Source organism: Nyctereutes procyonoides, unplaced genomic scaffold, assembly GCF_905146905.1.
Source record: "Nyctereutes procyonoides isolate TBG_1078 unplaced genomic scaffold, NYPRO_anot_genome, whole genome shotgun sequence".
NCBI lineage: Eukaryota > Metazoa > Chordata > Mammalia > Carnivora > Canidae > Nyctereutes > Nyctereutes procyonoides.
The window spans coordinates 31788725-31932903 of NW_026575024.1; the positions used below are offsets into that span (position 1 = coordinate 31788725).

Below are 144179 nucleotides of genomic sequence, written 5' to 3' on the forward strand. Positions count from 1 at the left end.
CAGTATCATTTAAAAGCAAAAACAAACAAGCCAATCTCCTGCGGGTCAGGTGTCCTGCTTGGAAAGACACGTTAGCATCTAGGCACTGCCAGAGTTCAGCTCTGTGTCTGTAGGGCCTCAAAGCAGAAGAGGGAAAGAATACCAGTGTGTCACCAAGCACCAAGTCCAGCTACTTGCTGGAAACTTGCTGTTCCCAGGTGGAGAGGGAGGTGACGTCAGAGGGAACCCAGCCAAAGTTTGACATATTTGTGCAGTTGGAGAGTAGATGACCAGCCAGGCTTTGTTTATGTGGGACATATTGACCTGGGAAAGACTAGAGCTCTTGGAGTCTTGGGGTTCGTCCAAAAGCTGGGAAGAGTAACTCTGATTCCTTTTAGAATCATCAAGTTCTTTGCAGTTTATTTATTTTAACATATTTTGTGTCTTTCTCCTGGGCAGGCTCCTCATACCTCCTAACTCGAGGACTGATGGGCTTTCCAGGGGTTACTTCCAATGACCCAACTTTGAACTAACTGCCTATGTGGAAAGCTGATGTGAAGATATTTTCATTCTGAAGAACGACTCTAACAATTCAAAGGAATTAATTTGTAACAGTGGGACTTCAAGTACCTAACGTGACCAAAGATGTTTTGGGGACAGGAGGTTCTACCCTGTACTGTTCAAAGACTAAGTAGCCTCCTACTTTGCCCTCTTGAGACGTTGGCTCTGCCCTTTGGAACTTCAGAAACATCCAACTCATTGTCATTCTCAGAGGCTAGTGGATTTCAGTCCACTCTACGGACCAACTGATAATGGGTATTTATAACTTGATATTATCAGTAAAAACAGTAGGTAAGTGCTTTTCTCATCACTTTGATAGCAAAGGGAGAGTAGGCTTCACACATTGCCTTCATGTACTGAGGGGAGGTAGATTTTATTGCCTCCTTTTTATAGAACAGGAACATTAGGAACCCCAGGAGCTAAAAGTGCTGACTCTTGGAGTGTCACTACAGACGTGAAGTGAGCACTCAGCCTCTCTCACGAGTCTGTCTGGCTATCCACAACAAAGGAGGTAGCCAATTTAAGATAATAAGCCCATTGAACAGGATGTCTTCACATTTTTATTTTCTACATCAATCAGTTTGGAGCATCTGAGCTTTGTAATTACACATTTCTCCTTGTTTATGCTCTTTTGCTAAGTGATTTTCCCTCTCTTGGCCATTAAACAAGCCAGTTTAGCAACAAGGCTCTCTGACATGGGGTTTTTATAGTACACACAAGGGATATTTCTAAAGCACACAAAGGACTTATGTCACAGATATCCAGCATGAGGCTATGTCTGCTCTACTGTAATAATGTTTTCTAAAATAATTTATGTGGGGCACCTAGGTGGCTCAGCCGGTTAATCTGCCTTTGGCTCAGGTCATGATCCTGGGGTCCTGGGATGGAGCCTTGCTTTGGGCTCCCTGCTCAGCGGGGAGCCTGCTTCTCCTTCTCCCTCTGCTCCTCCCCCCTGCTTGTGCTCTCTCTCTCAAATAAATAAATGAAGTCTTTAAAGAAGAAGAAGAAGAATCATGAGTTCCATGTGCTCCAATTCACCTTTTAAAATTAAAATTTAAGTTATTTTTTTAAATTATTTTCGGGAGCTAGGAATAGTGCCACTGATTCCTTTTAGGATAATCATATTTTTTGCAGTTTATATATATTTCAATATCATCTTAGCCAGCCATTTATGAACTCCGTCACAGGTTACCTGCATTCTGTGTGTCTCTGTTTTCTCATCTGTGAAAAACAGACATAAAAATAGTAACTTACTCACAGCTTTGTTCCAAAGACTATATGAAAAAATCCATGTCATTAATGCCCTTAGCACAGTCTAGAGTGCTGTACTAAACTTGGCTATTGTTAGCATATTATAACTGTTTTGAATTACAAAAGTAATATGTACTTGCTTTAAAAAATCCAAATAACGTAGAGGTTTATAAAGTAAAAAATGATAGTGTCCACTCTTCACTTAGCCCCATCCAGTCCTACTTTCTAGAGATAGCCACTGTATATTGACTGCAATTTCTCTTTTCTTTTTTTTTTAAAAGATTTTATTTATTTATTTGAAAGAGAGAATGAGCATGAGCAAGGGAGAGGGGCAGAGCGAGAAGGAGAAGCAGACTCCCCACTGAGCAGCAAGCCTGATGTGGGGCTCGATCCCAGGACTCTTCGATCATGACCTGAGCCCAAGGCAGACCTTTAACCAACTAAGCTATCCAGGTACCCCTTGATTGCTATTTTACTATGCACATTCATGCAACCACCTTAGAACTTTGCTTGTCCCATCTAACAACTGATCATGGACATTCTTCCTGAGTAGGCCCCCAGAGCCCCCTTTTTATGCAACGTGGGCATTAGCTCCTCCTCTAATTCATCCGTGGCTCCAGTATGTGTTTAGATAAGCTTTTCACATTTCTGTGCAGTCAAATCCTTGCTCTTTTCCTTACACCTCCTGGGATATGTACAATGCATAGGAAGACCTTCTCAGAGACCCGCATTTAGAAACACCCTTCCCAGGAATGGGAAACAAAGACTTGCACAATTCAAGGGAAATTTTGGAACATTCGTTAAAATCTGTGATTCATTAGCATGAGTGTATTTTACTTTTTACTGGAGAAGTTCAAAGACCGAAATATTTTTAGGTCTCGAGGGGAATGCTACCTTCAGTTAAAGACAAGAAAAGCAAAAAAAAAAAAAAAAGACAAGAAAAGCGGGAGTGAAGACACCCCACAATCTACATAGGCCTCTTCATGGCACCCACAGGCTTTTTTAGGTCATGGTGTGGAGTGAGTGGGGAGTAGAAGTCAATAATCTGGTGCTCAAAGTTGAACCTGCAATTTAATCAGCGTGGAGTCTAAGAAGGTGACTTTTTTTTTTAAGATTTTATTTATTTATTCATGAGAGACACAGAGACAGAGAGGCACAGACATAAGCAGAGGGAGAAGCAGGCTCCATACAGGGAGCCTGATGTGGGACTCCATCCTGGGACTCCAGGATCATGCCCTGAGCTGAAGGCAGGCGCGTAACCACTGAGCCACCCAGGCGTCCCAAGGTGGCTTTATCTTATCTAATTTCAGGAGGCCGTTGTCAAAGATTGTGACAGCAAAATCATGTAGAGAGATTGAAAAATTACCAACAAAACAAGCTGAAGCCAGTAGTTCTTGACAAGTTCCATCAAGTCCTCTGCATACTTGCTCACACGTGGGCATTGAGACACTATCTTTGAGAATGTCACTCAAAGGTATTTGCCAAAAAGACAAGTGGATATTTAAAAAGAAAAAGATTGAGTGATTGTTATATCCTTGACAGTGAGGTATTTCTATAAACATTTTACTACTTATGCTTTTCCCTATACTTTTCTTTTTTTCTCAGTAAACGCATACTATGTCTATATAAAATCAACACAACTGGCTGAAAAATAAATAATTAAAAAATCTTTTATATTTGACTTACAGAATGCCAAATAAGCAGATCAATTAAAAAAAGAAGGACTATTTTGAGGCTTTATAGACACTACTATATATAGAGTATACTATCTATATATTTATATACACTTTTAAATATAAATATTATATATAACATGCAATATAGAATTATAAATTTTAATTATAAGTTTACTTTAAAATTTTAAACATAATTACAAATTTATATGTACAATTATAATTATAAATTATATATATATAAATATTTATATCTATTTAATTCAACAAACCTTTACTTAATACCCACTATGTCACAATAATTTTGTTAGGAGTTGTGAGATTTTTGAAGATAAAAAAGATAGTCTCTACTCACAATATAGTTGTTTATATTCTTTTATATTTTCTAGACCTTTCAGGGAATAATTTAGAAGAACACCAAGCAATTAGGAGCAGAATATTTTATATTTTACGGCAAGGACAATTCTGTGTGGTCTATCATGTTAATCAATTAGTATGCTCCGCAGACATATTATTTTTAAAGGCATTGTGTAGCAGACAGCCACCAGAATGTCCTCTGATGATCCCTACCTCTGGTTTAGCCCTCAAACCCTTGGGTAGTCCTTTCCTGAAATGAATCATCCCTAACTGACCAGTAGAATACAATGGAGGGGATAGTGCGCCACTTGGCAGGCTGGGACTTTAAAGATATGGCAGCTTCCATCTTAGTCTCTTGGGTTGCTTACTCTAGGAGAAGGACTGGAATTTGGGTTAATGGGCAAAATCCAGCCTGAAGATTATTTTGTCTGTGGGCTAAGGTTGGTTTTCCTATTTTTAAAATATGTTGTTGTTGTTGTTGTTGTTGCTGTTTTTAAAGAAGAAGAATATGTGACAGAGAGACTGGAGGTGGTCCACAAGGCTTAAAATATTTACTATCTAATCCTTTCAGAAAGAGTTTGCCACCCCTGCTCTCAGCAATGCAGGTACCTTGCTGTGAGGACATGTATACGGAGTGTCCTGGGCTTCAGCTGGCCCTGTGGAGAGACTAATATGGAGAGAAACTGAGGCCTCCCACCCAGAGCCAACGTAAACTTGCTAGTCATGAGTGAATCAGCAGGAAAGTGGAGTCTCCAACTCCGGTGAAGCCTTCAGAAGATCGAAGCCTTACCTGCCATCAGCCCAAGTCCTCATGAGAGAACACTGAGCCAGAACTATCTAGCCAAAGTAATAACTGAAGCATAGAAACCATAAGAGATAATAAATGATAATTGCTATTTGAAGCCTCAAAGTTTTGGGGTAATTTATTATGCAGCCATTGTAAATGGAATATATTATATATTGTCTGAAGTCCCCAAATATGGATGCCTGGGTGGCTTAGTGGTTGAGTGTCTGCCTTTGGCTCAGGTCATGATCCCGGGGTCCTGGGATAGAGTCCCGCACTGGGCTCCCTGTGGGGAGCCTGCTTCCCCCCTGCCTATGTCTCTGCCTCTGTGTGTGTGTGTGTGTGTGTGTGTGTGCGTGTGTCTCATGAACAAATAAATAAAATCTTTTTTAAAAGTTCCCAAATAAAATGCTCATTCACTTCCTTTAATAATTCTTGGAGATGGGCAGAACATAAACACAACAATCTTCATCACCATATTGTATCTGATGATTTGCAGGCTTTGCAGTAACTACTAAGACCTCAGACATCACATCCAATAAGTGTGTAAGAATCAAATTATTTTGGGGTACCTGGGTGGGTCAGTCGGCTGAGCATTCTACTCTTGATTTTGGCTCCTGTCATGATCTCAGGGTCCTGAGAACAAGCCCCACCTCAGGCTTTGCACTCAGCAGGGAGTCTGCTTGAGGATTCTCTTTCCCTATGTCCCTCTTCTTGTGTGTGCTCCCTCTCTTAAATAAATAAATAAATAAATAAATAAATAAATAAATAAATAAATAAATAAATCTTTTATTTTTTTAATAAATAAATCTTTTAATAAAAGAATCAAATTATTTCTTTAGTATTCATAAGCATCATCAATGTTTAAATCTACAGCCTCTACAAGCCCCATTTGTTTTCTGCTGACACAATACTTTTATTATACCTGGCATTGTTCAAATCATTTATTTGAGAGGAAAGTGAATTTAGAATTGCTGGCCATCAGTCTGTCAATTATTCCATCAAACAGTTGCTTTTAGAATTTTTTATATTTTCATTTAGTTTTTATTATTTTTTAAGTAGCCCTGGAAGGCAGTTATTGTTCCCTCTGTACGATAAGAAAATTAAGGCTTCCAAAGAGTAAATGACTACAGTCACATAATTGGTTAATATGAGGGCTAAGACTGAAGCTTAGCCTCCTGACTCTACACTAAGGGCACTTGTTTCTTCACCTTTGAATGTGGCTAGTCCAGAGTGGCTCTGAATTATAGATAAGATGTGTCTGTCCCTATCATGAAATGGCATGTCATTTGTTAAGCCCTCACTGGTGTGGGGTGCCAGGAAATGGATCCTTTTCCCTAGTGTCATGTGATGTCCATCAAGCAATATTTTTTAAGTCTTTACCATTGCGCTGATACTGAATTTAGAAACTAAGGTCCAAGCTCATGTTCATTATAAATATACAATGTCCAAATGCTGGGTATCCATTGGCACAGAAAATCCATACCTTCACTTTCATGGATCTTCCAGTCTAGTCTGGGAGCTTATAGTCTATCTGACACTTTTTTCCTTGGTTATCTACTTATTGCTTAATTATGGTTTTATAATATTGTATGAATGAAAAGCAATAAGATGCTTTGAGACTCATCAGCTACGTAACCCTTGAACTTTCTTTCTTTCTTTTTTTTTTTTTAACCCTTGAACTTTTATAAGATTTTCTTTCTTTTTTCTTAAAGCTAAATCCCCAGATGGGTGAGTAATTAGGTCAAGGTTCAGAATGACAAAGACAGATAAGGTAACTGCAAACAACATCATCCCACTTTGAAAGAGCTATTTTGGTCTTTCACCTAAAGTGACTTCTTTCTGCTGAAAGAGATTTGGCAGCGGTAGCAGCTAGCTTAGCTGATGGCAGAAAAATCAACCATGAAATATAAAGGTTTCATAAGATTGTGACATGACCCAGATTTTACAGCCATTATATAATCAATCAAAACATCAGGGGAACAAAAATAACTTATACCTTACTTTTGGAATGCGATAAAATCTCTATTTTTCTAAAGCCTAAAGTCTCTATTTTGTCTTGATCATGACTTCAATTAGTTTTCATCTCTTATGCACTAACCAATTGAAAGTGGTAAGAAAGGATGGTCAGAGGCATGCTCTGTGGCAAAGAAAAGTCACTTGAGACTTCAGAAAGTTGCTCCAGGAAGCCCATCAGAAAGATAAAACTTCTCATGGAAAGGCCACAGTATTCTCCTAATAAAAATTAGTTTGTAAGCAAATGGTTTTTCAGGGAAAGGGTGACAATGGCCAAAGGTTTCAAGGTTTGTCTCACTGATTAACAGGTCAGAAGAAGTTTTTTTTTTTAAGTTTTTATTTATTTATTTATTTGAGAGATAGAGCACGCACGTGAGCATAAGCTGGAAGAGGGGCACAGGGAGAAGGAGAGAGAGAATCTCAAGCAGACTCCCCCTGAGCACAGAGTCCTTTACCCCAGCTTGATCCCTTGAACCTAAGATCATGGCCTATGCCAAAATCAAGAGTCAGCTACTTAACTGACTGAGCCACACAGGTGCCCCAAGAAGTTATGTTTTTGAGACTTCTTAAATGGGTTGAATTGGGGAACCCTGGGTGGCGCAGCGGTTTGGCGCCTGTCTTTGGCCCAGGGCACGATCCTGGAGACCCAGGATCGAATCCCACGTCGGGCTCCCAGTGTATGGAGCCTGCTTCTCCCTCTGCCTATGTCTCTGCCTCTCTCTCTCTCTCTCTCTGTCTGTGTGACTATCATAAAAAAAAAAAAATTAAATGGGTTGAATTGGATAGGAGTGGGGAATGGGGGATCCCTGGGAAATAACTTAACTATTCATGCATATAAAAATGCGTCCTGGGGTACCTGGCTGGCTCTGTTGTGATGAAGTTCTGGAATATAAGTAACGTTTGGTGGGGTGAGGTTTGGAGCTGATGGCCAAGAAAGAATTCTTGAGATGTCTTTGGTGCAAAATGGTGGTTTTATTAAAGCACAGGGACAGGACCTGTGGGCAGGAACAACTGCTGCCTGGGGTTTGTGAGGAGTGGCTGATTATATACCTGGGAGTTGGGGGAGGTAAGGAAAAGTGAGATTTCAAAAGGTTTTTCACATGCTAAGGAGAACCTACAAGATATTGGAGGCCTTGCCATTGACAAGTTAGATCATTTTTTCCCTCTAGCAAGGCATTAACAGGAAGACAACTGGAAGCTTCCTGAGGAAAGCCACACATATCCCACTGTGAGCAGGGGATTGTTTTGTGGGATATCAGCCTGTGCTTTGTCCTCAGCTAGACCTCTGTTCCTAATCAGTTGGAATGGCATGCAACTCTTGATCTTGGGGCCATGAGTACGAGCCCCACATTGGGGGTAGAGATTACTTAATTAGATAAAACTTTTTTGAAAATAAAAAAAAATTAAATCCTTTCTGAGCACTTGCTTATGTGTGAGTAACTGGGCTGAGATCTGGACTACAAGTAAGTATGAGATAGACATGGTCCTTGCCCTCAGAGCAGTTACAGTTAGTGAGAAACAGAAAAGGCAAAGGAAATTTTTTAAAACAATTTATTTATTTATTCATGAGGGACACAGAGACAGGCAGAGACATAGGCAGAGGGAGAAGCAGTCTCCATGCAAGGAGCCCTATGTGGGACTTGACCCCAGGATCCCAGGATCACACCCTGAGCAGAAGGCAGCCGCTCAACCACGGAGCCACCCAGGCATCCCAAGGCAAAGGAATTTAATCAGGGTAAATAGAGGAATGCAGGGATTCCTGGAAGGGACAACTAACTCACATTTGAAAAGTCAAGACACTTCCTGGAAGAATTCCTCAAAGCTGAGATCTGACAGCTAAGAAAGACCAAAGAAGAGTGTCCCTAAGGAAGGAAATTCCTGGTAATTCCAGGTAAAAAGCTCAGAGGCAAAAGAGAGCAAGCACAGAGTATTTAGGGAAAGAAAATCCTGTATAGGTGGAAGGTTGGGGGACAGTGATAAGGCATAGGGGTCCTCTAAGTCTTGTTAAGAAGTTTGAGATTTAGTCTGAAATTCAGGGAGTGGTGTACTTAATCTTCATAAAAAACAAACAAACAAATAAAACAAAGCAAAAAAACCCCCAAAACCCTAACTGGTTGCAAGAGAGTTGGAAAGATGTTGTCATCCGGGTGGCAGGTAATGGTGAGCTATACTCAGAAAGTTGCTGCGAGGATGGAGAGAATGAATAGTTTAGTGGATAGTTCTTTAAGTGAAAGAATCAGCAGGGGAGGATTCGATTATGGATGAATACAGGACATGCTGACAAAAGAAGAGAAAAAGTTCCTGGCTTTGGCAACTAAATAGTCCAACTCAACTGGGACAGGAGACTGCTCCTGGGGTAGGAGCAGGTTGATTGAGACATGGAGAAGGGCTGAATTAAAGGTGGCTGGAGGATATGTTGATTTGACTCTCGGGAGGACACTAGACTTGGTGGTTTGGGAATCATCTGCATAGATAGGAGAAGAGAAGATTTAAGACAGAATCCTGAGAAAAGGCCCACAATGGAGAGAAAGAAAAGCTTGTAAAGGAAATTTGGATGAATTTTTGAGAGAGGAAAGAGAAAAACCAGAAGGTAATATTAGGGAACACAAGGACAAGAATTTTCCAGAGGGAGAGAGTGACCAACAGTATTCAATGTCATTGAAAACCCGGTAGAAACATCAGACAAATTAAATTTGCATCAGACATTTTAAAATGTCAACAGCAAGAAAAACAGAGGAAAGGTGAGAAATGGAGATTAAAGGAGACCAAAGGAACATGAAAACTGAGAATGCAATGCAGGATCTAGGATTTTCTTCTGCTGTATCTTCTATCAATTTTAATGATTATATAATAATCTAGATGATTAAGTTCATTCAATTATATTTGAGTTTATCATTTAATGAAACAAACAGGAAAGTAACTTAGTATTGTTCCAGGCTTTCTCTGCTCACAATCTATGTTAGTTTAGAAGAATGTTTTTGTGAGATACATTACACGAAAAAAGGTGAAAAGTGCATCTATACACGTTAATTACCAATGCTGGAAGACAAACTGAAATTTACAGTTGCTGGGTTAGACTTTTCTGAATATGTTTTTACTTCTGATTTTATCTTTAAATTCGCCTTCAAATTTGGCATATGGTTTGACCAAACCTCAGCTAGCATTATTTAAAATATTCATGTCAAGTGAAGGATTCCCTAAATTTATGGGGTTCTATCCTAAGATAGGCATCCGTAGAAGATGTGAATGTACAGGATTCTTTCAAGAAGATCGTGAAATGGGACAATAACCTTCAATCTCCTTTGTGTGGTCATGCAATTCTGTCAGTTGTGCACGGCTAAACTGCATGCAACCTACTAAAATACTTGCGTTGTCTTTGTTAATGTCTCTCTTCATGTTTTTTAAAACGTAGACATTTACATTTTTGAAATTTAAATTTTTAAAAACTTAAATGTTTTCCCGTTTCCTTTAGCGTCCACCAAGCGCATTTATCAGTAAGCCTTCAGAAATTGCCCGAACTGTTTGTCAAGAGCGCGAAACTTCACTGGCTGGGCGAATGCCCTCAGTCAAGATGGCCGCGACTACATTCCATTGCCCTTCCTTGCCCTCAACAAACGTGGCTACAATGACTTCCTTTCAAACTGGCTTTTCCCATAACAAACATGGCGCCTCTGCTTCCGGATTTCGATGCGCTGTTCTTGAGGGTCGGTGAGTGTTAATGGGGACTTTGCAGTTTTTCTCAATTAACTTGTCTCCGAGGGCTGAGGCGTGACCTGGGATCCGGAGTAGGCAGAAGGTCTGGGCAACGCATCAGATCGTTCTCTCATAATTGGGAAGTTATGGCGGCTTCTCTTGGCACGGTTCCAACTTCCTGGTGTCCCACCTCCCTCCTTAACCCAACAACACGTGGCCTCTGCGGCCAGCTCTTGGGGGGACATCACCTAAATTTGCAGGCAGTGTGACCGGATGCCCTTCCGTCCTTATTCTCCTTTTTTAAAAACCAGCTTGTTATTTTTACATATTTATTTATTTTAAAAAACAGCTTTTTAAAGATATGATTCACATTCCATAAAACTCATCTGTTTAAAATGTAAAATTCAGTGGCTTTTCAGGTATTCCCAGGATTGTGCGGCCATCGCCACAACGTAATTTTAGAGAACATTTTCATCACCCCAAAGAAGTATCCTGCACCCGTTCGTGGGTTCCATTCACCGTGATCTTCCAGTCTTAGACTTACTGTCTAAGTAGTAGACTAGTCTACTTTCTATAAATCGGTCAATTTGGAATTTGATATAAATAGACTCATTCGACATGTGGTCAACAGATAAACGGAAGCATATTTAAAGTTCTGAGTAAGTAATTCCAGCCAGAAGCGATTCAAATTGGGCAGTAGCCAGTCTAGCAGGTAGGAGCCGAGCAAAACGAAAGACTTAGGGCCGCAGGGAGCAGGAACAAGGAAGTTACACTAGGCCAAAAAAGCAAGTCGGTTATCACAAGGTTACTCCTCTGTAGGGGATGGCAGGGGTCTATCTGGAAGATTACCTAAGGAGGGCTGATCAGGCGATTCCTGATTGGTTGTGGAGTTTAGCACAAGTGACACCATTTTGGATCTGTTGCCTGTTTTCTAACACTAGCTTCTTACCGCTTAGTATCATGTTTTAAAAGTTTGTCCTTGTGGCATGTATTAGAACTTAATATTTTTATAAAGCTGAAAAATATTCTGTGTGGGCATATATCCCATTTTATTCATCTACTCGTGTTGACGGACATTTGGATTGTTTCTACTTCTTGCCTGTTACGGATAAAGCTGCTCCGAACACTTGTGTAAAGTTTGTGTGGACATGTAGTTTTATTCCTCTTGAGCATATGCATAGGAGTGGAATTGCCAGGTTAAAGTGTAACCCCATTTAAGCTTTTGAAGCACTATTGAACTGTTTTTCTAAGTGCCAACGACTTTCTCTGTGTGGATATCCAGTTGTCCCAGTGTTGAAAAGACTGTCCTTTCCTTTTCCTGCATAATTGTTTTGGCACCCTGTGGAAAATCAATTGACCGTAACTGTAAGATTTTACTTCTGGACTCTCAGTCCTAGCCTGTTGGCCTATATGTCCATCCTTATGCCAGGACTGCACAGTCTTGAGTATTGTGACTTTTTAGTAAGTTTTGAAAGAAAAAAGTTTGTTCTTTTTTCAAGATTGTTTTGGCTATTCTGGATCCCGTGTATTTCTGTATGAATTTTTTTTTAATTTTTATTTATTTATGATAGTCACAGAGAGAGAGAGAGAGAGGCGCAGAGACACAGGCATAGGAGAAGCAGGCTCCATGCACTGGGAGCCCGACGTGGGATTCGATCCTGGGTCTCCAGGATCACGCCCTGGGCCAAAGGCAGGCGCCAAACCACTGCGCCACCCAGGGATCCCCTGTATGAATTTTTTAAGCACTTTTGTCAATGCCTGCAAAAAAGAAAAAAAAGCCAACCGGGATGCAGCTAAGAATTACATTGATCTGTAGATCAATTTGAGCCATGTTGACATCTTAAAATATTGTCTTCCAATCGTAAATGTAGGATATATTTTCATTCGTTTAGATTTTTCATTTCTTTCAACATGTTTAAAAAGATTTTATTTTTAAGTAATCTCTACACCCAACATGGGACTTGATTTTTTAACCCCAAGATCAAGAGTCATATGCTCTACTGGCTGAACTAGCCAGGCACCTCCTTTCAATATATATATATATATATTTTTGTTTTGTTTTTTATTGTACATGCCTTACTCATTTTTATTAATTATATTTTAAGTATTTTATTCTTTTTGATGCTATTGTAAATGGAATTATGTTCTCAATTGTAGGATTGTTTATTGCTAGTATATGTAAAAATATACATAGTATTTTTACACATATTTTGCTAGTGTAAAATCATTTGCGTATACTTTTACTATATTGATCTTATATCCAACAGTCTTGGTTTTTGTTTTTTTTTAAGATTTTATTTATGTATTCATGAGAGACACAGAGGCAGAGACATAGGCGGAGGGAGTGGGACTTGATCCAGGACCCCAGGATCACAACTTGAGCCAAAGGCAGTCACTCAACCACTGAACCACCCAGGTACCTCTCCACAATCTTGTTTAAGTTGTTTAATGGGTCTACTGGTTTCTAAAGAGGATGCCTTAGAATTTCCTATCCACAAGATCACATCTTCTGCTAATAGAAATAGTTTTACTTCTCTTTTGTATGAAAATCTTTATGGAAGACTTTTATCTGATTTTCTTGCCTAATTGTGCTGGCTAAAACTGCCAGTATAATGTTGAATAGAAGTGATTAGAGCAGACATCATTATCTTGTTCCTGAACTCAGAGGGAAAACATTTAGTCTTTTACCATGAAGTATGATGCTAGCTCTGCATTTTTTTTTTTTCAAAAAAATGCTTTTTATCAGATGGAGGAAGTTCCTTTCTATCTCTGGTTTGTTGGGTATTTTGATCATGAAAAAGTATTTGACTTTATCAAATGCTGTGTGTTGTGGTTTTTGTCTTTTATTCTAATATAGTGTATTACATTGATTGATTTTCAGACATTAAAACAACCTGAATTCCTAGGATAAGTTCCACTTGATTATGGAGTAAAATCCTTTTTATGTTTTGCTGAGTTTGGTTTGCTGTATTCTGTCAAGGATTTTTGTTTCATAATATTGATCTGTAGTTTTTTGTGATATCTTTGTCCTGGACTTAAATTGGGACGTGTTCCCTCCTCTTCCATTTTTTAGTAGAGTTATCTAGGCGTGGGAAGGATAAGTGCAGTGGGAGGAAATGGGGCTTGTTGGAGAACCTGAAGGAAAGCCATAATGCTTGAAGCCTGGAAAGCAGTGGAGTATCCGGGCTAGAGAGAAATTTCTGGATGGTGATTAATGTCTTAGAGGAGGAAAGAAGAGAGAGCCTTGGACTAAACATGGAGGAAGTCCAGTTGGGGATGGAGGATGAGCCACAGAGCAGGCAGGAAGGAATGAAGGCAAACAGATGGGAAGATGGTCAGGAGAAGGGCTCCCTGAAAAGCAAACAAAGGATGACAGAGTTTCTAGAAGTTATATGCAAGAGTGATTGAGTTGGTGGAGCTCAGAAAATGAGCCAATTTAGATTCTTTTTTTTTTTTTTTAAATTTATTTATTTATTTATGATAGTCACAGAGAGGGAGAGAGAGAGAGGCAGAGACATAGGCAGAGGAAGAAGCAGGCTCCATGCACCGGGAACCCGACGTGGGATTCGATCCCGGGTCTCCAGGATCGCGCCCTGGGCCAAAGGCAGGCGCCAAACCGCTGCGCCACCCAGGGATCCCCCAATTTAGATTCTTGAGAAGTTTGTGGAAGGGAGAGGAGACTTGCTATGGGGAGGGCAGGTGCTAAAGATTTTCTTTTCACTTTTTTTCTTTCTTGGCAACTTTTAATGTTGATGTGATTTTATACCTTCAAAAAATTGCAAGATTAGTATAGAGAACTCCCAAATAATATTTTCCAGGTCTACCAATTGTCTCTACTTGCCCCATCCATTTACTTTATCATTCTCATTCTCTTTCACACACACACTTACAACTATTTTAGAGTATGTTGCACACATCATGTCCCCCTACCAATGAATATTTGAGTGGCATTTTCAAAGAACAAGGACATTCTCCTATGTACCAGGTTTTGTTGAAAATGGGAGTGATTTAGGCATATTGAAAAATTTAAGTGTAGGTCCAGTGGAGCAGAAGTGGGAGAGGGGGGTCATTACTGAAGGCCTGATGAAGGGTCCAGAGAGTGGGATTTAAGGAGTAAGTGGAAGCATTGGACTCTGCCCCAGGAGAGACAGCTCTCCATGGTGAAGAGAACTGAAGTAGTGGACAAAAGTGGGAGTCTTGGCTGTGTTTGATAGGGGAGTGGAGGAGGTTCCTCTCTGCAGGATTCCGTTTCCTTTGTCAGGAAGTGAGCAGATCTACTGAAAAGAGCAGAAAGGTATGTGAGAGATGGGAAGGGTCTGACTTGAAGAAGACTGGAGAAAACATGAGAGTCAAGGGGTTATGAGATAAACACCTCAAGATTCATGTGGCCAGACAGCCCATTTCAAGCTGATGCTCATTCATTTTAGGGTGAGCCAGCTTGTTCTATGTAGTGACTCAGGGCTAGCGCCTGAGAGTGGGTAGGTAAGTTGAGTTCATCTAGGCTGGTGTTTTGTCAAAGGAGTGTGATAAAAGGACAGAATGGCTAGGGAAGGGAAGTTTAGGGTACTAACCAGATGATGAACTATAGAATACACTGGATAAGGATGAAAGAAGTAATATGGGTGCTGAATGGGAAATAGAAGGGCAAATAGATGGTGAGGGTAGGCTGAGAAGATAGGAGCCTGTAAATTGTTTCTTAATTATTACTATTGCACTTATTGGAGCTAGACATTACTGAGCATGCATTCTGTACTGAGTATTTTACATGCATTAATTTCATATAATTCCTATGACAACTATATGAGGTAAGCATAGTCATCAAGCCATTATTTTAAAAGGTTGTATTTATTTATTTATGTATTTAAAGAGAGGGCACATGCATGAGTGTGAGTGGCAGGGGGAGGGGCAGAGGAGATGGAGAGAGAGAGAATCTTAAGCAGACTCCACGCTGGTTGGGGCTTGACCTCAGGTCCTTGAGATCATGACTTGAGCTGAAATCAAGAGTCAGGCATCACCCTAGGTCATTGTTATATATGAGGAAACTGAGAGTGACTTGCCCAAGGTGACACAGCTAAAAAGTGACAGTAGGGGTGCAAACCCGAGTCTCTCACTTCAAAGGCACTACGCATCTCTGGACCTTTCTGCAGAGCTCCCCAGTTGTGTTCCCTGCTTCACTTATACCCTCTTCCAACCCATGCTTCATTTAGCTGACAGCGTGAGCATTGGAAACACAGATTGATCATATCACACACTAACTCAGAAGCTTTCAGTACATTTAAATGGAAATATATACATAAAGATGAACTGACAGGTGAATAGAGAGTTGGGTAGATGGATAGTTTTGTGTTAAGGAAAATCATAGTAGTATGATAGTAGTATGAATGTTAATTGTAAATTCTAGACAGCAGGTATGGAGATGTTCATTGGATGATTCTTTCCACTTTTCTTCATGCTCGAACATTTTCATGTAAAATGTTGGGAAGGAAGAGCCGTGATTGAGAAAAAAGTTGAAGTTAAATGGTTTTTTAGGTGGGACCTTGACTGACTAGGATTTGTAGGTCTGTAAGGGTCTATAGTCACGGAAAAATGGCTGTCTTTGCTCAGCAAGCAGCTTGTAACGTACTGAGAGACTTTTTGTGTCTCTACCTCTCCAGTATTGGAAAAGAATGCTTACATTGTGTAATTAAAGTACTTTTAAGAGAGGATAATAAGCTCTTCTGGAGAAGGAAGTAGAACCACCCATTAAAAGTTGTAGCGCAAAGATAATCATTGCATTCTATTTGTCAGCTTAGGTGTTTGCAGACCATTGAAAGGGTCTCATCTGTCCCTAGTACTTGGCTTTCTCCTGTGCAAACTCAGACTTCCAGGTATTTTGCATTCACAGGCTCTGACTTTGTAATAAACAGGATTTTGCCTTTCAGTAGGCTTGCTTGCTTTCTTTCTTTTTTCTTTTCTTTTCTTTTCTTTTCTTTTCTTTTCTTTTCTTTTCTTTTCTTTTCTTTTCTTTCTTTTCTTTTCTTTCAAATGCCCAGTTTGGAACATATTTGGCATTTAATACCAAATGCTTCTAAAAGAAAAGATGGATGTCACATCACCGTGCTACTTGTTTTCAAGAGGGATTTTTTCCATTTGTATCACTAACAACACTCTTGCTTGAGGGTCAATATCAAAGTCTTCTTTTCAGGCAGGCAGGATATACTGCTGTCCTTCACTGACCTGTTTTTTCCCTCCCAGGAGCTTCCAGAGCAGTGTTTGGTCACATGACGGGAGAAGGAAGAGACACCAATGCCTGTGGCAGAGGTGTCTGCTGATACTTCAGGCTTGATTGGCTGATATAACATGTGTGAAGAGACAGGATGTTCTTGCTTCTTTGGGAACCTTGATCCCTCTGCTTCTTTCAGAAGCAATCAGCTGCTATCTTGGCTCACTCTCTGCCTAAGTGAATGTTCACAGCAGCATGTGACCGGGTGTCCTCAAACAAGAAGAATCTTGCCAGGCCTCGCTGCTGATTTGTTTTTATACACCCCTGCCTTTGCCTGATCAGGTGGTACTTTGGGCTGTGCAGACGCAAAAGCCTGGGAGGTCTTGGAGCTGGGTTCATCCTAGGTTGGTACTTCTTAGATGAATTTCTTTGGGCAAGTTACCCTACCTCCCTCTGGGTCTGACTGTCTGCTTGTGGTCATAGGGTAATAGTAGGATGACATGCTTCATAGGGCTCTTAGCACAATGCTTGGCATCCAACAAACACTGGATAAATGTTATCTAGTCTTATTATTATACTATTCATGTTTTCTGAAATTGCTTGTTTCATTCAAACATGTGTCTTTGAGATCTTTCAAGTTCCAGATGTCATTTTTCACAGCTGCTCAGTGTTCCATAGTTTGGATTACTGCCTCCTCCCAAAAACCATTCCTCCTCTAGTTTTCTCTAACTCAGTAGATAAAACAAATCCAGCTGTCGAAGCTCTCACTCCTTGTTGACTCTCACTTTCTCTTTAGCTCCTTTATCCATTTAGTTATTAAATTCTATTCTCATTTTAGTTCCTAAATATGTTACTTAATCTGTCCCCTCCTCTTGTGTACCTTGCCCTCATACACAGGCTCCTCCTCTCTTACCAGGACCATGGCAAGTGAAGGAATTCCTGTTGCTTCTCAGATTGCCTGCCACTGGACTGAAGCCCTGCAAATCCATCTCCTATCCAGCTGCCAAATCTGTAGATCTGACTGTGTAGCTCCTCTGCATGGTGCATGGTGGCCCATGGCAGGCAAAATGCATAGTGTTGGCTCTAATATGATTTGTTGATGACAGTAATTTATGAAACAGAGAGTTGCAGAGGGCTTATGATCTCCTTAGGCCCATAGTTATTTGATAGAGGTGGGCAGGGCTGAGTTCATTGTAAAGAACCCTCCAGCAGAGAAACCAGCATCCACAAGTAAACGTGAACAGGGGAGGGAGGGTAAGGAACACCTAATTTTATTTTATTTTATTCTTTTAGGAGCACCTAATATTTTTTAAAAATATTTTATTTATTTATTTATGAGAGACACAGAGAGAGAGAGGCAGAGACACAGGCAGAGGGAGAAGCAGGCTCCCTGTGGGGAACTCGATGTGGGACTCAATCTCAGGACTCCGAGATCACAACCTGAGCCAAAGGCAGATGCTCAACCACTGAGCCACCCAGGTGCCCCAGGGAACACTTAAATTTTTTTTTAAGATTTTATTTATTTATTCATGAGAGACCAGAGAGAGAGAGAGAGAGGCAGAGACACAGGCAGAGGGAGAAGCAGGCCCCATGCAGGGAGCACTACACAGAACTCGATCCCGGGTCCCCAGGATCATGCCCTGGGCCGAAGGCAGGCACTAGACCGCTGAGCCACCTGGGCTGCCCTACTTAATTTTTAACAAGGAATGTCCAAATGTGAACCCAGTAAGCCACCTTTGTAGTCTATCTACAACTCAGCTGGAGAGTGTGTATATGCACGTTGCTGACAGCAGCCAGACCATGCTGCCTTCCCAGAGCTGAGGTAGGAATAGGGGAGAGCCCCACGGTCATCTAGCTGAAACCACAGGGTTGCCCTTCCCCAGTTGCCCACACACAACTGTTCTTTGACTCTCACTTTAAACTCCTGACACCCATGCCACTTGTGGTTGCCCAAGCTGGTTCTACTGGTATTTATGCTGTCTGCTGGTTATGGTCTGGCCTGTCCCTTGCTTGGGGATAACCCCGTCTAGAAAGCTCACCGTCCCTTTTTGGGTTCTTCTTTGTCTTGTCCTTCTGTTTACGTGGTATGTCTCTGTTTTGGATTGGCCCAAACTGTGAGCAACTTGAAGAAGGGTCTATTACATTCACCTTTGTATATCCAGGACCTGGCATGTTAAATAATTGACTGAATGCATGTTTCAGTAGGCCACAGATAAAAATACAAGTCACCTATAATCTCAGTGTTCAGAAATTAAACCCCTGGGTAGCCTGGGTGGTTCAGCGGTTTAGTGCCGCCTTCGGCCCAGGGTGTGATCCTGGAGACCTGGGATCGAGTCCCACGTTGGGCTCCCCGCATGGAGTCTGCTTCTCCCTCTGTCTGTGTCTCTGCCTCTCTCTCTGTGTGTCTCTCATGAATAAATAAATAGAATCTTAAAAAAAAAAAGAAAAAAATTAAACCCCCGAATTAATTACCATTGAAATTAATTTGGAATATACCCCTCCAGATGCTTTTTTTTAAAGCTATAGATCTGTAGATCTCTCTCTCTCTTGCTCTCTCTCTTTTTCGCACATAAACACACACACGATATTGTATTTTATAAAATCTGGATCAAATTCTACCTATTGTTTAGAAATCTTTTTTCCACATGATATGTCATAAACAGTTTCTTTTCTCATTAAGTATTCTTGTAGTTCTTGGATTATAGTGCCGCACAGTGTTTCATCGTTATCAGACATGGAGCTTATTCTCCAGCTGAAATTATTTTATATATTTTTAAGATTTGTTTATTTTGGAGAGAGAGAGAGTGCATGAGTGGGAGGGGCAGAGGGAGAGGGAGAGAGAATCTGCAAATAGACCTCACAATCTCAGGACCCTGAGATCATGGCCTGAGCTGAAACTAAGAGTCTGATGCTTAACCCACTGAGCCACCCAGATGCCCCTCCAACTGAAATTATCAATGGTTTCTTTCTGTGCCGAGAGCATTTGTTTTTCCTGATGAAGAAACGTGGTAAGCACATACTAGGGCTAAAGTAGGACAGGGAAGACTGTTATTAACAGGAAAGTAAAGCCTCCTGGGACTTTAAGTGGCAGAAGCTGGAACTTTTGCCCTTCAAGCTGTGGCCAAAATGGCGGCTCCTCTTGTGCCATGCCTTTTGTATGAAATTGTTTTTTTCTGTAGCAGGACTATGGCGACCCAGGAAGCCACTCCAGGCAGCCAGTCAGAGGAGAGCAGTGTGTTGGACTTGCCATCGGTTTATGACATAAGAGATTACATTCTGCAGAGACCCCAGCAGGAGGCCGGCAGCGAGGCTTTCAGCTCAGAGGAAGCGCTTTCTATTCCTTGCTCTTCTGATGTGGATTCAGGTAAGAAGCAGGGTTTAAAACAAGCTAACATTGACACACACACACAGAAACATCCTGATAACTATGGGTATGTTGTTCATTTGTCTCTCTCCCTTCCGATAGCACCTCTCTGAGGAACATTCATTGTCTCGGGTGGAAAACATCTTACCTAGCACAGCTGTGGGGAGAGATTTCGCAGGACAAACTCTCTGGTATAACTAGGACAAGGAACTGTTTTCTGGAGGCTTATTTATTTATTTATTTATTTATTTATTTATTTAAGACACACAGAGAGAGGCACAGACATAGGCAGAGGGAGAAGGAGGCTTCATGCAGGGAGCCCAATGCAGGACTTGATCCTGGGACCCTGGGATCATGTCTTGAGCTGAAGGCAGATGCCCAACCACTGAGCCACCCAGGTGCCCCTCTGGAGGCCTTTTGTGTCTGAGTCCCTTTTTAATCTCTGTCCGGCTGCATTCAGAGACTCAACAGGGAGAGGGTGGAATTGTTTTTTGTTTTGTTCTTTTGAAACTTGAGAAAGTAGCAATGTGAGCCTGTTACATGTTACAGAGGATGTAATGGGGACTTTAGTCTTCCTTGCATGGAAGTATACTCTGTATTTGGGAACAACTTTTCTACAAATTTCCCTGACTGAATTGCTAAAAAGCCTATTATTTAAGCTTACTGATGATTTCTTGACATAGTGACCATCTCTGGTTGCAAAGCCCTTGTCTTCTTCCCCATTCATTGCCCAGCCCAGACCCTGAGGTCCACAGACCTGGACTCAAAGCCCTGCCACTTACTGGCTGTGGGACTTGGGGCACGTTTCCTAACAGCTCTGAGCTCTGTGTATTTGACATCATCTCTTAGATTTCTGTTAGACTTCTTAAATTTGATATATCCTAAACCAAATTGCTAATTCCTCTACCTGTCCCCGGTTCCTCCCCACCTTGTATATGCACACCTATTCCTCAAGGCTTTCTCATCCCAAAAAGCACTTTTATCCATCTGTTCACTTAGGCCCAAACCTAGGAGTCATTCTCAACCTCTCTCACATCCAGCCCATCACTGTCAGCTCCACTGAATAAATCTAGAACCTAAACAGTTTGTTCGTCTCTGTGGCCACCACACTAGTCTGGGCCACTCTTGTGTGTCTTCTGGATTATGGTTACAGTCTCCTAACCAGCTCTTTCCATACCCACCCTTCTCCTTCTACAGTCTCTTCTCAACACAGCCACCAGAAGATCCTTCTAAAATATAAATCAGTTCATGTTAGTCCTTGGTACAGAACTCCCTTGGCTTCTCATCTGTCTCAGAGCAAAAGTTGAAGTCTTTACCTGGCACTCATGCTGTCTGGGCCCTGGGCCTGCTGCCTCTCTAACCTCACCTTCTACCATTCTCCTTGCCTTCACTGGGCTGGGCCTCTGTCACACCAAGTGTGCATTCACCCTTCACAAGGTCCATCCTTACCTCCCAAGTCTAAGAGCCAGCCACCCTCACCCTTATCTTCGAGTCTAAGAGCCAGCCACCCTCCCTCCTGCTGAGGTTTTTTTGTCATACTCTTCCTAGGCTCTATTCTTCTCCACAGCACGAGTGCCATTGGGCACCAGGTATGACTCTTAATTTGTCTCCCCTCACTGAAACATCAACTCCAAGATAGCAGGTACTCAATAAATACTTGTATGAGGAATGAATGATAAATGTTAATTGCTATTACTATTTCATTAAGAGATATACCTAGATGGATTTAGGGCTGAACTTGATCCCAACATAAAACATCTCTCTTCCCCCACCCCCTACACCCCCACACGTAGCTTAAGGCTGATGATGAGCAGTTTTGGAAAGTTCCATGTATAAGGAGTGGGAGTCATAGTCATAGTCACTGAATTAGGTGAAGCCTGAATTTAGCCCCATAGCACCATCAGTGTTGGAGGAGATTGTCCAACTGTATGTAACTGATGGAGACGTGGCCAAACTGTCAGCCATTAATGTGTGCGTAGTGAGTTACCAAGTCATGTGCAATGGTATAAATCCTGTGCTGTTTCTGTCAAGATGGAACACAAGAGGTGTGTAATGTGCACCCCACACCCAGGTGAGTCCCTCTAGGTCCGTGCCCTTCAGGGTCCCAGCTCTCATTTCTCCTCCCTGCTTGAGCCTCTGCCCCAACCCTGGGTGCCCAGGGCCCCCACATGTCACCCATCAAAGCCTCCCAAAAAATAGTTTGAAACTTGGACTGAAAGATAAATGACTAATTGTAGCTTCAAGTGTTAGCTTTTCCAAGAGGGTCTTTGTTTAAGAGTACCTAGCCCTAAAAGAAGGGTTTAATTTCAGGAATCAAGGACAGGTAGAAGAGAGATTTGGAGGCTCTGTCTCTCTTATGCTCCTAAAATACATCCTATTCATGTTTTCTTTACCTGCACATCCTCACACACACCTCCTCCCCCATGTACCCCAACTTGACCTTTCCAAACGAAACCCTTCCTAGCATCCAGTTTTATCTCCTGTTCTACCCCGGGGCTATGTCTCATCATCATCTGCAGCTTGTGTTTAAAACACTCACATTGGTTTGCATGTACCACCCCAAGGAAGGTTCTACAATTACTTTTCTCTGTAGAGCTAGATGCTGGAATGTCTTTAGAATATATAGATAATGATCACTCCCATTTATGGTGAGCTTGCTCCCTGTCAGATTTTGTGTCATTGGGCTCCATGCTAAGTGTTTCACAAAGATCGCTACATTTAATTCTTACCACAAACCTGAGAAGTAGAAAGCAACCCTATTTTATAAATAAGGAAATGTAGGGGTGCCCTGGGTAGCTCAGTTGGTTAAGTGTCTGCCTTCAGCTCAGGTCATGATCCTAGGGTCCTGGGATCAAGTCCTGCATCGGACTTCCTACTACACGGGGAGCTTGCTTCTACCTCTCCCTCTGCCTGCCCCTCCCCCTGCTTGTGCTCATGTATTCCCTCTGTCAAATAAATAAATAAAACCATTAAAGAAAGAAAGAAAGAAAGAAAGAAAGAAAGAAAGAAAGAAAGAAAGAAAGAAATGTAGACTTGGAGACTTTAGGAAGCTTGCCAGTGTCACTTAGTAAATGGGGTAGCTGGGCTGAACCCCAAAGGCACTGTTCTAAATCACATTTTTATTAGAAAAAAGTTGCTTTTTCTTTCTTCTTAAAGATTTTATTTATTTATGAGAGAAACAAAGAGAGAGGCAGAGACACAGGTAGAGGGAGAAACAGGATCCCCATAGGGAACCGGATATGGGACTCGATCCTGGGACTTGGGGTTGTGCCCTGAGCCCAAGGCAGATGCTCAACCACTGAGCCACCCAGGTGTCCCAAAAGTTGCTTTTTCTAACAAAAGTAACCAAGTAGAGGATATCACTGCGATAAGGAGCTGTCCAGAAATAAATTTAGGCAAGTTTGTTAGCTTGATATAGCAAACAACTCATTTTGGGAGGGGGTAATTTTAGGGAGGAATGTTAAATTTTTGGTACTATTTTATTCAGACTTAAATATTTATTTATTTGTTTTTAAAGATTCTATTTATTTATTTGAGAGACTGGTAGGAGGAGCAGAGAGGGAGGGAGAGGGAGGGGGAAAGAATCTCAAGCAGACTTAGCACTGACTGAGTGAGCAGCCTAACGTGGGGCTTGATCTTATGACCCCAAGATTATGACCTGAGACAAATCAAGAGCACCGACTCTTAACCAACTGAACTTAATGGATTGAGCCAGGTGCTCAGAATTAGATATTTAAAAGAAATTTCATTTTGCTATGCAGTCTACCATTCTGCAATACCTTTAGTACTTCTTATGATTACTTAAAATTGGACCAGATCCACCTAAAGCTTCCTAAGAACTAGTGAAAATTATATCTTTCAGCCATGATGGGAGCAGGGTTTATGCTAGGATCAAATGGAAGGCAGCCACCTTTATATTTAGTAGCTTCATAGCTGATAGTTTATGGTAAGCGGAAATAAATCCACTCAGCTTTCGCCACCAAAAGGGAACTTCATTCTGATATCACTAGGTAAAGTTTACACAGCTTGGAAGACTATTTATTTTGTTGTAATATTTTTGAGTTGTGAGAAAGATTTTTTAAAAAGATTTTATTTATTTATTTGACAGAGAGTGCGAGCACAAGCAGGGGGATCAGCAGGGAGAGGGAGAGGGAGAAGTAGACTCCCCACTGAGCAGGTAGCCTGATGCGGGGCTTGATCCCAGGACCCCAGGATCATGACTGAGCTGAAGGCAGATGCTTAACCAACTGAGCCACCCAGGCGCTCCAGAAAGAGATGTTTTACAAAGTAAATTGAGGAAGGGTTGTCACTGGTAATCTGGCCATTACCAACCAATGAAATGGTTCAGGTGGACAATCCTAAACTCTGGGAGAAGTCACTGCCCTAACTGCCTAAACTGATTTTCTCTGGGCTGATCATCTCCCACCTCCATGTTCTCAAAACTGTCCAGGGTCTTTAGTTTTAATTTTCTGTTTGTAAGTAGGATCCACCTTCCTTCCCTTTATCGTGTTCATGGGTGGTTTTAGTTGTAGGTTCCCTCCCCCATGCCTTTCAGCAGGTTTTGCCCACAGTTTAATCTAGTTCTGATAACACTGGATCTATTTGCTCAGAGACAGAGCCTACGTTTACATTAGTCTCTCTTGGTGCTCTGGTGGCTACCATTCTGTCTCAGACTTTTCACATATCCAGCTCCCAAGCCTACTTGCATTTTTGGTTTGCTCGTTTGCTATTGTGTGTTATTAGGAAGTTGATCTTCTAGAGATTGGTAAATACAGTCAAAAGTTTCCAGCTGATAGTCACCATTGGGCTGTACCCACCCTAGTACTCTCTTGCTGTTGGCTACTCTCATGTAGCTTGTGCTTGGCTCACAGTATGATTGACTAAGAACTGGTAGAGTATGGCAGGTTTACTTACAGTGGAATGGAAGTCTGAAGGTGAACCCAGGACCTGGAGCTCTAGCTGCTGGGTGAAATAGGAGCCAGGAGCTGACCACTAAGACTCAGTCAAATTAGCCCAGTTGTCAAAATCTGCAGTCAAAATTCAGACACACAGTTAGCAAGGGAGTGGAGCCACTGTGGTAGTATAGGGTACCCGCTGGTAGCAGAGCACAGCCCTCCAAGGGGTAATGCAGCAAGAGTACCCAGAAATCCCGGGCAGGTGGCAGGCAGTGTGCAGGTGGCTTATCAATGAGTGGCAAGGTCCCAACTTCAAGGTTGAAGTCAGCATCATAGTTGTTACCCCTTGAAGAAGAGCAGGTAAGGGACAAGTGGCCTTAGCTTTGGGAGATGGCAGGGACCACTGGAAAAGCCAGGTTGTAAGGATATGGACCCAAGCTTAAGCCTCACTTTTGTAAAGCATCCCCCATTTCACTGTGCGGCTGCCTCTGGGTTTGGCTTATCACCTGCTCTTCCTGGTGAGGTTTTTTGAAAGGGTTGCCTATATTCCATCCCATGTTCCTCTTAACGATTGTTCCTCACTCCTGAGCACATGTCCTCTACCCCCATAACTCACTAGACCAAGCCTGCCCTTGCTCAGATGCCAGTGATCTTCCCTAGGAGTTAAATCTAATAGATACTTCTCTCTCTCTCTCTCTTTTTTTTTAATTTAAAGATTTATTTATATGAGAGAAAGAGCATGCATGTGCCTGTGAGTGAGTGGGGAGGGGCAGAAGGAGAGAATCTCAGGCAGACTTCCTGATGAGTGCGGAGGCCAAGGAGGGTCTCAGTCCCAGGACCCTGAGATCATGACCTGAGCCATAATCAAGAGTCAGACACTTAACTGAGTGAGCCACCAAGGCACCGCCCCCTTAATGGATATTTCTCTGCTCTTATCTTGTATACCCAACTGCCATATCACTGTTCATGCCCTGGAGGAGGATATTAGTGGCAAGGGACATGAGACTTAAGAGCACTTTCTAGAAAATAATGAGTTGATAGCAATCTGAGATATTAGTCAGAAAAACCTCAAAGCCTTGGTCATTTCAGCCTGGATACCCAAAGGCAGGAGAGGCTGAACTTTGTCCAAATGAACACAGCTCATCTGTCTTGAACTGGTGTCTTGAGCAAGTGTCGTCTAGCCACTCTTTATGAAGTGATGGTAGAACAAGCCACTTGTCACCTAAGCCAGGTACAAGAGTAGGAAACTGCCCCCCCTCTGCCCTTCCTGGTGAGATCCAACAGAAGACCACACTGCTAAAAAGGTCTTCTTGAAACTGCATATCCATCATATTCCTCTGAGTCCCTTTGAGATGTCATTGTATATACTTTCCTTCCAATTCTAATCAAAGCTCCTGTGCCTCATTTTCAGGGCCATGTGTAATCGCATGCCCAGGGCATTTGTTCAAAATATTTAATGACCAATTCAGCAGTATTTTGCAATATTTTAATAACTGGCAAGGTACCAGGCAACATTCAGGGGCATGCCAGCTGAATACAGGCTCCTGTTCATGGGTGTCTAACTACTCATTAGCATAGGCCTGCCACTCCTGTTGTGCTTGCTTTTATGCTGAGTCAGGCCGTAGTGTCTCAGCTGCATTGTTCCCATCCTTGAAATGTGCTTTTTCCTCTCTGGCCAACTCCAGGCCACTTAAGAGACTGCTGAATTAAGTCTGTCAGTTAATCTGTAGTACACATTTATTGATAGGCTTAGACTCCCTGCCTCTTAGATACTTGCTTCCTTTCTCTCTTTTTTTAATTGGGCTTAAGAAAAGTGTAGAGTGGGGATCCCTGGGTGGCACAGCAGTTTGGCGCCTGCCTTTGGCCCAGGGCGCGATCCTGGAGACCCGGGATCGAATCCCACGTCGGGCTCCCGGTGCATGGAGCCTGCTTCTCCCTCTGCCTGTGTCTCTGCCTCTCTCTCTCTCTCTCTCTCTCTCTCTCTCTCTCTGTGTGTGTGACTATCATAAATAAATAAAAATTAAAAAAAAAAGTGTAGAGTAAACAGAAGTACCAAGTGAGGTGGTCATTGGTCTTAGATAAACCCTTCAATAGCAAAGTCACAAGGTTTCCTGGCGGTGAAGTCCTGTGTGTACTACTATAGCGTGAGAAAGTCTGCATAGTTTGTGTTGGTGATCTCATCAGGGCTCTCTGCAACCTTTGTTCTGGAGAGCACCCCAGATACATTCCAATACAGGACAAAGAGCTCCTCTGAAGTTTTTGCTTACACATTGCAGTATGGAGGTGGTAAATCTTTCTTTTTGAGCCCTTTCCTTAAACTTTAACTTCTAAGAGCATCTGTTGAGAAATTGGTTGAATGTATACAGCAAATTGAATGCTAAGCATAATAATTCTTTGATGACTAAAAACCCTAGCTGACAGCCCTAGCTATATGTCTAAAGTTAAATAGTGGTTTAATGTCCTCTTATTTTTCTTTTGGAATCTGTCAACATCCCAATCTTGAAAGGCCATTTTGTAACCTGGATATTTAGGCATTTCATCCAAGGAAGTTGCTATTTAAGAATAGATAAAAATGTCTTTTTTCCTTTCTATGATTCATATACCTATTTGTAAGTCTGGAAAATCTTATTTCCATAAGAAATTTTAAGCTCTTAAACCTAAAATCTCAAAATAGAGTTTATGTAATAATTATAGAATTCCCAATGTGGTGGTGTCATTTTATATAGGAGTCAGTATTTATTTTAGACATGTAAATAATGTTAAAGATGTTTTCCTTATAGTGCATTAAATGATACCCAACCTAGTGGCTAGTGACCCAGCGACCTCTAAACTGGACCTAAGGTATAGGGAGGAAGGGAAAGAAGGAGATTGATGAACTAATTCTCTGAGAAATCTCAGAACAAAATCTTGTGCTTACTATCCCCTGTCCAGCTGATGGGTTTTATTTGGAAAGTTTGAGTGTGCCGTCTGCAGAGCTCCCTCAGGTGGCATCTGCAGATTTAGCCACTTAGGCTTCATTTTAGGATCCTAAACAGGATTTTGAACTCTTTGCTTGCTACTGTTGGAAGGCGGCAGTGTGTTCTTATTGTGTGACCCAAGTAGCGAAGCATAGTAAGTGCAGAGGACGAAGGCCCACAGAGTAAGAGAAAACCACTGGGCCAGTGGTTTTCTTTCTTTCTTGCCGTCTTTATTCCTTCTTCCTTCCTTACTTCCTTCTAAGATTTTATTTATTTATTCATGACAGAGACATGGCAGAGACGTAGGCAGAGGGAGAAGCAGGCTCCCTGTGGGAAGCCTGATGCAGCACTTGATCCCAGGACCCTGGGATCACGACTTGAGCCAAAGGCAGATGCTCAACCACTGAGCCACCCAGGTGCCCCTGGCCAGTGGTTTTCAAACTCAGCTCCAGGCCACCCTTCAGGAGCTGTAAGGTCAGGACTGAATGTCTGGGGGCCCTGGCCTCTCCACTCTTGCTCCCCATATCAACTTATTTGTGTTATAGGCTTCCAGATGAGCAGTCATTGAAAGAAAGGATGTCAGGGCCAAAAAGAGTTTGAAAACCCCCCAGCTCACCTTGATATGTCATTTTCTGCAAGGGACAGTGGGGCTTGATGATGAAGGTCACCCAAGGTCACATAGCAACCTGGCAACTCTATCTCTTCAGTGACTCTCTGTACAGATTACTTTTAACTGTGACTTTTCCATCCCTTTTCTAAAAAGAGAAGAATACAGCTCTTTATTTTAGACTGCTAAAGTGTAGGTAACACTAAATAGTCATTAGAAGTACTAGTTTAAGAGGAGAATTGTTTTCAAAGGCTCAAGTATGCCAGTTGCCATCTGCAACATCTCTCATTGCTCCTCTCTTTTGAGTTTCAAAGACATCTGCTATGGGAGAAGCTTGTTTGCTTCTGTGTACTTTGCCTGCACTTAAAGTTTTAAAAAGAAATCCCCACTGATTTGAAAAACAGGTTGTGTTCCTGTTGAGAGCCACGCCTACGGGCATTTATCTTTGCAGTTCAGGTGTACAGGGTCTGACCTGAGAGCTCTCTCTCCAGGCTTCTACAAGTAAGCATTCAGTCATGACTTGTCACTCAGCTGTGTCTTCTTAAAATATCAGAAAACAACTTGATTGAAATAGTCAAATGTCACCGTCATCAGTACCATTCACTTTTATGTATTTGTAGGACAAAGGAAACTATATTGAATTGAGAAGACAGAAAGATTAATAGTTTATCCTTTATTGTACACTTACATTCCAGACACTGTGCTGTGCTATGCATGTTTTATCCACCATTTTTTCTGATTCTCACCTCTGCCCCCGAGAAACAAGTACTATCATGATCTCCATGTTTCCCAGGAGGAAATAGTCTTATAGAGGTTCCATATTGATATGTTTCCCAAAGAATAGTGGAAAGCCAAGACTCAAATCTGGGTCAGGCTGATTTCAAAGGCATAACTTTAAAGAAATGCAAACATTCAGGTATGAGTAAGTGCTAAGTAGTAAGTTTTAAGTATTTCTCCTTCAGTCTCTGCTAGCTTCTTCCTGCTAACCCTGAGTATATCTTCAGTATCAGCACCATCCTAGGAGTGACTAGAACTCTGGATCATTTTGACCAGCGTTATGTCCACTGCTCCCTGAGCTTGCCTTTCAACCTCTCCTCTTCCTTTCATTGAAGAAGCTCTAACCATTGGCAGACTATTCTCAACACGAGGTAGGATCCAACTTCTTATGTTAAACCCGAGGGAAGAAAATGAGTCTTCTCACTTTGCTTGCTGGAGTGAGTACAACCCTTGATAACTTTTCTGTCCAGAAGAAATTTTCTCATCTGGCCCAGGAACTATTCTTAAACTTGGCTCTTTGCCCATTGAAGTTATAAATCATGCTGTTTGCCAAGTGGGTGCCCTTTATTTACCTCCAGGCTCCCTAGAGTTTTTTGTGGAGCTGGGTTTTGCTAACATGCTTGAAGTTACAGAAACCCAGCTTATTGGAACATATCTTTTAAGGGTAAGAACTTTATCCATTTCTGGGTCACCCATGCTAGCCTTTCGAGATTCACATTTTGTTCTCTGATTGACTCATCACACAGTGTTTGCAGCTGCTGCCTTTTAAACCTAGACCCTGATGTGTGAGCAGAGAATAAGGGCATATAGTGCCTGGCACATAGTAGGTGCTCAGTAAAGGCTGGTTGAATGAATGCCTGAAAAACATATATGAGTATAATTTTGATAAGGTATGAAAATGATAAATCACAGTCCCTTGATTGCCTCATTAGAGCTTTGTCATCAAATTTAGCTTGTGATTAATCTTATGTGGACTCTAGGATGAGAAAGCTTCTAAGTTGAATAGCATCTACTCTTACCTAATCCCTGCAGATTTGCCTGACTCTCATTTGGGAAGTCTTCAGACTAGCCCATACTGACCTCTCTAAAGCCCTCGGCTTTTCTCCTGATGAGACTACAGCAGAGAAAAGAACATCTGTGAGGAGATAACGTGCTTCTGAGAGCAGAAAACTATCATTCCATTTCGAAGAAAGTATGTTCCAAGCAGAGTTGTTTCTTTAACTCATTTTTCTAGGGACTATTTCTCTAATTATAGTGCATGTGGCTGTGGCTTTAAGGATATCTCTAACGACTGCTTTTTTAATTTGATTTTAATTTTTTTGAAGGTTTCACATGTACTTCATTTCTTCAATCGTGCCATATTTTAATAGGTGCACAGTGCTTCTTTCACTTGGAATCAATCAGGAGTCGTTCCTGAGACAATACAATATTACACCAGCTGGGACAATTACTGATCTCTCCATTCCTTTGGGGTAACTCTGCCAACAGGGGATAGGTCCCCTTCTATTCCAGTTTGTGTTGCTGTATATGCAACACAGAAAATGGTTTCTTTAGCTAATACAGCATTACCATATGTGTCATGGAAATCAGGTGTCCGTTTCTGGTGCCTCCGCCTTGCTATTGTTTGCTGAATCCTTTGAACTTGGAGATGACTTAGAGCATTTTTTGTTTTGTTTTGTTTTGGCCATGGGAACATGGGAAGCTGCAGATAGAACAGAAAGGTGGTAACTCCAGCTGCTGTCTTGCTACAACTTCATGCCAAGTTCCCTTGCAAAGCACCTTCTAAAGACTGCGTTTTAAACTATTTTCTTTTCTTTTTTTTTAAAGTTTATTTACTTCAGTAATTTGTACACCCAACATGGGACTTGAACTCATGACCTCAAGATCAAGAGCCACACACTTTTCCTGGCACCCCAAGAAAACTGTATTCTTATTACATCCTATAGCATTGTGAATTTGTTCCTGCTCACAAAATAATGCACTTGAGTGGAAAATTTCAATAAATTCTAAAAACAGACAAACAAGCCAAGAGATTTAGCTCCATTTCTTTACAATATATTCAGTTGATAGATCCAGAATTTTCTTCTATAAAGAACTCTTGGAAAATACGGGGAATATTGGAAATGCTGGAATATTGGGCACAGTATAAGTAAAAGAATGAGGAAGTTACCCATGAGCCAGTGCCATTTTAGAAGTCAAGTTTGAGGAAGAATGGGTTAAAATAATATTCCATGTTTCTAGCCAGTAAAAACCTAAGCAGCTGCTCTCAGTCTACAATCTGGAGATGGTGCCTGGCAATTGCTTGCTATGGGGCAGTGTTTGAGTCTGCTGCCCTCTAGTGACGACTTTTTACAGATTCCTGAACCTTACCAAGAACAAGAATTTAAGCCTTTATAATTCATTCTTTGCAGTTTTTGTGCCTACTAGAGATAAAGCCTCCAAATTATTAGAGATTATTTTCTCAGAATCTGAGAAGCTAACTTGTCTTAAGGCTACCAATGTTAAGTCTAGTGACCGTACGTGTGTTGTGTAATTTGTGGACACGTTTTCATTTATCTTGATTGATAGGAGGCTAGAAAACAAAGGTAGAGAGCAGGACTCATTTCTCCCCAGGACTGACCGTTGGTCATCCTACATCACCAGGAGAGCCCAGCAACCAACAAGAGGGAATCTGTAGAAAATCTGTAAGAGTAGGTGCCAGAGGAAGCCCTCTCCTCTCAGGCCTCTGCTAAGACAGGCCCAGGTGGCCAGGGCGTGAGCAGCGGGATTCTGTTAACACAGTAAGTGACCTGGCTGGAGAAGCCCCTTTGTCTCTGTGGACCTGAGACTCCCCTTGCTCCCTGTCCTCTTACATTCACTGGGCCAGCTGGGCAGCAGCTAGTGGCACTGGAAAAGGGGGCCTGAGATCAGCCACCCCCAAGAGACACCCACAGGCTGGGCTAGTCCCTCGGGCAGCACTAGCAGGGGCCTGTGGGAGCCTTAACTGTACCCAATAAATCAAGGAGACCAAGGAAACAGCAAAGGCTCTGAAAATTAAACTGTCCTTAGAACCACAACCCATAAAAGCAGCCCATGACCTGTGTGCTAAACCTAAACAGGATGGCTCTATGCTAAAATAAAGGGTTTAGGGATCCCTGGGTGGCGCAGCGGTTTGGCGCCTGCCTTTGGCCCAGGGCACGATCCTGGAGACCCGGGATCGAATCCCACGTCAGGCTCCCTGTGCTTGGAGCCTGCTTCTCCCTCTGCCTGTGTCTCTGCCTCTCTCTCTCTGTATGACTATCGTAAAAATAAAAAAAATTAAAAAAAAAAATTTAAAATAAAGGGTTTAAATAGGACCAAGATCACTGGTCTGACCAAGAGCCAAAAGTCACAAGTTGAATGAGTCAAGTCACTGAGACAAAGTAGGCATTGGAATTAACTGCTAAGAATTTAAAAGCAATCACCATAAAAGCTCTTCAACAATCAATTACAAGTTCTGTTGAAACAAATGAAAAAATAGAAAATTTCAGTGAGGAAATCCAAGTTATAAAAAAAGCAAATGGAAATGATTGAAATGAAATCTACAATAGCCAAAAATTTGATAAATTGGACCTCCTCAAAATTAAAAACTTTCTCACTCTCTGCAAGCCCACATTAAGAGGTTGAAAGGGCAAGGTACAGACCAGGAGAAAATATTTGCTTATCTGCTGTCTAACAAAGGACTAGTGTCTCCAGTATATAAAAAACTGTCAAAACCCAACTGTAGAGGGGCACCTCGGTGGCTCAGTCGGTGAAGTGTCTGCCTGCAGCTCAGGTCATGATCCCAGGGGTGGGATCAAGGCCCCATAGGGGCTCCCTGCTCAGGAGGAGCCTGCCTCTCCCTCTGCCCCTCCCTCTGCCCATCCTCTTGCTTGTACTTTCTTTCTTGCTCTCTCAGATAAATAAATCTTTTTTTTTTTTTAATCTGTTGGGCATCAAAAAAAATCCTGGCCCTTTTTTTCTTTTCTTTATTTTTTTTTAAGTTTATTTAGCTTTTTTTTTTTTTTTTTTTTTTTAAATAATCTTTACACCCAATGTGGGGCCTGAACTCATGACCCTGAAATCAAGAGTCACACGCTCCTCCACTCCTCCAACCCAGCCAGCCAGGCACCCCAGGCCCTTTTTCTTTTAAGTGCTTGTGAGATCACCTTTTCCTTGTTTTCCTCTGCTTCCTTATGTTTCTCTGAAATAATTGTGTTTTTTTTTCTCTTGAAACAACTTTAGAAATCATTATACAAATAAACAGTTGCCTATGTTTGATCATTTTCATTGTTTCTGAGGTTTTGCTTTTATAAAGGGCTGTGTTCAACATCCTTCTGGGTAAGCCCTTATATTTATCTTAAATTATTCTTCAAGCTAAATTTCTGTAAGAAAAATTGCTCTAGTTTGTCCTCTAGAAAAGGGATGCAAATCATTTTTTCCAAGACTCTTTTCAACACTAATATTACAATTTCTTTAAACCTTGCTAATTATAGGGGGGAAAAATTTCATGTTTTAATTTGCATTTCTATGATTATAGTGTAAAGAAATACTGTATTTTCTTGGACATTTTCTTTTCTATAGATTGCCTGTTTTGTATTGGAATTGTTGTCACCTTACTAATTCATAAGGATACTTTATACATCAAGAATACTAAATCTTTAGCGTTTTTTGCCATAATTTTCCCAGTTTTGCCTTTTAATTTTTATACACTCTGATTAAAATGTTTTCTCTAAAATGACCGAATTAATGTGTACTTTATTTTTTAAATTTATTTATTTATTAAAGATTTTATTTATTTATTCATAAGAGATAAAAAGAGAGAGAGAGGCAGAGACACAGGCAGAGGGAGAAGCAGGCTCCACGCAGGGAGCCCAATGTCGGATTGATTCCGGGTCTCTAGAATCAGGCCCTGGGCTGAAGACAGACGCTAAACTGCTGAGCCACCCGGGCTGCCCTAATGTGTACTTTAAAAAAAAGTAAAATATCAAAAGGAAGCAAAAGAGAACATTTTCTCTTCACACCCTCCCTTTCTTCTTCCTAGTGGTAACCAGTAGTGTTGTGTTTATTCTTAGGGGAGTATACTATAAATATATCTATCTCCATGTTGATAAACCATATATGTAAATATATGTATTTTAGTACAGTTGATTATGCATAGCTTTTAACCTGTCAAAAATTCAGAAAAATACAACAAAACAAGTAAAACTAATGAATCCCTGAAGTAATAATTAGTAAAAGTTTATTGTACGCACAATAAAAAGACAGTTTGCAAAAACTGAGAGTGCTCAAACCAAAATACGGAATGAACCTCAGAAGTATATTGTTATAAAGCAGTGTATGTAATGTGGAGACTGGGACTATTCATTGCAATAATTGGTTACAGTGTTAGAATTTTCTTAAATGTAAAGCAATTGGTTAGTGGTTACCACCTGTCAGTTGCAGGGAACAATTTAAGTTTTGCTCATGATTTTCAGAGGCATAAGCAAGAAGTGACCCGGTCACATTAGCCTTTCTCATCTTGTAAAATAAACTAAATTAAGCTTTGCTTGTATGATTAACTGGCTGTGTCAGCTCAGGGAATTTTCAAGTCTGGTCACTGTTTGTGTTTGATTTTAGCAAACCAGAAATCTCCAACAAAAACATATTGTTCTGCAACTTGCTTTTTAAAATTCCACATTCTATCACAACCATTCTTTAGCTGTTAATACCTCAGCCAGTTTAAGGTGTGCGTAGTATTTTGGAGTACGGATACACTACAATCTTTTTAACTTTCTCCCTATTAATGGTCATTAGTCTCTCTCCCATTTTTGGCTACTATAAGTAAATGTGGGTTTTTTTGTTGTTGTACAGAGATTTTAGATTTTTATGTAGTAATTTTATCAATCAATGCCTCTGCTTTGGTGCAATGTTTAGAAAATCATTCTAATTCCCAACATTATATAAATAGGTATCTCCTGGTAATTTTACAGTTAAAATTTTTTTTTAACTTTAAAATGTATATCTTGGTATAAGGTGTGAGGCAGGGTGATAGCTTTATTATTTTCCCAATGGGAGCCAATTATCTTAATACTATTTATTTATTTATTTTAAAGTTTTATTTACTTGAGGGGGAGAAAGAGAGTGCCAGTATGTGGGAGGGGAGGGACAGAGGGAGAGGGTCTCAAACAGACACGCCAAGGAGCAGGAAACCCCACCTGGGACTTGATTCCTATGACCCATGAGATCATGAACCTGAACTGAAACCAAGAGTCAGAGGCTCAAACAATGGAGCCACCCAGGCATCCCTTAATGCTATTTATTAGCGTAGAAGCACCCCTCTAGTTTTAAGTGTTGCCCTTCCTCTCAAAAAACAGAAATCATATTCTGTATTCTTATTTTTGACTTTAGAGCCAGACTAGTTTGGATTTGACCTTGACTGTGACCTTGGGCAAGTTGCTACACATTGCCTTGTTCAATTTCATCATCTGTAGAATGAAAATGATAATACTGCCTGCTTCCTAGGTTGTCATGATGATTGAGGGAGGCAACGGAGCTCAGAACACTTAGTAAAGGCCTGTGGTCATTACTATTGCTGCTGTCACAGCTAGTGGTGCTCCCACAGGTGTTTCTAGACCTCTAGTTATCTGTTGAACTCCTTTCAGGAGGAGACTAGGGCTTCTCATACTTTATGTTGCTCAGTACTGGGCAAAAAAGTGATTTGTACTGGCACAGAGCCTTTACAGGGAAGTTATTCTGATTAATAATGACTCAGAGTATCCATAGAATTACTTCCTAGCATTTGCTATTAGTATATATGTTTTCTCCTAACTGTGTATAATTTTAGGCAAATAATCTAATCCTGTTCTCTTCATTGAAGGTGCATATGTCAGCAGATGGCTTCTCATTTGCCAAGTGCTTTGATTTGTGTTTGGAGATGCTTCCATGCAGTCTCCACAAATCATCTTATGATGAAGGATCTCAGTTAATATGAGGTGTCTTTAAGCAAAACCACATTTGTGAGAATTATGTTTGTGAGAATGTATTCTCTGGCATGTAAGATTTAATTTTTAAGTTATCTCTGCACTCAATATGGGGCTTGAACTCATGACCCCAAGATCAAGAGTTGTATGCTCCTCCAATTGAGCTAGCCAGGTGCCCCTATATGCCATGTTTGTTAGAGGTCCACCTAACCAGTGGAGTGGTTAGGTGGACCTACCTAACCATTCCTAACGCCTGGAATGAAACTTTTTTGTTGTTGTTGTCCTCTTCGTATCCAGCACCATGCTCTAGGTTGAGAGTGACATAAAACAGTGGGAACACATGATTTCTGTATGCAAGGAGCTGGAGGTCTAGTTGTGAAAATATGATACATGAATTTAAATATTATCTTTTTTTTAAATTTTTATTTATTTATGATAGTCACACAGAGAGAGAGAGAGAGAGAGGCAGAGACATAGGCAGAGGGAGAAGCAGGCTCCATGCACCGGGAGCCCGACGTGGGATTCGATCCTGGGCCTCCAGGATCGCGCCCTGGGCCAAAGGCAGGCGCTAAACCACTGCGCCACCCAGGGATCCCGATACATGAATTTAAAATCAGAGTCAAGGTCAAACCTAGACTAGTCTAGCTCTAAAGCCAAAACTAAGAACATAGAATATGATTTCTGTTTTTTGAGAGTGAAGGCAACACTTAAAATCAGGCAATGTAGGTTTCATAGATGCATAGAACAAGTAGATGTGCATATACTCATTTAAGAAAAAAACCATCTATTCAGGAAGAGCAAATATCTTTATGTCAGAATCCTCTATAAAAAGAGTAGCTGTTGAAGCTACTACATTCTGAGTGATGCTAGGAAAATACAGCTTAAGGAATAGAAATTGGCATGTTATTTTACACTTACCAATGCTCCAGAGAAGAGCAATAATACAAGATTTAATCAGATCTTGGAGGAAACATTTTTATAACCGTTTATTACTAGACCTCAAGAGTTTTCTTATTGTGGGTACTTTCAAAATTACCTGTAGAGTTTTAAGTTATTTTTTTAAATTGCCTTATTGGCCATAGTTATTTTATTAATGTTATTGATACATTATTAATGAAGTATGGAATAGTCATAATAAGAAACAGGTGATTGCTCAATTATGATTTAAGGTGGTACAGTAGAATTTTTACTTTCATTGTACACCCAAGAAGTGCCCTACAGGTTCCCACTGCTTTATGTCTGCTATAAATTTTCAGCTAATTCCCTAAATTAACAATTACGATTTAAGGTGGTACAGTAGAATTTTTACTTTCATTGTACATCCGAGAAGTGCCCTACAGGTTCCCACTGCTTTATGTCTGCTATAAATTTTCAGCTAATTCCCTAAATTTGAATTTGAGTTACTTTGTGAAGATGAGAAGATCATTGGTCTTTGTGCCAAGTCTGTGGCTAATCGTGTCTTCTTCCTTCAAAGAACTGAGTTGATTGAAATATGTTGTCTCTCAAATCTGGACCTGATGATTATGGATTATCTGGTAACTTCCAACAGCTCCAAGACAATAGCAGCCTGAGCAAAAATAGGGATAGCAAGATTTAGAAATTGGGAAAAACAAATTTGGAATTATCTACATAATGCTGTAAGGGAGAATTTAAAAAAAATGTATTTATTTGATGGAGAAAGAATGAGAAAGAGAGTGGGAAGAGGATCAGAGGGAGAGGGACAAGCAGACAATGCTGAGCGTGAGACATGGGGCTGAGTCCCATGAACCTGAGACCATGGCCTGAGCCAAAATCAAGAGTTGGGCGTTTAACTGCCTGAGCCTCCCAGGTGCCTGTAAATGAGAATTTTCTTTATGTATTCAGGTGAATTTTGTGGGGTCAGTATGAACCAATAATATCAGATAATCCTACTTTAGTTATTTTAGACAGTGAACACAGTTGCCTAATATTATTTGCACACATTCATATTGCTGTCTATTTAATGCTTTTTATTCATCCAGTAAGCATTGAATAAGTGCATACTCTGTACTGAACACTGTGCTTGCTATTGGCTATCCAGGTACCTTACAGGATGGTTGAAGGGAAATGTCTCTTCTACTGCTAGTGTGTTACCACAATGCTTGCCACTACCTGCAACCTTTACATCAGTCTAGACAGATTCTTCCTACTTGTGATCTATTTCCTGATTTCACCTACTGAGGAGGTGACATGGTGTTTACCCACGTGGTGGGCACTCAGCAAACACAGGCAGGGTGTTAGGACACGGGAGGTGAGCTCAAGGAGACTTGGTCTCTGCCAGTAGTAAACTATAAACCCACATATCACTTTCCAAATATTAACTTAACCTTCCACAGGCATGAGAAGTTGATGTGTGCAACTAACCAGAAAACTAAGAAGGATACTGAATGTCTTTCAGCATATTAAAAACTGAGAAGAAAAAAAAAAACTGAGAAGAAAGAGACACAAAAAAGAATGACATCTTTTCATTTGCCACAACATGGATGGAGCTAGATAGCATAATGCTAGGCAAAATAAGTCAGTCGGAGAAAGACAAATACCACATGATTTCACTCATCTGTGGAATTTAAGAAACAAGACTAATGAATGAAGAAAAAGATAAACAGACTTTTAATTATAGAGAACAAACATAGCTACCAGAAGGGAAAGGAGAGGGGGAAGGTGAAATAGGTGAAGGGGATCAAGAATGCATGTACCATGATGAGCACTGAGTAATGTAGAGAATTGCTGAACACTATATTGTACACCTAAAACTAATAAAGCACTGTACGTTAATTATACTGGAATTGAAGAAAGAAAGAACTGGGAATTAAAAACAGCTCTGGATTCTATTTTTTTGCTCAAAATTATAACAGGAAACTTTTTTGCATCTAAATGTGTGATGTGATTTAGAAAAACAATTTTTTTGTAAAGATTTTATTTATTTATTTATTTATTTATTTATTTATTTATTTATTCCTTCCTTCCTTCCTTCCTTCCTTCATTCATTCATTTATTTGATCTAGAGAGAGCACGAGTAGGGTGACAGGCAGAGAGAGAAGCAAACTCTCCACTGAGCAGGGAGCCTGGTGTGGGGCTCCATGTGGGACTGGATCCCAGAACTCTGGGATCATGGCCTGAGCTGAAGGCAGACACCTAACCAACTGAGTCACACAGGCGCCCCTGATTTAGAAAAATTTTAATGTTTAAAATAATATTTAATGTGTTGTAGAAATTACATAAAGTTCTGTGTTCAAAATCATTGTGCCTAGTAGAGTGCCTGGTACACAGTATATGTTCAGCAAATATTAATCAAATTGAATGGCAGCACTAAACTTACCATAGGAAAAAAGCAAACACTATTGTTGATGATGATGGTAGTGATGATAATAATCCTGAATAATCCTAAATCATTATCAGCACTGACATCAACAACATCATCCTGTTGTTCTGTCCAATGGATAAGGTGGGTTTTGGGGACCAGTCAGCATCCTGACTCCTTATGAGGTCACTTTCAGGAATTTCTCTAGCAAGCTGCGAGGATCAAAATAAGACACATGTCCATCATGGGGATTTAGATCTTGACTTCCTTGTTTTCTAGCTGAGTTTTCATTTTCCCTTGCAACTTCCTTGACCCACCCACCATGCCTGCTTTCCTCACCCTCTCAGCTTTGTAAGAGGCCATCCCTGGTCATTCAGCCCTCCCATTGATGGCCTGTCTTCATTGGGTCTCTGAAGACAGGTTAGGAGGGTGTTCTGGGGTCAGACCTCCTGCATCCAAATCTGCCACCCACTCAACTCTATGACTTTGAGCAAGTTACTTAAACTTTCTGGGCCTCCTTTGCAAGACTTAAATACTCATGCTATGTCATAGAGTACTGTGGTGAGTAGTAAATGAGGTGATACTCTTGAGGACGGCTTTCTTTTTATTTTTTATTTTTTATTGGAGTTCAATTTGCCAACATATAGCATAACACCCATTGCTCATCCTGTCAAGTGCCCCCCTCAGTGCCCATCACCCAGTCACCCCAACCCCCTGCCCACCTCCCCTACCACTACCCCTTGTTCATTTCCCAGAGTTAAGTGTCTCTCATGTTTTGTCACCCTCACTGATATTTCCACTCATTTTCTCTCCTTTCCCTTTATTCCCTTTCACTAATTTTTATATTCCCCAAATGAATGAGACCATATAATGTTTGTCCTTTTCCGATTGACTTATTTCACTCAGTATAATACTCTCCAGATCCATCCACGTTGAGGACGGCTTTTGAATGGTACATGGCCCTTCCTAATAATACCTGATCTGTCATATGGACCATCATTGTTGCTGTCAAGGGCATCTTTCCCCTAAGCTCTAGCCCATCCAGCTCCCAGGACTTCTCCCAGGAGGAATCCCCATCTCTGACCCACTTTTGCTGAGCTGGATGTGGTCTTTTTGAATTGGTGTGTTTTGTTTTGAGTCAGTTTCCCAATACCTTAGAGTCCCAGGAAATCATTTGTAGGGCTGGCTTCATGTCAGCTTATTTCTTGCTTTTAACCCACATTGTTCAAAAAGCATTATGTGGCTCTGTGCCCTGGTTTCCTTCTCTGTGAAATAGAAATAATGCCTTTTTCTTCTCTTTTCCCAGGGGTTTTGGTTTGCTTTCTTTCTTGTTTTTCTTTGACTCTACCTTTATTTCAGGCCAACTTGTCAACTTCTCTGTGTCCTTAAAGCCACCTTCAGTCCTTGGTGGGATAAGGTACAGGTATAAATAAATAAAGAAGCACATAAATAAAATAAGGAGTAGTTACGAAAGTGCTGGAAGAAGGTCAAAGCATCATAACACACAAGACATTTTTAGCCAGAAAGCATTATCCACGGTGGAGATTGGAAAATCCATTTTGTCATTTTGTTGGCCGAGCTTAGAAATGTTCAAATCATTGTAAATATGACTTCATGTGATATTTACAGATAATGGAATATAAGAAAAATGTGGGGGCAGCCCAGGTGGCTCAGTGGTTTAGTTCTGCCTTCAGCCCAGGGCCTGATCCTGGAGACCCAAGATTGAGTCCATGTCAGGCTCCCTTCATGGAGCCTGCTTCTCCCTCTCCCTGTGTCTCTGCTTCTCTCTCTTTCTCTGTGTCTTTCATGAGTAAATAAAAAATAATAAAATTTTAAAAAAAACTTAAAAAACAAGAAAAATGTGGAGGAGGTGCACTTGCTTTGGTCCTTTGAAGATAAAAGTTCTGAAATAGGCAGCAAAGCAAAGGATATGCTTTTAAAACATGTGGCTGCAAGTTCTTAAAGGGTAAACAACATAAAGATAATAATAAATCTCATACCCTCAGGAAGTGTTCACTGCAAAGGTCACACAAGAAAATGATTACAAAAGGAGTATAAAGTCTCCTCTAAATAGTAATCATGATCCCTGACATTTATTGAGTGTTTACTTGGCCTTATCCCAATAGGCAAGGGGAGATGTACTATTTATATCCCCATTTGACAGTTGAGAAAACTGTTGCCCAGCTAGGTTATTTAGCCAAGGCCATATGGAAGTAGGCAGCCATCTCCAGAGCTTGGTTGATCACCGCTTGCAACATTGTCCCCCCCACCTAACCAGGTGGTTCCTTCAGGCCACAGCCTTGTCATGCAACCAAGCTCTGGAGATGATTGCCTACTTCTTGAGGTTATATCATAAAATTCTCTGTCATGCATACTCCGGGCTAGGGCCAATGCAAAGACAAAGTGAAATGGGTTACATTTTGTTCTGGTGCCCATCTGGCCTGATTACCAGCCCTGGCTGTCCCTTCTTACTGTCCTGGGCTTATTCCTGCCCTCAGTACATACTCAGTTAAGCCCACAGCACTTGTAATTCAAGAGGGGCCGTGTCTTAATACAACATTCTTGAAGGCTTGAAGACATTTGTGTTTTACCTTGGTTTGATTGCAGATCGCTTTGAGAATCTGATAGAATAAAAAGCTTTCCCCAGGCAAAAAAAAAGGGGGGGGGACTTCAAATGTGGCCTGTGGTTTCAGAGGTATTCCCTAGAAGCTGAAGCCTTGGATTTAACATTTAAAGGGATAAAACAAGAATAATAAGAGTAGGTGGTGGTGGGCTTGCTATTAGGGTATTGGGAGCCTGTCTCCTCCCTCTTCAATCAAAAGAGGAAGCTTCTAGCTCCTATGCTAGATCAATAAAATCAATGTGAGGGGCCCCTGAGTGGCTCAATTGGTTAAGCACATCTGACTCTTGATCTTGGCTCAGATCATGATCTCAGGGTCCTGGGATCCAGCCCCACATCAGGCTCTGTACTCAGTGGGGAGTCTGTTTGAGATTCTCTCTCATCTCCCTTTCTCTCTCAAATAAATAAATAAATCTTTTTAAAAATAAATATAGGGGCACCTGACTGGCTCAGTTGGTTAAGTGTTTGCCTTCCACTCAGGTCATGATCTCAGGTTCCTGGGATTGAGTCCTGCATCCTCAGCAGGGAGTCTGCTTCTCCCTCTCCCCATGTTCGTTCTTTCTTTCTTTCTTTCTTTCTTTCTTTCTTTCTTTCTTTCTTTTTCTTTTTCTCTCTCAAAATCTTTTAAAAAATTTAAATTAATGCAAAACATTAGGATAGAGCAAGAAAAAAGTAACTAGTCAATAGTGTCTCCTTTGTAGCAGTTCCTGCAGGCCAGTTTTGTTTGCTCAGGGTCTGTAAATTTTCACTATCTTACCCTTGATCTGTGGCTACACAAGAACATCTCAGTCATGGCCTGGGGCGCCTGGGTGGATTAGTTGGTGCCTAATGCCTGGTTTCAGCCCAGATCATGAACTTGGGCCCCACATTGGGCTTTGGGCTCAGCGGGGAGTCTGCTTAAGATTCTCTCTCTTCCTCTGCCCCTCCCTGCCATGCTCTTTCTCTAAAATAAATAAAACCTTACCCCCCCCCCAAAAAAAAAAATCCCAGTCACGGCCTGATATAAGGTATACCCAGGAATTTCATGGCAGAAGTTGCCTGAGAGGAAGGTGTCCGTCTATCAGCCATCCCTGTCACCTGGGCATGTGTCCCAGTACCGCTTGACACTTTGTGCCTACATGGAAATACATGCTGTGCATCTACTGGGAATTTGTGAAGAAGCAGGATTTTGTTCACTTTTGCACAAGATGTTTCCTGTAGACTTTTGGAAAACAAGGTGTTTGAAGGCAGGGGGGAGAACAAGAGCAAACAACCTAAGAGACTCCACATATTCAAAGACTCCCTGGCAGTTTGTTTGCCTGAAAGAGGGCTGTGTGCTGGTAGTGGGATAGAGCCCGAGCTCTACCCTGGTGGTGCAGGGTATCCCGGTGGGGTCCAGGCAGCAGGAACCAGGCAAGGCTCTAGTGATCAGCTGAGAGGAAAATAAAATCTTACAGCACGAAGCCCAATTGCCCTTTTTCCCTCTAAGAAGATAGTATTGTCCCAACCTAGGCAGGCTGTACCTTTAGTCCTTCACTTTTGGTCTAAGGGTCATGAAGCTTCAGTGATAGGATGGTGTTTCCCGTTCTTATTCTTTTTTTTTTTTTAAGATTTTTATTTATTTATTCATGAGAGACACAGTGAGAGAGGCAGAGACACAGACAGAGGGAGAAGCAGGCTCCATGCAGGGAGCCAGATGTGAGACTCAATCCCAGAACCCTGGGATCACGCCCTGAGTCAAAGGCAGATGCTCAACCACTGAGCCACCCAGGCGTCCCTCCTGTTCTTATTCTTTGTCAATCAGTGCCCCCAAGTTCCCTTTTGGATTCTTTAAGAAATTAGAATTTTCGGTGCCTGGGTGCCTCAGTTGGTTAAAATATCTACCTTCAGCTCAGGTCATGATCCTGGGGTGCTGGGATCAAGTTCCACGTCCTCAGCAGGGAGTCTGCTTCTCCTGCTCCCTCTGCCCCTCCGTATCCACTCATGCTTTGTGTGTCTCTCTCAAATAAAATCTTAAAAAAAAAAAAAAAGAAATTAGGCTTTTCTACAGCAGTACATTGTATCACTTGCTTTTTAAATGTAGTATCTTTTTAAAAATTGAGATATGAGGGATCCCTGGGTGGCGCAGCGGTTTGGCGCCTGCCTTTGGCCCAGGGCGCGATCCTGGAGACCCGGGATTGAATCCCACATCGGGCTCCCGGTGCATGGAGCCTGCTTCTCCCTCTGCCTATGTCTCTGCGCCTCTCTCTCTCTCTCTCTGTGACTATCATAAATAAATAAAAATTAAAAAATTTAAAAAAAATTGAGATATGATTGATATATAACATTAGTTTCAGATGTATGACATAATTCAGTATTTGAACGTGTTGCAAAAGGATCACACAAAGTCTAGTTAACATCCATTCAGTTCCTTAAAAAAGAGTGTAAGGTAGATTATTAGGGACTTACAAACAAGAATGTAAGTACTTGAACTCAGCTAAGTTTATGATAGGACTGAGGTGGGCCTAATGTGATAGGACTGATGACTGGGCCTGGTGACTCCCTTTCTCTGTCAAATGGGGAGAAAGTACAGCCTTTGGGGTTTGAAGGGCTTTAACACTTTTTATTTGGTGTCCTTAGGTATGCTAAAGAATATCCCGGGGATCCCTGGGTGGCTTAGTGATTTAGCACCTGCCTTCGGCCCAGGGAGTGATCCTGGAGACCTGGGATCCAGTCCCACATCAGGCTCCCTGTGAGGAGCCAGCTTCTCCCTCTGCCTGTGTCTCTGCCTCTCTCTCTCTCTCTCTCTCTCTCTCTCTCGGATAAATAAATAAAATATTTTTTTAAAAAGAGCTTCCCTATAATTCAGTCTTTTCATCTGTTTTATGGGGATATTAATACCTACCCAATAGAGTAGGGCACACAAAGTGTCACAGATGGCAGTCCCACCTCACACTTTAAAATCTTCAGGTATCAGAAAAAATAAAATAAAATAAAATAAAATAAAATAAAATAAAATAAAATAAATAAATAAAATAAAATAAAATAAAATCTTCAGGTTTCAGGCTCAGTGGTCTGTAATGAATGCACTTACAGATTGTATCTTCTTCCACCCCATTGAAAATGAGAACATTTGCCTCTTTCTTCCATTTCCTATGTGCCATCCCTTGTAATAGTTAGGAAGCACTGATTCTTCCCTGTATTCGTGTGAGGAAGCAGATTCTCTGCAGTAAATGTGTCCATTTCCACTCTTACTTGTCAGGCGTGCAGTTTTGATAAGCAGTTTCCCAAGTGTTGAAGGAATTAGGTTTAGGCTGAAAAGAAACCAATTACCTTGAAAGAAGTGGCACTGAGGCCTGTGGTGGTATCCCAGGGACTGTTGAGGTTCCTGGCATCTGCTACCAGCCATGGGCAGGGAGGTTTCAGCATCAACATGTCACTGTAGAATGATGGGAGAGTTGGTTTTCCTAGCCATCTGGCCTGCCCATGATAAGCGTATCAGGCAAGGTACCAACATTCCTTAGTACATCCTGTGTTTGGGATTTGGTGCGCCTAGGAAGTAAGAACTGAGTGACCTGGGGTGGGGGAGGTGCAGGAACGGTAGCTGTGTTGGTTGCCACACATTGTATTTTTCTATTGCAACACTTGCTTTTAGTGTCTGAGAGTGAGTGGTCTTGTCACCATTACCCATAATCTTCTGTTTTGAGTTCTCTTTTGCTCCTGGACACACTGGCTTAGGAATCAGTGGGCTGGCAGCTGTGTGTCAGGGCAGTGCCTACTGCTTTCAGCTAGAGCCCCACAGAGAGGTGCATCTCCTCAGCCAGCCTTTGCCTCCTGTCCCTCTCCTCTGTGGGGCTGAGGGCAGCTCTTGGCCACATTTGATTGTGCTTGAACTGTGATTCAGAACTGGCCCAGTGATATCAGTTTAAAAGAAGATTACAATCCAGAAATATAACATAAACTCCTAACTTCCGAAAGTATTTCTGAAAATAATATCCTTCTATATATATATACATATATATAAAACACTGCATTATTCAAAGCAGTTTCATAAGTTAGAGTCCTATTTCTGTGGAATGTTCCACATTTGGCAAGTCAAATGCCCTAGAATTATTTTGACATTGCTGGAAAAGAGGCACCCCTTCAACTTCCTTTTTGAGGATATAGTCTTTCTTTGTCAGGCTTCAGGATTCCTGCTCCCTAGAATCCATCCGGGATTTCAGGCAATGAGCTACAGAGAATAAATCCAAACTGTATCTTTCTTTTTGTTGAATACTTACTACTACTTGTCTTTGGAGGATGGTCCCCATTTTGGTATACGTAGGATGGTTATAATACTCATGATGAAGGCCATAGTCATCCTTTTAAAAGAAAAAGTTAGGGACACCTGGGTGGCTCGGTGGTTGAGCATCTGCCTTTGGCTCAGGTCATGATCCCGGTCCTGGGATCGAGTCCCACACCAGGCTCTCTGCAGGAAGCCTGCTTCTTCCTCTGCCTGTGTCTCTGCCTCTCTCTTTCTCTCTGTGTTTCTCATGAATAAATGAATAAAATCTTTAAAAAATAAAAAAAAATTAGGAAAAGAAATAGTACAGAAGGCACAAAATGAAATGTAAAAGTCTGGTGTCTTCTCCCTAGAAGTAATTGTAAATAACTTTTATGTATCTTTCCAGATATTTTCTATGCAATCATAAGCATAAATAGCTATATAGCTATACATACACATACATACATATACATATATACTGCACACATATATATCTATTCTTAGAAATACAAGTGGAATTTTATCATACATATTATTTTGCATCTTATTCTTTTCACTTAATGCGATATCAAGGCGTCTTGGTATGTTAGTACAGGCACATCTCATATTTTTGGTGACTACATAGTATCCCGTTGTATGGTCAGACCATAATTTATTTAACGTGATGTCTGTTGATGGATGTTGAGGTTGTTTCCACTCTTTAATGCTCACAAATAATCTCGTAGTGGATTTTCTTATGTATGTCTTACCCAGAGCATTTGGTGAATGCCTATTCTCATTAGTCTAATCCTATCTTGAGAACTACATTGCTGTATTTTAATACAGGTTTTCTGTGCTATCTGTAAGTAGAGCATTCCTCTGAAAGCTTTTGTAATCCAGAATTGCTGAAGAAGCAATTACCATTAATTTATATGGAAAATTTTTTGAGCATTCCCATACTCCAAAAGTAACCTCTTTTAGGCTCTTTTTTTTTTCTTTTAGGCTTTTCTGACACTGTAGGACATACCTTGTTAACAGATGCACAGAATAAATTGAGATAAAACACAGATGCCCACAAACACAGTTCAAAGCGATGGTGGCTCGATGCAAAGATCCTGAGTAGAGTTCCCAGGAAGGAGCTTGTCAGAACCACTCTTACTCTCAGGTACAAGCTACCTCTATAAGGATTCGCTGCATAACAAACAGTGAATGCTATTTTTGCCTTTTTTGGTCAAAGTGAATATCCTCTTTGGAATTCTTTTGGTTAGTGAAAATAGGTACTAATGAAGGTCTTTTGTAAAAGCAGAGTGGTAACATGAACTTTGGAAAAGTAGGGGATATGTGTTTTTGTAGCGATTTAGTAGATTCTAGCAGAAAACATTTATATATTTAATTTTTTAAAAAAGATTTATTTATTTGAGAGAGAGAGGGAGAGTGGAGAAGGGGCAGAGTGAATCCTCAAGTGTGCTGCTTGCTAAGTGTGGATCCTTGCTCAATCCCAGGACCCTGAGATCATTACGTGAGGACTAAATCAAGAGCTGGTTGCTTAACTGACTGAGCCACCCAGGTGGCCCTAGCAGAGAATATTTATAATGAAGCCTTCAACAGTCACAAAAGACCTCCTTAAAATTGTACATGAAACACATTTACATTTACAGATGGTGGATGTGTTCATAGAAGCCAGTTTAGTTAGGTTAATCTTATTTGCTAGGAATTATTTCATGGTAAAATATTTGTTTTTGAACATCAGAGTAATACATCTTGGTAATTAAGGGGGTGGCATTTTTTTAACGAGTTGCCATAGTGGCAGATACAGAGCTGTGGCACATAAATCATGAAAACGTACTTCCAGAGGTGGAACTGAAACAGAATAATTTCTCATAAAAGGAGGTGAAAAATGTTGGAGGTGGATTTTTCTTTCTAAAACTGTGTTCATGGGGATCCCTGGGTGGCTCAGCGGTTTAGCGCCCGCCTTTGGCCCAGGGTGCGATCCTGGAGTCCCAGGATCAAGTCCCACATCGGGTTCCCGGCATGGAGCCTGTTTCTCCTTCCTCCTGTGTCTCTGCCTCTCTCTCTGTCTCTCTCTCTCTCTATCATGAATAAATAAATAAGTCTTAAAAAAATAAAATAAAACTGTGTTCATAAGTAATTAAAATGACAGTTTTTTAAAAAATAATTGAATTGGGGATGCCTCGGTGGCTCACTGGTTGAGTGTCAACCTTTGGCTCAGGTTGTGATCCCAGGGTCCTGGGATTGAGTCCCATATGGGGCTCCCTGTGTGGAGCCTGCTTCTCCCTCTGCCTATGTCTCTGCCTCTCTCTTTCTGTGTCACTCATGAATAAATAAATAAAATCTTAAAAAAAAAAAACATTGAAGAACTAGATGCATGCCTAATAGAAGGGATCTGAATGTTCATGTTTGAACAAGAATAGACAACCCATTTTAATGAATTTAATGAATACTAACCCAGTTTAATGAATATTGACTATTTAGAGTCCATCTTAATGGCATGAACAGATATGTCTCTCCTTAAGTAGATCCTTAGATTCAGTTTCATTCACTCTGAATTTGCAGTTAAGTCCTTATTTCCCTTTATAGGCACATCCATGTGGTCAGGTGTCTGATAAGCAGCATCCATGTAGGAAAAATTGTTTATCTTGTGTGAGGTGGGTCCCCAGTTCCACAGTTCAGCTTGTTCCTGAGTAGAGGGCCATTCTTTCACCAAGAATGACTCTGTGCATTTAGCCCTTAACATCTCCAGCTACAGCCCCCAGACAGGTTTTCTTCTTCTTCTTCTTCTTGCACTATCTTAGGACAAGTGCATCTGTCCTCCCTTGTCTGTGTAGATAAGTCAAGTATTTACTCTGTACCAGTGTTTCTCAACGAGGGGCAGTTTTGCCCTCCTCACCTTTGTCAATGTTTGGATACATTTTTGGTTCTCTGTCTCTTCCTCCTCCTTCTTACCCTCCTTTCTCTCCTTCTCCCCCTTCTTCTTTCTTGAGGACTAACATAGATTGGCCCCACTTTTTATTTTGCCAAGGAAAGACATTAAAAATAGCCTATGCCCTGACTTTGCAAATCTACCTTCATTTCATAAAAGAAAGGCTATTTCTTAAAATTAAAAAAATTATTTAAATTCAGTAAGTTAACATATAATGTATTATTGGTTTCAGAGGTAGAGGTTAGTGATTCGTCAGTCTCATATAATATAATACCCAGTGCTCATTACGTCACGTGCCCTCCTTAATGTCCATCACCCAGTTACCCCATCTTCTAACCCTCCTCCCTCCGGCAACCCTCAGTTTGTTTCCTATGATTAAGAGTCTCTTATGGTTTGTCTTCCTCTCTAATTTCATCTTGTTTTATTTTTTCCGCTCTTCCCCTATGATCCTCTGTTTTGTTTCTTAAATTCCACATACGAGTGATATCATGTGATAATTGTCTTTCCTTGATTGACTTATTTCACTTAGAATAATGTCCTCTAGTGCCATCCATGTCATTGCAAATGGCAAGAATTCTTTTTTCTTTTTCTTTTTTTGATGGCTGAGTAGTATTCTATTGTATACATACACCATATCTTCTTTATCCATTCATCTTTTTTTTAAATTTTTATTTATTTATGATAGTCACATACAGAGAGAGAGAGAGAGAGGCAGAGACATGGGCAGAGGGAGAAGCAGGCTCCATGCACCGGGAGCCCGACATGGGATTCGATCCCGGGACTCCAGGATCGCGCCCTGGGCCAAAGGCAGGCGCTAAACCGCTGCACCACCCAGGGATCCCATCCATTCATCTTTTGATGGACATCTGGGCTCTTTCCATGGTTTGGCTATTGTGGACATTGATTTTGTAAGCATTGGGGGTGCAGGTGTCCCTTCAGATCTTTGTATCAAGAAAGGCTATTTTAATTTGCAAAATGGAAGGAAGGCCTAATCCCAAAATAAAGATCAGCCTTCGGCGGTTACTAGTTTTCTCACTTGGCCACGGACTGGTGAGAATTTCATCATGGCCTACCATGAGTCTAGAGGCCAGTGCCTGGGACACTTTGATGGTCATAGGGCATAAAGCACTCCTTGCGCTGCTCTGGTGCTTAATAGGCAACTGGAAGATGGTAGTAGTGTAATTAATAGCTATTGCTTAGAGATTATGCTGAATTAAATTGAAGAGCCCTTCCTGCCAATTCTAAAAATTCTGGTATCACTGAAGAAGTGAATGGGTGGCCTCCTGTAAGATAGCAAGGTTATTCTTTTCTGTGGATTACATTTCCTTTAGTGGAGAGATTTTTGTAAAGTTTGTGGATTATATTTTTAGTAGATAGATTATGCCAAGCTTCCACTCAGTTACATTGTCTGTCTCTCTGCCTTTCAGAGTAAATCGTTATGTTGATGAGAGGCAACGTTGCCATATGCATCACTCTCACAGGGTATCATGCCCCAACAATGTACTGAGTTCTTTTCAGTCTTTTCTGTGCTCTTCTGGGTTGTTTACCTGAACTCTTGATGATTGGATTCTTTAAAAGGTAGTGAATTTTTGTTCATCCTTTCAAGGAATGATTATTGAGCATCTACTATGTGCCAGGCCCTGTGCTTGACAGTGAACAAAATAGGTGAAGACCTTGACTTCAAGGGCTTTTATTCTGGTTATTGTGGTCATGGCTGGAGGGGGTAGAGAAGGGGTACAGAGACAACAAAACAAAGATAACATATCAGCTGGTACTCTGAGGAATGAGAATGCAACATAAGAGATGGGGATGTGATTTAAACACCATGGCCAGGAAAGGCCTCTCTGAGAGGTGATATGAGTAGAGTTTGGAAGAATTTTCATAGTAATGGAGTAAATTAATATATTTTTCTTTTGCTTATAAACTTTAATCATGTGATAAAGACCTTCTGTACTTTTCTATGGTGGAAGAAAATGCAAATATTATAAAAGAGCAGCTGGAGAAAGAATCATATATTTAAGCACTATTTCCTCAAATTATAAAGGCAAAGAGCAACAAACAAAAATAACTGAGTTAAGTGGTTGTTTTGGACTTTATATGAAGAAATTAGCCAACTTTTCTCAAAACACATATAATCGCCTCTCTTCGATGGCATCCTGAGTTTGATCCAGAAAAGCATCTTTAAAGGTGTTAAATATTTATAAACACTGGAAAAAGTAAATCTCATCTGTGAAATTGTATGGGACCTGAGAATCTGGAAGAAAAGTACTGAACACTCAGTGGTGGTTTATTTAGGAATATCTGTATATTTTTTGTTCCATGTTCCTGAATTTAAAATGCTTCTGAATTCAGCCCTATGTATTTAATTCCTTAACGTAAATCCAATGTCAAAACAGATTAATGAGTTGTCTACTCTTAGCTACATGTTTAACTTGAGGCTGAATTTGATAACATCTTTATAAATACATTCTGTGTTTCCAGGATTACTTTTTTTAATGGTCCATACCACCAGGGGACTGGAAACAGACATCAAGAACTAGCTCTAATGAGTTGTATGGTAACAGATGGTAGCTACACTTGTAGTGAACATAGCATAAGGTATAGAATTATGGAATCATAATGTACACCTGAAACTAATGTAACATTATGTGTCAACTATACCTCAAAAGAAAAAAAAAGAATTAGATTTAATGTTCTTTTTCACGCTCCTTGGGATTTTCTGTGATTCTAGAATCTAATGGTCTCTGAGAGCAAGTGGGCCTGGTTGGGGTATTGGGTTGCTTTCTCTGCTAGCAGATGAGCTTGATGGTTGGTTTGACGGTACTAAGTGAGCCTCTTCAGCCTTGATTCTCAGCTGTAGCCGCACATTAATATCACCTGGAGGGAGCTTTAATGATATTGATGCCTGGGATCCACCTCTAAAAGGTCTGATTTAATGGGTAAGGAAGGCAGCCTAGAAATCAGAATATTTTAAAATTCTGGGTTCTAATATGCAGCCAAGTCTTAAAAACCACTGTCTTAGTGCAGTGCTTTTCAAAATGAAATATGTTTATCAGTCACTCAGGGATCTGGTGAAAGTGTGGATTCTAACACAATAGAGTATGAAGTGGAAAGATCAGTGATGTCTAAGTAAGACTGTAGAGCAGACGTTGGCAGACTAAGGCTGCATGGACCAAATCTGACCCAAGGCCTGATTTTATACAGCTTTCTGGCCCTTTACAGAAAAAGATTGCCAATGCCTGCTCTAGAAGGACTCTTTATAAAGCTCCCTGTAACCACTGAAAATCCCTTAGTATTATCCCACTTTATGGATCCCATGCACCACTTTTCTTCCTATACTTAGGAATTTGTCTTTATATAAGAGTAATGGTGTAACTGGTAGATTACTTGCTGGTTAGCTTGATCCTTTCAAGGCTTGTTTCTAAACTCGAGAGGGAGATTTTAGGGCAGCCTTATTAACTCTATAGCTAGCTTAGGTTCCTACCAAGGTGTGATCTTTCTGGGTCTCTATTGAATACACCAGCTGTTCAGCAAAGGCTCTCCATTCCAGCTGTCAGAGCATGCATGTCTCCCAGCCCTGTGTGAGGTCTGAGATGTGGGTGTCCAGCTCACAGCTTCCCTGGCTTTGCCTGGCTTTATGGACTTTTGCCCTAAATATGCACAGCTTAGTAAGCAGTGAAAGACTCAAAAATAATAAACTCTGTGATGATTTCTGGGGTTTTATCTCTGTGCAACCCCTTTCTCTGCAGGAGTTGACTTCATAAATTTCAGGCATCTCAAATTCTAATCTCTGTGCCCTACCTGGATCCTCCCTTCTTGCACTGTGGTCCAGAAAGTGCCTCCAGGCAGAAAGCTGGGGCAGCCATAGGCACATCTTACTTGTTTTCCTTCTAAACTTCCTGTGTTCAGTATCTGAAAACAGTTGTTTTGTCCAGCTTTCTCATTTCCAGCAGAAGGGCACGTCTGATGCCAGTTACTTTGTCATTGCTGGAGGCTATTTACTTGTGTTTTTTTTTCTTTTAATATTTTTCTGTAGTAAGTAAAGGCACCATTTATAGATTAGATGACACAAAGTTGCCAAGAGTGAGTAAGAGGCTTGAAATCACTTATCTGAATTGATAGGATGGCAGAATCCTGATCACATGATCTGACCCACCTCACTAAGCTGGATCCCACCTGCAGACCTAAGCACACCAGTGGGTGTTACTGGCAGAGACAAAAGCTGTGGAGGAAAGAGAAGAAAGGGTAAAACAGGATGGTGATAGAAGAGTGGGGGAGGGGAGAGAGCTGTCTTCAGCTATGTATCAGGAGAGACACCGGAGACCCCAAAAGTTGCATCAGATACCACTCCCTGTCACCCATGGGAATATAGAAATAATACCCACCATGACTCCACCCTTACACTGTACTGAGAGCTTTCAATGTATATTGTCTCATTTAATCTTTATTTTCTACCTAGAAAGACACTATGATCCCTATTTTACAGAGAAGGAAGGGTAGGCTCAAGAAAGGCAAATTACCGGCCCAGAGGCACAGGTGACATTTTAACAGCGCTGAGATCTGAACCCAGATCTGCAGACTCCAAAGCTTGTGCTCTTCATCAGAGGCCATCTTTCCTGCACTTGCTGACTTGCCTGATCATTTCCCCCCTTCTGTCTCATTCTACTTCTTTAAGAGTACTTTTATTTCCTCTGACTTTATTTAAACTCATATATGCTAATTGGAGGAGGTCTGGGAAATACAGAACGTTAGAAAGAAAAAAAAATCAGATGATTTTTTTACCCATATTATACATTATTTCCAGTCCCAAACTTTGCTTATGAACTGTAATGCTCACCCTTGTAACTGCCTTGCCTTCATCAGATAAAGTGCCCGATGAATGCTTTCAGGCACCGTAGGAACTACGTAGAATATTTAAAATATCACGTAGCTTGCTAAGGAAATCACACCTTTGTGTTTATGTGTAAGAACTACTGAATTCCAGTGGATTCACAAGGAGGGTGTCATAGTCTTTTTTTAAAATCCTTCAGGTATGTATATGCTATGTTAGGTTTCATGGTCCTCACAGCTCCTGGCACTGTACTAAGCCCATAGCAACTCAACAGATACCCTTTGATTGATTGATTGATTGATTGATTGAAAGGCCTTCAGAGATGAGGAGTAAATTCAAATATTCAGTGAGCACCTACTGTGTGCCAGGCGCTTAGCTAGCTCCTAGGAATAGAGTGTGAGCTAGATATGGTCCCCCCTTTCTTGGACCTTACCCTCTAGTGATAGAAAATCCAAGAAATCAGCCTCTGAAATGTTCAGATTAGAAGACATTCTCCCACAGTGGTATTTTTACTAGGCAAGCTTGGAGTTGTTTGTCGTGGATAGGCTTAAAAAAGAATAGCTGTGAAAGACCAGGCTAAGTTCATAAAATAAAGAATGGAAAATGTTACTTGAGGCTGACATTCAGTGATCGCTTAGCCAGCTGCTGTACTTTCTCGCAGAGGAAAGGTTTTATTTATGTCTCTTTTAGTTTCTTCTTCTTTTCATCTCTAGGTTTGATGTATAAGCTTTAGCTGGGGCCTTTGATTTACAGTGTTCTAGAGAAAGAGACTGGGGATGACAAAGCCAACCAGGCGTACCTAAGAGCCGGTGTGTTGTCCTAGATCCGGAGCAGTCTGAGAGCCACATGGAGGATTTCAGCAGGTGCTCAGGAAAAGCCTGCTGGGAAGGCAGCTCCCCTAAAGCCTCATAAAATAAAGAGCTTTCCAATCCTTCCCTGAAATACACAATTTGCTTGAGTATTGGAGGTTATGGCAGTGATTTGTAGTCCTTTGAAAAATCTTTTACTATCTGAGTTCAATCAACTGAGAAAAATTTTAAAAATATGGATCCATCAATTATAAATATATTAAAGAGGCAGCTTTAAAAATTATGTGAAAGTCTGTGACCAACATCTTTTAACCTCTAAAATATACTTTAGTAAAACTATAGTTACTGTTATAACATGCTGGATATTGAGAGGTAGGGAGTTTAGTTATCTGTTGGGAGTAATAAATTATCCCAAAACTCAGTGGCTTAGAACAACATATGTTTATTATCTCAGAGTTTCTGGGCCCAGAGGTCTACTGGAGGGTTCTGGTTCTGGGTCTCCCATGAGGTTGCAATCAAGCTAAAGCCTCGACTGGAACCAGAGAATCTGCTTCCAAGAAGATTTACTCACATGGCTCTTGGCTAGAGTTTTTGATTCTCCACATGGGCCTCTCCACGGGGCTGCTGGATGTCCTTGTGACGTGACAGTTGACTTCTCCCCGAGTGAGTAAAGAGAGAGTTGGAGCAGGAGGGAGATTCAAAACAGAAGCCACCGTGTGCTTTGTAACCTAATCTTAGAAGTGACAAGACCATCACTTCTGCCTATTTTTTGGGTCACACAGATCAACCCTGCCATGCATGGAAGGAGACTACACAGGAATGTGAACGTCAAGAGAGAGAGATCCTTGGGCGTCATCATGGAGGCTGTTGGGCTATTGGCCAGGCAAAGGTTCATTGAAAAGTCTATGATGTTGGGGCACCTGGGTGGCTCAGTGGTTGAGCATCTGCCTTCAGCTCAGGGCATGATCCTGAAGTCCCAGGATTGAGTCCCACATCGGGCTCCCTCATGGAGCCTACTTCTCCCTCTGCCTATGTCTCTGCCTCTCTCTCTCTCATGAATAAATAAATAAAATCTTTTTTAAAAATGTCTATGATGTTGGCTCAGGTGCATTGATATTTACTGATTCCATTGTTTATCTTCTTGAGAGATGTAAATGTGAAAACCCTGGGCAGCCCGGGTGGCTCAGCAGTTTAGTGCCACCTTTGGCCCAGGGCCTGATCCTGGAGTCCCCGGATCGAGTCCCATGTTGGGCTCCCTGCATAGAGCCTGCTTCTCCCTCTGCCTGTGTCTTTGCCTCTCTCTGTGTGTCTCATGAATAAATAAATAAAATCTTTAAAAGAAAAAAAAAAGTGAAAACCCAGAGCTGTGGGGCTGTGTGTGTGTCCCTAAGTCTCAGCAATGAGGCCAATTGTATTGTCATATTATAGGGCCAAAGAGCTGACATCTGAGAGGCAGGGATTGGTTGCCAAGACTTTTGAGTTTGGATGAATAAATCTCAACCTGAGTAAGATTAGGGATACAGTACAAAGGAAAAGCCACTGTCTGCTTTGTTCACTGAAGGGAGCACTGACCAGGCTTAAGTTGTGGGAAATCTGAGGAGGGAACCTTTTTTCGATGGAACATCTGGGAACATCTTCTTTAAACCACTGTCTGGGCTCCCTTTAGCTCTCATTTTCCAAGAGATGCAAAGGGATCTAATGCTGTCTTGCTAGTGGAGCATCTCTTTTATTCTCCCCACTAGCAGACCTGGGGTCTGGTCTTGAGTAGGTCACATGCTTGCTCTGGACATTAAATTCCTTAACAGTAACAAAGCCGTTGGACTCGAAGGAAAGGTAATAAATACAGTATTTATTCTGTATTTATTCTGGCTAAGTCATGCCACAGCTGGCATTTCACCAGCTATTGTTCAATGAAGAATTACCTGGACATTCAAGCATGAAAGCTACTGGCTCCCAAATGGCATTTTATTTCAACCCTAGGATGAGTCAGTCCTGTGCCATGCAAGGGGAGGTACCTGACAATAGCACTTGCTCCAAAAACAAGTCGTCAGAGGGAATTACCAGAGCCTCCCAGACATACTGAGCAATGTACAAGTGATCTGCCTGTTTGCATCAAGGCTGCTTTTTCCAAAGGCTTATGGTTGTTAAAAGGATAATTGGTTTTCATTGTAAATACAGAAAAGCTTAAAGAAGAAAGCTCAGGAAGAAGAAATTCTAGAAGGAAAATGATGGAAAGAAGTTGGGATAGTGCTAAAATATATCTCATGATTTATTGTCTTAGAACTTCACATTAGTACACTCTGGTGGGTACATGGAGGTTTGCTGTATTCGCTTTTGTATGTTTCCTGCCTATTTGAATATTCCATATATTTTTAAAAAGCAGTGCTGAGAAGAACATAGTCTCCTTTTTAAAACCTGGAGGTAATCATTAATCATTGTTCCCATTTTTGTGATTTACTTGCACTTTTTGTTGTTAACCAAAGAAGGATCCCACTCTCTGGTTAATTGTGCATGCTGCCTTTTTTTCCCTATGTAGAATAGGGCCCTAGAAGTGGAATTGCTGCATTGAAGCACATGCACAGCTCCGAATTTGGTAGATAACTACTGATAACATTCCAAAAGGCTGTGCCAAAAGTGCCCCAAAGTGCCTATTTTCCCACATCCTTGATGACACAGGTGAAAAACAACAGCTCATTTGCATTTCACTTACTTATTAATAAGGTTGAGCATCACCCTATAGAAATATATTAGACATCTTTATTCTCCTGTAAATGACCTGTTGGTATCATTGGCCCTTTTTTTTATTGGGTTATTTGCTTTTCTAATTACACCCTCCATCCAGATTCTCCCATTGTAAACATTTTGCCATATTTGCTTCATCATTCTCTGTATAGCATTATTTTCTTTTAATCAATTTGAGAGTGAGTATATATATATATATATATATATATATATATATATAATGATGCTCCATTACCTGTAAATACTTTAGTGCAGTGTATATTTCCTGAAAAACAGGGATGCTTTCTTATAGAAGTACAGTATAATTATCAAAATCAGGAAAACATATTTATGCAGAACTTTGATCTGATCCATAGGCCCAATTCCATTTTTGCTGACTGTCTCAATTTTCTCTAAACATACTATGAGCCTTTTAAAAATATTACTTAAATTTTTAAAAATGTATATATTTTAATATATACATGAGTTCAGCACAGGGCTTGAACTCATGATCCTGAGATCAAGACCTAAGCAGAGATCAAGAGTTGGGCGCTTAAGTAACTGAGACATACAAAGCTCCCCCAAAATATAATTTTTAATGACTGAAAAACATTCTGTTTTACAGCCATGCCATGATTTATTAAACTTTTTTTTTTACTGGTTGTTACTAATATTTTTACTCTTACAAATAATGCTGCTATGAACATAAATGTCCCCTCTGTTTTGTGTGCACCCTGCTGACACACATACCACAGCTGGCACTTTTGAGAAGATGCATGGTTTTTGGTGTGTATTGGGGGGCACCTGGCTTAACTGTTTTAATCCCCCCCCTTTTCTTTTTTAAAAGATTTTATTTATTCATGAGAGACACACAGAGAGAGGTAGAGACATAGGCAGAGAGAGAAGCAGGCTTACTGCAGGGAGCCTGATGCAGGACTCGATCCCAGGACCCTGGGATTACAACCTGAGCGGAAGGCAGACGCTCAACCGCCGCGTCACCCAGGGGCCCTCTAATCCTTTTAAATGATCTCCAGCCAGACCTCCTCCCTGTCCTTTTCCCCACCCTTTCTCCTTCCAGCCCTGCCTGCTTCTGATTGTAGGGTCATGTCAGATTCCGGCTGGGAAACTCACTTTTTGTGAGCCATCTTCTTTCAGCTGGGTGGGGTGTGGTGCACAGCACCTTTGGGTTTCATGCCCTCTCTCTTGCCCACTGGGCTTTGTAGCTTCCAGACATTGTCCCCTGCAAGTTGTCCACTGGTGGCACCCTCCTGGCCTTCCAGCGTGCGGTGGATTGGTAGGTATGCACGTAGAGATTCTGAGCCTGGCTAAAATGTACATAAAATTTAAACTGTATGTGATGATTTGATTATATATGTTGTGGAATAATTACCAAGATCAAAATAATTTACATTTGTCACTTCACATAGTTAACTCTGTGTGTGCATGGAGAGGGGGCGGGGGTGGTGAGAAGGTTTAAAAATAAGATCTTGGGATCCCTGGGTGGCTCAGCGGTTGAGCTCCTGCCTTTGGCCTAGGGCATGATCCTGGAGTCCCAGGATCAAGTCCCACATCGGGCTCCCTGCATAGAGCCTGCTTCTCCCTCTGCCTGTGTCTCTGCCCACCCCCCCTCATGAATAAATAAATAAAATCTTTAAAAAAAAATCTTTAAAAAACATGCCCTAGGCTTATGGTGCTTATACAGCTACAAAGCCAAGACAGTGAACAACAAAATAATTAACAGCATTAATTTAATGTTACATATTACATTGTTTTGCTGAAACTAAGTCGCATCTCACAACAGGAATATGACCCTGCTGTGACAATATGTAAATAAATAAATTTTGAAAAAACAGAGAGAGAAGGGAAGAAAAAGAAGTGGCTCAGCAGTCCTGGGCTGGGAGCTGGGCTGCCCGGTGAGCTTTGGCGCCCCCCCCCCCCCCCCCCCCCCCCCCCCCCCCCCCCCCGTCCAGCCTGAGGCGGCTTGTTGCTGGGGTCTAGAGGAAACCTGGTTGTTTCTACCTCTTCTAAGGCTCATCCCCTGAGCTCCCAAACCTTGCTTCTTGCTTCTTCTTTTCCTGAGAAATTCAAACAACAGAAAAAGAACTTTGTTATTGCCCTGCCACCTGCTCCTGTCCCCGCAGGACCCTGTCTGTCGTCTGTTAGAGTGGGAACGTTATCTCTGCTCCTATTTAAAGCCCTTCCCTCTGAAGGTATGCTGTCCGGCCTCCTCTCTCCAGGTCACGGTCACATACATCACACCTCCACTTATCTCCTCTCTCCTGCATTATTGATTTTCCCCTCTTGGCTGGCTTATTCTTAGCAACCTAAAACTTGCTGAAATATCCCTCATCTTAAAAAAAAGAGAAGTCCTCCCTTGACCCTGTATTACTCTTCGCCTCCTGCCTCACTTCCCTGTTTCTTTTTACAGCAGAGGGCCCTGAAAGACAGGTCTGATTTGTCTATACTCACTCTCTCCATTCTTCCCTTCTCGATTTCTCTCCAATCCACCCCAGCCCGGCCTGTGCCTCTCCTTTCACCCACCCCTCCACTCACCCCCGCCTCCCCCTGCCACATGCACTTCATCACTGCATTCTGGGCTTAGACCTATGGCCACACTCGGCAGCTAAGGAGGCTGGCAAATGCAGCCTAGCTGTGTGCTCCAATAGGGGGAAATCAGAAGTTGGGGGGTGGGGGCACAGGTAGAGCAATGTGAAGGGGAAATAGGGACCACTTGCAGTTGAACGGAGTGGGATGTGAATGGGCCCTCTCCTCCATATGAACCTTAACTGAAGAATGTAAAGAACCACAAGCGGCTCTGAACAGTGCAGGCCCTGCCCACGGGAGCAGGGCTGCCCTTTGTAGAGTCGGAGCCCAGAGGAGCCAACCAAAAGCTCTCAGCAGTCAGCTTCCCGATCTTGACTTTAGAAGATGAAGATTGCTTTTTGTTTTTCATGTAAGGGACTGGATTCTTTATTTGTGGTATCCATAAATGCCGCTATTCTGTATTTCTGTCTAGGAAGGCAATTTTCTCCTATATCATTTTTTTGTTTCTTATAAACAGCTTGAATCCCATCACGTGGAAGGGCTACAATTATCCATTTGTTAACCAAGCAGAACACACAGATATTTTGCTTTACAACTTGCGCCTAAGATAGCAGTACAGCTGGTTCATTAGCTGTCATGAAGGTTGCCTTTTTAAGGGGGAAATGTGTCCAGCATCCATGAACAATTTTCTGATGAAATCTCCAGTTTTCTTTAATGTGGATGGAAGCTTGTATCTTGTCCAGTTTTAGTTGAAGATCCTAAAATTTCGATTGTCTTTTCCAAATCCTAATGTTCACATTGCATCTTTCTCTTTTCTTTCTTTCTTTCTTTCTTTCTTTCTTTCTTTCTTTCTTTCTTTCTTTCTTTTATTTATTTATTCATGAGAGACACCGAGAAGGAGGCAGAAACACAGGCAGAGGGAGAAGCAGGCTCCCTGTAAGGAAGCCCAAAGCGGCACTCCATCCCAGGACCCCGGAATCATGACCTGAGCCGAAGGCAGACACTCAACCACTGAGCCACCCAGGTGCCCCCCCGCCCAAATTGTTTTTCAAACCTAAAATTGTGGATCAATTCCTATGGCCTATCTTGATCTTCACGGTCATCAGAGGCCTTAGCTTCCTTTCCAAAACCACTGATGGCTTAGCCTATTGTAAATGGGGGAGTAAGTCTCCCTTGTGGGGTCTTCAAGGATGATTCCAACACAGCCACAGAGAGACATATGAAATGAAAGGATCTATTATGCTCATGGGGCCTAGAGGAGGGAGGCCACCTGGGGGGGAGCACCCAGGGAGCAGACTTAACCTAACAGGTGGGGAGCCATGGGCAAGTGCCCATTTGGAGGTCAGGGTGGGATAGACAAGTAGAGGTGGGAGGAGATTTTACTGATGTGTTTGCCTGTCACTCAGTAACAGTCGGGGAGGGTAAGAAGAGGACTAGCAGGACCACATCTGGTGTACCTGGGTGGATGCTCACAGCCTGTTTGTGAGGATGTTGAGGACTCAGAAAAATAGGAAGTTTCAAAGTTTCAAAAACCAGCAATACACTTAGCTAAACCAATCCCTTTCAAAGTACTTCATCAAATCTCTCCTGCCATACCCAAAAGAGAGGGTGCACTCCTTTACAACAGATCAGTCTGAAGCTGAAAGGATAAATATTTGCATTAATGCCAGCTTTTCTTGGCTCCCTTTGTTTGAATGTATGGAGCATCACTGATTAACAAATGTCACCTGCCGGCTACTCCCTTTTGCACGGAAAAGCTGAGGGTGTGCATAATCACGGCAACCTGCCCTGGATGTTGAGTGAACGACTGTAGAAATGGACCATTTTCTGCAGCCCTGTCTTTACTGTGCGTGGGACCCAGCAAGAGGATGTTCAGGAAGAACAGTATAAGGCAGAGGCTGGTCAGTACGATTGTAGCTATTACTGAACACCCACAGTGGGTAGGCCCCCAGCCGGCCTTTGTGCGAGCTTCTTATTGGATTCCTCATTACAGCCCCGGCTAAGCTGGCATGCTTGGCAGCCCACGGTGCAAATGAAAAATATATGAGTCTGACTCAGGGAGCGTTTCCTTTCCTCCCTTTCTCCTGAAGGAAAGGAAAGTGATTGCTGTGGAAGCTATTTCTCATATTAATAGGAACATGATGGTTTGGCTTTGCTGGCCAAAGAAAGTCTGAGTTAAGATGGTGAGGTGCCATTTAACACAAGTAATGAGAGGGACGTGCTGTCATTACCTGTTCCCGGTGCTCCTCATTTTCCCCGAGCACTGTTGTTTTCATGATCTTATCTGCCAGAGACCTTATGCAAACATAACTGATTGATATTTCCCTTATGGTGTCAGCTTTCATCTCAAGAACGGGTTATTATGCACCTGCCCATGTGGGAAGCATGGTTTGCATTTTCTGGACTGAGAGGGGTTGTGATTTAAGCTCCATCGGAGGGAGCCCTGTGCTTTTCTTTATTGTCAGTGGGTGTGAACTTGGCAGCAGGTTATTTTCCTGTGCTGTTCCACGTTCTTTTTTGTTTGTCTGTGATCAAGCCATTCATAATTTTCAGATGGCAAAAAATGGAATTAAACTCTCCATTATCAAAGCTCCTACAGGAAAAATTATTTAGTTTTATCCATTCTCTGTAACCATAACTCTCCTTCCCCCATTATTTGAAATACTATTTATATATGTTTTTTGATAATGTGAGGTTTCTTAGGATCATAGTTGTGGTTTATAACTACGATAAGTGACTGTCATTTATTTGGATATGGCCCTTTTTTTCCCTTTAGGATTTCTGCCATTCTGATGTCCAGACAGGATTCTGCATTGTCACTGAGGCAGGGCTTATGTAGGGTAGCAAGAGTTTCTTCAAGTAGCTTTATTTCAGCAGTCTACATAGATAGCTGTCCCAAGAATTTTGTCACCAGTGCCTTGCTTCCTGCAAAATCTTGAGCTCTGAAGTCCCCTTCTTTGTCCCAGCCAGAGTGGTCAGTCTGACACAGAGGTTGAGAACATGACTCTAGGTTTGAATCTAAGCTTCACCACTTACTAGTTCAGGACCTTGAACAAATCCCTAGGCCTTTCTGTGCCTCAGTTTCCTGATTCATTGGTGGGATGCTATAAGAAAGCTATAGGAGTTCAGTGAATTATGTTCAAGCCTATGGAATAGTGCCCGGCATGCAGTAGGTTTCACATAAGCACGGTAGTCTATGGCTAGCCTGTCAGCCCACCTCTCCCATCATCCCCCCTTCACCATCACCATGACCTTCCATCCCTCAGGCGCCCCCCTTCTCCCACAGGCAACTCTGTGTCTACATTTGCCTCTTAGGCCTTCACCAGCACCCACTCCCTGAGACCCTTGCTGTGTGACTGCTACAGATAACACTGTCCAAGCAGGTAATTTGAGGAAAGCTTAGTAAAGGGATTATTTACAAAGCTGTGAGCAGGTGTGAGGAAAGCACAAGGGGAAGCCCAGTACCCAGGCCTAGAAACCCTGAGGGAGCATGCCCACAGGAGTTGTGTGGAGAGGGCTGCCTGATAGGAGCCATGAGCTTGATGGAGGGTTGCCCCAATCCATGGCAGGTGCCCTGGAAGAGAGCCAGGTAAGTAAGGAATCTGAACTCACCTTTCTCCCTCCTTGCATCTCCTGCCAAATGCCACCTCCCTGGTTCCCAACTCCAAGACAGAGAGAGCAAAGGTGCTGATCCATGATGTAGTCCATGTAAGTCAGCCTTCCAGGGTAGAGCAGGGTAGAGCCGGGTGGAGAGTGGATCTACACCAGAGGTAAGGGGGGGAAATATGCACATAGGGCCCTGAGGACCCCTGGTCTGCAGCCCCGCCCCCCTCAGCTTGCGTTATAGCCCCATGTAGGGCTCTGTGCTTGGTGGAGCGTCTGGGATTTTCTCCCTTTCCCTCTGCCCTTCCCCCTCCCTCCTCCGCTAGAGCTCTCTCTTCTGTCTCTCCTGTCTCTCAAATAAATAAATAAATCTTTTTAGAAAATTAATTGCATTGAAATGACTAGTGGAAAGATACAATAAATACTACTCTCCTGGCTAAAGATGGTTATGAATAATGGATTCAACATAGTTAATACTGGCTAACTAGAGCACATATGGTCTATAACCAAGTCATCCTCTGACCCCCCTATTTCCGCATCCAGATTTTGTTGCTGTCATATTCTCTGGGGGCACCCTATATGTCACTTTTTGGAATTTATCTGTGTAGTCATTTATTCCTTGTTTTACCTCCTCTTCTAGATCTTTAGCTCCATGAGGACAGAGACAGGATCTGTGTTGTGCATCACAGAATCTCCAAACCTTAGAACAGTATGGGACCTGATAGATCCTTCACAAATATTTGTTGAATGAATAAACATGTTGATCACCATACTCCATGACATGTCATAACCTCAGGAGTCCAGCAGATGGGGATTCTAGGTGCCATGGAAGGACCAGTGAAGTTTCTTTCCATGCCCTTTAAGTCATTACTGCTGGAAGGGGTTATTTCTTTATGATCCTCCCTCCCTGCCATTATATCAGCCACCCTTTCCACTCATATGGAAGCAGGTCTTGGACCAAGAACAAATTTCCTTTCCCTGCAATCTTCATAGGGAATATGATATTGTGGGAATTATTTTTCTGAAAGTATTCCATTTCTCATTTCTCCCCCCTGATCATGTTTATTTGTGGTTTATTAATCTGATGATGCCCAGCAAAATATATTTGATTGTTATTGGGACCATTTCAAACCTATTCAACAATCTAGAAAGTGTGTCATGGGGCATTATCAGGTCTTATAATTGAAAATTGGCATCATTTTATGCTATTCCCTACTGTGATAGTCTAACCAAATTTTATTATGAATGAATGTGACTTCAGGGAGTTCTCTCTAAAGGTCACAAATGATGTTTAATATCCTCAAAAAAGATTACTTTTTGGGAACAGGAAGTAGCAACACAGCCTGGAAGCCTTAATTTATTTAAGCTCTATCATTGCTCAGTAATCTTTTTATCTGCCGTTTTTCTGACATTTAATATTCTGGAGAAAAAAAAGTTCTGGAGAGGAAATTAAATTTGAGGGTTGAGATAACAGGACTCTTATGAAGCTTATATACTGGAGATGTTAGAAAAAGATCCTAATCCAAAAAAAAAAAAAAAAAAGAGCAAAAAGCGATCAGTTTTGAGAGATTAAGTAGGATTGTCAAAAGTGGAAGCCTCGAGAAAACTGGAGAATATTAACTCTGGTGCCATGTTATAACAGGTTTTTACTGAGGCATCTGTTGCAAACTAATTGCCTTTTTTCTGCCTGATAACCAAACTTTAAGTTTGGGGCTTTTGCAATAGGAGCAATTAAAAGCTCAATGCTGTTATATTTTTCATTAATTTACCAGTGAGTGACTGGGTTTATGTGATGAATTGATTCATTTTGAAGATAATTATAAGTTGTGTTTTACTAGTTGGCTTGTCTTTTGTAATATAATTTGCCCTTCACTACAATATAATTTCTTCTGCCCTTCTGGTTATCAGCCTTTTCTTTGGCGGGGGGAGGAAGCATAGGCAATATCTATGAAGATAATATTCTTAAGATAGATGAAAATAGAATGGTTTGGGACCTCCCAGTCTTGGATGACAGGAGGTCAGATTTGGACCAGGCCTGATATAGGTAGGATGTCCTAGTCAGAGAGCCAGGCACAGGCAAAAGCAGAGATGGGTTCTTAATCCTCACATAAACTACTCCATCTATTTGCAGTACCTCCAAAAGCTGAACATTTCTATCCCCTGCAACCCAGCATTTCTGCTCTCAGATACATACCCAATGGAAACGTATCCTTAAGTTCATGGAAAGACATGTATGGAAATAGAGCAGCACCAGTTATAACAGCCATGACTAGAAACTGCCCACATGCCCATAATCTGTAGAATGGGTTAAGTGGTTGTATGTTCTTACAACCTGGATGAGTCCCACAACTAAGGCTGAGTGGGAAGCCATCTAGGAGTTAGAAGTCAAAATGACAGTAACCCCTTTGAAGGGTAGTAACTGGAAGGGGACACGAGAAGGTCTCCTGTTCTGTTTCTTAATCTGGGTGCTTGTTATACTGGGTATGTTCAGTTTGTGAAAATTAATAGAGCCATTATTTAGGCACTTCTATATGTGATGTTATAATTTAGTAAAAAGTTACAGGGGCACCTGGGTAGCTCAGTCAATTAAGCATCCAACTCTTGATCTCAGGGTTGTAGGTTCAAGCCCTGCATTGGACTCTACTCTGGGCATAGAGCCTACTTAAAAAAAAAAGTTACAGGCAGCCCGGGTGGCTCAGCGTTTGGCGCCACTTTCAGACCAGGGCGTGATCCTGGAGAGCCAGGATCGAGTCCCATGTTAGACTCCCTGCATGGAGCCTGCTTCTCCCTCTGCCCGTGTCTCTGCCTCTCTCTCTCTCTCTCTCTCTCTCTCTCTCTCTCTCTCTCTGTCTCTCATGAATAAATAAAAAAATAAAATAAATAAAAATAAATAAAGTTACAAATATATCGGTTTGCAAATTAGACATAGCTATAATTTTTAAATACTTTATTTGAGAGAGAGAGATTGAGCACAAGTCATGGATGGGGGGGGCAGAGGGAGAAGGAGAAGCCGACTCTTTGCTGAGCAGGACGCCCAATAGGGCTGGATGCAGGGATTTGATCCCAGGACCCTGGGATCATGACCTGAGCCAAAGGCACGTGCTTAACTGCCTGAGCCACCCAGGCACCCCTGGCCATTGCTATAATTTTCAAGCTGACTCATTGCAAAGTCCAAAGTATATTTATAGTGACACTTCGACAAAGGTTCAAGGGTACACGAGTACTATAGTGCTTTGTCGTTAGGTAGAACCATATTATCTTCCAGATGGAACCACTAGGACACTTCGGCCTAGCCGTGATTTTTTTGTGGAGAACCATGGGAGCTTATCCAAACCCCCGTTTCCTTTAGGGGCCCCTCTAGTTTCCCAGCTGAGTGAAATCTTTGTGGCACCTCTGACCTCTGCTCTGTTATGAGCTCCGATGACAGCCATCATCAGAAGAACTGGGCTAGCAGTTAACAGTGCTCTAGTTGTTTGATTTTTTTTGATTCTTTCTTGACTGAATTTGTCCATGCCAACAGCTCCACCCTTCATTTCTCCATCCAGGGTCAGGCATTGGTGGACATTTGATAAATATTTGACACATGACTGTTGCTCTTAAAGAGGCAGGACAATGAACAGCAGAGCAAGCATTTGCTTTTCAGTGGCAATAGTTATATTGCTTAAAATTGTCTCAATTTGATTTCTTGAATCCCTCTGATATCTTTCTCTCTCTGTTTAAAATTTTCTTGTTTATGTGTTTATTGTGGAAGATTGGGAATTATGAAAAGACACACAGAAGTAAAAGAGAAACACCCATAATCCTTCCACCCAGAGGAAAAACTTACTATTTTGCTGGGATTTTGTTGGTTGGTTGGTTTTTGTTTGTTTGGTTCGTTTTTTTGGCTATAATGTCATTGCTTTTATGCTCCCTGCCCTCCCCTCCACTCTCTTTCCTTTCTGAAGACTAATGGGAATGAGTTGAGGAAAGAGACTGCTCAACTTTTTTTTTTTTTTTTTTTTTTTTTTTTTACTGCTCCCCATTTCTAAAGCGTTCTTGGATTGGGTAGAAACTGTGCACGTTAGTTACTACCTCTGTTTTTCTTACTCTTCATATGCTAAGGTGTGACTTAGCTTATGAGCTAGGCTTTCATGCCTTACCTTGCCACAGAAGAGTCTTAAGATGTAACTCAGGCTTCTCTTAGCCCCTGCTTAAAATTTTTAGATTAGCTTGGCCAGTGCATACATTATTATATTCCAAATCACTAAAAAGAATTTAAAGTTCTTCCAAGATAGAACTATTCTGTTTACTAATATTCTGTCCTCAATCTCATCCTGAGAGCAGGATGAGAGCTTTTAAATCTCTTAGACTTCAACATCTTTCAGACCCTGAGAATCTCATTAATCCTAATTCTCTGCCTGAGAATCTAAACAGAAGAGTTGCATCTCTAGGTAGAGATTTCTGGGGTTTTGTCCTAGGCTGAACTGTTCCTTCTGTTTCTGGAACCACAAGGTGATGATCCCGTTCCCTCCACCAGCACTGTGTGGCTGATGCACCTGTCTTCTTTGTCATGACCTGGAGCTCCCCATCTGTCATCTGGAGCACTCATGTACACATGCCAGACAGTGTTTGCACTCTTGCTTTTCCTCCTAAAATAGACTCCTGTGCTTCTCTCCTTGACTTTCTTCCATTTTTTTGCTCTAGACTCCTCAGAGCTTTGTCCCTAGTTTCTCTTTAGACTTCTGAAGTATTTCAGTGGCATGCCTTTATTTTTTAAAATATGTATTTATTTGAGAGAGAAAGAGCGCAGAAGGAGAGGAGGAGAGAGAGAAACAGACTCCCTGCTCAGCAGGGAGCCCAACATAGAGCTTGATCCCAGGACCCAAGATCATGACTTACACCGAAGGCAGATGCTTAATCTTCTGAGCCACGCAGGTGTCCCTAAATGATACTCATTTAAATGAGATTATTCATTGGTGAGAAGAAAAATCCCTCCTGTAACACTGATAGACTGTTTCTCTTGACCTTTAAAATACTTTAATGGGCACATTATTTTGTTTGCTCAGTTCCGCCCTGGTTGGGGCCTGTGTGACATTTTGCGTTATCTCTAAGCCTGTGCTTAACAGTGTTACTGCAAATGATTGTCCTGAACAGTCCATCTAAAGTGAGACCCCTGCTGTATGGTGTGTATGTGCAGTGTACAGAGAGACAGAGACAGAGAAACAGAGAGAGAATAATTTTAGAAAATCTAGTTGCCAGAGTAGTATAGAAAAGAGAAAAGAAATATACATAGTTTGAATTTGCACCTTTATCATTTCCTTCTTTTTTTTAAAAGATTATGAATGCATGTATTTATTTATTTATTTGAGAGAGAGAGAGAGAGAGAGAGAGAGAGAGAGAGAGCTCACAAGCAGGGGGAAGCAGCAGAGGGAGAGGGAGTAACAGGCTATCATCCCTATGCCAGGACCCTGAGATCATATCCTGAGCTGAAGGCAGACACTTAACCAGCTGAGCCATCCAAGGCGCCCCTATCATTTCCTTTTTGACTAACTCTTGGCCTCTGTTCAGTTACCTGAAGTGGCCCTATAATCCTCATATAAGATGCACCTGCTGTCCTTGGCTTTGAGGAAACAAGAGTTCAGGTACGTTTCCAGTGGATTCCCATCAACTTGGTGACCCTTGGAATGCAGATATATGCTGAGGGCAAATTCATAGCATGATGTTTATGTTACGATGCTCGATATTTGGGAAAGCAAATGGGCAGCTTCCCCTCATGTCTGAGAGGAGGGAGATGTATGTATGGTGGAGACTTTCTGCATCAGACTTTGAGTGAGTGGTTCCCCTATCCTGGGAGTCCTTTTCTTCAAACATGACTTTCCAAAGTTAAAAAAAAATTTTTTTTTTGACCGAGAAATTAGCAGTGTATAACTTTTATGCAGAAGAAGAACTGGGAACGGGATCATTTCTATCACAATACAGAAAAAAAAATATATTACAAACTTAGCTGGTTTGCATGCTAATTGGACTAGTTCTTTGAGTAAAATAGCTTTCTTGGTATTTTTTGGTTTGTTTGTTTTTTTTTTTTTTTTTGCTTTCTTGTTTTTAAATTAAAAGTAATCTATAGACATTATGAAAAAAATCTGCTGTGTCCAGGTGGGTGAGAAGAGTAACAATAATGAAAACAACAGTTGGCATTTGTTGAGCATTCTGTTGTGCTCCCTCATTTTGCTTCATTTCATCCTCCTCCAGTTCTGTGGGTGAAGTACTATGATAAAGCCAGTTAATGTTTTTAACCCTGACATCTTGAAGTTATTGGAAAACCAAGTCCCCCGTTGTCGTGGAACACCTGCTGCCACCTGTCAGGACGCAGGTGGTGTTCTGCAGACACGGGTCGGAAAAGGAGAGGTTCAGAGGTCTCACTAGCAAGGGCAGGAGCTGGGACCAGACACAGCCACCTGCCTCCACAGCCACTTCCCTCTTCCACAGCCTGCCTTTAGGTTCTTCCTGCTAATTGTATGGATGGTGATTTGGGATTGTCCTTCTACATTAAAACCTACAGCAATATAGTAATTCATTTTTTCTCAGCCCTGGTGTCCTACTAGAAATAGGACAAGGACCGTCTCTCTAGGAAGTCACAATCCTTTAAGAAACTGGACACACACAAGCTTTGGGGAGAGGAGGGCAGAGACACTAAATACCATGTATGCTCACTGCAGGCCTGGGGGGAGGGACCAGCCAGCTCCACCTGGGGAGGCTCCACCTGGGGAAATGGGTAAGCTCCATACAGGAGGGGTCAGGACATAGGGTCCCCCAGGAGCAGAGTCTCCAGGTGGAGAAGGCTGGTGAGGGGAGAGTCAAGACCATATTTGGCAGCATGCAAGTGGCAGGGCTTTGAGCAGGGTGCCCAGTGAGGAGCACAGATGGTGTTTAAAGTCAGCTCTGAGTCACTCTTCGAAATTGCAGAAATTCAAGGAGAAGGATTTGGAAGCCCTCCAGCCCTGCTATGTGACCTTCTAGTCTCTCAATAATCATTTGGTGTCTAGCTCATAAATGGGAGTTCTCTGTAAAATTGAGTCCTTTGGGAAAAGTGGCAGAATGATTTTAAGAGAAGAAAAGCATTCTTGTGCCTTTGCCTGAGAACCACTGGATTTACTCTCACTCCCCTAAAGGGTTTTTTCCTGGCAAGTTGCCTGCTGTCCAGCTTTGACCAAGGCACCAGTGGGTTCTCAACTCTTTTCTTTTTTTTAATAAATTTATTTTTTATTGGTGTTCAATTTGCCAACAAATAGAATAACACCCAGTGCTCATCCCATCAAGTGCCCCCCTCAGTGCCCGTCACCCAGTCACCCCCACCCCTCCGCCCACCTCCCCTTCCACCACCCCTAGTTCATTTCCCAGAGTTAGGAGTCTCTCATGTTCTATCTCCCTCCCTGATATTTCCCACTCATTCTTTCTCCTTTCCCCTTTATTCCCTTTCACTATTTTTTATACTCCCCAAATGAATGAGACCATACACTGTTTGTCCTTCTCCGATTGACTTATTTCACTCAACATAATACTCTCCAGTTCCATCCACGTTGAAGCAAATGGTGGGTATTTGTCGTTTCTAATGGCTGAGTAATATTCCATTGTATACATAAACCACATCTTCTTTATCCATTCAACTTTCGATGGACACTGAGATCCTTCCACAGTTTGGCTATTGTGGACATTGCTGCTAGAAACATTGGGGTGCAGGTGTCCCGGCGTTTCACTGTATCTGTATCTTTGGGATAAATCCCCAGCAGTGCAATTGCTGGGTCGTAGGGCAGATCTATTTTTAACTCTTTGAGGAACCTCCACACAGTTTTCCAGAGTGGCTGCACCAGTTCACATTCCCACCAACACAGCAGGAGGGTTCCCCTTTCTCCACATCCTCTCCAACATTTGTGGTTTCCTGCCTTATTAATTTTCCCCACTCTCACTGGTGTGAGGTGGTATCTCATTGTGGTTTTGATCTGTATTTCCCTGATGACAAGTGATGAGGAGCATTTTCTCATGTGCTTGTTGGCCATGTCTATGTCTTCCTCTGTGGGATTTCTGTTCATCTCTTTTGCCCATTTCATGATTGGATTGTTTGTTTCTTTGGTGTTGAGTTTAATAAGTTCTTTATAGATCTTGGAAACTAGCCCTTTATCTGATACGTCATTTGCAAATATCTTCTCCCAGGGTTCTCAACTCTTAACCTGTCTCCACAAATGACTGGATAAAGGTTACATAAAAATCCCAACGCAGAGCCAGAAGATACTTGGCTTCTCCATGTGAACGTGCTTGAGATGGAAACTATATTTTCTGTCGAATGATTTTCTTGTTGCCTTGGCAACTGGTTGGGGTTTTTTTTTTTTTTTTAAGCTTTTGATTTTTCTCCACAATGTGAGCTACTTCCTTTGATTTAGCTTGAACCTGTGTACAGATTTCCATCTTATTCAGAAAGTCTGTAGTGTGTTTATGAGGTATGGATTTTTAAATTTTTCACCATCTTCACAAGGTTGAACAGTAATAAATAATTTCACATAACTGTTAGCCTACCTGACTAAACCAAAGCTAAATCAGAGTGATTTTTTTTGTTTGATGTCAAATACTGTAACAATGGTTCAGATAGATTTTTATAAGATATCACTAAATATTTTAATTCTTTTTTTGTTTTATTTTTTTAATTTTTAAAATTTATTTATGATAGTTAGAGAGAGGGAGAGAGAGAGGCAGAGACATAGGCAGAGGGAGAAGCAGGCTCCATGCACCGGGAGCCCGACGTGGGATTCGATCCTGGGTCTCCAGGATCGTGGCCTGGGCCAAAGGCAGGCGCCAAACCGCTGCGCCACCCAGGGATCCCTCACTAAATATTTTAATGTTACTCTTTTTAATGTCTCTGACAAGGTCTAGGTGGAAATTTTAAAAAATATTTTTATTTATTCATTTACTTAAAGTGATCTCTACACCCAGCATAAGGCTTGAATTCACAACTCTGAGACTAAGAGTTGCACACTCCAACTGAGCCAGCCCGGTGCCCCATAGGATATTGTTTCCATACATTATAAATGAATATTGTTTCATTCTGTCTCCGCCTTGCTCATTGGGCTCTGCCACAGTGGCCTCCTGACTAGTTCTTAGCCTTGTTTATCTGTTCTCATTTCAGGAACTCGGCATTTTCCATTTTCTCTGTCTGGACCCTGCCACTCAGATATTTGCATTACTTCCTCCCTCCCTCATTGCATGTATGACTCTGGGTAAATGCCACCTCCTCCAAGAGGGCTTTCTGGACCTTCCTGTCTAAAAACAGCATCTTCATCCATCACTCTGGCCAGTTTGGAGATGAGAGGATCCATTTCTGGAAAACCTGAATGAATTATCAGTCCCACTATATGAAGCCCACCAATCTGTAAACTGTACCCATGGCAGGGGCTTCAAATTTGCTTTTTAATGCCACATCATTAAATTATGAACGCACAGCCAAAAATATTTGCAGGAATCTTCCATCACAACATATAGAGACCAAGACTAATAAGAAATAAAGGAATAAAGCCTTCCTTCTGTGCACATGTCTGACAGAGTTTGATCTACATTTGATTAATATGAGATTTAGTCCAGCATGTGGCCAATATCCTTGGCGGGCAGGGCCATTTGTTTAACCAAATCCATTTTCACTTGCACACAGAATAATTAACTCCGGCTCACTTTGTTGGAAGTCATGCTAAATACATTTATCAAGACTATGACGTGGGTTGTTGAAGCTGTATGCTCATCAAAAATGGAGTGGATGCACGTGATACTAAATTGAACTTTTTAATTACTGTGATTTAATGACATCTCTCTGCCATGCACTTAATCTTCAGCAAATATTTACCCTTCCCAAACTGACAGATTTGCACGTTACAACTTGTAATGTCAAATGAAGCATTTCTCTTTCCCCTGCCCCTAGAAGGATCTCTTTTCAAAATTATAGTCTTTAAAAAATAGCTAACATATTGTCCTTTATGAGGAACTTTCAACATTTCCGTTCTGTGATTGGAACTGACCCTTCTCTCTCCTCTCAACCTTAGTCTATATTTATTGACATATTTATTTTAGATACAGTTTAATATTTTTATTCTATTATCTGGGTCATTTGCATAGAGAGATGGGTAGGTGGGGGAATGAATGAATGGATGGATGGAGATAAACAGATGGACAGCCTGAACTGTACTAAGGATGTGTGGAAATACAGTTTCAGATAATAGGATACATCACAAGCTTTAGTCTCATGGTTTCTAGTTCATGAGAGCTATATAATAGCTTTCCAAGCAGAGGCTAAATAACCATCATTCTATTACATCCAACATAGTTTCCCAAACTTTTTGATGAAAGTAGAATTAGCTAGATGTTCCTAAAAGCTAGAAAGTCCTAAAATAACTTCAGGATACTTGTAAATGTTCTTTTAATTTGTACCATGGAACTAGTGTGAGGAGCTGGAGTTGGAGGTACTTATTGAAGCCTGGGCATGGATGTTTTGGTCACTGTTTCGTGAAAGAACCCTTTCTACAACCCTCTCTGCCAACACCTGAGAACACTTTCCAAACCAAAAATAAAATGACCAAGTAAATTAATATATTTCTGAATTATGAAGATGAGAAACTGTGAGACTTAAATTCTAGAGGTGATGTCAGGATTAATGAGTACAGTCAACATGAGCATGTAAGTTTGTCAAGACCTAGAGACCTCACACCCATGAGCTTGCCTGTGCACTGTATTATTCTCTTATATGTTTGGGGCCATACTTGAGTTTGAATCCTGACCTTGCCACTTGCTAGCTGTGTATCTTTGACCATTCTTAATCTCTATGCCTCAGGTTCATTGTCTGTGAGTCTATCAATGAGCTCACTCAATGCCTATTCCAACCTCCTCCTCTTACAGAGGATGGAAGTTCCCATTTTCAGAATCTCTTATAGCTACTCTTGTGGATGTGAGTTAGACCTGCTAATCAAACACAGTCCCATAAACATTTGGATTCAGACCTAGATTATGTGGGAAGAGAGATGGGACATGGGACGTTCATTTTCAGCTAGAACCAGAAAATAATGGTTTCCTTGATTGAACAGGCAGCTTCCTTTTTGGGAATCTTCCAGATTGTAGCAGAAACTGTTTTAACTTGGAGCAGCATCTATAGCAGCACCTTTCTAATTGTTTAGGTTTCAAATAATGATAGAGCCCCTTTGGCTGATTTGGGGAGTAATTCCTCAAAGCTCAGCCTGGAGTCTGTTTCTGCATCTCTCCCAACAGCATTGTGTACCATGGTATACTTATAACTACCTTTCTTTCTTCTTCAAGTAGCCAAAGTGATTTATGTTGGCTGCACCTAAAGATCACCTTGTAGAGTTGCTGATAGAGTTAAAAAGATAAAACATTACAGTGCTTAGGACATCTGGCCCTTTTTTTCTTTTTAAAAATATGCTTAGGGCTTTTTCTGGCCCTAGTCAATGGTATACCTGCAACCATGAATAACACAGATATTTATTAGTTTGTTGGTTCATTCACTCATTCACTCATCCACTTATTCATTCATTCGTTCTACATTCATTGAAACAAATACTTGCTGAATGTCTATTCTAATCAAGAGATGTTCTAACTGCCCTAGGATGATGGTTACAACCTAAGTGAATATTAGAACCGTCTGGGAATCTTTTTTAATTTCTGTGCCCCATCTGGGACTTATTAAAGACAGGGAGTGTGTGTGTGTGTGTGTGTGTGTGTGTGTGTGTGTGTGTGTGTAGGCTTTCTTTTCTTTCTTTCTTTCCTTCTTTTTCTTTCTTTCTTTCTTTCTTTCTTTCTTTCTTTCTTTCTTTCTTCTTTTTCTTTCAGAGAGAGAGAGAGGATATGCCTGCATGCCTGGGGGAAGGGGAGGAGGGGCAGAGACAGGGAGAGGAAGAGAATCCTAAGCAGGCTGTGTGCTGGGCATGGAACCTGACATGAGAGTGATCCCACTATCCTGAGATCACAACCTAAGCCAGAATCAAGAGTCAGACACCCAACTGACTGAGCTACCCAGGTGCCCCTGTAGATATTTTCTTAATTGAGATACTATTTCATACACTGAAGTATACAAACTTTATGTGTTATGGGTTGGTGGATTTTTACATATGTATACACCCAATTAACCACTACCCAGATCAAGATATAGAGAAACAAAAAATGCGCATGAAAGATTTGTTGTGTGTATGGATTTGGGGTGGAGGGCTTTATTTTAGAAGCTTAAGTTTCAAATGCATTTGAGATTTTGCCACTCAGAGGTCAAAAAAATTTTGGTCCTCTGGAATAACCAGTAAAATCAGATCACTTTTTTCTTTTTCATAGTCCCTTACAAATTTGTGTTCCTTTCTAGATTTATGGAAGAAAATAATTTCATTTACAGATGAAATGAAATTAGGGAGGACCTTAGATAACAGAAAAATTGTAAAATATCAATAAGGCACTAAATGTTACCAGTAGTAACTTTGTGAGTCAAAATCGCTGTCTCTGTTTATCTTCTTATGATTGGCATAGTTTTTTGACTAAAAGAAAATTTAACTGCTTTCTTAAAACGAAGCTATACAGTTTCTTTCATGTGATCTTTTCAAAGAGAGTGAATATCATGAGAGCAAAAATAATTATTTTCCTTTTTTTCAAAAGTGTTTGGAGCCAATGACTGCATAATTGGTATTGCAAGGCTGAGGCCACTAGAGCAGCAGGCATGAGCTGAGTTAAGAAGATAAAGTTGGTAATTATTTGAAAAGCAAATGGAAATAGTTGATTACAGAAAAAGAAAATGTCATCTGCAAAACAAAACATTGAGAGCATCTACATTTTTTTAATAAAACCAACTAGAACAACTTTGAAGTTGAATTATTTTGCATAATTGGCTCATTACAGAATGAAACTTTGAGAAACAAAATGGAAAGTGGACATGAATTATACTTTTAAGACAGCCACATGTGATTTGGGATCAAAGTCTAGCATCAGGACCCTGTTTTGAGGATAGCTAGACTGTATTAGTGAATTAAACAGACTCACATCACCAGAGGAATAGAAAACATGAACATTCTCTGTAGCTCATTTCTCTGCCTTCAGATAAAATCTCCATAATTGACCGAGGTGATATGAATATTATCCATTTTGAGCATTCTTAAAGAATGAACTTTGGACAGGAAAGCAATCTGGGTATGACATTTATTATTCTGTTGATCTGGCCAGGTAAGAGAATGATGTCATAATTTCCTCACCATTTCCTGAGTGGTCCTAGGTTGGCAGTTATATTCTGTTTGAGCTTGAAGGTATTATTCCTCTGCCTTCTTGCTTCTACTGCTGTTGTGGAGACATCAGCTATCAACTGAGTTGTCATTCATTTATGGGTAATCAATCTTTTCTTTATTGGGTGGTTTTAGAATTTTTATTTTTGCCTTTGATAATCTGCAGTTTTATCTCATGCATAGCAATAAGGGTTCTTTTTATTTATCCTGCTTGCAAAACATTGTGATTGCTAAATTTGAGAATTCATGCTTTGCTCAATTCTAGGAAATTTCCACCCATTCACTCATTGCACATTGCCTTTTCCCCATTGCCTCTATTATCTCTTTCCGAAATTTCAATTAGATGCATGTTGGACCATTTCTCTTTGACTTACATATCTCTTAATTTTTTTGTTTTGTTTTCTCCATCTCTTTGTCTCTCCATGCTAAATTCTGAATAATATCTTCAAATCTTATTTCTATTCCCTAATTCTCTTTCCAGTGGCATTCAATTAGACGCATGTTGGACCATTTCACTTTGACTTACATATCTCTTAATTTTTTTGTTTTCTCCATCTCTTTGTCTCTCTGTGCTAAATTCTGAATAATATCTTCAACTCTTATTTCTATTCCCTAATTCTCTTTCCAGTGGCATTTAATCTTCTGTTTGATCCATCTACAGAGGTATAAATACCTACTACCCTAATTTTCCATTTTTCTAAGTTATTTTTGTTTCTTTTTCTAATTTACCACATATTATTTGTTAAGTTCCTACCTAACTCAAACTATCTCCTAATTTATTTCTTTAACATCCTCAACATACTTGTTTTATATTCTGCAACAATTAACTAACATCTCTAGTTTCTGTGAGTCTCATTCTGGAACTGGCTCCAGTGTATTTTGTGAGTATTGTTTTTATTGTGAGCTCCTGTTCAATGGAACCTTATATGCAGGGTTTCTTTTGACTTTTGAGTGAAGGTACATTCCTCTGAAGAGGATTTGCATTTGCTTTCTCTAAACATAGAAGGGCACATTATTCTGGAAGCATACTAAAATAAATTCCTGGCTGGGGGTTTTAGACTACAAAAATAGTATCAGTTCAGGCCACAAACACATGTGAGATCAGGCTTATAGTTAAATCTCCAGAGGAATTTTCTTCTTCTTCTTCTCTCTACCCAGGGCCAAAGCCAAGACAAACAAGTTTTTTTTACTGGGACCCTTTGCAAGGCATTTTTTTCCCTAGTTCATCTTTTCTCCAAGGGTGTTACTTCAGGGCTCTCAGCTTCATGCAGTGACCTCCTTCCAAACACCCCATCTTGCCGTGACCCTAGACTTGGTGTCCTGAAACCTGAGTGCCATTTAAGTTGATTTGCTAGATCAGGACACCAGCTCAGGGTTCATTCACCTCTCAGAATGTCCTCTGGGAAAAATTAAAAAAAAAAAAGGGGGGGATCCCTGGGTGGTGCAGCGGTTTAGCACCTGCCTTTGGCCCAGGGCATGATCCTGGAGACCCAGGATCGAGTCCCACGTCGGGCTCCCGGTGCATGGAGCCTGCTTCTCCCTCTGCCTGTGTCTCTGCCTCTCTCTCTCTCTCTCTCTCTCTCTCTCTGTGACTATCATAAATAAATAGAAATTAAAAAAAAAAAAAAGAATGTACTCTGGGATTTTGCTTTTGGACTCTGAGGACTTCCCTTCCTTAATTCCAGCTTCCTTTATTCAGTCATGCATCTTAAAAGACTAAGAAAAAAATTTTACCCAGAATTTTTAGATATTTGGTAACAAGAAGGATTTTCGGGTGCCTGGGTGGCTCAATGTTAAGCATCTGCCTTCAGCTCAAGCCGTAATCCCAGGGTCCTAGGATTGAGCCCCCATGTCAGGTTCCTGCTTCATGGGGGGTTCCTGTTCTCCTCTCCCTCTACCCCTTTCCCCTGCTTGTGCTCTGTCTCTCAAATAAATAAATAAAATCTTTTTTAAAAAAGGATTTTCATAATATCTGTGCATCACTTTTTTTTTTTTTGGTCGAAAATACAGAACTATCTCTGCAATCCTACCAGAGGCGTCCTTGTAAAGCTAGAAATTCAATTCCATGTTTGCCCCCACGACTAGCCCTTAATAATCCATGTTGGACTCATTTCAACACAAATACATCCTAAACCTCTCATGTCTCATATTTTCTGCCACTCAGCCAGCTCCAACTTTTATTTCTCTGCTGTCTCCAAGGCCTTTTCTGAATAGGTTGTATTATATTATGCTGTTTTTTAAATGTTTATGGCTTTTCCCCAGTTTCTGAGCTTTTTATATTTTCTGATGTTTGCTCTGGGAGAGAAGGCTCACAGCTTTGCCCTTCTTCAGATTCACCTGGAAATGGGGGAAGCAGGGGCAGGATGGGTGTGTGAGGAAGGATTAACTCCTAGGACCATTCTCATTGCCTTTCTCAGTCTTGTCTTGCCTTTTAAAATTTAACTCAGCACTACAATTCTGACTCCGCCAGCAGCCATTCTATGAACAGAGATCTTTTCTGCCCAGTTTCCCGATCTCTTTTTTTGTTGTTGTTTGATGCAATCTGTCTCCTTCTTCAGTGTATTTACTAACCTTGACTTTTCCCTGAAACTCTTCCCTTGATTCATAGTTTCCATCAACTATGAAACCATTACCACCATGAGGCTCCTGGAGGTTGAGTCATTGCAGTCCCACCCACAACTCTGGTACTGGTCCCCCTCCCCCGCACCCCCTGGGAGATGTTTGGGGGACAGCTGGAGGGCCCCACAAGCCTGGGCTTCTGTGTTTGACACTCCCACATGCTGTGGAACCTGCTGTTTCCACCCACACTGGGATCATGTTTGTTCTGCAGAGCATGCACTGGGGACCTCTCTGTAGTCAGTCCTAATGGTGAGATGGGTGATGTTTGCCTTGATTTATCCCATCAACGCTGAGGCCAGGGTGGGGCACTAGCTGTTGGTAAAGGCGACGTTTCTTCCAGTTGGGAGAATGAACACTTGTTCATCTGGACTTCCTTTGTGATACGTGTCTATCACTGCATGTAGATATACAAGAGCATTTACAATTCACTTTTAAAAATCTCTGGTGTTAAATGACCAATACCTTAATATTTATATCACTGCTGCTGGTGTTGCTCTTGTCACCGTGATAGTAATTACAGAGTAGCTTTTATTTATTGGGTGTGAACTGTGTGCTAGGCTTTATGCTAATAAATCATTTCATTCTTACAACTGTCCTATGGGGTATGGATCATTATCATTATCATCCTCATTTTACAGATGAGAACGTGAAGGTTCAGAGATGTCAAGTAACTTGCCAAGGTCACATAGCCAATAAGTGGCCGTGCTGGCACTCAAAACTCAAGCCTTCTAAACCCAGTCCATGCTCACAAGCCTTTCATCTATCAGGATAGAAATATTCAGATTTCTGATCTATGACTATGAGCTGTTTTACAGAAGCTAGAACTTAAATTCACATTCGTTCTGCCCTTTAAAGTAACACATCTGAAAGTATATAATACCATGCTACCTGCCATCATGCAGAATTGGTTTTGGAATTCCTTTGTAAGAACTGCTTTCAGAACCAGTGTGTGTAATGTAAGAAAAGCAATTTATTTTTGCTTGATCACCTACATTATTTATCAGATTTTATTCTTAATGCCTTTTGACAATTTCCAAAATGGTAATTTTGGAAAATTTGAGGATGGAGATTTGTCACCCATGAGGACATCCAGAAGAAGCTTCCTGGGGGAGTGGAGACACTTCCTAAGAGGCTCCAGCATGTTCTCAGCAATGTCAGCATTTTGAAAATAAGAGCTTGGCCTCCCAGGGTGATCACTTTGCAGGGGAAGCACTCAGCTATACATTTGCATTCTGGTGTATTTGTTTACAATTCAACCTGTTACTTCACAGATATACTTAAAGTTGATTTGATGTGGAATGAAGTCTGTTTACACAAATATGCATCTAACAAAAATCCTTTTGCCTACTGCATAGAGGAAAACATAAGACTTTCCTTGTCTGCTGGTCTCAGAAAGTCTGCTGATGTCAACAGTGAAATTGGCTCTGTTTTGATAAGAATTCTGTGCTGTTCCTCTTTATATCTTAAAATTAGGAAATATTGACTTGTGGAATTGGACAGATGGTGAGTAGGCCCCCATTCCTCTTCAAGGAAAAAATAATCAGTTTTCTGCTTCCCCAGCAAAGGGTGATGATCCCTCCGCTAAATACATCTCCAGCAACACTTCAAGCATCATTTTTAAAATGCTTATTCTTTTTTCTTTTCTTACAGTGAAGGTTAAGGTCAAAGCTTCAAGCCTCATCTTAATTAGCTGCTCACACTGAACTTAATTCTGCTGAAGTAAACAATCATATTCAAAATAGCAGTGTCGCCATAGCAACCTAGATCCGGAATCATTTGATTTTCTTTTCTGCTCATGATTGTGCCTTACTATCTAGGCCATGATATGAAATAAATCTGCTGAAACATCCCATGTAAAATGAGATTGAAAAAAAACATTTGTCGAGAGACAGACAGAGAGAGAGAGAGAGAGAGAGAGAGGCAGAGACACAGGCAGAGGGAGAAGCAGGCTCCATGCAGGGAGCCCGACATGGGATTCGATTCCGGAGACACCTGGAGGGGGACATTTTTAAATGATTGCTTTAAGTGTTGCAGGAAAGCTCCTCATTCCCAATGGCTCCTGAGGGAGATACTGTCTCCGGTCCCCTGGTCTGACAGCCTTGCCTCTTAGTACCCTCTCAGGGCTCGAGGTGCCAAAGCACCCATGAGCTGTGCCCCAAAACCTGGACAGGGTCAGGGGATCCAAGGTCTTGGTCCAGCTCTAGCTAGCATAGTCTGGTCCTGAAAGTGCAAGAGAGTTGAACCAAATCATTCCCCCTGGCTTTTCTAGCTGTAAAGGGGTCAGGTTCTGATCCTTTAATTTGGCTTTTACTTAACAAAATGCAAAACGAAGCTGTTTTAAATCAAGCCTCAGGCTAAACCTTCATCTCCTACTAAAGGAGAGAATTGTTAAGCATTTTTAGGATCTGGGCCTGTGATTCCTAAACTTGTATTACCAGAATCATCTAGGGAGAAACCCCTGCCTGGCTTTTCCACAGCCAATGTGGAAAGCTATCATTGGTCCTAATTATGGCATATGTTAGATGTTAGCCACAGGAAGATCACTTTAGTTAAGAAAGTTAATAAGCAGATTAGACTTTTCTGTGGTCTCTTCACCCACCCTCTCGTGAGGTGATTCTGGAGACTCGATCTTTGTCTCAATTTTCTTGCCTGGAAAATGTGGCTCTGGTAAGCCGGCTGGTTTCCTTGCCCCTGGATCTTGCTTAGTGCGTGACTTTTTTACTAAATGGAGCAGAGACACAGCGTCACTTTTTGGAAGCCATAAACTGACACTGTGAAGGTTGTCTTCCTTGAGAAGATTTGCCATTAAAAGAAAAACAAACCCGGAGCTCTTTTTCCCAGCCTCAGACTGGGATATTCTAGTCATGAGATCAAGTGGAGAAAAGTCACAAAGATACTGTTTTTCTCTGTGATTCATCTTGCATGCCATTAAAAAGAAGATAGAAAAGAGACAAAGCCCAGTAGAAGGGTGGTAAAGAATGTGAATTTTTCACAGTTCAGGAAATCCATGTGGCCGCTAAGTATCAGAAGAGCAGCAGTGCAGCCATTTCGAGTGTGGAGGGAAATGTGACCCCGAGTAAGGAGATAGGATTGGAAATGCCCAACCAGATCAGAGTTTAGCAAAGTTACAGAGAAATAGGGAAACCGAGGTCCTGCTGGTGGGAGTGCCACGGCCACTTTGGAGAGCGATTTGGCAGGTTCCGGTGAACTCGAAAACGCACATTCCTTTCGACTCAGCCCTTCTGCTACTGGTCCAGAGAAAGTCTGCATGTCCACCAGGAAGTGGGTACTGGGGCTTCACTGAGGCCTTGTTTGTGATGGGAAGAATTAGACACAACCTCCATGTCCATCAGCAAGAGAATGAAATGGATGAAAAATAATGCCATATGTTCTAATATTAGAATACTATAAAGCAGATTCACATGTATTATCAACAATGGCTGGAAGTAAAACTTCATAAAGTGGAGGGGAAAAAAGCAAAACTTTGTATATGGAAAATAAAATGACCATCACACAAAGCAACACTATAATGTATGCAAAGTATAAAAATGAGCTGGAAAGTGTGCTTGGCTGGCTCCGTAAGTAGAGCCTGTGACACTTAGATCTCTGAGTTGTGAGTTCCAGTCCCATGCTGAGTGTAGAAATTACTTAAAAATAAAATCTTTAAAAACAAATAGTAAAAAATAAATAAAAATGACCTGGAAGGAATGAATTTCCATGTGGAAGTGGGCAACTTTGATTAAAATATTTCCTTTTTTGTTGTTTTATTTTTATTTTAATTTCAGTGTAGTTAACACAGTGTTATATTAATTTCAGGTGTATAATATAGTGATTCAACACTTTAACAACACCCGGTGCTCATCAAGACAAGTGCACTGCTTAATCCCCATCACCTGTTTCACCCATCCCTAAAATGTTTACTTGTTTAATAAGAAAAAAGTCTTGAAGCAAATATGACAATATGGCAGTTGTCATTTTGGAGTGGTGTGAACTTGGATATTCTAGTTCTCTGTAATTTTCAGAACACTTTAATTGCTTAAGAAAATATAAAATGCCAAGGTAAAAGTGAGATCGTTTACAAATCAGATGGCAGAGATGAGCCTTATCAATTTCCCTGGGCACTTAATTTTAGGGCTCTTCACCCATCACACATATTTTTGGGTTTTTCCAGCCCTCATTATCTTTCTCAGCAGTTGCCTTTTAGAGGACCCTAGCTTCTGCCCGTTGCTTATGTTCACAATTAGGATGAAGGGTGACAGCATATGCCACCTCCCCTCTGGGTGATTCATCAGGATTAGCTTTCAGATGTAAACAAGTACAGGCTCTGACTGAGGTTTCAAAAGCACCTGACCAGACCATCCATCCTTTGAAGTGTTAATTTGGATTAAATATCTTGCTATCCACATCCTGCCACCACCCCTCTGTCAGTCTGTGGGTTTTGTCCTTTAAAGGAATAGTTGCAAATTCTAAAATGTACAAGTTGCAGATGGCAGGGTTGCTATCAGGCAAAAGAAGGCAGTAAGCTTATCGATTTTTTTGTCATTAATTTTATGTTATTAAAGAGACAGAGAGTAAAGTATCTTAGAACGCTAATGCTGGTGTTATTTTTTTTTTCTTTTTTGAAGATTTTATTTATTTATTCATGAGAGACAGAAAGAGAGAGAGGCAGAGACACAGGCAGCGGGAGAAGCAGGCTCCACGCAGGGAAGCCCGATGTGGGACTCGATCCCGGGACTCCAGGATTGCGCCCTGGGCCGAAGGCAGGCGCTAAACCACTGAGCCACCCAGGTGCCCCCAGTTATTACACAGTGGTGGAAAACCACATGAAACCAGAAAGAGGAATCAGAGTAAGTTGGTATAGTGAATTGAGGCCCTTTCCTTGCAGAGCAGAAACCAAATAGTTCTCGGACAGCTGGCAGATAGGAGAAAAGACTGCTGTGAGCACAAAGAGTAAGGAAAGGAGGATTGTCTTGGAGGACAGTAGGAAGTTTAGGGGGGGGGAAAAGGTGTGTAGACACCATATTATTTAGCCCACAGCCTGGAATTATCTCTGGCACCAAAAAGTGCCCCTCCCCACCACAAGCCATAGGGATGTAGGACAGGGGCTTAAATGTGATGGCTGTGTCATGAGACATGTATACATGTAATGAGTCATGTGATCCAGGGCCCTTTTGAGAGTGAAAGAAGGTGCTATTAACAATTAATTGAGACAACAGGCATAAACTGGGATTGTCCTGGGTAAACCTAGTCACCGTAGTGAGTACTGCTCACCCTAGTAATCATGTGGGTTTACATCTTTATTTGAGAATGAAATTCGTCAAGTAAATCAAAACATGAAACGTTTTAAATATCTACCTTGTGCTAGCCCTGCTCTAGGCCATGGGGGTGCAGCAGGTATCAAGAGAAACAAATTCCATGAGCAAACAAATCATACATTATTAGATGCTACTATGTTTATATAGAAATATATGGCAGATAAGGGATATGGGGATAGCCAGGGCCTGGAGGAGTGAGGGCAATGTGATTTTAAATAGCGAGCTCCGGTAAGATATGGAAGACTGAATTGTTGGTCACCAGTGCTCTCTACCTCTCCCTACAGGAGAAGTGTTCATCCTCGTTCCTTTGAAATCAGGCTTGGTGGTAGGAATGAACATTGGCCAATGACATGTGAACAGAAGTGACAGGGCTTTCCCGGTCACTGCCTGCTCCCCCACGCTCTTTGCCCTCTGCCGCATCACGAAGCAGTGTGGAGGTAGTGGCTGCCCCGTTGGGACCTGAGGAGGTGACTGAAACGATCGCACAGATGTGTGGAGAAAGCATGTTCCACGCAGAGGAACAGCAGGTGCAGAGGTTCTGAAGAGGGAGCTTGCAGGGATCAGAAAAGAAGCCGGATTTCTGGAGGCAATGATGCAGGGGTGTTGCTCCAGTCAGACTTTCATGCGGCTCATGGGTTGGAGTTAGGACTTAATCCTGTTCATCCAGTGAACCTGATCACTCCTCTTTTCCTCTCCAGGGTATGGAGTGGGATGGCAGGAGTGAGAGGAACAGAAGAGGGTAGGAAGGAAAAGCAGATCTGGACAGGGAGGTGCAGATTGCAGATCAGGGTTCCAGATCCATGGGAAATAGACCCTACTGTAAAAAAAAAAAAAAAAAAAAGATACTGTCACCATGTTGAGATCGTGTGGGGCCTTTGAAGTCTGAGAGCTGTCATAAAGGAGAGGAGTCAGTGCATCCAAAGTATGCTCCTCAGGGACTGTTGATCAGGACATGCCCCCACCCCCACTTTGTTCTTTTACACCCATGACGTTCTTAGAGGCACACAGAACCCAAGGGGCCCCCAACAGATAAACCAAGGCAGCAGGGCCACACTTAGGAATGTACCGGGCACTGGCCTGCAAAAGGGGTAACGTTCCCTTTGAGCACCATAAAAGATGACCGTATCAGCCACAAGTTCTTTCTCTCCTTAAATCCTGATAATTCTCTATTCTTTCTTATTAAGTCTTTGATTTCTTTCAGCTCTATGCAGCCTGGAAACCACAGATCCTCCCAACTAGCAGTTGCTAGTAAAAGAGAGTCTGAACAACTAAGGCAGAGTGGGCAGCTATTGAGACTGATGCAGGAGGGAGACGGGATTCTAAATATCAAATCCTTTTAGGAAAAACGTGGTAAAAGTTGAAAGCTAAAATGTTCCATGGTGATAAAATCCTACTACGCGTTCATCAACCCCAGAAGTGGCCATGAAAGATTCTTTAGAGGAAACTCCCATTAAACATTTGGGTTTCTAAAGGCTAATGGCCTCTTTCGGAATGCAATTATTAATCTCAAATCCTCCATGCAAATTGATTGCCTGGATTACTGAACAAACTACCATCTATCACTCCTAAAGATAGAAAAATACTTTCAGGTTTGTAAGAATCTCAAACATCTGTATGTTAGCTGTTTTCTCTCTGGTTAAAAGAAAATTTAACAAACAATTGCTCTGGTAGATAGGTGACCCTGAAACAATGCATGCAAAAGCATGGCCATCCTCCTCACTTCTTGTCAATTCCTAAAGAAATTCTATTCATGATGGAAGCAAATTGGAATAAAAAGGGAAATTCCCCTCAATTTAGATATTGCCAAAATCATTGGGACTGAGGCCCTTGCTGAAAATAATGAAATGGTCTCAAGGTCTGAGAAGGGAGGAATGCATGGTATCAATAGATGCCAGTAAGAAAGGCATTGTGGGGGTGTCTGGGTAGCTCAGTTGGTTGAGTGGCTGCCTTTGGCTCAGATCATGAACCCGGGGTACTGGGATCGAGCCCCACACTGGGCTACCTGCTCAGCTGGGAGCCTGTTTCTCCCTCTTTCTGCTTGTCTTCTCTATCTCTGTCAAATGAATAAATAAAATCTTAAAAAAAAAAAAAAAGAAAGGAAAGAAGGAAGGAAGGAAGGCAGGCAGGCAGGCATTGTGCAGGGATCAATAGCAAAGGTGTCTTGGAAGTCCAAGGCAACTCAATATATTACAATGCAGTGGGACTCACCATTTACCTCCTACTCTTTCCAGAATCCACCCTTTGAGCCACTGTTCCTCCCAGGGGTAAGAGGCATTATTGGCATTTGGGGGAGGATGATTCTTTGTTGTATGGGATTGTCCTATGCATTATAGGATGTTTACGCCCTTGACCTCACTCACTAAATACAAGTAGCACTTTCCAGTCACTGACACAGAAACATCCCCAGACTCTCCCTAGAGTAGACATTACTGTCCCAAGTGAGAGCCCTATGAGTCTGGACCATATTAATACAAGAATAAGGTGCCATTTGAACATAGCTGTGAGGATGTACCCCTGCAGGAGCTGACTGAATCATCAAAGATGGCCATTCTGTCCACATGTAGGACAGGAAAAGGAAAGCAATTAGCTCTATTTGCTGGCAAAGAAATCCCAGATAATCAGAAAGGCTGCAACAGCCGTACGATCAGAGAGATGGCTTTGTTGTTGGTAATAAAGTGAGTTTTGAAAGAAAATCAAAGACTGAAATGAGCTGGAGACAGTGTTCAAAAGAACTGATCTGTAGTAAATAACTCATGTTGTCATTGCTCTTCTGGAAAGGGGCAGGAGTGTTTCTTTGAAGATGAGTTGCAATCTGCCTGATATTTTCATGAAAAACAGAGGAGACATGCTCAGATTTTAGGCTCATTAGGTTCAAATCAAAGTTATTGACCAGCTCCTTACTAAGTACATGCTGTGCTACTTAGAGGGTTCTGTGTGAATGGCTGCCTCGGGCGGCAGTTTCAGGAACTCCCCAGCGTTCTCTGTTACTGCTGAGGATCTTTCTCTCTTCCACTCTTCCCATTGACCCTTCTCAGCCCCTGACTTCCTGCCTTATGTCTCTGGGGCCAGATCATCTTTGGGGAGGGTGGGAAGCGACACCTCATCCTGCTATTGTGGGACCCCTTGCCTGCCCCTTCTTCCCTTGGCTCTATAATAGCCACAAAGACTGTTTGCCAAGCCCTGGGCTAGGGCTTTTTTTGTTTCTGTTAATATTAAAGTAGGTCACCAAAGGAAGTTTTAACAATTATTCCTCCAGAAGTTTGTTTTAATTATTTTTTTGAAAGAATCTCAAACTCATAGAAAACTTACAAGTACAATACAAAGAACTTCTTTCTCCATGATTATTTGAGAGTAAGCTGCCAGCCTGATGCCCACCACTTCTGATTTTCCTATAAACTAGGACATTCGGCTACACAACCCAATGGAACTCTCAAAATCCGAACATTTAAATGGGTACATTATTACCGTCTAATCTCCAGACCCCATTCAGGCAATCCCAGGAATGTCCTTTTTTTTTTTTTAAGACTAATTTATTCATGAGAGACACAGAAAGAGGCAGAGATATAGGCAGAGGGAGAAGCAGGCTTTCTACAGGGAGCCTGGGGTCACGACCTGAGCCAAAGGCAGATGGTCAACCACTGAGCCACCCAGGTGCCCCCCAGGAATGTTCTTTATAGCAAAAAGATCCAGTTGAAAATCATGTGCTGTGTTTAGTTCTGTCTCTTTAGTGTTCTTCAGCGTAGAGCAGTCTTGTTCACTCTTACCTTGGTTCTCATGACCTTGGTACTTCTGAAGAGGACAGGCTAGTCATTTTGCAAAATGTCCCTCAATTTGGTTTTGTCTGCTGCTTCCTCATAATCAGGGTCGGGTGATGTACCTTTGGCAGGACTACCAGAGAATTTGTGCGGGGTCTTCTTGTTGCATCTGGTCAGGTGGCAACAGGATTTCGATTAGTCCCATCACTTAGGTCACTTGATTAAGGTGACATGTGCCAGATTTCTCCACCATGAAGCTATTCTTTTTCCATTTGTAACTAATAAGTATTTTATGGGGAAGTACTCTGAGACTATAAATAGCCTGTTCCTCAGCCAATTTTCAATTATTTTATGGATTTGTTGTTTTATATTTTCATAAATGGGCTATCATCAGTTACTATCATTATTTATTTTGATGCTCTATTTGTTCCAGATGTAGCCAGATGATCCCTTTCCAGCTGGCCTCTATTCCCCCTTGACAAGCCCCTATCACAATTTGAGCATTCTAGAACAATAAGATATACCAGTCCCATCATGTACTTTCCTATAACCACCCTGGAATCAGCCATTCTTCAAGGTGGCTAAGTGCTCTGGGTTGTTGGGCTACTTGAATGGTGGACCAGTGGATGTCTGTCCATGTGTGGGGCTAGGCTACCTGTGTCTCATACTACATGTGTCCACATCCTTCTTGGATGCTTTGGATTATCTACTTCTCTGTTCCTTGTTTTACCAGAGAAATTCTAGAAGACAGACCATTTACTAAAACTCTTGTAGATGGGGAAACTAAAGCTCAGCAATGTAGTATGATATCTAGCTGGTAGCAAAATTAGAGTCAAAACTCCAGATCCCTTCTCCTTTTCTAAAACCACCCACTGTATCATACAACTTTCTTCATCATTAGCAAGTACAAATCTTTTTTATTTAGCTACTAATTGAGTTAGTGGAGGGTGTGTGTGTGGAATTAAAGCTAGTAATTTATTAAAGCTTACATCAGAGCAGAAGGGGAAAATATAATATTTTGATTGAAAGCATAAAATTTTAAAGAATAAAACTGGTTGGTGTCTAGGGAATTCTTTAGATTCTTGGTGTGGAATCTTTTCTAGAACACATTGATAGGAAAGTCCTTTGTTTCAGAAGAGCTAAGAGATTCCTGTATTAAGAATTAGAGTTCCCAGAGAGGTACAGAAGTGAGATCAATTCTGGCTTCATATTGTCTGTTATTAAATCGCTCAGTTTATTTGCTACTCCTTTAAAAACACAAAGGTGGAGATTTTAATTAGAGATAAATAGTCTATATGATTACTATAGGGAATAGAGAAAGACAGTGTCTGAACTGTGTAAATGCCCAGCACTATCTACATTAAGGGGTCTTTACTACACTTGTGCCATGGATCCTGTTAGCATATGCTGAAGCCTACCGACCTTTTCTCAGAATAATGTTTTTAAATGCAAAAATGAAAATATGTAGGATTGCCAAGGAAAAAAGTACTGAAATGTAGTTATTAAAATAGTTAAAGAACAAATGCATGATATTATAATGAATATATGCCTTTAAACTTTACTTTTTTAAAGATTTTATTTAAATTCAAGTTGGTTAATATATATTATTAGTTGCAGGGGTAGAATTTAGTGATTCATCACTTGTACTTAACATCCAGTGCTCATTCTATCAAGTGCCCTCCTTAAATGCCTGTCACCCAGTTACCCCATCCCCCACCACCTCCCCTCCAGCAACCCTTAGTTTGTTCCCTATGGTTAAGAGTCTCTAATATATGTTTTGTAAATTAATACTTAAATAATAAGATCTAGTATCAGAACTAATAACTGTGGTAATTTCAAAGTGCTGTGTATTAGTCTCCTTGGGTCGCCATAACAAAATACCATAGACTGGGTGGCCTACACAACAGAAATGTATTTTCTCAGCATTCTGGAGACCAGAAGTCTTAGATCACAGTGCCTGTATGGTTGGGTTCTAGGGAGGGCTCCCTGACTTAGAGAAGGCCACCTTCTCATTGTGTCCTCTCGTGGCCTTTCCCTAGTTCCTGCACATGGACAGACAGAAAGAAAGATCTTGTCCTCTTTTTATAAAGCCACCACTCCTATCAGAATGGCTCCCACTCTTACAACCCTAATAACCTCCTAAAAACCCTATTTCCAAATACAGTCATGTTAGGGATTGGGGCTATCACTTGTGAATTTTGGAGGGCCACACTTTTGTCCATAGCATAGTGATAGGCATAAATGATATTTTAAAACATCTTTTGCAGACTATCATGTGATATGAAAATAGCTGTGAGCTATTGGTAACAAAGTCATAGGTACCACTACTAATAGGTTTGTTGACTAAATTTATTATGAAAGAAAACGCTTAATTTCCAGTTGAGGTTAGAGAAAATAAATATGATTTTTCCCCCATCCAGATTCACAGCCACCCTGAACTTTTATGCAAAGACCATAGATGAAGAACTCCTGAAACATACAAATAAGATGTTTTTGTTTTGAGCTAACAAGTCACATAACCCCAGCATGGTGGGAATCAGTTCTGAAATCAGCTAATTCTGACCATTACCAGTCACCTAAGAACAGTCATTGTGGTGAATAGAAGAGACATCACCTGCTTTTGGCTTTTTTGAATATGTGTCCAAGTACTGGAATGTGTTTTGTCTTACAGACACCAGTAACCTCAATACTGAACAACATGATTCCGGGACCTCTGAGAACTTCTGGCTTGACCCTTCTGTGCAGGGCCAAACGGAGACCAAAGCAGAGGATGACGGGCTTCGGAAATCCCTGGATAGATTCTATGAAATGTTTGACCATCCACACCCAGCTGCTAGAAACCCACTCTCCACATCGGTCTGCCAGTGCCTGTCTCAGAAAATCAACGAACTGAAGGGCCAGGAGAGCCAAAAGTATGCCCTTTGCAGTTTTCAGATGGCCAGGGTCATCTTCAGCCGGGATGGCTGCTCGGTCTTACAGAGGCATTCCAAGGACGCCCACTTCTACCCAGTGGGAGAAGGAAGTGTGCTTCTGGAGGACGAAAAGCCCACCCCGGGACTTTCAAAAGACATCATTCATTTCCTCTTGCAGCAGAACGTGATGAAAGACCTCTAAGTAGCCCCCCTCCCCCCTCCCCCACCGTGGTAAGAGCAGGAAGTGTGGAGGGTGCCCTGTGGCCGATGCTATGGGTGCACCACTCATATCCCCTAGGGCCTCTCCAGCCAGCCCTGTGTGTCCAGCCCCCGGGGAGCCAGTTGGGCCAGTAGCGTTTGTGGACTTTATAGATCCTATGTCCACACTACCTCCCACCCCACCCTACCCGTCCCTTTGACTTCAGGCCACTGACTGGCTGGGAGCCCAAAAGCACAGCTTCCTTGCCCCAAGGAAGGAAGGAGGTGCTCTGAGGCATAATTTACTCTCCAGAGCTCCCCTCTGGATCAGGCCAAGACTGAGACTTCCCACGATATCACACCTGGCTCAGCCTCTTCTGTCTCCCTGTCCTCCTTCTGCTCACCTACTGGTGTCTCCTGGAAGCCTTTCCTTAAAAAAGTTCTTGTACCTGAATCCTTGACTCAGAGTCTACTTCTTGGGAGAACCCAACCTATCAGAACAGGCTTTCTCATTAGATGAGCTTTTTGAAGGATTTAAAGCTCTGTGCCAAATCAAGTAGAAGAGTCATACCAAGTTGTAAAACTGAGATCATGTGATTGGGAATGTATCTCCCAAAATAATCTAAAGATTTAAATACGGTTTAAAATGCATCACATGTTAATCATACCCTTGCCTCTCCAAAGCCAGAATTCCCTGTTTTATAATCCTAGCAGGGTGTGGAAGGAACATTTGGACCCTTTAAAATAAAGCTAAAATTTGCAAATTAAAAAAAAAGAAGAAGAAGAAAGAAAGCCTCTTTGTCTCCACCAGATTGCAAATGTGAAAGGTGTGAAGAAAACAAATATGCACCACCGCCCAAAGTCTGTAGGCTCAATCAGCCATGCTAGGCTGAGGAGACACGGCCTTGGCAGGCCTGGAGGAAGAGAAAGAGGATCCTTTGCCCAAGTGGGCTCCTTCCTATCATTTTTGCCTTCTTCCTGCCTGCTGCCAGCACCCTCTGTCACCCTCTGAACAGGTGGCCCCTCACCCCTGTCCTGTCCTTGCTTGGCCGGGCAGTGGCTTTAAATAACTGGGAAACGAACAAGGGGTGGTGGAAAGGGAGGTGGGCGGGGGGTGAGGGTGACTGGGTGACGGGCACTGAAGGGGGCACTTGATGGGATGAGCACTGGGTGTTATGCTATATGTTGGCAAATTGAACTCCAATAAAAACATTTTTTAAATAAATAAATAAATAAATAAATAAATAAATAAATAAATAAATAAATAGCTGGCACCGGCTTGCGCTGGCAGATGCTTTGCTCCACGGCCGTGTCCTGAACCCCGGTTTGAGACTCAGGTGGTAGAATGACATCACCTGGCACCAAGCTCTCTGAAGCTGTAATTGGAGGGCTCCTACTAATCCTTGCCTTGACAGCCCTGGGACTAAATTACACTGATGGAAAGAGTTATATCATTTGGGGGAACAAGAGAAGCTGGCAACCCTGTGCAGTTAGATTTTGAGAAACTTTAGGTGAAATTTGATTGGCCTAAGGCTCCATAAGTTTGCCAGAAAGTAGATTTTGCACTAGATCATCCTCAGAGTGTACATTAAGAGTGACTGAGCCCTCTCAGGCAGGGCTCTTGGGGACTCTCGGGTGGAGAGAGGAGACTTTTAAAAATCAGGAATTACATAGTAAGTAAGGCTTCCAGTTCTGAGACGATCAGAGAAAGAACAGTATTTCACACTGAAGTGCAGAAGCACCGCTGGAAGGCAGTGCTTTTTTTCCTAAATGGTAGGAAATAGGAAATGAGTAAGTCTTTGAGAGATACTTGAGGAAACAAGCCTCCAGGTTTTTCTCTGATGAACAATCTTGTGACTCTCTCCCCAGAGGCTTCTCCTAGTCCCCTGGCCCCCAAATACTCGAAACCTGCAGGACTTGTTGAAAACGTGCAGGTTGAATTTTAACGTCGGTAGTTTTATTGTTTTTTAGCATGAAACAAATTAGTGGATGCCTCTGAAGGATGCTGTACTTTTTGCTATTATTCAGGCACTGAAAGAAATATTGGAGATTAGTTTCCATGGCCACCAACAGAGGGAAACTGGGTTATTTTCTTCTGTTCTTACAGGACAGAAGATGGAAGCCACTTGAATCTCCATGCAGGAAAACGGCAGCTTTGGTTTGGCAGTGAGATGTTAGTATCAGTAATTTTTGTGACCTTTATTATTATGGGTGCTGAGGGTGCTCAGCAAGAGGTAGACTCTGAAGTGGGAGAATTCAGAAATCTAAAAGCCAGAATCACCTTAGGGTATAAAAAAAAAAAAAGGAAAAAGAAAAAAGAGTGTGCTGTGTGTTTGCTGGTATCTGAGTAAGTGCTTGTGACAGGTCAGTACAAGATATTTGATTCCCTGCAATCTCACTCTCTAATTTGATCTTCGTGAGGGTAGGATGGCATTTTTCCATTTATCTCTGTTTACCTTTAATAAAGACTAAGAGATAAGGATATTAAGGCTCTGGCCTTTGGCATTATCATCTATTTCTGCCCTACATATCGCTTCACCGAGGTCTTATCATCCCGTGAACATTCTGATTGGCCTACAATATCCTCTGTGGACCTTTCCAGAGGTCTGTGTGAGGGTATATTTGCTTGCAGGAACATCAGAACTCTGAAGAGAAACTGCTACCAATGTTTTACATTTGTGTGACTGCTACTCACTTCATTAGTCATTTCTTTGCATGACCTGTGTAAGAGTACATGCCATAGATCTTATTACCAGTAATTAGCACAAACAATATGGAGATACTTTTCAAACCTTTTGCTGAATTATCCTAATCACACAGAAAAGAGTTTCTAAGTGAACATCTTGATGATTTTCACAAACTGAACCCACTTGTGCACCCAGCATCCAGCTCAAGCAACAGAGATCACCAGCTAACCCAGGTGGCTCCCTTCTGAGTGAGGATTTTCATCTGGAGAACAGATGAGAATTGTTTGCTCAGACCACTTGTTTCTCAAACTGCTGGCAGTATGCTGTAGGTACTACGTGGACAATGTTTATTTTCATTGTTAGCTATAACATTTAATATGTTAGAAATATATATAACTACTGCATTGAATCTGTGCTTTTACAGATAGCATGTAGGATAAGACCAATATAAATATTTAAGATTTAAAAGTGAATTTAATTAGGGGCACCTGAGTGGCTCAGTTGCTTAATCTGACTCTTGATTTTGGCTCAGGTCATCATTTCACAGGGGTTGGGAGATCAAGCCCTGTGTAGGGCTCCGGGCTCAGCAGAATCTGCTTGAGAGTCTCTCTTCCTTACCTTCTCCCTCACCACCCCCCACCCCCACTTGTGCTCTCTCTAAAAAAAAAAAAATAAATACCCTTTATAAAAAAAGTAAATTGAATTTGCAAAAAAGTAATAGTGCAGACAACGTATAGATATGTCAAAAATTATACAGGCATTATACCAGAAAATGATGGAAATTTGGAAGACAATCAGATGTATAATCTATCCTACATTATAGTATCCCACCATCTCTCTCCTGGAACATTGCAAGAAACTTCCATCAGGTCAAGCTACTTCTTCCTTTGCCTGTCTTTACCTGCAGACATGTTGGAAATCCTTTTAGAAAGCAAAACATATGTGAATCGCCAGTAAATTAAAGAGAGGGGACTAGCCTTGTCAAATATGAAAACATTTTTAACTCTACAGTAACTAAAGCAACAACAAAAGTAGACCAAAGAAAAAGAGTTCAGCCCATAGATATAAATGCACATATAAGTTGAGAGTTTGATGAAGGTAGCATTTCAGAATTGTAAGAAAGCAGAATTTTTAGCAGATGGTTTTAGAATAATTGGCTCCCCAACTAGGGGACAAGAGTAAGAAAGGCTAAATTCTTCACCTCAGTCTTGATATCAAAATGAATTTGAGATGGATTAAAAATGAAACGTAAAAAAGATAAAATAATAAAAATGCTAGAATAAAAAATGCATGATATACATACATCTGCACTAGCAGTGCCAGCAGGCCCAGTGTCTCCCAGCCCATGCAATGGCCAATGGTGACCTAGGGCATTCCCCTACATCTGCCCGATAATATCCATGTAGGCATATCACATGCAGGGATCCAGTGGGAGCTTACGCAAAACCAGAACAAAGTAGACCAGAATAGCATTGCAAGGGCTCAAAAAACTGTCATTGAAACTATAGACTACAAAAGTAAACCTTAAAAAACAACCCCAAAACTTAAACAGAGTGGCTGCCTACTAAAATAGAAGATTTATATAAGATTAAGAGTATCCTAACATAATTTGCAAAATGTCCAGGATACAGTGAAAAAACAAAAAGTAACTTGTCATACCAAGAACCTGGAAAATCACAACATGAGTGAGAAAAGATAGTCAACTGACACCAATAGTGAGATGAATCAGATGTTAGATCTGGCAGAGATTTTAAAGCAGTTACCATAAAATGGTTTCAGCAAGTAATTATGAAATCCCTTGAAACATATGAAAAAATATAAAACCTCATCAAAGAAATAGCAGTTACAAAAAAGAACCAAGTGGAAATTATAGAACTGAAAAGCACAGCAACCAAAATTAAAAAAAAAAAAAAAACTCATTGGATGGGTTCAATGGTAGAGTACAGATGACAAAAGATGGCATCACTGAATTGAGAACAGTTCAATCAAATTTATTTAATCTAACAAACAAGAGAAAAGAGACTGGGGGAAGAAAAGGAATCTGTGGAACAGTAACAAAAGATATTAACATGGATATCAGAATCCCAGAAGGAGATGAGAAGGATTGTGGTGCTAAACAAATACTCAAGGAAATAATGACTGAAAACTTCCATTTGGTGAAAGACAAAACCTACAGTTTCAAGAGCTATGTGAACCTGAACTAGGATAAATTTAAATAAATCCTCATCAAAACACAGCATAATTAAACTTCTGGAAACTTAAGGAAAAAAAAAACTTTTTTTTTTTAAGATTTTATTTATTTATGAGAGACACAGAAAGAGAGGCAGAGGGAGAAGCAGGCTCCACACAGGGAGCCCAATGCGGGACTCGATTCTGGGACTCCAGGATCATGCCCTGGGCCAAAGGCAGGCGCCAAACCGCTGAGCCACCCAGGGATCCCAGAAAAAAAAAATCTTAAGAGCAACCAGAGGAAATGATGCATGCCTTAGTTCTACACAAGTACCAATTCAAATGGCAGCAAATTTCTCATTCGAAATCATAGAGGCCAGAGGAAAATGGCACAACATTTTTCAAGGGTTGAAAAAAAAATTGGCAACCATGTCTTTACCAGGCTCATCCTGTAGTTCTAATTTTCCATGGGACATTCTACTCAGATGTGTCCTTGTCACCTTAAACAAAATGTATAAAAAGTCAAATGTATCCTCTTTCCCACAGGCTAATAATACCCCCATTTGATGTATGTCATCCATCAATGGCATTAACATTTGCTACGTCACCCAGGCTTGAAGAAATTTGGACTCATCATGACTTTTACTTCTAAACAGTACACAATAGCCCGTAGTGGTCATTAAGAGCTGAGATCTAGGACCCCCCTGCCTGGATATGAATCTTGACTCTATCATTTATTAGCATGCGTCCTTGGGCATGTTACTTGAACTTACTATGCCTCAGTTTCCTCATCTGTAAAACAAATAGCAATTGTACCTAATTCAGGATGCTCAAATGAGTTCGGATTTGTATGGTATTTAGAATAGCACTTGGTAGGCAGTGTTGGTTTTTGAAGTTTTTTTGGTAGGTGTGTGTGTGGTTGCTTAAAAATTGAAATTCTTAACTTCTGCTTCTTCTTTCTCTTCCTACTGCTATCACCTGCTCCAAGCTTTTATCTCCTTAAGGCCCTCTCAAGGTTCCTGTTTCCAGCTATTCCCACACACTATTGCTGCCATATTGGTCTTCCTAAATCTAGTCAGTACTGGATCCCATCCCACCCCCCACAGAAACTCCCCAAGATCCTTAACACTGCAAGGTGAAGCACAGACCCAGGCCCACTCTAACCTGAGTGTTTCTTCCCTCTTCTCAGTCCTCAGACCTTATGCCCAAGCTCCATGGCCTCCAAACCATTCCATTCCTTCTCTAGCCCCCGTGACTCTCCCCATCACTCATGCTGTAATCTCAGGGCCTCCCTGTAGCTATTAACATGTGTAAATCTTCTTTCCCCAAAGAGATGGAAAGTTCCCAAAGGCTAGGGAGCTTATCTTAGCCCGGGTGGGCACAGACCAGTCCTGGGTAAATACTGATTATGACATGAGCTTGTTCTGTAGTCCCATCTTCTGTTCAGTCTCCTGGTAGAGCCAGCCTGACAACTCTTTCCTCTTCCTGCAACTGAAACCATATAATTTTAAACCAGGAGTAAGGAGTAGGGGAAGTAGGTGGCTTTGTCCCTTCTGAGAAACATCATGGCAGAAGAAGGAGTCCAACTGTAGGCGGCAGAGGCAACAATGCTGCCATTAACAAGCAGGATGTCCAGTGAGGCTCATCTAACTCCTCCAGGCCTCGTTTCCATCAGCAAAATGAGGCCATTAGCAAAGCTCCAAGACCCCCTCAGGCTCAGACATTCTGTGACAAACCTCCACGAGGGTGGATTCGGGAAACTGATTTTGAAATTGATTGAGCGGTTGGTGTTACTGCATGGAGAATTAAACTACGGTTCAGAGCAATTCATTTCCTGAGTTTCGCCTATCAGCCAGTATTTATTAGGCACCATTTACTCTGCAGTACCCAGCGTTGGGTCCTGTGGAGACATAGAAGTGGTATCTCATAGGAGCCGTGGCTTCAAGGAGTTTATTACATAATAGGAATTTATTATATAATAAAAGCTCACCAAGCTCGTGATCCAGCAAATTACTTTGTTTGTTTACCCACAACTTCTTCTGTAAAATAAAGTTTTATCTGGACCATCACACATAATCCCTATGTGCACCATGTGTGATTCAGTCATTTCTACACTGGTTTATTTGAAACACGCACATATTACATATATGCTCTATGTGTAGACATAAGTAGATGAAATATATTGAAAACCTACGTATTTAAAATATCTCCCTTGACAGACTAGATTTTCTTCTTAACTCTTTAGTAAACCAAATGATGTAGATTTTCAGACTGTCACGAGCGTACAGAGAACTGTGCTATGTGTCCATCACCTGCCTTCAACAGCTGCCAGTTTCCTGCCCTTTTTTATCCACCTCCCCCACCCCCTCTGTGTGTGGGCTAGAGTGTTCTTAGGTTATCAACGGTGAAGGCCCTTTTTGTTTCATGTCCAGTTTGCCACGGCCCACTCCGGGACAGAGCTCACGCTCATGGCACGGGCAGCTCACTGTGCAATTAGACGACACCCAGACTGGGCTCTACCCTGGCCAGTGGGACACTAATCCCTCCTTGGATGCCATGACAGAACAGTTTCTAAACACTTACTGTCAATACCTGCGCTTAGCACAGACCAACAGCTCACAATTTGTAACCTGGCATTGATCCACAGACCACACTTGGAGGATTGCTATGCCAGAGTATTTTATTTTATTATTTTATTTTATTTTATTTTATTTTATTTTATTTTATTTTATTTATTTTATTTTTGCCAGAGTATTTTAAAGCAAATCAGGCATTCTTTTATCTCACCTGTGAATTGAGTATCGATCACTGATGGATTAAGGACTCAACAGAACAAAACAAAGCAAATGACCCTGGCCATTAATACCTGAAGATAATTGTCAGTAATTCCTTAATGTTATCTAATACTTAGCCCATGTTTAATTTTTCCCAATTGTCTCAAAAACAACTTCTTACAGTTGTTTTGTTTGAATTAGGATTTAAACAAGGATCTACCATTGCATTTGTAGCTCTTAAACCTCTTTCAATCTGCACTAGCCTCCCTCTCCTGTAAAAACTATTTGGAACTACTCTCCAAATAAATTGGTTTATCATTAAACTGCAAAAGTTTTCCTGACTCATTGTGTTTCCAGTGGGTTTTTTCCTGCATCTGTTATAGTGTGACCATGGGAAGCGCTTCATGACAAATGGCCTTTACTCTCCCCCTAAAAATCCATGACCTATGCATGTTACGACCACATTTCCCATTCTCCAGACTTGTTTTCATGGCTACAAAATTATTTATATTACCACATACATAAAAGTGCCAGTCACTCTGACTGTCTGATCTCTGATTGTCTTTGTCTCCAATGGGACCACTCATATAGCAGACACTTGTGGACACTATTAAATGAACCATAGATGTTCTTGGCTGTAACATGCCCAAAGCAGCATTTATCATGTACATTCACCCCTTTGGGGACCTATGCACACATAAAGTGGCTTGAGATATTCTTTGATTTTTTTTTAAGATTTTATTTATTTATTCATGAGAGACACAAAGAGAGAGGCAGAGACACAGGCAGAGGGAGAAGCAGGCTCCATGCAGGAAACATGATGTGGGACTCAATCCCAGACTCCAGGATCACACCCTGAGCCAAAGGCAGATGCTCAACTCCTGAGCCACCCAGGTGTCCCTGATTATTTGATTTAGACCAGATCTATTTGTGGGTTTCACACAATGACATCTTTTTCCAGACACTCCTTCCCTATTACTAAAGATGCAGAAACCCAAGTAGCTTTGGGTCTTCACTGACCAGCACTTCATGTAGAATCACAGACTTTGAACAGTAAGGGAAACTTAGCAATTATGCAGTCAAGCCCTCTGTGGGGAAGGAGATAAAGACCCCTTTGTCTAGTTATCTAGATGCTCCCTGGACAGGATCCCAGGTCTCTGACTTCCAGGGGATTCTGGTGTATACTAGGGGATGTCACTTTCTGTGCCAGAGTTCTGAATTGTACACAACAGAAGTGGACTCTAGCTGACTTTAGTAGAAGGCTAATGGGTGGCAAACAGAATTGACCAGAAGTCTGGATAATCAGGTTTTGAAAACAGGCAGGATCTGAAGGAGGCTGGACAGCAGGAACACAGTTGAGGTCATGCTGCAGGGATAGTCTGGTTGGAATGTTCCTAACTCTGGCCCTGCTGCACTCTGGCTGTTGAACACCACTGCAGCAATGGCCAGGAGCCTAGGTGCCACTGCTGCACTAAATTCTAAACTATCCCTGTGTCTAAATTAAGTCCTGTGTGGGGATGTCTGATTTGCTGAGGCTAGATCATGTGACTGTCCTCTAGCAGCCAGGGGTCAGGGAAAGATCCATCTGGTTTGGCTTCCTTCTATATAATTCTATAATCCTGCTTCTCACCATTTCCCACATCACAGAGGAAAAGGAATTAGGATGCTAAGCATTCCCCATAACAGCAAAAGACCTGCCCATCTCCCCACTTGAACTTCTGTTACTGTATAGAGACATAGACAACAGTAGTTATTTTATTTCAACAAAATATAGAGTTATTTCCTACTCCCCCAAAATGAATTTCATCAACAGAAAAGCACTATAATTTTTTAAAGATTTATTTATTTATTTTAGAGAGAGAGCAGGGGGAAAGAGAGAGCAGGGGAATGGGCAAAGGGAGAGGGACAGAGAGTCCTCAAGCAGACTCCCCGCTGAGCATGGAGCCCAGCACAGGACTCAGTCCCAGGACTCTGAGATCATGACCTCAGCCGAAACCACAGGTCCACCACTTAACCAACTGAGCCACCCAGGTGCCCCTAAACAGCTTTTAAACAAGAAGTGTACAAAGGCTTTAATCTCATTGAAGAGGTAACAGTTTCTTCTGTGTCTTAGTGTTTCAGTGATTGTTTCCTGGCCTAATCTCTGGGGAGAAAAACCAAAGATCAATCTGTCTACTTGACTTTTACTCAGATGCTCAGTGTAAGCACAATGGCTTCCAGGGCCATTAAAACTTCTTCTCCAAGGGTTCCATTAGTGATTGGACTTGCACTTGAAAGTCTTCCATTGCTGCTGTGTATCAGGCTGGGGCAGAGATGAACCGAGACCTATGAGATTTGTTGAGGCAACAGCTTCTGTTCCCTCGGTGTATTTCTGATGGCTCTCAAATTCCAAAATGGGAGGTGGTGGTGCGTGGTTAAGTAATATGAAGCCAGAGCTGACACTGTGACAGCTGTTCCCAAAGGCACAGAATTTTTTTGTTACTAGGAAAAGATGCCCTTGAGTTTTCTGGGCTGAGGTAAGAGTGTTTGGCAGGCCCTGTCTTCTCTGCTTTCTGAGTGCCTTCATGGATTACAAGATGGAAAATAATGAGCCAGAGGGATCTTCAGAGCATTTGTCCACTGCCTGTGTTTAAGCACAGGCTGAGTTTAGGTTCCCTCAGCAACAGACCCTGGGGCACATAATTCAAGTGCAAGTAGTTTATTTGAGTGGGGGAGTGAGATGGAGTGAGAAAAGGAGGCCAGTAGGGGTGCATTATCAAGCAAGCTGCTACTGTGGAAACTGGAACTCAGCCCCACTGCAGAACTCGGGGGCCGGGGCAGAACATAAGCCTCAGAGTTGTCCTGCACAACAAGTGAGAGAGCGAGGGTAATGCGAGTACCAGTTCCCATCAGTCTTTTGTCAAAGGCTGCAACCGGGAAGACACTAATACTGTAGCATGTCTGGCCTGCTGTGTGTATGGGCAGAGCGGACCCCAGCCACCACACAGAGCCCTCAGGTAAAGAGGCAGATGCTGGTGGTTGGAAGTCACGTATACATGCAATGTCGAGGCCCAAGGAGATCCAGGCTGGGCATCTACAGCATCTGCTACTCTGTGTTCTCTCATCCTCTAGACTTGTGGACAAACTTTCTGTTCCCCACCCATCTGTGCCACCCCCAGACCAAATTTCTAATTGGTATTCACTGCTTATATTCACTATTTACCATTCAGTAGCTCTCCACCCATGTCACAGGGTCGCTCCATATCTAGTCCTCTTTAGCTCTGCCTGGTAACATGTTGGCAGCTCAGACTGACCACAGCCCTCTAAAAACTCAATAAACTTGACAGACTGACACTCCCTTCCATTTAGTAAATGTCTTACAGGATATTTGGAAATGCTGCAGTCCATAGCCAAGGTACTTCCAGCAGGTTCTTGTCAGCTTTGATGTTTGGAGAGATTTATAATTTGCTAAACGTAATGAGTTTGGGGGTATGTAGAGAACTGTGATTCTGAAGAATATAGTATTGTTCATTTCTAGGGGACGAGATCAGGTTCCTCAGGACTATGAATAGCATTTGCTTAAACTGTGGGTCAGCCAGCTGTGAGTTGACAATTTGGCCATGTCTGTGAGAAAGGCTAGGACCTCAGTGAAAGCAGAAACATTTACTCAGTTGTTGTCTTGCATATGAACATCCTACCAAGATTTACTGAAGAGGGTGCCTGGTTGGCTCAGTCCATTAAGCAACAGCCTCTTGTTTTCAGCTCAGATCATGATCTCAGGGTTGTGGGATCAAGCCCTGTGTCAAGCCCCACATGGAGCTGCAGGCTCAGCATGGAGTCTGCTTGAGAGATTCTCTCTCCCTTTGCCCCTCGTCCCCGCTCATGCTCTCTCTCTCCCTTTCAAATAAATAAATAAGTGAAGTCTTTAAAAAAAAAAAAAAGCTTTACTGAATGAGTTGAGAGACCATCTGAGGCTTGTCATGTGATCTTATACTAATGAATCTATTATCTTGAAGTCTAATGTCTTTCTGGTTTTGTCATTTATTTTTTTTCTTTCTTCAGTCTGAGTATCAGTCTTTAGTCAAAAATGAGAGACCTCACAATCAGATGGCTCTATCAAAAAGGACTTTAATAGATCACAGGACAGTTTCTCTGCCTTCAGGCAGCACCAAACTGAAAACCATTCCTGACAGGAGCTGCTTACCTGTGGTTTGAAAACTCTCCCAAAGGAGAAGTGAGAGAAACGCACAGCCTGCGTGTTTTCAGTGCCTCTCCTCAATAAACTTTGGGCTTATCCTTGCTTAATTTCAGCTTCAAATTTTTAACAAATGTCATGATGATCTACAAAGGTTTATTCTGCAAAACATCTCAGGTGTCCTATGACCATCCTAGGCAAGATGATAGTATGTAGTTATAGGAAGTCAAAAGTAGTATGTGGGGGAATTTAGTCTCCCAGGGAATCAGTGAAAAACACATGGAGGACTTGCTCTGAAATGCATCAACAAATAAGATGGAATGACGGATGGACAGGTACATAGATGTGAGTTAAACAGGTATATAATATTGTATAGTAAAGGTAAAGTAAATGTTTTATAGTAGAGTAAGTTAACGATAAAGTCTAAGTGGTGGGTATATGGGTCTTATTTGTACATTTTTTTCAAGTCTTCTGTATGTTTGAAATTTTTCATGACAAAATGTTGGGGAAATATATGCAGGATATGTTTTGAGTATTTAAATGTCTATCCACATGCATTTATTTATAACTTGGAGTTTTAAATAACCACAAACTTTCCTGAAGACAATCTGTTTTCTTAATTGAAAACATACTTGAATATAAGAGATAACTCTATTGGCTCTTAAAGAGTAGAACTAATTAAACAATCAACAGATCATTAATGAGTACCCCCAAATTGCTCTGGGAGATATGAATATATATATATATATATATATATATATATATATATATATATATATATGATCCCCATCTTCAAAAAACTTAAATTCACGTTGGGAACATTCTTTTTATATTGATCTATCTAGATATCTATCTCCTATACCTGAACTCTCGTTATACCTAAACTATATCATCTACATCATCAACACCAGTATTTTTCTGCCCAGATCATAAAACTTACCTTTATACCATCAACACGAGCCATGTCACATATGTTATCTACACCTATGTCTAGAAAAATAGCATTTACATCTCGTCCCACATCATCTCCTCCATTTGTATTTAGATATTCTTTACCAACATCTACATTTGTATCTATATTACCTACAACTATGCTTTCTTGTTTATCATCTGCATTGTCTACATCTATGCTCACATTCACTTCAATGTCTACCTGACATTTACATCTATCTACACTGTGTAAATCGGTGGTTCCCAAGTAGGGCAACTTTGTACCCAGGAGACATTTGGCAACATCCAGAAACATTTTTGATTGTCACAACTCAGGGCGGGAAAGGCATGCCCTTGGAATCTAGTGAGTAGAGGCCGGAGATGCTGCTAACCATCCTACAATGCACAGGACAGCCCCTGAAAATAAAGTATTATTCAGCCCAAAATGTCAATAGTGCTGACATTGAGAAACTCTGATCTACATGTTTGCAGCTATGCCAATCACATCTACATCTATATTGGCATCTACTCTATGTACATCTATATTTATGTCAATATCAGCTACATCTGCATTTATATCTATGTCATTGACAGCCTCATCACAGCATATACAATATCTATATCAACATCACTGACTTCACCATATACAACATCTATATCTATATAATGTGCATCTTTTACTTCTACATCTACCTGTATATCTAATTAGCAGCTCAGAGCCTATTTATTATATCAGAGTGAGAATTTTAATTCTCCCCCACCCCCAGCCACATAAAAAATGTGAGTGGGGCAGAGGTCAACCATGGTCAATCACATTCATTCAAGTGTAAAAGGCATGAACTCTTTGCTGGCTTTGTCCTGGCTTCAAAGGACAACTGGTTCCTGCTAGTGGAAGCCAAAGAGGCTTCCATTTTGAGTTGGATTGAAATGAGAAGTGAAGCATGTGCTTGCTGAATTTCATTCATGCGCTCTCTTTGGTTGCCAGTCTCCCAGGACTAGAGGGCATCTGGTTCAAGCACCATTGTATCTAATAGGGTGATACAGAATAATTTCTTCTCAAAAGAACAATTAAGCTGAGGACTTGACATGGTTTGATCACATCTAGTTCCACCTGAACTCATCTGGGCTGGAACACATGCAGTTGGCATAAGGGAAACTGCAGATCCTGCTATCTGAGTGCTTCGGGCCACAGAGTAGTTAAAAGACCTCAGTTTCTGGATGAAACAGCATCTCAGTTACCACATTCATTTAAGCCTCCTTAGGCATATAAGCTGACTTGTCAGCCAAGACAAAAGTGAAATGATGTTTCTAGGTGAAATTAAGAACATGACAGATAAGACAAATAAGAGCAAATCCCTGTGGCTTCTGTAGCCTGTGACATTTACCAAATAGCTTTGCTTCCCTGTAGAAAACTGTGCCTCCTAGAGACCATTATTTTTCCTCCAGGAATAAGATTGGCCCTAGGCAAAATTTCAAAACAAATTCCCACCACCCTTTTAAATCCTTATCCATTCTCAAACACATATTAATCATTGAGATTTGGTATTAAAATATCAGGAATTCTTTATTTATTATTGTGGATTTATGTTTTTTAAAGATTGATTGATTGATTTAAAAGAGATTGTGTGTGTGTGTGTGTGTGTGTGTGTGTGTGTGTGTGCACAAGTGAGGAAGAGGCAGAGGGAGAAGGAGAGGGAGAGAGAATCTTGTGAAGACTCCAAGTTGAGCACAGAACCTGATAGGGGTGAGGAGTCTTGATCCCAGGACCCAGAGATCAAGATCTGAGTTGAAACCAAGAATTGGATGCTCAACCAACTGAGCCACCCAGGCATACCCCTATGGATTTTTAAAAAAATATATTGTTTAAGTAAGCTCTATGGCCAACATAGGGCTCGAACTCGTGACCTTGAGATCAAGAGTCACATGCTTTACTGACTGAGCCAACCAGCCTCTATTTCTTAAAGTATTTTTACTAAATGAGAAATACACAAAAACATTGTAGCTTATAGCAAATATCCAAACATTATAAAAGTATAAAGGTATTCATATTTATTTTGTTTGCAAGTGTCTCTAGGTTAGCAGCCAGTAGGACCACATGTATGTAGGAACACAACACAGTAACAGCTACACACAAGCAGGCAGATCAAACCATGACAACTCTGAAATGCTCTAGAAATATTTACCTGAATCTTCAATGCCAAGCCTAGTGCTTCCTGTTCTTTCAGTGGATACCCTCAATAGATCCCTTCAGACCAGTATCTCTCTGCTTATGGTTAAGCTTTAATTCTCACAGGAGAATTGTAATACCTTCTCCTGTTTTCCCAATTTCTCAATGTGTTTCAGAATTTGATATCTAGAAAGTACATAAATTGTAAGAAGGGATGCCTGGGTGGCTCAGTGGTTGAGCATCTGCTTTCGGCTCAAATCATGATCCTGGGATTCTGGGATTGAGTCCCGCATTAGGCTCCCCAGGGGGAGCGTGCTTCTCCCTCTGCCTATGTCTCTGCCTCTCTCTCTCTCTCTCTCTCTCTCTCTCTCTCTCTCTCCTCTCTCTCTCTCTGTGTGTCTTTCATGAATAAATAAATAAAACCTTAAAAAAATTGTCTAAAAGATGCTGGGAAGGAATTCCATCATGCAAACACTCCACAGCAGCTCCTTAGTGCGTACCACCTCTTATGCCCTCAGACTGCCCAAAGTCCCTTTCTATCTGGTCCCACTAAACCTGCCCTTTCAAGCTTTAGAGAGACACACTCCCTACTAGCAAAACTCCAGTTCTCTCTGGGTTGACTTTAGGCTTCAGGATAGAAGCAATCGAATTGAAGGATTTCATCCTGAGATGTGAAGAACTATTATGACTCCCGTGGGGAACAGAAGCATAATTAAGAGAGTGGAGGCATTTCTACAAGTGTGGGAAAAATTGTCCAAGGCATTCCTTCCAAGGATGGTAGAGGCAAATGTTTCCAAGGGCCACATACATGACAAATGGTGGGAATTGGGCAAAATGTAAAGATTACAAAAGTGGTAGAGACTGAATGTGGCCAAACAGGTGAGTGCAAACCTCAGTGAAAACTATTCAAATTCAAATATTTAAAACAACCAACCAGTAGAAGCCAAACCACCACTGAGGGTCTTGGTGGGCCAGGTTGGGATCTCTGCACTGAATGCTGTGGTGAGGCCTACACTGCTTGGGGTAGGTGCACCCTGCACTTGCAGTCACACCTCAAAAGAAAATTGAGGATAGTATTTTCTCAAAGGCTAGAATATAGTCGGTGAAATACAGGCATAGCCTTTTATTAGATATACCTAATGGAAACCAATTCCAGTTGCTAGGCCAAATTCAGACTCCTAACAGTTAAAATCACAAATTAAAAGATTCTAACCAACCACAATTTAGAAGAAATAATAATAATTTTTAAAAACGAAGAATGCAGGAGCATTTGGGTGCCTAAGTTGGTTAAGTGTCCTACTCTTTATTTTGGCTTGGGTAGTGATCTCAGGGTCGTGACACTGAGCCCCAAATCAGACTTTTCCCTGAGAATGGAGCCCTGCTTAAGATTCTCTCTTTCCCTTTGTCCACCCCCCATGGGTGCTTTGTTGTATAGGACTCATTATATTCCCTACCATTCAGTTATTGCACTTATGTTAGGAATGTTCCTTTTTATTAGATAATTGGTTAATTATCCTTATCAGTATAAAAATTCAAACACAATCCTATTATTTCAACTTCAGGCTAGGATGCCAAATAAAAAGCAGGTGTGTGTGTTGGGGGAGAGGGGTAAGAGATTCTAACCACCATGGATCTCTTCTAATTGTGATGGTGGTTTCCTTCCATATAAAGCGTCTCAGTGCTTTATAGCATTTTTCTTAGTATGTCTGTGGGTATTTAAAATTCTATTTTTTAAAAAAGATTTTATTTATTTATTCATGAGAGACACACGCAGAGAGAGGCAGAGACACAGGCAGAGGGAGAAGCAGGCTCCGCGTGGGGAGCCCAACTCGGGACTTGATCCTGGGACCTGGGGATCAGCACTTGAGCCCAAGGCTGATGCTCAACCACTGAGCCACTGAGGCATTCTAAAATTCTATTTTTTAATGACATCTGAATCTTTCTACAAAATCGAGGTGATCTTTGCAGTGCAAAAGGTATTGAACTCTACTTGGATCCTAAAATATCCTTGCCCTGCTTCCTTGATATAAATATTGAGGATTTTAATATCACTGTCTCTATCATTTGAGATGTTGAGATGGCTCTTGCCCACCTGAGAGAGAACGTCAAAAAGGTAGAGTATCACAGGGGAAGGGAGATGAGTGTTAAAAGCCAGACAAGTTTGTTTTTTAAGTTATTAATAGCTATGTGTCCTTGAGTAAGTCACTTAACTCCTCTGAACTTTGATGTTCTTATCTTCAAAATGAGGATAATGAACCAAAAATGATCCCTACCTCATAGCATTGTTTTAAAGATGAACAGAAATGAGGATGCCTGGGTGGCTCAGTTAAGTAAGTAAGCATCTTCCTTTGGCTCAGGTCATAATCCCAGGGTCCTGGAATCAAGCCCTGCAGCTGGCTTCCTGCTCAGATGGGAGCCAGCTTCTCCCTCTGCCTCTGCCCCTTTCCTTGCTCCCCACTCTCTCTCAAATAAATAAATAAAATCTTTTTTATTTTTATTTTTATTTTTTTCATATAAAATCTTTTTTTAAAAAAGGATAAACAGAAATGATGCTGACCATGCAGAAAGCACATGATAGAAATGGAGGAGGCCTATAAAGGTCCTCAATAAGTGAATGACAATAGTTCCTATTTTTCCTCTCCTTCAGTAATCTTATGCACAGCCCTACCGTATTCTCTTTGTTCCTGTAGTTCTGTATTAGTTTCCCAATATGGTAACCTAGCTCCTAATATGGTAACAAATTACCATAACCTGGGGGGCTTAAAACAGCAGACATTTATTGTCTCACAGTTCTGGAACTAGAAATCCGAAGTTAAGATGTCAGTAGGGCCATGCTCCCTCTGAATCCTATTGGGAAGAATTTTTCCTTGCCTCTTCCTACTTTCCGGTGGCTGACAACAGTTCTTGGCATTCCTTGGCATTCCTATGTGCACCACTTCAATCTCTGTGTCTCTCATCACATGCCTTCTTCCTGGGTCTCCTTTGTCTCTGTATCCAAATCTCCCTCTCCTTTTTCTTTTTTTAAAATTAAAAAACATCTTTTTAAAGATTTTATTTATTTATTCATGAAAGACACACAGAGAGAGGCAAAGACAGGCAGAGAGAGAAGCAGGCTCCATGCAGCGAGCCCGATGTGGAACTCCATCCAGGGACTCCAGGGTCATGCCCTGGGCCGAAGGCAGATGCTCAACTTCTGAGCCACCCAGGTGTCCCTCCCTCTCCTTTCTCTTATAAAGAAACCAGTCGGGGATCAAGTCCCACATCAGGCTTCCTGCATGGAGCCTGCTTCTCCCTCTGCCTGTGTCTCTGCCTCTCTCTCTCTCTCTCTCTCTCTCTCTCTCTCTCTCTCTCTCTCCTTTCTGTGTATTCTCATGAATAAATAAATAAAATCTTTTTTTAAAAAAAGGAATAGAGTATAGAATGAAAAAGGCAAATAAGCCCCTGCTCTCATGGAGCTTGCATTCTAGTAGAAGAGGTAGGCAACAAACAAATAAGTAAAATACATATGTTGTTTTACTAGTGGTGATAGGTGCTTTGGAAAACAATAATACAGGAGGAAGAATAAGGGAATGTCTGCAACAGGGGAGGGAGAAGGTTTGGGAAGCCCTCACTGAGAAGGTGGCGCTGAAGCAAAGCTCTCAAGGAAGGAGGGGATGTGTGGATCTCTGGCTCTGTATATAGACACAGCAAGTGCAAGGGACCTACGGCAAAAGGATGCTTGGCATGTTTTAGAAACAGCACAGAAACTAGCATGGCTGGATCACAGTGTGCAGGGGAGTGTGGCAGGAGAAGTGAGAGAGGTAAAGGGAGCCAAATCCTAAATGGCTGGTATTCAGTGTAAGGATTCTGGTTTTGTGCATGAGATGGGAGACTTTGGAGCACTTTGAACAGGGTAATAGCATGGGCTGAATAGACATTGTAGTGTGCTCTGTGTGGCTGCACAATGTAGGATGGATTATCAAGAGACAAGGGGAGAAGCAGGGAGGCCAGTGAGGAAGCCATTCATTTATGTAGCTGAGAGAAGATGGTGACTTACAGCAGTGGCAGTAGGAGTTAGAGTTGGAAATGAACAGCCAGATTCTGGACATATTTTAAAGCCTGAGTCTTCAGGATTTGCCAAATCCTGATCAAATGTTGGATGTGAGAGTATAGAGGAGTTAAGGGTGACTCTGAGGTTTGTGGCCGAGCACCCAAAAGTACAAAGAGACATCCTTTACTGGGATGAGGTCTCAAATTCTTATCACACATTATGTAACCTTGGGCTATAGTAGAGGTGGCTCAGGAAGGTCAGAGATGGATCAGAAACAAGACTAGTCACAGGAAGTCAGATTCCAGATTGGGCCTGACCAGTAAGAAATATATGGCCTAATGCTGAACTCTGTGTATCTCTCCTCACAGAGGTTGAGTGAGACCCAAAGACTCAGGCAAGGTTGATTCCACAGGCACAGGGTAAAGAGTGTGAGTTGTGGACAGAGGAGAAGGACAGAGGCAGTCAAAAGACACCTTCCAGATCCCACCTCAGTGGAGGGTGGGCCAGATGCTATCAGGGTTACCAGAGATTAAAACAAACAAAAAAGACTTGTACCCCCTTTCCAGGAGTTCTGGAAGGTCTTCCAAACCATCATCCACTCTGCAGTGTTCACATAAATGTCCACTTCAGCAGCAGTCCCCAACTCCAAAATGTTACCATGGGAGCTATTGCTTTTATGTGCACCGAGCAGAGTTGGTTCACTGAGTGGGCCATGGCTCTCAGGTAATGTGTGAGCTGAGAGATCCTGAGAAGGTTCTTAACTGAAGTGGGTTTCTGGGGGACCTCTGCACTGTGCTGAGATTCTACTCATAGATTTCCATCCCTCAGAAGTCTTTAGGGACAAGTTATTCTGAAATGGTTCCAGGAGTAATATTGGTTTGGAGTCCCCCACCATTCATTAGCACCTTGTAACAGTATATTTTGTATAAGTTACCTCTTCACTCTTAGATCTGGCATGGTGGGATGTTAATCATCCTGGAAAGAGAAGTAGATGATGGAAGCTGGCACATTTGGTTGCTTACTCTAGAAGGGAATAACAAGAAGACAGAGCATGGTGCCTTATCTCCCCAAGTTCTTTTGATTTCTCTCTTTTATCTGGAGGGACAAGGATAAATGGAAAAGGGTATGGGAAGGGGAGGATTGGGACCATTGACTGACTTGACATTTTGATGCCTGCTCTGAGGCTTCTGTTACCTCCTTTCCCCCAAATCAAGAAGTAGCAGCACCCAAGAATACCAATGTGGGCTTACCCAGAGAGCAGAGAATAGGAACTTGTGTGTATGATACTCTGTTTCTTATATCCTCTTCCTGGTTTTTTTCTCCCTCCACATTCTTATTTTCAAAACAGTGTCCAGAGTATCGTAATAAAACTGAATCATTATGCAAATAAATCATTGCTCTAGATTTTGAAGAATGTTGTCTATCCATTTCATGCAGTCCCTGGGTGAATTCAGGAATTGAAGGATTCAGGTTCACTTTTCAGTGACTAAACCATCTCCCTTGAGGTAATTCCTATGCTGCTCTTACCTATTTCCAACATTTCCTTTGACTATAGATTCAGTGAAGTCTTTTGGATGCCCTTTTGCTTCCTCTTCCACCTCTGGGCTGGAAATTGGCCCGTGTTCCAGAAGATTCAGGCTCAATGAACCCTGAGGCTTCTGCTTTAGTCTGCAGGACGTAGGGTACCACTTTGCCTCTTGGGTCATATTCCAGCAAAGGTTCTTTCTCTTTTCTTAAGTTAGCTATGAGGTGTGCCTCCATTATACTTCTAGGGGGAAAAGACCAAATTAGGTAAGTGTTCCAATGCTTATTTTCATCCTGATTGGATCATATGCCTTCCAAAAGACAAAAATATTGAGTTGAGAATAGTTCATCCATTGGTAATTTATAGTTTCAGAGAGTACCATGTTTATATGGCAGTATAATATCTTTTGGTGCTCTTACCTCAACCTTGTGAGTACAAAAGACAGAAAAGGCACCTAGAGGAAAGTAATACAGAGATGGAGAGCAATCTTTTAATAAAACTTATGAGAAGTAGCCCCCCTATAAATATATATATATATATATATGTATATATATATATATATATACACACACACACATATATATATTTGTTACCCAGCACAAAAATATGGGCAATTACATCTTAGGAGGTTTGGGACTGTATGTATTTACTTAATAGTAATGGCTCCTCAAGGACCATTATGAATGATTGGGAAATAAAATATTCATAGGTGTAAAACCAAAATTAGCCTACATGGAGTTTTCCCAGAGTTTACATCCACAGAATACATTTTTGTAGAGAAGAAACCTGCCTGGGAGCTGATTTGCTCTAATATTCACCATAAATAATTAAAAATTCAGCATCAGCAGAAGAATGCCTCCTCCCAAAGCAAAAACAGTTTTAAGTTTGCCAGATCTCTCAGAATCACAGAGGCAGAAACAACTTACCTTTCATGACTCCTGAGGATGAGTGCAGAGAGGAGAACCAGGGGAATTCAGCAGACAGCACAAGAGGGAGATCGCAGAATGCCCTGCAGAGGACTGGTCCGGTAACAGCCATGCTGGCCTGAAGGTGGTGTGACTTCAAGGTTATGACCACCGTTCCTAGCTTGGTCTTGGAAATTCCACAAATTGAGCTACATATTTTGGAATGAGACCAAATTTAAAAAATCTCTATGAAGAGTGCCATAAAGAGAAGGCTTTTTAATGGGAAAAAGAAAAAGAAGCTGCAGGAATCAAGGTATCAGAGGTAGAGGGAAGTTGCTACTAAGAGATGAGAAAAACCCAACAGCACAGGGCGCAGGTCTGGGCATCTCTGCTACCTACTGCTTGGCCCAAGTGCTGGAGGAAGGGAGGGCCATATATCCCAAGCGCTTCCACCAGATACCCCATACCCCTCAACAGTTGCCCACAGATTCCCTCCTGCTTCTGGGCTTGGAGGAACTCCAAAATTCATCTGACCTTTTGCATTAGTTCTATCTTATTAAAGGCTATGAATTTTCTCTTTCACTCTGAACCCATCTGCTTTTATCTTTTGGGGACTCCTCAGGATTTCTGGTCCAATTAATTAAGTAATAAGAGCATTCCCTCTTATTACTATAACACTCATGTATGTAAACAATGTGGAAGCATTTTTCAATCTTATATTACACATATATCATTTTGAACATGCTGAAGTTGGAAGGTACACTCAGGAAAACAGCTTCAATCTTCTCCTACAATTGCCTCTGTCAAATTTCCTTTCCTGATCCTTGAACAATATCTCAGGCAGTAACGACAGCTTTTCATTAACTCTGGACCCTTACAACAGTCCAGACTTCTATTTTTCACCCACTTCAAAGCTCCTCCAGGGCCCAGCTGCTGCCTGACTCAGAACCAATCATGGAAAAGAGGGTAAGGCTGGCTCATTCTTTTGTTCTCCTTGTTTCTTTCTTTCCTATCATAACCACCCCCTCCCCAGTCCCCTCCACCCAGCTCCTTCTGGTTTGGAACAAGGCAGAAGATCAAAGAAGACTGAGAAGGGATCAGAGGTCACCAGTGTCCTCTGTAGTTCCCCCAGGGAACCTCTAGATGCTGGCTTGCCCTTTCATAAGAGACCTTTCTCGATTCTTTAGAGTCCTCTATGGTAATCCTCAACCCACCAACCCCTGACAGGGGTGATGCTCCCTGTCTGATCTTTTGCAACACCTCTAAGCTGCTATCATCAATACATCCCTGGGTCCCCTTGCTTCATCAAGCAGGGGACTTTTTTTGGGTGGCTTATGACCAGTAACAATCCATGCAGTCCATTTGGCCCAGGGAAAAACTCCAGATGCACAGATGCTCCAGCCACTGTCCTCCCCAGTTTGCAAGCTGCTCCAGCTGACCTCCCACTGCCTCCATCTTCACTTAGCTCTTGAACTCTCAAATAAAATTGCCCTATGGTCTCCTTCCCACTTTCCTCTTCTCCTCTAGTAGCATTATAGGAAATCTTTGGGAGCCTGTAGCTCAGCAAGCATCCAGCTGGGAAATGAGATGTCAGTCTTCCTTCCTGCAAGCAGCCCCACTTTTTGTGAACTGTTCTCTAGGGGCCTCTCACTTGGCTGAGGTAGGAAGAAGAATCATGAAATAGTACAGGGCTCCCTATCAAACATATTCTTTCTCCAATCAGCCCCCTTTGCATTTTTAGTTCTCCCTCACAGATGTTGTGACAGTCACTGTGCCAGTTCACTGAGCCTGTTAGTGAGTCCCGAAGAGATGTACCTGACTCCTTCTTGGAAGAGGTGGACACTTAAAGCCCATGTTCCCTAGTTATGAGGCTTCAACCAAAAGTCAGACATAATAAGAAAAATTATATTTAATGGTCTGTAATAGGTTTGTGAATATATGTGTCATCATTCAATTTCCTCCAGAAGTTGACCCTGAGATAAAGAATTTGACTGGAAAGAATTTATTTTGGAGATATTTCTAAGAAACGGAGTCAAGCAGTGGAGAAGCAAAATAGGGAAGGAAAGGCAGCCCCAAAGAGCTTGCTATCAGGAAAGTTCCATTGTGGATAACTAAAGCTTAGTCCCACTGAGAAACTCTTAGAGCCTATGTGAAATACACACCTCAGAGGGATCTGGGAATCTGGGGGAAATCTCAGCATTCTGTAGATGTACATTTGTAGGGCAGCAGTTTCCATGGTACTGCCATTTTCCTGACATGCCTTGCTTTCTCACCCTCCTCTGCAGACCTGGATTCTACCCTTCACCACTCCCACCTCTTCTCCCTGACTGGCTGATGAACTCTGCTAGAGTAGATGGAGCATATTTCCTTTTGTCACTAATGTTGGGATTAACCATGTAATTTGTTGTAGGCAAATATGCATGTACTACACAGAGTGCTTGACACGTAGTAAATATTTATATATGCTAATGAAATTAATTAATGAGTTTGGAGAGAAAACCAAAATTTAGTACCTGTATTGCTAGGTGATTCTGACCTATATGCCATTCACTTGTTTGTTTGTTTTCTGGTTCCTTGCACTATTCTGTATCATTGGAGGAATTGTTCCTTGCAAACTACATCGCTCAGGCTTCCCTGTCAGTCTTACCCAGTTATGTTCAGCCAATAAGAGGCACAGGTGCTGAAAGAAAAGGGAAGCCAAGATAATTCTCCCCCTTTCTCTCCTTGGGAAGAGGATGATGCATTGGTAGCAGTGGCTGCTTCTCTTCTGTGTTTCCAGCTCCTACCAGACAATCTTTCCTCCATGGCCCCAGAATCTGCCTTCCTAACCTGCAGAATTTCCCACTTTTTACCAAATGGCCCATATTTCTGGGCTCCAGTGAGGACACAGCATTTCTTTATCCTTCCATTCCCTAGGGATGTAGCAGCTGCCTGCATTTACTAATCTCTGGGATTCCTCTTGTTCCCCTATTTGCTCTTTCAGCTTTCTTAATCTCTATGTATTTTTTCCTTAGTAAATTCCTTCTAAGGGTTTCATTTTCCTGGCCAGACCCTCATGGATAACCTATTTCAGGAGCCACGTACAAAACAATGGTTTATTCTAGACTCTGGTTCCTAATGGAGATATGTTTTCCTCCTTAATTTTTCTTTGAAAGCATTCCTGACAAATGGCTTCTTTTCTTCTCCTGTGGTAATAGTATTTTATGCTACTTAAGATAAGATTATATTCAAAATATTATCAGTAATGAAAAAGCTAAGCCTGCCCAATATTGTGAAGATATCAGCTGCTTCCAGATTGATCCATAGATTTGATTCAACTCTTATCAAAATCCTAACAGATTTTTCACATGGCAAATGGCGACTGATTCTAAAATTTGTATGAAAATGTAAAGGCCAAGACTAATCAATGCCCTCCAGAAGAAAAACAGGGTGGGAAGACCTTTTACAACAAATAGCAAGATTTAGGGATCCCTGGGTGGCGCAGCGGTTTGGCGCCTGCCTTTGGCCCAGGGTGCGATCCTGGAGACCCGGGATCGAATCCCACGTCGGGCTCCCGGTGCATGGAGCCTGCTTCTCCCTCTGCCTGTGTCTCTGCCTCTCTCTCTCTCTCTCTCTCTCTCTCTCTCTCTCTCTCTGTGACTATCATAAATAAATAAACAAAATTAAAAAAAACAAATAGCAAGATTTATTAAAAAGCTGTGGTGGGGACGTCTGCATTGTTTAGTCAGTGAAGTGTCTGCTTTTGGCTCAGGTCATGATCCCAGGGTCCTGGGATGGAGTCCCACATCAGGCTCCCTGCTCAGCAGGGAGTCTTATCCTCCCTCTCCCTCTTCCTGCCACCCCCCCTGCTTGTGCTCACTCTCTTGCTCTCTCTCTCTGTCAAATAAATAAATAAAATCTTTAAAAAAAAAAAAAGCTATGGTGATAGAGAAAGTGTGATACTGCTTCAAGGATAAATAGAAAAATGAGACAGAATGGATCAGTATTCTGGAAGTCTAGAAATATACCTATGCACATATGAACTCTAGGCTTTGTTTCTTGTTTTTTGTTTTGTTTTTTTTCAGTGACACTACACAGAAGGTGAGAAAGGATGGTAATTTCAATAAAAAATTCTCAGGACAATGAGAATTAAATGCACATTAAGTGGCAACGTGGTAAAAAGTGTGACTATATCTCTAACTCATGCCAGGTTTATTCTAAGCTCTGGTTCCCGAGGAAAATATTGGTTTTCCCCTGTCATTCCGCTTTGAAAGAATTCCTTGGAAATTCTCCTTCCAAAAGCTTTTCTTCCCCGCTAGTACGTGGTGATCTAAATGCAAAAGGCAAAATAATAAAAAGTTTGTAAAATAATGAGAATGAAAAAAAGTAAGCCTGAATATCGGAACTGGCTGTGGGCCAATTCACAATAATGAAAAGACTGTTCTTGATGGGTAATAAACTCAGCCCAAGCCCTGTCTGAGAAGCTACAGAATGACGTTAACGTTTTTAACCCTGTGTTTTACAAGAGAGCAAGTCAAAAGGGAAATTGCTGAAACACTGGAATGTAGATGCTCCTGGAAGGTGCCAATTTCTAGGTACTATTGGCAATTGGTGCCTTTTAAGCAGCAGTTGGAACCCTTATATAATTTTAATAATAGCCAAAGAATTTCCCCTAGATCAGCACCCAAGGAGGGGCCTTCCCTAATTTTTTTTGTATTCACTTCTTTCCAGAGGTTTTATACAGACTCTCTTGTGCCAAGAATATTATTTTCTGTTTGTTTTAAAACAACATCAGATTTCAGAAAAATGAGAAGTAGTATTAAAAATTCCTATATACCTTTCACCCCAACTTCCCAAGTGTTGCCCTTAGTGTTCCCTCTTTTCCTCTCCCTATATTTTTCTAAAACATTTAGGGGTAAGTTGTACATATGACACCCCTTTATCTCTAGCTATTTAAACATGCATTTCCTAAAAAACAAAGACATTCTCTTACATATCCATAGTACAATTCTCAAGATCAAGAAATTAATATTGATACAATATTTATCATGCAATCTACAGATGTTATTCAAATTCTACCAGTTGTCCCACTAATATCCTTTTCAGGACTATTCTTTTAAATATTCTGTGGCCATGGTCTCAGGGAAATCATTCCCAGCTTTTCAAGAAGATGTAGTGCATGCATAAAGAATTTGAGCATCATTGATTTTCAGGAAAAAAGACACTGAAACTTCCGTTAGCTGTGCATGCAGACATCTGCCTTCCCTAAAAAAAGCCTCAAATGAAGGTTCACTCTATTGCCCAAAGCCTGTGTTATCAGAGAAGATTCTGGTTTGTTTCATTTGGTGTTTCATTTGCCTGCTTCTTTTTCCTGATTCCTCATTAGGCTGAAAGAACTCATTTAAAAAATATCCTGGAAGATGTTTTCACCTTCTTCTCGCACATAATAATGAAATACCTTCCTATTTTGTTTTTAAAGTGAGAGAGGATGCACAGTGCTTATGGGATGTACTAGAGTCTACAAGCAGATTATTTCATTACCCACTCCTGTCCCTAGGCCTCTGTTATAAAGGAGTAATTAAAGGCCAAAGGGTGACTACCTAAATAAATGTCCATCAGAAAGAGGACTAGTTAAATAAATTCTAGCTAATACAGTCAATGTAATATAATGCAGCCATTCAAAAAAAAAAGATATAACTGTGTATGTTTCAAAATAAATTAACGCTAAACAACAGAAAGTGGTTAAGTAGTATAGACTCTGCAGAGGATAATTAGGGAACCTGGGGAAATAGAGGTAGAAGGGAGACATTTATATTAAACCCTATGTTATGTGTTCAGAGGGAGAGAAAGACAGAGAATCACAAATAGTACATAGGTAGGTAGGTAGGCAGACACAGAATAATGGGTAGGTAGACAGATTTAAAACTAAAAATGTGAAGGAACAGCAGGCCTCATATTTTCCAGCTGCATCTTTTGCTTTTAAAGCCCTTATTTCTTTTGCCACGTCCCCCCACCATTTAGTCCTCTTCAGTTAGCAGGAGTCTTACCCTCCGCTGGGCAGTGAAGACACAAACCAGACTTAGCCCTAGACACATTCTCAACAAAACCGCATACCATACACAACCTCAAACACACGTTTTCAGGTTTGGAGGTGGGATGGACCAAGATGACCAAGCTTGGGCAATCTAAGAGGGACCTCCGTCTCTCCTCTCGCGTCACATTTGCACTCTCTCCTCACCCTTTCATTCCTACGCCCGCCTTACCCCCCAGCCCCGCTCCAGACCCCAAGCACCCAGGACGCTGAACTGGCGTAAATTTCCTTCTACTTGCGCCGAGGCCCGCGGGGGGGTGGGGGTGGGGTGGGGTGGGGGTGGGGGTCGTGACGTCAGTGCTGAGCGAGGGGGCGCCGCCTCCTGGGTGGGTTCCCACCGCTCCTGGCCCTGCGGGCCCGGCTCGGCTTGCCCTTTAAAAGAGCGGGTCCTGCGCCAACCGCGCCACACCGCGGGGACCTGGACACACGGCTGCTTTCCCGGAGCATCTTTACCTTGCCTTCTGCCCGCATCTCACTCACAGGTCCAGCCGCCGTCCTCTTCGTGCAGATTCGGGCAAGCGGAGCCATGCAGCCAGCAGCGTTTCTCTGCCTCCTGGGAGCTGCAGTGGTGGCCGGTGAGTGGGCTCCGCTGGCTCATCAGCACCGCGGACAGCGCCAGCCGCGTTCTCTCTGGCCGCTGGGGAACGTCGCCTTGTAGAGATACTGGGGGAGAGGAAGGGTTGAGTGGAAGATTTCTCCCTCTTGCTTGAGATGATTAATTCCCGAAACTCTCTGCTTCATCGTCTGACTTGGAAAAAGCCAGAGGGCTTCCTAGCCCAACCAGAAGAGTCTCAGTTTTTGTCATATTTGAGTTTTTCTGTAGATAGAAACGTGCCTGTGCCTCCAAGGAAACCCCACATTTTGTGCTTACTTCTAAAATGTCACGCTCTCTGCCTTCTCTGCCTGTCTAAAGAGATGCTTCCAAAACCTTAATATGTAACTGGAATTAAGTATCTGTTCGGTTTTTTTAAAGCCAGGGAACTGCGGAGATACAGGAGTACTTGTATTAGTTGGCACCTGGGATATAATTTCCCTTATCATTATTATTTAAACATGAGGAGATGAAAGTAAGTCTCGTAGGTACATAAGATATCATATCTTTTTCTTAACATATTCATCTATGTGTGTGTGTTCATGTATATGTATGTACAAGTTTAATGTAATTTTGAGGGGTATTTTATAGTTCCATTTCTGAGAAGAGGTAATCTCATACCCAAATCCATCCATTTTTAAGTTATTAATGGAAATTGCAGTAGATATTTTGACTTTTGTACTTCAAGAAAATAACAAGGATAAAATAACCACAAAGATATCCTTGAAGAAGTAAAAAAAAATCTTTTTAGTCAATTGGGAGAAAGAAATTTTAAGTAGTAGATATTTGACAGTATCTCTTTATGTATGGAAGATTGTAGGACTAATCTTTCAAACTACTATGAATCTTGAAGAAATTATTTCTGGAGATTTGAAAAAATGTGTGTGTGTGTGTGTGTGTGCATTGAAGTAAAATCACTAGACCACTGGGAAGTATGTGTGCTATCACCAGATTAAACTGGAGATTTTCGGTGGCTGTTTTAATAACCTCATAGGATATTGTTCTTATCTGATATTGAGACTCCTAATTGGAACTGAAGTATTGCCATCCATGAATATGAAGCTTTCATTGACAGCAATTGCTAGATTCCCAAATGTAAAGACACAAAATGAAAGCCAGTGGTAATTTATTTTCTTGCAAGCCACACACATTCAGAAATTTCTAACATTCTTGTAACTTATAAATTGCCTATAAGTGTTCTTAAAGAAAACTAAATGAATATTTAGAGTCCTTTCCGGTCAAAAATATTTTCAGAAAGAAATCACTTAAAATGCTACAGCTATACATTGTGCTTTAGACTGCAAGACAGTGTCATTTGTGAGACTTACTTAATATAGTGGCAGAACATTTAGAGATCCTTTATGCAAGAGAATATTTTAAGAAGGGCTCATATTTTAATATCGGCTATAATAGACATTATATTCTTTAAAAAAAAACTATTGAACTGTAATTTACACACCATAAAACTTTTAAAGTGCATAATTTAGATTCACAGATTCTGTAATCACTATCAAATGTCAGAAGTTTTTCATTAGCCCAGAAAGAAACGCCTATGCCCATTAGCAGTCATTCCCCATTTCTGTCTTCACAAATGCCTGGAAATGAAACATGGTAGCCGTCAAGCAAAGTTTATTATCTAGCAAAATCACAAGACTGAAGAAAACCTCAGGAAACCATCTGGCTCATTTCCTACCCTGAAGAGCTTCTGAAGGGAAATCCATACCTTTCTATAATAGCTACCGGGAACTCTAAAAATTTAATATGAGTGAAGTAGTTATGTGACTATGTGACACCCATATTGTACAGGGTAAAGTAGTTTCTGCCCAGATGAGGTTGCTTAATTTTTTAAATTATAGCTATATTCTTATTCTGGAATCAAACCTTAGTTTGATAGTCTTGTGGTATATAATACTTTGGAAATTATTTTCAGGATTATCATACAATATAATTTGAAGATTTTCTACTGCCTGACTATTTCACTTTTAGAATCCTTGGGTTTTCTTTGGTGCCTCCTGAATCTTACTTTATACAAAAATAAGTTAAACTACTTTTGGGGATTTAATGTGTCTTTGGCTAGTACTTTGCTGTCACAGATTCAGTTAGAAGAAATACAGAACTTAGATGTCTCACTGAGATGCATAATGCACTTTTATAAGGAGACCTTAGTTTCTTTCCATCAAAAACAGGTCTGAAAAAATCTCAGTAAGAGAAACAGGACTGTCCTGCAATAACAAACATGAGCTATAAATTGTTTAGAGTGATAAAGAAAAATATTTCTGTCTGCCCAAATCTGATGAATGTTAATACTTTGGGAATGTTAGTAGTTAATAAAAACACTGATTTCACATTAAAAAAATTGTTCAATTGTTTTTTAAGGATTTTATTTATTTATTCATGAGAGATACACAGAGAGAGGCAGAGACAGTCAGAGGGAGAAGCAGGCCCTTCACAGGGAGCGCAATGCAGGACTCGATCCCCAAATGGGGGATCACACCCTGAGCCAAAGGCAGACTCTCAACTGCTGAGCCACCTGGGTGTCCTCTGATTTCACATTTGTGGGGAAAAAAGTTGTTAGAAACTGTATAAAAAAAAAAGAAAGAAAGAAACTGTATTACCAAAGAAGGTTTAATAAAGCTAGATTTTAAAAAGGCACCTTCTAGTTTATGAGAGGAGTAATTCTCTGTTATTTCTTTCTAGAGAATTTTACAGATTCAGGTGAAAAGAAAAAGTGCCACAGTGGGAATGTTCCCAAATAACAGCCATTTGGGGGATAAATAATGGCCCAGCATACTGAAGCCTGGGTGCCAAAGGGAGGCCATCTGGATCTTGTCTGAAGTACCTTTTAGAAAGATTTTGGGGGTCTTCTTACCTGTTCACCACTTCTTAAATGGTTTACAAATGATTTTAACATGCTGGATAGCTTTGGGCTTCTTGAAACAATTGAAGTAGATCCCTGGCCATGCTTTAAAAAAGGAAAATTCAGTAAGGTGAGTACATGAAATAGGTGCTTTATTTCAAGATTGAGCCCTATGATCTGTAACTGATTAGAGGCAGGCAGTTAAAGAGACTTGGAGAGCAAACATTTTGTGAGGAGAGGTCAGGTTGCTGGTTAAAAATAAACTACATTTGAGTAGCTTTCATCTCTGATGTCTGAGAGTTTTGCTCTTGTTGCAGCTAGCTCTTCTCTTGCTCAAGGACCTAGAATTTCCTGCACTGAGCTTCTTCAGCCAAAATAGCAGTTGTCTACTCCAGGGCATACCAGGAGAACTGTGGAGATGGGCCTACATGTAAATGCTTTAGCTTCTCCAATGGAAAGGGCTTAGACAAGAACAAAGTCAAAGTGAAAGATGAAAGAAATCAAAGCAGCTTGGAAAAAAAGGGGGGGGGGCTTTGTAAAATTAAAAGCATCTAAAACATCTCCTAAGAGGATAAAGTATTTGAATTGCTGGTTTAAAACAAGCAGAGCTTCATGAAATTTAATTTGAATAAAACTTTTCTCTTAAAATATCCTCATAAGCCAGTTGTTAAAAACCTATTTGTACATGGTATTATGGAATTGATGCTGTACTAGTAGAATGAGATCCTTTCCCTGCTCTTTACACATGGCTGCAGACAACATGGGGAAAAGGAAACACAACAGTGATATAAGCAAGCTTGTTCAGGCAAAGGAGTGGGGGTAAAAATTAGGTAATTAGTGATATAAGATAATTGCAACCATGTCTCCAAAAATAAAGTGAGTTTTGGGAGGGGGTAATTTCTTGGAGACAGGAATAGGTAGAGGATAGGCAGAAGAGCTGAGGAGGGTACTCTAGTTTCATTTAAACTAGGTTTTAAAAACTTTTTACTTATGTGTAATATACATTTAGAAAGCTGCACAGATAAGTATAAAGCTTAATGAAGTTTTCACTGAGTGAGCACATTTGTATAATCAGTGCCCTCATCAAGAAACAGAATGTTGCCAGGGCACCTGGTTAGCTCAGTTGGTTGAGCATCTAACTCTTGGTTTTGACTCAGGTCATGATCTCAGGGTCATAGTATCCAGCCACGCTTTGGGCCCTGTGCTCAGCAGGGAGTCTGCTTGAGTTTCTCTCCCTCTCCTTCTGCCCTTTCCCCCCACTCGTTTTCTTGTTCTCTCTCTCTCTCAAATAAATGAATAAATCTTAAACAAACAAAAAGAAATAGAACGTTGCCAGTATCTCAGAAGCTCTCTTTGTCTGTGGTCTGGATTTGAATTATACTGCATATAAGATAGTATTCATTTCCAAATCATGTTTAAGACACTGCTAGGGAAAACATCTGTGTGTGTGTGTGTGTGTGTGTGTGTGTGTGTGTGTGAGCAACTGGGGCAATTATGGCTCCTGAACTAATTTTCTTCAACTATCTCCATTCTGCTCAGCTGTGATTCTGCTCCTCTCTCCAAATAATGTACAGAACGTAGGGGTAATTTTGTGACTGTGGGGTCACACAACTTCCAAAAATCAACTCAAGTCTTCCCATTTCTTTTTCTCCTTCAAAGCAGTCAGTTCTGTGCCAGTGGATAACAGGAACCACAATGAAGAAATGGTAAGTTGAATTGGAAGTCTAGAATCTCCCACTAGTTACCATACCAAACCAAAGCAAAACAAAATAAAAACAAATGACAGCCACAAGAAACCTACAACACAGTCTTACAAAGCCAGGTTTTTATCCCTGAGGGAACAGTGGCAGAGAATGTCCTTTCTGCCCTGGGCTCTCACTTCCTTCCTGGATGTGTTTAGTGCCCCCTGAGGGTACTATGTGTTATCACCATTTTCCTTCCAACCTGCAAGAAATGGATGTTTGTTTTTTAAGATTTTATTTATTTATTTATTTATTTAACAGAGAAAGAGAGCAGAAGCAGGGGGAGGGGCAGAGGGCCTCCCCCGCTGAGCAGGGAGCCTGATGTGGGGCTTGATCCTGGGACTCCAGGATCATGACCTAAGCCAAAGGCAGATGGTTAACCAACTGAGCCACTCAGATGCCCCAAGAAATGGGTGTTTATTTCTCTTCTCTTGTGAAATCTTGACCCAGTGCTGTTTTGCATTGTTCTGTGGAGAAGACTGGGAGATTTCACTGTGGTCCTACATTTCTGCCCCAAGGATTCCACACCAGTCTAGGCCACAGAGCCAAGCCTTTTGCTACAGCAGCTCTAGGTTGAGTTAGTGTGTCATTCTAGTGACACCAGCTTTTGCCAACATGCTTTTGGGTCTCCCCCCAGGTGACTCGCTGCATTATTGAGGTCCTCTCAAATGCCTTGTCGAAGTCCAGTGCTCCACCCATCACCCCTGAGTGTCGCCAAGTCCTGAAAAAGAGTAAGTGTCCTACACTGCAGGAGATTTTTGTCTCTCACATGGTCCTTCCTCCTGCTCCCTCTACTTCACCTACTACTTTACCTCCAAATGAAAGGGGGCAGGGGAGGGCATAATGAAATGGAAAGAATATAGGCTAGACTAGGATCTGGGGAGACAGAAGATATGACTTCTAGTCCCACTCTGCCTCTTCATAGCTGTATGGCCATGGGGAAAGATCTCTTGACTTTCTGGGCTTATTTTCTCAAAGTAAAGTGAGGGAGTTGAACTCAATGATAGCCTTTGAGATATCTATCAGTTCTTAAATTCCTTGGTTCCAGAGTTTGGATTTTCAGAACAGGTTTTCATTTGGGTGGAGAGAAGTGTGGGGAGTGCTGGTTTGTGATTAGGTAGCAGGAGTTAAGTATTCTGGAAATGTTGGGAGATGAAAGGATAGAAGGAGAACTTAAAATTATTTGCCTTCTGCTCTTCTGACAGTGAGAAGTTAGAAGCTTGAAGGATGACTTGGAAACTTCTGTCGTCTTTACATGACAGATTGCTCAAGCCATTTTAATGTCGAGCTGATTAGAATGGGAGGTACCGCCAAATGGTGGAGAACTAGAGGAGGAAAGGAGAAGTGGAACATCCAGTGAGTCAGAGCTATGACCTTCTGAATCTAGAGTGGGATTTTCTATACAAATTTCAACAGTAATGCAAGCGGTATCCACTGCGAGTTGACATTAAAAGACCAGTTTTACAAAACTATGCCGTCTCTTTTATGCATGAAGTCAGACTGATTCAAACAAACCCCAAAACCACTGTTCTCTCCAACAGTCTCTGCTTTTAAATTTTTAGTTAGGCTGGCAAGACTAGATTTTTGTTTTCTTGTCACTTCCAAAATCTCTTATTGCAAGATAATACTCTCTTGCTATTGCTGCACATGAGCCCTCATGCATAAAATGGTAAAAACAAATATTGACAACTGACCAAAAGACTAACCTGGCAGGACTCAGTCCACCATTGGGGGCTTCAAGGTAATCACAGATGTGGGGACCTGAGCCTCCACGAGCCCCTACCAATCCCAGCTTACACATGTTTTTCTGAATTTCTCCCCAACTTTCTTTTCCAGCCATTACAGGGAATGAATACAAACAGAATGAGTCTTCAGGCAGAGACTAGAGCCAGCTCCTCTGGGCAAACCTGTCTCACTATCTCCCTTCATCTTCCTTCATTTACCAGATAGGTGCAAAAGTGTGGGGCCTGCCATACTAGGTCATCAAAGAACTGTGACTGTTTAGGAAGAGCTGTTGAATGCAGGGCCCTGCTTAACTGTCAAGATCAGACTCAACCTTTATATTGTGGCCATAGTGATTCTAGCCTCTGTTTATCACTGACTGTGCCCTGGGGCCATTTGGTGTCTGTTAAGAGAGGCCCAGGGAAACTAGTTAAAATCAAATGACTCAAGTCTATCGGACCCTGGTGACACTACCCAGAGAACTATATATAATGCTGAGATCAGGAGGGTTTAAGAGCTCCTCTGGGCTGCAGACTCAGATAGCAGCCAGGGCCTGACAGATAGCGTAAAGAGTAAAGCAGAATAGGAAGTGACTCAAAAAACTAGAGGATACATGTCCTTCTGGGTGGGAGTGGGGGGGGGGGTGGAGGGCAGATGTTTTGCAGCTCCAACCCTACTCTGGAGAAATACAGACTTTGTTATCAGATTTGGGATTTTTTAAAAGAAGTTAAAATTTGGATTTGTAAGCAGTATCTCCTGGTACTTAAGTATTTGCCTCTGAATTTGAAATGAGGTAAAATGAGATTTAGGGCAACCAGAACTCACCTCTGGGTTACCAGTTTGTGGCTTCTGCCTTATTCTAGTTTTCTCTCCTGCTGATACGTCTTAAACAGAAGGAGTCTTTCTCTCTTGCTGATATGTCTTAAACAGAAGATCAGTTGGAGCTTTTCAGCCACCTGGATGGATAGATTGATTCTCTGTCCTACCCCTTGCCCATCTCCATCCCCACTCCCCATTCTCTCCAGGGTGTCTGTGGAGCAAGCATACACTTATTGGGTGAATGAGCACTTGGGGGAATAGAGGAGAATCATTGTTTTAGGGCGTGAAGAGACCTTAGGGAATACATAGCCCAATTTCTTAATAGGCATAAGCCTCTCTTTGTCCAGGTTAATCTTGTCATTCTTGCAACAGAGTTAAGGATGGAAGGTACGTTTCCTCCTTTTTCACTTGAAAGTAAGAATGAGCTTCATACCTTGGTTTTACAGATTGACAATGACTATGTGCTGCTAATCACAGTCCTCCTCTGATCGCACCTTCAGGGACTTAGAGCTAAATTTAGGAGGAAGTGCTAAGACTCAGGCACAAGCTGCTACAGAGAGCACAGAATTAGCTGGGAAAAAATAAAAATACTCTGTTACTGACCGGTAAGCAGTAGGAAAGGGGTGGCACAGTGCCTGCCCTGGAAAGCTGAGATCCTGTCTGATTAGGGCTGTGTCAGCTTACCTGTGCCTACCTGGACCACCTCACTTGCTTCAATGCTGCTGGCTCTTCAAAGACAAAATCCCTGGGGAGGGACCAGCTCTCTGGATGTGAAAGGTCAGAGACATTTCAGTTGATTCACAAAACATGAGAATGTTATCATGCCAGGCTAGGATTTAAGGAGAAAGGTACAGACCATCCACTATTTCTTGAATATTTTTCCAATGACCATTTTTTTCCATTTTGCAAATGTCAGTTCAAAATGACTCATCAGTGCCATTTCGTAGAAATATAACGTGAACCACAAATATAATTTCATATTTCTTTCTTTTTTTCAAGATTTTAGTTATTTATTCATGAGAGACATAGAGATGCAGAGACACAGGCAGAAGGAGAAGCAGGCTCCCTGAGAGGAGCCCAAGGTGGGACTCAATCCCAGGACCCTGGTATCACATCCTGATTCAAAGGCAGACATTCAACCACTGACCCACCCATGCATCCCTAATTTCACATTTCTTAGTGACCATGTTAAAAAAGTAAAAAGAGATAGGAGAAATTAATTTTAATAATGTATTTTATTTTTATCCAATATATTTTATTTAGTAAATAATTTTTACCCATCTAATAGATTTATGTGTGTGTGTGTATATATATATATATATATATATATATATATATATATACTTATAAGGTTTATCTTTTTTTTTTTTAATAATCTCTACACCCAATGTGAGGCTTGAACTTACAACCCCAAGATCAAGAGTCACATGCTTTTCTGACTAAGCCAGCTAGGTGCCCCCACACCCAGTATATTTATAATATATATTACCCAATACATCCAAAATATTATTTCAATATACAATCAATATGAAAATTTGAGATATTTTGCAATTTTTTCATACAAAGTCTTCAAAATCTGGTAGGAATCTTAGACTTATAGCTCATCTCAGTTTGGACCAGCCACATTTCAAGTACTCAGGAACCATAAAGGGCTGGCAGCTCCCACAACAGACAGTACAGATCTAGACCCAGAGCTATGAGGGGCCTTGGCTTCAGGAGTTCTATATGAACTCAGTGACATAAATTGAAATTCAAGCCCTTCCAGCTAACAATCAGACAATGCTAGCTGCATGTCTTCTTTCATGAAATGCTCTTGCATTAAGGAGGATTTAGTAAAGGAGGTATTGACATTTGGAAGAGATAGGAGAGAACACATTCGATTAAAATATCAGTTGTACCATATACTGTTGACTAATGAAACAGATAACTCAGCATACTGATGTTTATTTTCAACATCTGAGAATACGTTGGGCAGATGGGATCTGAGTGATGGAAGAAATGGTTCTTTCTACTGGTATGTGGTTTTCTCAGGGAAGAAATATGCACCCTTCTTATCACCAGTTACTAGGTTACATGGTCTCTTACTGCTACATTGAGTCTACACAGTTGATTGGATTAAAAAGGCTGATAAACTAATAATTAAAATTTTAAATCCTCCATTGATACTTCCTCCTGATACTTCCCATTTTGGCTATTTAACTTTATTTAGTTGGATTTTAGTTAGAGCTATTTACATAAGGCTAACTTTTTAATCCTTACTCAGAACAAATATGGAAAGAAGGGTCCCTAATTATACCTCTCTGAGTCTCAATGTCTTCATTTGCAAAAAGGAGAGGCTGAAATAGATGAATTCTAAGGTTTCTTCTGGTTCTAAATTCTAACATTTCATAAATCTCTATTTGGATTTTAATTTGATCACTAGTACCAGTGAGACATGCTGGTTGAGTGTTATGGAAAAAGTAAAAGTAGAGTTTATTATTAAACACAGCTAAGGAGCTTTCATCCCATTTTCTTTTAAAAGGAGTCTGACTATACTTTTTATTAACTTTAAAAAGTATCCAAGTGATTTTTCAGGTCCTTCAGTTTTGTAGTGCTCACTGAGGCTGGTGCACAATTCTGAAATTACACTTAAGCGTCTCTATTTTCATATAGGTAGAAAAGAGGTCAAAGATGAAGAGAAAAGTGAAAATGAAAACACACGGTTTGAAGTAAGATTGTTAAGAGACCCAGCTGATGCCTCAGATGCCCACAGGCCTTCTGGTAGGGAGGAAGCAAGACCCCCAGGAGAGGGGGGCACCCAAGGCCCGACAATGGCAGACACAGAGGGTGGGCACAGCCGAGAAGGAGCAAGTGAATCCCAAGGGGACCTATACCTCCCTGACAGCCAAGTCTCTAAAGAAGCAAAGACACACTATTCTGAGAAAAGTGAGGAAGAGGACAGGAAGGAAGAGGAGGGGGAGAAATATCAGAAAAGGGAGCATGGAAGAGATGGCAGTGAAGAGAAAAACCTGGAGGAGCCAGGAGAGACACAAAATGCCTTTCTCAACAAAAGAAACCAGGCTTCAGCTAAGAAAAAAGAGGAGTTAGTGGCCAGATATGGTACACACTCTGCCAGCACCCCTGAGGAGAAGACACACAGCAGAGAAAGGAGTAGCCAGGAGAGTGGAGAGGATACAAGAAGCCAGGAGAAACACCCTCAAGAGTCTAAAAGCCCAGTTGGGAGCCAGGAAGAATCTGAGGAAAGTGAGGAAGATACTGACCCTGAGATGGACAAACGACACTGGAGGCCAAGACACCACCATGGGAGGACCAGGCCTGACAGGTCCTCTCAAGAAGGGACACCTCCCTCTGAGCAAAGAGGACACCTCCGTGAGGAATCCAAGAAGTCAGACATGGGCATGGCCAGCTTAGGGGAAAAGAGGGACCACCATCCAGCCCACTACAGGGCTTCAGAGGAAGAACCCGAATATGGGGAAGAAGTGAGGAGTTACCAGGCTCCCAAGGACCTGGAGCAAGGACATTATGGCGGCAGAGGAAGTGAGGAGTACAGGGCTCCAAGGCCTCCCAGTGAGGACAGCCAGGAGGAGGACAAGAGAAATCGCCCCGACTCAGAGTTTGACCACACGGCCCACAGATATAATGAAGAAAGTGAGGGAGAGAGGGGCCATGAGGAGGAACACCACCACAGAGCCAGGGGAGGGGGAGCAGGTGCATATTCCTTTCCAGACAAAGAAGAAAAACGGTTCTTGGGTGAGGGATACCACGGTGTTCAAGAAAGCCCGATGGACAAGGTAAGGAGGTATCCACAAGGTGAGTGGAAAGAGCAGGACAGAAATTACCTCAGCTATGGTGAGGAAAGAGGTGAGGAAGGAGCCCAAGGGAAGTGGCAGCAGCAGGAGGACCTGGAAGATGCTAAAGAGAGCAGGGAGGAAGCTAGGCTTCAAGGTACACAGTATGGTCCTCATTACACCACTGACAAGAGGAAGAGATTAGGGGAGCTGCTCAACCCATACTATGATCCTCCCCAGTGGAAGAGCAGGCATTTTGAGAGAAAAGACAACATGGATGACAATTTTCTTGAAGGGGAAGAGGAAAATGGGCTAACCTTGAATGAGAAGAATTTCTTCCCAGAATACAACTATGATGTGTGGGAGAAAAAGCCCTTCGAGGACGATGTGAATTGGGGATATGAGAAGAGAAATCTCTCCCCCAGACTGGATCTGAAAAGGCAGTATGACAGAGTGGCTGAACTGGACCAGCTCCTTCACTACAGGAAGAAGTCTGCCGAATTTCCAGACTTCTATGACTCTGAGGAGCAGATGAGCCCACGCCATGCAGCAGAGAATGAAAAGGACAGGGCTGGCCAGGGAGTTCTGACGGAGGAAGAGGTAACGTGTGGGGCTTTTGTTTAAAATTAAGATGGTTAATATTAATGTCTTCAAGACTACCTGAAATTAATGTGGTGAAACTGGTGGGAATTAATTACCTTGAGAATGTATCCTCAGTAAGAGAGTGGGGACAACCTCTGGGTTTGAGTTCCATTCTCCCTGCCCACTTACCCTACTGCAGTGCTTCCCAACCTTGGCTGCACACAGGAATCAGCTGGAGGGCTTGAGTAATTACTGATGTTTTGGATCCACCCCCAGGGATTCTGTCTATTTGGTGCTGGGTGCTACTTGGGCATCAGGGTTTTTCAAAGCTTCCAGGTGGTTTCAGTGTTCGGCCAACGTTGACAACCCCAATTTGGTATCTTCCTGGTCATTTAACTTTTCATCACTATTTCACAGCATTAGAAGGAACACATGATATAGAAATTAGTTGCTTTAGTCTTCCTTTATCAGCTCTTGGACTGTAAAAATTCATTTACATCTCAGAGAGTTAACGTGGTTAGAACGGTTCCTGCCTAAACAATGATTTTTCCTAATTTGATTATGCTGGTTGCTGTTTCTTAAACTTGAATGTGCATCAGAATCTCAAGAGATTTCTAGCCTTCAGAGTTTCTGATTGAGTAGTTTGCAGGTGGGGCCCAAAAATCTGCATTTCTGACAGGTTCCTCGGTGATGCTGATGCCTCTGATCAGGGGACCACACTTTGAGAACCACTGATGTAGGGTGTCTCATATGTCTTCTAATATCAAAAAATTCCCTTCTATTCATACTCCCTCAGACCACAATAAAATTTATTGATCTGGGACCTCATGCCTCCACTTTTCTGTATTTTCTAGGAAAAGGAACTTGAGAACCTGGCTGCAATGGATATGGAACTACAGAAAATAGCTGAGAAGTTCAGTGGTAACCGAAGGGGCTGATGGCTTTTGGAGCAAAGGGCAGTTTTAAGAAGCAGCCCTCACATTATTTTCTGCCACTTCACTGAAAGACACCATTTATTTACCCAAAAGCAGAAAGTAGAATTTGCTGTTCATTAAATGTTTGACACAACTGGAAATGCTTTAATTTATGCCAGAATGCTATTGAAAATATGAATAGCATGACTTGTAGTATATTCTTTCTCTTGAAATAGACACATATTAACATGCTTGTGATAATGATTGTGTTGTCATCCTTGAAAAAATATGTTTGTCTTGGTTTGAAATAATAAAAGATTCACCTGAGACCAAAGCTTCATGTTCTTAGCCTTCTTTGGACTAACAGGGAGGAGTGTGATTTTCAAATCCATTCTCTAAAGTAATTTTATTTTTTTTTTTATTTTTTTTTAAATTTTCATTTATTTATTATAGTCACACACAGAGAGAGAGGCAGAGACACAGGCAGAGGGAGAAGCAGGCTCCATGCACCAGGAGCCCGATGTGGGATTCGATCCCGGGTCTCCAGGATCGGGCCCTGGGCCAAAGGCAGGCGCCAAACCGCTGCGCCACCCAGGGATCCCTCTAAAGTAATTTTAAAAGATAGTACTAGGATTTGTTGGTCTTTGGATGCAGAATTGGAAAAAAAAAAAGCGCAAAACTTTGAAGTAAAAGAATGTCCAGGATATAAAGCAAAAGAGTACAAGAAAAGACATCTGTTTCCCTACAGTAAAGAAAGATTGTTAAATAGACTTGAAGAACCTATTTCAAAAGTGACCATAAGACATTTACTTTTTAAATTCTATTATCTGGAAATCTCTGAGAGTAGCCAACTAAGGATCATTTTTCAGGGCTAAGGAAGAGAGAGCCTAGATAATGGGATAACTTTGGACTGGGAATCAGAACATCTGGGCTGATCCAGACAGATCCCTGGGCCCTCAAGGCCTGATTTTTACTCTGTATAAAAACAGGACTCTGATTCTTTTTTTTTTTTCAACATTTTATTTATTTGTTCATGGGAGACACAGAGAGAGGCCAAGACACAGGCAGAGGGAAAAGCAGGCTGCTGGCAGGGAGTCTGATGTGGGACTCGATCCCAGGACTCCAGGATCACACCCTGGGCCAAAGGCAGGTGCCAAAACCGCTGAGCCACCCAGGGATCCCAACAGGGCTCTGATTCTATTACTAAGTAGTTGTATGACTTTGGACAAGTTGCTTTCCCTCTCTGGACCTCAGATTCATCAGTAAAACAAAGATATCTGCCTCATTGGATTGTTACGAGGATGATATGAGTACGCAAAACACTTAGAATAGTGCCTGGGATATGGCATGGTGCAGGAAATGTTGGCTGCTACCATTATTAACTCGGCAGCTCGCTTCCTATGGCAAGACAGGTGGAAAATTTCCTGTTCTCCTTTCTTTTTCTGTCATCTCATTCCTCACCAATGGTCCCAAGGGATTGAGCCCCAGGTGCCATAGCAGTGAGCTTCTTGGTAATACACCCTTTCTAGGTTATCTTTATCTCCCTGCCCCACTTCCTACTGGTAACCTCAACTGATGCTGCCTTGAATCGCCTCCCAAATTAACTGATTGTCCTCAACTTCTTATTTCGTGGTCTGCTTCTTGGGGACCTGAATCTAAGAAACCATCCAAAGCCAAGCTAGTCTCATGGCAAATATATTTAATATACCACCATTGTAACCCTTTGTATTATTGCATCTTGATACAAGTTACTAAGAAATGCTTAACATATTGCAGTAGACACGGCTCTCCTTTTTCTTTATTGCAATTCAGCAGAAAACAAAATCACTTCCTAATAAAGAGGATTCAAGGGCCCAAGATGAAAAGGATTTACTCACTGGATAAGGGAGGGCAAAACACTGCAATGCACCAAATGCTAGTCTGGCAAGCCACACACACACACACACACACACATGCACACACAGCACTGCTCATGAGAGGCTGCTGGCTGCTGGCAGGTGGAGCATAGCACTGCATGGTCCTGGCCTCCTGTTGATGTCCTATGCACTAGCACATCTTCTTAGTTTAGTTTGTAAACACTTCAGAGCAGGGGAATGTGTAGGAACAGAAGACCTATCAAGGATACAAGAGACATTCAAGAGAATTCCACCCAATCCATGGTGCCCACAGAGTGCAGTTAGGATCTCTGGAGATGCCATGCCACCATTTCTTTAAGATGAACTCAAGGACTACCTATGCCACTAATTTTCCCTCTTTTGAGAAAAGTAATATATGTTGATGGCAAGACATCAGGTCGTCCTGAAAATGGTGGGTGTGATGGGTTGAACTGTTGTCCTCCAAAATGATACGTTGAAGACTTAACCCCTGGCACCTGTGAGTGTGACCATATTTGAAAATAGTCTCTACAGATGCAATCAAGTTAGGATGAGGTCATTAGGGTGGGCCCATATCCAACATGACCATTGTTCTTGTAAGAGGAGGGAGATCTGTGTAGACACCAAGGAGAATCTCATGTGAAGACATAAACACAGAGGGAAGATGGCCATGTGAAGGTGGTGGCAGAGACTGAAGCTGGGCTGCCACCAGCCAAGAAACATCTGGGGTCACTGGAAGCTGGAACAGCAAAGAAAGATCTCCCCTAGAACAGCAAGGGTGAGAATAGCCCTGCTAACACCTTGATTTGGGACTTCTGACTTCCAGGACTGTGAAACAACACATTTATGTTGTTTTAAGTCACTCAGTTCTTGGTCTTTTGTTAAGGAGGCCCTAGGTATCTAATATGATCAGAAACAAACGGCCTCTGACCCTTTCCTTCCAAATCCTTCCGCAGATGTAATCATCTATATTTTAGAGCTCTTCTCCTACTTGAATATTTTATTTTATTTTTTAAATAAATTTATTTTTTATTGGTGTTCAATTTGTCAACATACAGAATAACACCCAGTGCTCATCCTGTCAAGTGCCCACCTAAGTGCCCGCCACCCAGTCACCCCCACCCCCTGCCCACCTCTGCTTCCACCACCCCTAGTTCGTTTCCCAGAGTTAGGAGTCTTTCATGTTCTCTCTCCCTTTCTGATATTCCCCACTTATTTTTTCTCCTTTCCCCTTTATTCCCTTTCACTATTTTTTTATATTCCCCAAATGAATGAGACCATATAATTTTTGTCCTACTCCAATTAACTTATTTCACTCAGCATAATACCCTCCAGTTCCATCCACGTCGAAGCAAATGGTGGGTATTTGTCGTTTCTAATGGCTGAGTAATATTCCATTGTATACATAAACCACATTGTATACATAAACCACATCTTTATCTTTCGATGGACACCGAGGCTCCTTCCACAGTTTGGCTATTGTACTTGAATATTTTAATTGTCATGGTCTCTAATATTTTATCAAGGAGGAGTTAAAGCACAGTTATGGAACAGGAGGGGAAGAGGGTCCCAGCATTACAAAATGAAAATACACAACACAACACTGTAAAATATAGTATAATTGGGAGATCGCAGATGCTAAAATAATTAATTCACTACAATAGTTACTACTCTGTGGTCCAGAAACCAGTCATTTGGGTATATAACAGGACTCATTGAGAAAATGAAACCCCTAAAAAAAGTGAGGATGTGAACCATGTGGACCCCTGGAGGAAGGACACTTCAGGCAGAGTGAACAGCAAGTGCAAAGGCCCTGAGTAATGTGGTTGGTATGTTTGAAGATGAGCAGAGAGGGCCATGTGGACATAAGTAGTGAAGTGGCATGGACCAGATTACACAGGGCTTTGTACACCCTGGTAAGGACTTTTGCTTTTGAAATTGAAAAGATCTCAGTAGAGGACTGACGTGATTTGCTTTATGTGATAACAACACTCCAGCTCCTGGGTTGAAAGAAGACTGTAGGGGAAGTGAGGGTACAAACACAAAAACCAGTAAGGAGACCACTGCAAAATTCCCAGTGGGTCACTGTGATGGCTTGGACCAGCGAGTGGCATAGGGGATAAAGAGAAGTCATCTGACTATGGGTCTGTTTTGGAGTCAGAGGACAGGTGGGGCTGAGGGATTTGGTGTGGCATAAGTGAAAGAGAGGCACTGAGGATGGAAGATTTAGGCCTGAACAACGGGGAACACTAGAGCTGGGGAGAACTATACGAAGGACTGGCTTGGGAAGAAAAATATGGGGAGTTCAGATCAGGCTATGTTAAATCTGAGATGTGACCAGACACCCAAGTGGAGGTGTTGAGTTGGGTATATGGGTCTGGAGCTCAAGGGAAAGGACCACACTAAAGACATCATGTGGGAGTCATCATCATAGAGATGACATTTAAAACCTTAAAACTTGAAAAAAGATAAAGTCCAGGGGTTAGTAGAATGAAGAAATAACAAAGATCAGAGTGGAAATAAATGAAACAATGACTAAAGAGACAATAGAAAAGATCAGTGAAACAAAGAGCTACTTCCTTAAAAAGATCAACAAAATTGACATACTTCTAGCTTGACTTACCAAAAAAGAGAGGGCTCAAACAAATAAAGTCAGAAATGAAAGAGGAGCTGTTACACCAGACACCACAAAGAGACTACTATGAATAATTTTTTAAACTTTTTTTTTGGAAAGATTTTATTTATTTATTCATGAGAGACACAGAGACAGAGACATAGGCAGAGGTAGAAGCAGGCTCCCTATGGGGAGCTCAATGTGGGACTCAATCCCAGGACCCCCGATCATGACCTGAGTCAAAGGCAGACGCTCAATCACTGAGCCACCCAGGTGCCTCTACTATGAATAATTATATGCCAACAAATTGGACAACCTAGAAAATACAGATATATTCCTAAAAACATACAACTTTCCAAGACTGAATTATGAAGAATTAGAAAATCTGAACAGACTAATTTTTAGTAGGTAGGTTGAATTAGTCATCAAAAACCTATCAAAAAACAAAGGTCCAGGACCAGACAACTTCACTGGTGAATTCTACCAAACATTCAAAGAGAAATTAATGCCAATCCACCTGAAAATATTCCAAAAAATTGAAGAGGAGAAAATCCCTCCAAATTTATTTCTATGAGGCCAGCATTACTCTAATACCAAAACAAGGACACCACAATAAGATTACAGGCCGATAGCCTTGATAAACATAGACACAAAAATCCTCAGCAAACTGAATTCAACAATACATTAAAAGGATCATACACCACGATCAAATGAGATTTATTCCAGAGATGTAAGTATGGTTCAACATCTAATAAAGCAATTAACATGATACACCATATTAACAAAATGAAAGATAAAAACCACATAATTATCTCAGATGCAGAAAAAGTATTTGATAAAATTTAACATCCATTTATGATAAAAAGCCCTCAACAAAGAAGGTATAGAGATATAGGTATAGGTATTACCTCAACATAATAAAAACCATATATGACAAGCCCACAGCTAATATCCTACTTTTTTTTTTTTTTTGCTAATATCCTACTTAATGGTGAAAAACTAAAAGCTTTTCCTCTAAGATCAGGAATAAGACAAGGATGCTCACTCTTGCCACTTTTATTCAACATAGTACTGGAAGTGCTAGGCAAAGCAATTAGGTAGGAAAAGAAATAAAAGTCATCCAAATTGGAAAGAAGTAAAACTGTTGTGATTTGCAGATGACATGATTTCATATATAGAAAACCCTAAAAACTCTGCCAAAAATGAATTCAGTAAAGCTACAGGATACAAAAATCAATATACAAAAATTGGTTGTATTTCTATATACTAACATGAATTATCAGAAAGAGAAATTCAGAAAAAATCCCATTTACAACTGCATCAAAAAGAATAAAATATCTAGAACTAAATTTAACCAAGAAATTGAAAAACCTATACACTGAGAACGATAAAACATTGACAAAAAAAGTTGAAGAAGACACAAATAAATGGAAAGATATTCTATGCTCATAGATTGGAAGGGTTAATATTGTTAGAATGTCCATGTTACCTAAAGCAATCTACAGATTCAATGCAATCCTTACCAAATTCCAATGGCATTATTCACATAGAACACACAATTCCCAAACTTGAATGAAACCACTAAAGACCTCAAATAGCCAAAGCAATCTTGAGAAAGAAGAACAAAGCTGGAGATACCATCATCCCTGATTTCAAACTATATTGCAAAGTTATAGTAATCAAAACAGTATGATATTGGCATAAAAAGACCTATAGACCAATGGAACAAAATAGAGTAATAAACCCATGCATATATGGTCAATTAATTTACAATAAAGGATCCAAGAATATGTAATAGAGGAAGGACAGTTTAATATAGAACTACCATAGGATCCAGCAATTCCACTTCTGGATATTTATCTGAAAAAAAAAATAAAAACACTAATTTTAATTTTAGTGTTTACATGCATCCTCATGTTCAGGGCAACATTATTTACAAAACAACCTTAGTGTCCACTGATGGATAAATGGATAAAAAAGATGTTTTATATATATTTTATATATGTACACACACATATATATACACATACATTATATATATTTATATCAAATGTGAAACTACTCAGTCATAAAAGGAATGGAATCTTGCCAGTTGTGCCCAACATGGGTGGACCTTGAAGGCAACTACACTAAGAGAAATTAGTCAGAGAAAGACAAATACTGTATGATTTTACTTATATGTGGACTCTACAAAGAACAAAACAAACAAATCAAAACAAAACCAAAAAACCAAGCTCATAGATGCAGAAAATTGGTGGCTGCTAGTGGGGTGGGCAAAATGGGTGAAAGGGGTCAAAAGGTACCAACTTTCAGTTATAAAAGCAAGTAGATCCTGGGGATATAACACACAGTGTGATGACTATAGTTAATGATATCATATTGCATATTTGAAAGTTGCTAAGAGAGTAAATCTTAAAAGTTCTCATCACACACAAAAAAATTTTTCACTATGTCTGCTGACAGATGGTAACTAGACTTACTGTGGTGATCATTTCTCAGTGTATACAAATGCTGAATTGTAATGTTGTACTCCTGAAGTTATATGTTATATAAGGTTATAAGATGTCAATTATGCCTCAGTAAAAACAAACAAATCCTTAAAACTAAGTAAGATCACCTGTGGTTTCATGAAAGATGGCCCCTATGCATTGGCTGCAGAGTGGTTATTTCTTCATTATAGGCTGATAACTGTTAGCTCAAAAGCCCGCTGGTGCCAAACTCAAACTTTACACATCCACTTCTTTTAAACAGAGCCCAAATAAGTAATTTTTAGACATTTAGGGTCCATCTGCTTTGCATACCTTCAGCATATACCCAGCATCTGCTGACCATTGATCCCAAGTCTTTTAAGTTATAAGACTCTTGTCCTTCAGAGCAGTCAGATCCAGAGACTCCACCTGGACACAAGAGGGCCTTCTCAAATTCCCCTTTCCTTGGGGGTTCCCTTGCCCTCCTCCTCTTCTGAGTACTCCCCATGGTGTTGCTTCTAGATAGATTCTCACTGTGAAAAAACATCCCCTTCCTTGCTAACCTGTCTGGGCAGAACCATCACTCAATAAAGCATGTGGGTACTACTGCCACCTCATGGTCATGTCTTTTTTGATCAGACCCCAGATCCCTCCAACACCTACACCTAGCAGTGTGTAGACAAAAAAAGGGAAAGGGTGCAACTGCTAAGCCTTGGAGTGCCACTGTTGTTCTAAACAATCACCTCAGAGAAGAGGAACGAGCAGCAGAGATGGGGGAAGAATAGCCAGAAAGATAGGAGGGAAACCAGAAAAGATAGTGTCCTAGAAGCCAAGTAAAAAAACTGTCGCAAGGAAAGAGGTCAACCATGTCAAATTCTGTCTGTAGGTCTAGAGGACCATTAAGGAGCTCTGGATTTCACTTTACATCTTTTGTTGCTGCTTGCTCCAAACCAGCTCTCTGCTGTGGTTGCTCCAAAGTGCTGCTCTCCTGGTTTCTTCACCCCCACAATTCCTCTCACCACTTCACTTAAATCCATGATCAGCATATCTCTTGGATGGCCACATAGCACGCATTTTAAGCTTTGAGGGCCACATGGTATCTGCAACAAATATTCAACTCTGCCCCATAGCACAAAAGCAGCCACCAACAGTACCGTTTTCCACTAAAACTTCAATTATGGGCACTGCAATTTGAATGTCATGTAAGTTTCATGTGTCACAAAATTATTTTTCTTACTTGTCCCCCCAACTATTTAAAAATGAAAGAAAATTCATTCCTACCTGCTGCCTGAAGATCCTGCCACTAATCAGCCTGCTTCTAGGGGCTGATAATTCTCGCCTTTGAAATTCTCCCCTTTCAGTATCCTTTGGGATACTGGCAGGTCTTGGCACACTCTCAATTACTGGGAACCACTCAGAACTAAGATGGTGGTTTAGATAATCACAAAGCCTTTTTTCTTTTGGGGGGGAGGGGCAGAGGAGAGAGACCGAATTTTAAGCAGGCTCCAGGCCCAGTGCAGAGCCTGATGCAAGGCTCTATCTTACAACCCTGAGATCACAACCTGAGCTGAAACAGTTGGATGCTTCACCAACTAGCCACCCAGGTTCCCGACAATCACAAAGGTTTGACAGACAACCAGGAGCTCAGACTGAGTTGATTGGTGAGGCTTATCTCCTGCACAAGATCAATTTGTCAAGACTGAGAGAGATTGCTGTCATATCTAATATGCAAGCACCAGTAGAGTGAAGAAAAAATAAACCAGATGAATATGTTCCAAACAAAAGAACAAGATAAATCTCCAGAAACAGATCTTTTTTTTTTAAATTTTTATTTATTTATGATAGTCTCACACACACACACACAGAGAGGCAGAGACACAGGCAGAGGGAGAAGCAGGCTCCATGCACCGGGAGCCCGACGTGGGATTCGATCCCGGGTCTCCAGGATCGCGCCCTGGGCCAAAGGCAGGCGCCAAACCGCTGCGCCACCCAGGGATCCCTAGAAACAGATCTTAATGAGACAGAGATAAGTGATTTATTTTATAGAGAGTTCAAAATGATGGTCATAAAAGTGCTCACCATGGTCAGATCATGAATGAAGTGAGAATTTCAAAAGACAGAAAATATAAGTACCACAAAGAAATCATTAAGCTAAATAATACAGTAAGTGAACTAAAATATTCAATATAGGGGTTCAACGGTAGATAGATCAGAGAGAAAAAAAGATCAATGAATTCAAAGACTGGGCAGTGGAAGTCATCCAATCAGAGGTGCAAAAAATTTAAAAAATGAACAAGAGTGAAGATAGCATAAAGGACTTATGAGACACCATCAAGTGGACAAACATATGCATTATCTGGGTCCCAGAAGGAAAAAGAAAGTGACAGAAAAGTTATTTAAAGAAATAATGGCTAAAAACTTCCCTAACCTGGAGAAAGAAACAGACATCCAGATCCAAGAAACCCAGAGTACCAAATAAGATGAACCTACACCAAGACACATTATAATTAAATTGTCAAAAATTAAAGACAAGGATACTCTTAAAAGGAGCCAGAGAAAAGCAACTTGTTACCTACGAGGAAACCCTTATAGGACTATCAGTGGGTTTTTCAAGAGGAAATTCTCCTCATCAGAAGGAAGTGGTATGATATTCAAAGTGCTGAAAAAAAAACCAAAAAACCAAAACTGCCAATCAACAATACTCAATGTAATTAAGAATGCTTGGAGTTGCCCTTCAGAAGGGAAGGAGAAATAGTTTTCCAGACAAACAAAAGCTGAAGAAGCTCATTACCACTAGACTGGCCTGACAGGAAATGTTGAAGGAAATTAATTAAGCTAAAATGGAAGCGACTAATCAGCTAATTGGTAGTAACCTGAAAACAGTATAAAACTCACTGATATAGTTAAATTCAGAACATTGTAATAGTGGTGGGTAAGTCACTTATAATTCCAGAATAAAGGTTAAAAGACAAAAGGATTAAAAATAACGATGCAGTAATTTGTTAATGGATATACAATATGAAAAAAATCAATTGTGAAATAAAATTCACAAAACACAGGAAAGGAGTATAAACATATAGATCTTTTGAGTATGGATATGTTATCTGAAGGAAACAAAATCAGTATCTTGAAGAGGTAACTACACTCCCGCATTCACTGTAACATTATTCACAATAGGCAAGATATGGAAACAACCTGTCAATGGATGAATGGATAAATATGTGGTAGCTATACACATGGAACATTATTCAGCCATGAGAAGAAAGGAAATCCTGCCACTTGTGACAACCTGGATACTTGAGAGCATTGTGCTATGTGAAATAAACCAGACAGAGAAAGACAATGTGTGACTTGTATGTAGAATCTAAAAAAACCAAATTCATAAAAACAGAGAGTAAAATGGTGGTTGACAGGGGCTGAGGGGGTGGGGTGGGTACTAAGGAGACACTGGTCGAAGAGTATAAATTTCCAGTTATAACATGAACAAGTTCTAGGAATCTAATATACAGCATGGTGACTATAGTTAACAATACTGCATCACATATTGAAGATATATGCTGAGAGTAGATCTTAAATGTTCTCACCACAAACATAAATGGTAATTATGTGATAGGATAGAGGTGTCAGCTAAGGCTATGGTGGTAATCACTTTGCAGTATATTAAGTGTATCAAAATAACATGTCATATACCTTAAACTTACACAATGTTGTTACTGGTTTTTAAAAAATATTTATTTTAGAGAGGGAGAAAGAGTACACACATGACTGGGAGCAGGGGCAGAGGGAAAGAATCTCAAGCAGACTCCCACTAAGTGCAGAGCCTGATGCGGAGCTCAATCTCAGGACCCTGAGATCATGACTTGAGCCAAAACCAAGAGTCAGATGTTCAACCGAGCCATCCAGGTGTCCCAATTTACACAATGTTACATGTCAATTATAATTTGACAAAGGTGGGGGGATATGCTTCACACAATATTAGTGTACCTCTAAGCTACAAAATCATCTAATTGGCACCACTGTATATTTCCAAGATCCTAACCCAGTAAAGAAATAAGGTGGACATTACAAAATTTTTGTCTTTATTTTCTGATTGCCACTTATTAAAGTGTTATTTCACATAATTCTCCTGGTGGCTAGATCTCCAGAAGTCATACAATTATCCATTCATTTGCTACAAAAATGAATATCCACTTTACAAACAAGACAAAAGCATCAAGTATTTTGCCAAGCTCTTGATGTGGGTGCACACACAGGAGTGTTTCTCAAGCAGTGGTCCCTGGGCCAGCAGCATCACCTGGAAACTTCTAAGAAATGCAAATTTTTTGCCCCACCCCAGATCTACTGAATCAGAAACTTTGAGGTGTTACACAATTTGGGTTTAATAAGCCCTCCAGGGAATCTTCGCACATACTAGGTTTTCAAGTTATTGAATTAAGCATCAGTCTTCGAAGATGAAGTAAATTTTATGCAAGAGAAAAAAATAATGCAGGTTAACACTAACTTTTGCTGCTGGCATATGAATTCACAAGTCAACTCCAGGGGCAGCTACATGGATGCACAAGGCCTTGGTAGTGCAGACTTCCAGAATGAGTGAAATGAAATGGGACTTGAAAACTGGATGAATCCCAAGTAGGAGAGGATTCTAACAGCAACCAGTGGAGACCTGCCACTACTGAATTCAGTCTGTGCACACGTGTTCTCCTTGATAAAACTCGACTGATTGTATGTGGATGATGACTGTTTACAAGGATGTGTTCAGTGAGGTGTCAATTTGGGCACGTTTTCTTTGACAGATCACATACCACAATCAGCTGAAAGCCAGTGAATGTGGGGTCACTGACCACATCATTAATGGAAATCAGACGAATCATAATAAGAAACACTTTTATTCTTTAAAAGCAATTGTTTTAAGAAAAAGGAATCAAAACTCTTGGCAATCACACTGACCATTATCAGGATAGTACATGCTACTAGGAAAATGTAATTTTTTTTCTGAGATGCTCCTTGCTGGATGATCTGCATCTATGCTATAATGT

General features: G+C 41.3%; 4 protein-coding genes across 13 annotated transcripts in view; 2 read left to right on the forward strand and 2 right to left on the reverse strand.

Annotated features, from left to right (window-relative positions):
• Positions 1–10266: 10266 nt before the first annotated feature.
• SHLD1 (shieldin complex subunit 1) lies at positions 10267–92840 on the forward strand. Of its 8 annotated transcripts, none has more exons than XM_055343196.1 (4): positions 10286–10329; positions 12606–12730; positions 19696–19880; positions 91302–92840. In XM_055343196.1, the coding sequence occupies exons 3-4, from the start codon at positions 19703–19705 to the stop codon at positions 91742–91744; spliced, it is 621 nt and encodes a 206-aa protein (XP_055199171.1). In that variant the 5' UTR covers positions 10286–10329; positions 12606–12730; positions 19696–19702; the 3' UTR covers positions 91745–92840. The 8 variants fall into 8 exon arrangements, with proteins under 8 accessions (XP_055199190.1, XP_055199171.1, XP_055199160.1 ...); XM_055343185.1 differs by having other exon boundaries at positions 10287–10325; XM_055343204.1 differs by lacking the exon at positions 10286–10329 and adding an exon at positions 10776–10973.
• LOC129496184 (cytochrome c oxidase subunit 7B, mitochondrial-like) lies at positions 30419–82830 on the reverse strand. The gene is made up of 2 exons (XM_055304235.1): positions 82690–82830; positions 30419–30818 (listed from the first exon to the last, which is right to left on the reverse strand). Exons 1-2 carry the CDS (start codon positions 82828–82830, stop codon positions 30564–30566), a joined length of 396 nt encoding a protein of 131 aa, XP_055160210.1. The 3' UTR covers positions 30419–30563.
• A 26736-nt stretch (positions 92841–119576) lies between the features above and the next one.
• CHGB (chromogranin B) lies at positions 119577–132509 on the forward strand. 2 transcript variants are annotated; one of them, XM_055303993.1, is made up of 5 exons: positions 119577–119746; positions 124280–124326; positions 125000–125093; positions 129556–131291; positions 132128–132509. In XM_055303993.1, the coding sequence occupies exons 1-5, from the start codon at positions 119698–119700 to the stop codon at positions 132209–132211; spliced, it is 2010 nt and encodes a 669-aa protein (XP_055159968.1). In that variant the 5' UTR covers positions 119577–119697; the 3' UTR covers positions 132212–132509. The 2 variants fall into 2 exon arrangements, with proteins under 2 accessions (XP_055159968.1, XP_055159978.1); XM_055304003.1 differs by having other exon boundaries at positions 124283–124326.
• Positions 132510–144013: 11504 nt separating this feature from the next.
• TRMT6 (tRNA methyltransferase 6 non-catalytic subunit) overlaps positions 144014–144179 on the reverse strand; it is a 12293-nt gene continuing 12127 nt past the window's right edge. For both annotated transcript variants that reach the window (XM_055307936.1, XM_055307944.1), the window contains one exon: positions 144014–144179. This exon is cut by the window's right edge and continues 1331 nt beyond it. The gene's annotated coding sequence lies outside the window, so the exon portion shown is untranslated.

Coding starts and splice junctions, on each gene's coding strand:
- SHLD1 (XM_055343215.1), top strand. CDS start 19,703: ATGGCGACCCAGGAAGCCACTCCAGGCAGCCAGTCAGAGGAGAGCAGT. Junction 19,881..91,301: donor CTCTTCTGATGTGGATTCAG/GTAAGAAGCAGG, acceptor TTTGTCTTACAG/ACACCAGTAACCTCAATACT.
- LOC129496184 (XM_055304235.1), bottom strand. CDS start 82,830: ATGCAGACTTTCTCTGGACCAGTAGCAGAAGGGCTGAGTCGAAAGGAA. Junction 30,819..82,689: donor CTCGGTTTCCCTATTTCTCT/GTAACTTTGCTA, acceptor TTCTATCTGCAG/CTTCCCATGTTCCCATGGCC.
- CHGB (XM_055303993.1), top strand. CDS start 119,698: ATGCAGCCAGCAGCGTTTCTCTGCCTCCTGGGAGCTGCAGTGGTGGCC. Junction 124,327..124,999: donor GGAACCACAATGAAGAAATG/GTAAGTTGAATT, acceptor GTCTCCCCCCAG/GTGACTCGCTGCATTATTGA. Junction 131,292..132,127: donor GAGTTCTGACGGAGGAAGAG/GTAACGTGTGGG, acceptor TGTATTTTCTAG/GAAAAGGAACTTGAGAACCT.